The 131,309-nt window shown below is 38.7% G+C and overlaps 2 protein-coding genes across 6 annotated transcripts; both read left to right on the top strand.

Annotated features, from left to right (window-relative positions):
- The first annotated feature begins 28,629 nt into the window (after window positions 1-28,629).
- On the top strand, window positions 28,630-61,259 carry ahnak (AHNAK nucleoprotein). 2 transcript variants are annotated; one of them, XM_036126979.1, is made up of 7 exons: window positions 28,630-28,860; window positions 35,548-35,611; window positions 38,997-39,055; window positions 40,346-40,502; window positions 40,613-40,839; window positions 40,985-42,406; window positions 42,797-61,259. In XM_036126979.1, the coding sequence occupies exons 4-7, from the start codon at window positions 40,346-40,348 to the stop codon at window positions 60,311-60,313; spliced, it is 19,323 nt and encodes a 6,440-aa protein (XP_035982872.1). In that variant the 5' UTR covers window positions 28,630-28,860; window positions 35,548-35,611; window positions 38,997-39,055; the 3' UTR covers window positions 60,314-61,259. The 2 variants fall into 2 exon arrangements, with proteins under 2 accessions (XP_035982872.1, XP_035982871.1); XM_036126978.1 differs by having other exon boundaries at window positions 40,985-61,259.
- Window positions 61,260-70,461: 9,202 nt separating this feature from the next.
- On the top strand, window positions 70,462-106,395 carry klhl4 (kelch-like family member 4). Of its 4 annotated transcripts, none has more exons than XM_021318317.2 (11): window positions 70,462-70,542; window positions 86,683-86,850; window positions 88,671-88,807; window positions 90,572-90,768; window positions 95,543-95,755; window positions 97,446-97,632; window positions 97,729-97,953; window positions 99,997-100,159; window positions 101,382-101,594; window positions 102,059-102,230; window positions 105,245-106,395. In XM_021318317.2, exons 2-11 carry the CDS (start codon window positions 86,708-86,710, stop codon window positions 105,302-105,304), a joined length of 1,710 nt encoding a protein of 569 aa, XP_021173992.1. In that variant the 5' UTR covers window positions 70,462-70,542; window positions 86,683-86,707; the 3' UTR covers window positions 105,305-106,395. The 4 variants fall into 4 exon arrangements, with proteins under 4 accessions (XP_021173992.1, XP_035983061.1, XP_035983060.1 ...); XM_036127168.1 differs by having other exon boundaries at window positions 70,471-70,536; window positions 86,678-86,850; XM_036127167.1 differs by lacking the exon at window positions 70,462-70,542 and adding an exon at window positions 75,603-76,436 and having other exon boundaries at window positions 88,719-88,807.
- The last annotated feature ends 24,914 nt before the right edge of the window (window positions 106,396-131,309 follow it).

Raw genomic sequence — 131,309 nt, 5'->3', positions numbered from 1 at the left:
AACAGCCGGATTCTCCCAAATGAAGAAAAACCTTGCAGCTTTGTTCTGGAGTGAATCTTGGTACCAAAAATGAGTTTTACAACAGGTTTTTTGGTCTTGTTCATCTTTCCACAATCGGCATCAAACTAACCTGCATTTTACTGTACTGTTCAGGTCCCTGAAACTATTACAACCTTTGGTTCTCTGTCCAGTTTATTTTTATGGGGACAATTATATGTTGTCCTCTAAAATCAAGTGTTCTAGTTTTACCAGATGCATACATGTCTGGTGTTACATTTCTTAACTTGCTCTAAAAGCCAAAACATTGCAAAAACAGGAATGTCTTCTCTCTCCAGTGGCTGCAGGAAGTCATGTTTTATCACTTCTTACAGCCTTTTTTGACACATCTTGGCGGGAACCTGTCAGTCAACTGCACGATCCAAATGCTGCAGTAGGAGGGACCCATTAAGACGCCACAGGAGTTCTGCGCTTGAGTTCTTGTGCTGTATTAAATGTCCTCCCCAGAAAGATTCTTGAGTGAAAGAACAAATTTCTTTTTTCCTGCTGAGTATGTATTGGTCTTAAATTGGACTAAACCTTTCCCAATTTAGGTACGGTAACATGACCAAAGTTCTCTACATTTGCTAAATGTCAAAATGAGAATCTTTTAGAGAAATTTTTGTATTTATTTGTGAGCGGGACAACACGATGTTATTGCTGATTGTAAGGAAATCTGATCACTTAAGTCAATTTTTAAAAAGCAGTCTTTGTAAATTGGCATTTAATAACATAACTTTTAGGCTTATTAGTCCTTTACTGCTTTTACCTGCTGTTTCACAGTTTTTAGCTTTTGTGATTGTTCCTTTGCTGTTGTCTCTGTTTTGTCTTCTAAATTTACAGACATGTACAGCACTTTAGTAGCCATGGGCATGTAAAGTTCTTTGTAAATAAAGGTTTGATTGACTGAAGACAATGTAAATATGCACGATTATAGCCAGAGCTAATTTCCATCTCCAGTCCCTGGGCAGGAAAACTCTGCCACACAAAAAACAGTAAAAACAACAGAGGAAAACAGATCTAAAAATGTACAAAGCACCGTTCTATCTATCTATCTATCTATCTATCTATCTATCTATTCTATTTCCTATAGTTGTTAAAATGAAAAATTAAATGCTAAAATCTTCAATACATCCACAAGGTGATGCCATTGCACATCACAGACAAGTTATACAATCAGACTTTGAGCTATTTTTTTTATTTTATAAAAATACATGTCTATAAAATGGTCTGGCAACTTTTTAAAAGTCGACCTGTTTACAATGAAAAAAGCGATGATATATGCAATTGAAAATAAACTCAGAATGGTTTATATCAGGTTGCAGGAGCAGCTTTAACAGTTTTATAGCCTTATTCTTAAGTGTTTATACACTTAAGAGTTGTCTGATCACATATAGTAGCAGGTGCTGTATTCCATGTTTGTGAAACATGGAATACAAAAACTGAATGTACTTCTGAAAGGAACAAGACGGTCACCTCTCAGACTTGCCCTGGTTGACCTGTTTTGATTTTCTTTTTTCCTAAATTATTGCAGTGGAGGCACGACACAAAGCCTCCCGTGTCGGTGCGCAGACCGTGCTGGGTCCAGAAGAACGAACCACAATGAAAAGCAGCCCTAGGGGCACCACACTGGTCGCAGCCGGGAGCATGCCTAGAAGGTACAGATATAGAACAAAGGGTGGCATCCTGCTGCATCAAAACTCATAGGAGCAAGCTTAAAATACAGCTGAGGACCTGTAAAGACCTGCAAAGGTCAAGCTGTCATTGAGACAGAATACAGCGCGATGGCCAATAAAATTAAAATAAAACATTACCTGAGAGGGAGTCAACCCGCGCTTCTCCCGCTTCCCTCATAAGCCCAGGTGACCCAAATGACTGGATAAGACAATTTAGGCCTTTTCCCAGATGCTAAGGCTCCCCCTCAGTGGAAAGCTTCAGGTGCTCTATCAGCTCCAGCGACAATGGACTCTGCTGGGTAGAAACACCATGGCCAACCAAGCCATCTGCACTAATCTGGGCAGAACACCACAAATGGAACAGGTTTTATCAGAGATTGCCTCTCTGGTGGTCAACGCCAAGGCTGGAGGGGCACAAGTCATGCCCGTCCGCAAGCGGAACCGGAGTCAAACAGTTCGCACAGAACAAATGTTTGTCTAACGCTATAGCTCTGATGCACAGAACAATCAGCAGTCAACCAGAAGAGTCAGACCGGGCAGAAAATGCTACTGGAGACTGACACACCAACTGTGAGAAAACAGGACACAGCACTTAGCACAAGCAGAAAATGCCCCCGGTAAGTAAAACAGACCTACCAAACACGGTACATCTAAAAGAACGGTAAACAACAGATGAGTAACAAAACGGATAAACTTCCACAGGACTCAGCATGAGCAGAAAAATGCCACCAGCGAATCAAATAATCCAGCCCAAACAAAAGAACAAAACTTACCAGTCGATGTACAACAACGGTCCAAAGGGAGAATCAAGAGCAGCTTCCGCAGCCTCTTGAGAGTGAGACACACCCGCAGCTCCAGCTAGGCTACAAGCAACAAGCAGTAAGCAGCAATGTAAACATATGTACTCAGCAAACCTGTGTGCGAGACATGAAAAGGGACTGAGCTTCCGGTGTCATATGACTATATAGACTCATACAGGTCAACGGTACGTAATGGCTGACTTTGTTATTATTTCTCAACCTGCAGAAGTATGCATAAGTGTGATCATTCAGTGCTTGAAGCACCACCTCTGGTGGTCAGTAGTGATGACATAGAACAAGTGGATACAGATGCCAATTATCAATTGGTGTTTAATTGTTTTCATAGACTTTTTTTCTCATTTCACATAACCAACATAGACTATATTGTGCAGATACCTCACATGAAATAAGATAAAAAAAAACTATCAAGTTACAGGCTGGAATATAACAAAATAGGAAAAAATCCTAGAGGGCGTTGAATATTTTTGCAAGACACTATAGTGCTAAAAACATTTTTGAAAAGGCTCTCTGATACAATAACAATATTTTTTTGTGATACCTCCTCTGGTCTAAAAAAACTAAAATTGAAGAGTTTAACCATAATGACCACAGTTGCAATTAGGGTAAAAAGAGGGGAGCTTGCAACTCGAGAACCGCATCTCAGCTGTGAACTATGAGGGCAGCAGCATTGTGATGTGGGACTTTTTGCTTTTTTGTTTTTACAAAACAGCTTCATGAGGAAAGAGCATTGGATGGAAATCTCAAGACATCAACCAGGGAGGTACAGTCTGGGTAAAAACGTGTCGTCTAAATAGACAATGACCCTTAGCATACCGACAAACTAAGGGGCTTAAAGAAAACAAAGTCAATGTTTTGGGGTGACAAAAGATGCAAACATCAATCAATGGAAAACTGCAGGTTCAGACAATATCTCTGGTCGGGTCCTCAAGGAGTTTACAACTCAACTGAAGGATGTCTTTGCAGGTATTTTTTATACTCTGCTTAACCAATCAGTGATGCTGACTTGTGTCAAAAGTGCCATGATCTTTCCTGTCCTTAAGTCTTAAAGCAGGTGGCCCAAATGACTACCACCCTGTAATCTTCACACCAATAGGAATGAAATGTTTTCAGTGGTTGATAATGATTCATATCAAACACAAGTCTCCTGGCAAATCTGCACTCATAATAGAACAAAGTGCTCTACAGAAGATACCCTTTCCACCACAGTCCACCTGACTCTGTCACTTCTTGAGAAAAGAAATGCCAGTGACTTTATCACGTTCCTCAATTTAAGCTCATCTTTTGATACAATTAGTCTACGACAGCTGGTAGAAAAGTTGAGACGGACGTGGCAATTAAGTCCTGAACATGTTCACAGAGTGGTTGGGAACAGTTAAGCAAACATCTGGTTAGTCCAACATGTACAACAGTCACAGTGAGAACAGCTGCCAACACAATTCATATTGTTAAGTATACAGACAACATCACAGTTGTAGGTCAAGTGCAATGTTGAGTCTGCATGGAAAATGGAATTAGAGCAGTGGTGCGGGACCCGTTACTTTACTCTGTGTGGATAGGACAAAGGAAATACCAGAATCCTCACCTGTGATTATTAATGAATTGCTTTGAGGAGGGTCAACACCATCAAATTTCTCAGAGTCGATCTATGTGACCGTCTGCCTTTTACCACCAATACAACAGCAGTTCTCAAGAAAAAGTATTATATTCACCCTCTCCACAGACCCTAAAAGGCATGTAATCCTGTAACCCAATTCCACATTTCATCGCCTTTTGCAGGTGCAGTGTTGAAAACTTTCCGCTGTCTTGACATCCTGGTTTGAAAGCTGCAAAGACTTTGAAGAACAACAGCTCAACAGAATAGTAAAAACAGAAAGCAAATGTCTTGGCCCCTCTCCCTGAAGCAGTGGCACTGTGTACTCAAGCCATACCCACCCTTCACATGGCTTTTCCTTCTGGGAGGAGGTACAGGGGCATCAACTGCATGTTGAGCATTATGTTATACAGCTTCTTCACAAAAGCTATTAAGATCATGAACAGCGTAAACTCCATTTGATTTTAAGAAGTAAAAAACAGTCATATTCAGTGGAATAGGGGTTCCAATGAGGCCTGTTTATCAGATTAACAGTACACTTTGAAAATAACAACCTTTAATCAGATCAGAATCAGATATACTTTAATAATCCCAGAGGGAAATTACTGAATTTAAGCAGGTGTTAAACATACATTTCTTTAAACCCATGTCTCTGTAAGAAAAATGTTTTTCATTAGTCTAATGTAATATTCTAATCTTAATTTTTGCATGTTTCCATTAGCTGTAAGCAGAAAATCATCCTAATTAGCAGAAATAAAGCATGTTTGTGAATCTACATCATTTGTTTCACTAGAATTGAGTCACTGAAATAATGAACTTTTAAGCAATATTCTCATTTATTGTATAAAAACAATACATATGTAAATAAGTTTACATATTTAATATAAATGTAAATAGAGAACTCAATCCCAGAGAAGGTTTGTGGACAGAGTTAAAGGATTCTCACTCTGGTATACCACTTCTGTTAGGAGGAATGGGACAAAAATGGCAAACTATTAGAGGCCTGTAGAAAGATAGCTTTGACACAAGTCACCCTGTTAAAACAACAATTCTCCCAAATATGAAGGACATTTATATCCATGCTATCCAATGTCTATTACTGCTTATCCTTGCAGGATTGCTGAAGCCTGGTGTCAGTGGGTGATAGGGACAGTTGAAGGCTGCAACATAGATACTCACTGATTCCTAATGGCGGCTGCCGAAATGTTTGTAAACCTCTGAATTTGAAGAAAAATATATTATGGCATTTAGGAGAGAAGAGGTATAAATAAATGTGCCAATTGGATTGATAATCAATTCACATTACCTATTGTGTCCAGGTTTGACTCAGGAAATACAAAACATGATTGACTGACTATGACTGGGATCAGAGTGGGTCTTATCCCATCACACATTTGTAAATTCACATTCTAATTAGCCCCCCAGATACTAACAGATGTTTCTGCCAGCTAGCCATGAAAACTGTCACCAACTAGTTTATACTGGTGTACACTTCACCCAGCTGTGATTTGCAGGTAGGATTTGTCTCAAAGCTTTGGGTTGCCACCAGTGCAAAGCTCGAGAGCACTGGCCTGGTACCAAGAAGGACTTCATGGAGGGCATGTTTTGAAATGTATCACGGAAAGGCTGGTGTTTTTCAGGAAATAAGAGTACAGCATGCATAGGACTGTTGTAAATAATTTTCTCCAAAGAAGCCCCCTTTAAAATGTTTGGGACACTTGGGAAAAAGAGAACTGTCCGGAGAAGAAAGGTTCAACACTACTGTCTGCTTCTGACGGTGGAGCATCCTGAGATCACTCATGAGCAGGGCTTTCTCTCATCCATCAAAGTTTGTTCACTCACAATTTTGCTGAAAAACACTGCCATGAGTAGAAAATGTGATCAAGGAGCAACTTCATTTTACCTTTTTGGATGTATTTTCCCCATACAACAGAGCACCATGTCACAATATGAAATCTTAGATTCTTGACCACAACTCTTCTCAGACCTTAATCCTACCCAGAACCTGTGGTCACCTCTTCAACAGTGACAACTTCTAAGCACTGGTAAAGCAAGTTGTTTTCAGTCTTTGGTCCAGAAGCTGATATCCAACATGCCTGGGTGAACTGCAGAAGTCTTGAAAGCGCCAGTTTTGCAATGTAAATACAGACACTTTGCATAAACCTTCTGCATTTCTCAATAAAAAAGCGTTGAGGCTTTGAGAATGTTCATTATTAAACTTCAGAAGGACTACATCAGAAACAGGAGACAAAAACATCTAAGAACACTAAAGAAAAGGTTGGAAAAACAGCATTTTGTTTGCCACTACTGTAGAAAATGCAAGCTGTAATAGGTAGAAGAGACTTCATACTATTCTTCTCTTCAAAGCCTCTAGGGGGCATACAAAGGCTGATATTTCTATCGAGTTTGAACAACTTCAACAGAAAATATTTGTAATAAGCTTACGTATGTGGTGGTTCTTCTACTTTAAACAGGTTCTTTACTTGATTTTAGAAGACAAGAGCAATTTATAGACTTACTGTGTTCCTTCGGTCAAGAGTGAAGGTTTGTAATTATGTCAAAGTTTTTCCACTAAACACCAGTTTAGCCAGATGCACACAAGAATTCTTTGCACTAGACATTTATACATACCACGATGGTAAAAGAGTAAATAATAATAATAATAATAATAATAATAATAATAATAATAATAATAATAATAATAATAATAATAATAATAATAATACTTTAATAGACTAGAGTGAACTAGTTCTGAGCGAAGAAATACTTAAAGGCATTGCAGCTGTGGGTACATTTTAGAGTAGGTTTAAGAGTAGACATGCAAATTAAAAAGCTTGGTTTAAATTTTTTATTTGAAGGTCAAATATATTTTAAACAAACATTGACCACACCCTTATTAAAATGCTGAAATAGATTGTTTCAGAACCTACTTCTGCAAGCTGTAGCCCCATAACAGGAAGAGCTACTATCTCTAAGGGGATACGATGTTTTCGATAAACATAGCTTCAGAGTGCGAAAGCCAAAAGTAAAGCACATATTCACTTAGTAGAGCTTCCGGATGTACTCAAATGTCACAGTTATAACCGGTCACAAAAAGTTCTTGGTTTTATTAGACACACCCAACAAAACAAACGTTTGATCATGTGCCGGTTGTCGTTCCCACACCTGCTGTCTACTTCTGTGTGCTGCTTCTTTGTTTGTTGTATATAGCCGCAGGTAAAATGGAGCACCTGGGAGGGCACACACAATGAATTCAGTTTCAGAAGTCACGTCATCTTTGAAGCGTCTGTTGTACAATGTTATTTAAAACAGAGGACAGCTAGCTGTAATTTAGACAATGTGTTAAATTATAAGGTTTTCAAACCACTGGGTGGGTTCGGGGGCTTTCAGGCTGATTCACATTGTCCACACACACATGGTAAATGCCCGAGGGAGGACTCTCATCACAGAATGAGTCAGATATGTAATTTTTTCCGGCTTACTAAGCAGATTTCAGGACCGTTTTGGTGCAACCATTTGCCTCTGCAGAGTTGAATCAGGGAAGCCATTTTAGTTTGTTCTGTGGCCTCATGAAAATCAGAAAATGGAAATGTTCCCACAACAGTGAAGCGCCCAAGTCCTTGAACACATGACTCACCCATCCTGTGGATCAGCATGGAGCAGGGCTGTAACTTGAGCAAATACATTTACCTTGGAGCACAGTATTGCAGCAGTTTGCAGCCGTGCGGGTGGATAACCCTTCATCTGCTGAAGTAGCTTTGTTACAAAACATTTTCATTGCAAATTAAATTTGAGACCGATGAAACCTGAAACAATGTACTTTAAACCTTTATTCTTAGGCAAGATTCCAGTTTTATAGGGACATAAACATCCATACAAGATTACAGCAGTTGTTTGCATTTAGGGTCTTTATAGTTAGAAAAGCTGAACTAAAGCCCAACAAAAGAACAATAAAGCAATCTTTTGCCAACACCAACATTTTCTCTTCCAGTCCTGCCAGTCGTCCTTCCCTGATCTTGTTTCTCTCCCAGCCACACACCCACCACTTATTCCTTCCACTATGATCTGGATTTTTTTTTTCTTTTCTGTGTCCTTCCACGAAGAAGGGAGAGATGGGAGGGGAAGGAGGGGGGGCTCTTAAAAGTAGTTGGAGCAGTGAGGAGTGCTGAACACAGAGAGAGGCTGTATTGTTTCACCACACAAGGACCCTGTGTGGCTGTCGGCCCTCAGTAGGAGCTTTAGGCATGGTATGCATGTGCTGAGCATCTGCTGGTAAAAAAAAAAAAAATGCATCAGGGGAGGAAGCCTATAGGACAGGGAGGTGAAAAAGTGGGTAGTCAGATGTTGAAATCAAACAGTCCAGAGGAACCCCGATATACTGTACGTGATAAAACTACAAAAGTTATTTTAAATTTATTTACATTTACCATGTAAAAGTCCTCATATTCCCTTTAACATTCTATCCTACTAAAACCTTTATTATATTTTACTTGTGATGTAAGTGCATGCGTAATGCATATTATGAAGTTGAAGGAAAATCATAGATGATTTTAAAATTATGAAAACCGTATAACTAGCTTTTGCATTCAGGCCTCCTGCGTCACTAGTCTACACAACCCCCTTTCGCTCCGCAGCTGCAGCTCTTTTGTAGTAAGTTTCTTTGAACATGTTTGCCTGTTCTTTCTTGCAAAACTGCTCAATTACAGTGACATAGAATGGAGAGCACTGTGAAATAGAATTTGAGTGGCTGAGCTGTTCTAACGCATGAATATCTTTGATCGTTTCATCGAAGCTCTGGCCGCATGTTTTCCTGCTGGAGGGTGAAATCCTGCCAAAGTCTCAAGTGTTTTGCAGCCTCTTACAGGACGTCTTCCAGGATTGCCCTGTATGTATCTTGCTCTATCTTCCTGCCAAATCTGGCCATTTTTTCTGTTCCTGCTAAAGAGAAATATCCCCACAGCATGATACTGTCATCGCCATCTTTCACTGTTAGGAGAGTGTGTTCAGAGTGATAGACAATGTTAGTTTTTCCTGAACACGCTGCATTTTTGATTACATTTCTTCCACATGTTTGGTGTGTCCCCATGCATGGCATGTGGAAATGAACTAATTTGACTCATTATTGTTTTCTTTATGCATCAGCTTTGTTCTTTGCTCTTTTTTGGAGTGCAGAAGTAATCATTGTTGAGAAATTCACCAACCTGAACTGGGGGGTCTTTACAGGTCCTCTAGAATTGCCAAGGGCCTCCTGGCTGCTTATATGTTTGATGTTCTTCCTATTCAGCCTGTTAATTTAGGTGGACAGCCATGTTTAGGTATGTTTTCAGTTGTGCCGCACACTTTCCATTCCAGACATTAGACTGAACGCTCTGTGTGATTGCAGAAGCGTCGGATGTTGTTTTTAATGCATTACCCTGCTTTAAACTTCTCCACAACTGGTACCCCTTACCTGTCTTGTGTGTTCCTTGGTCTTCAGGATCCTGTTTGTTCATTATTGTTCCCTAAGAAATCCCTGAAACTTTCAGAGAAAAGCTTGGTTTATAAGATTAAATGACACAAAGCTGACTCTCCCTTTCCAGTAGGTGACTTCTAAAGGCAATTACTTGCAATGGATTTTGTTTAGGGGTGTCAAAGCAAAAGGTGGTGGAATTTGAAGGAACACCCTTCTTCAAAGGTTTTGGTTGCCAAAAATGTTTAAATCTACATTAATTTGGTCTATCACATGAAATCCTCAAGAATCTATGGAAGCTCGTGCGTCTATTGTACAAAGATGTGAAAATGTGCAAGAGCTATGCATGCTGTTAGATGGGTCTGTGTATCTTCTGCTTTTATGTACAGACCAATTATACCGTGCAATGCTGTGTACATAAAGAAACCCAGTTTATTTTCAAATCTCTACATAACAAAGCTAACCACCCACTGAACGCCAGTGTGAATTAAATATCTCAGTGATATTTTAACTTGAAAATTGATCTACAAAGTGATTAAACTCAATGTGCCTTCTTATGCGTCTAATTTAAAGGGGACATGTAATGCAAATTCCACTTTTTTTATCCCTTAAATAATTTTTTTTGTGTTTTTGGAGTTTCTAGGAGTACAGAAACGTTCAGTGTAGTCTGTCCAGGTGCTGCATGGATATCTTTATATTCTTTTAGGGTCATATTTTTCAAGCCATTCAGTTTTCTCCGGTTTCTGTTATGTTTTTTGAACAGTTGCGTCACAGATTTTGCTGTGGAGCTGCTAAACAAGGTCATGGATTTCAAGCTTGCAGTCTCGCAAGTCTGCCATTTTTCTAGGCAGAAAAGTGTTCTGTCTCTAGGCAGACAGCATGAAACCGTGCATGTACAGTCCCACCCAAAAGACCTTCAAGGAGATCCCTTTAAGCTTAAAGTACATCTAGGACAGAAAGATCTTAACAGAACAGATCTTTATAATCCAGACTTTACATATCTTGTTGCATTTCAGATAAAGCAAAGCACTTGAATGCTATATTTATATCTACAAATGCATAATTGGGTGCAGTACGTTAAAAGTGACCTTGGCTTTGCTTCTTCCTATCCGTGTATTTAAAGGGTGTGAGCGCTCATATTTCTTTGGCTCTGAAACACAGCAAAGTGATGTGGTACTGGAATGGAATGAAGGAGGTCAAAGGTGAGTGCACAGAGGGGAAATAGCTGAAGAAGGCCGGGAACAGGAGGATGGCGCTCTATCAACAAGCAAGACATAGCTTTATAATAACACCTAGAAGTAAAACACATCAGCTGAGGCAGGCATGGGCTATGAGAATCATTTCTTTAAAAGGTATTTACTTGTGAGTTTCCATTTCCATGCAGCTGGAAGTGACTGTAACTGTGAGAGTGGAGGGGAAAGTGCGTAACATGAGGGAAGAGAGGAGCGCAGAGGGAAAACAGACGGCCCCTGCACTTATGGGCTTGAAACCCCAGAGTTGAGTTTGGCTCATGTTACCAGAATCCGGAGGTGGGGCATGTTGATCAAACTAAGGCAAAACTGTAACAATGCACTGACATGACCAACTTGCAAGAACAGAAATGTTCATGGTTGTCTATAAAAACTCAACAAATTTCTCAGAAACTGATTCACCAACATGTACATAAAGCTGTGTGAGATTGGCAAACACTAAATGAAGAAGGCCTAAATGTCTCCACAGTTGTGGTTTGGGTGTGTGCTGATATTTCAATGTCTAATACAACACGAGGTAATCCTTTGTTTTCTCATAAAACATAAGTAGGAACAGGTAAACTGGGGTTAGTTCCCTTCCCTGTCAGATTTTAAATCCATCTCTTGCTGCACAATTCTGCAGAAGTAGAGGCAGTTTAGCCTCAGAGGAGATTTCTGAGCAAACAGGTACCCCGGTCTGACTTCATGTGTTGACTTGCTGCTGGTTTTAAATCCCACCCATCAAGAGAATGACAGCATTGGGACATTTTTAGGTATGACTGGAATGTGCAATTGAGGAAAACAGTTGCCTGAGTCAAAGTGTAGCAGATGGAAGGTCACACGAGCAAGAAGCGTATTTTCAGCCTATTTTGATCTATAGGTCAGCACAACTATTCATTGGAAGGATTTTGATCATAAATGTAAACACAGCTATCTTTACGTGTCTGCTTGTTACGTCAGTGGATTGCTTTCCTGAGGGGAAATATGTTAAACTAAAGTACAAATAGTGCACTGCAAAGTATGCATACCCCTTGATCTATTTAATATTTTCTCGTGTTACAACAAAATAGTCATGTATTTTGGGGGAATTGCTTGAGACAAACCAACTTAGACAAAAGTCTGAAAGGTTTTTTCTGTATTTTAATTCAGCTTCCAGGTAAATACATTGGACAACCACATTTTGCCAAAATTACATCTTCAATTCTTTTGGGGTTTGCCTCCAATCTTTTTTTTTTATAAAATCCCAATCTCAGTCAGATTAGGTGGAGAGAGTCTATGAACAGTAATTTTAAAATCTTTCCACATATTCTTAGTTGGATCTAGGTCTTGAATTTTCACCGGGCTTTACCATGGGACTAATGTGTTTAGGTTGATCAGTTCACTCGTATAGTGTGTGTCATGACGGGCATTTTGGCTTCCTCTTTGGCCAAATTACCTTCTTCCACACATTCGTTGTGCCCCACATTTGCTTGCTGCGAACTTGATTTTTATGGTCTTATTCGTCTTACTAGTTGTAGCTATAAAGAACAGATTTGTCAAGTCCACAATTAATAGTAGTCCTTTCAAAAAAGTATCCTATCTGATCTTAGATCCTCCATAACCATGGACCTCTTGGCTGATTTTCTAATTAATTCTCTCCTTGCCCACACTTTCGGGGTATATTCACACCAGCCCTGTTTAGTCCGCTTTAATAGCTTTAATTTGTTTGCTCAGAAAATTTGTTTCGTTTGGGGAGATGTGAATGTGCAATCGAACTCTGATGGGGACCAGAAAACAAACATGGGCTCTCCTGAATTGAGCCTGTCTGGCACACTTGCCAAAGACAATGTTGCAATGACACGGCTAAAATCTGGTGCCATTCCATTTTGTTTACAATTTTTTTTCCAAAAAGGAAGTTGTGCTGTGTTGCTGACCAACCTCGTTCCCTCTGTGTTTCATGGTGCAGAGTCACCACAGGCGAGGGGTTGAAGAGGTAGGTCAAAAGGTTTGGTTCGTTTGACAAAGAGCAGCGGGAAAGCAAACCGCACCAGCTGAAAATGTGCAATTTGGTCACTAATCGAACCGAGTCTAGCGGACTATCAGGTGTGACGACGACCTCAGTCTCTGTGGACGGCTATGTCTTATCCACAGATTGCTGATTCACAATTGTCTGATGACCTTTCCTATTTAAGATGACAGATTGAACAGTGGCCCATGAGCATTTCAAAGCTTGGGATATTGTTTTAAAACCTAACACTGCTTTAAACCTCTTAACAGCCCTGTCCCTTGTTGTCTTGTGTGCTCTTTGTCTTCATGATGCCCATTAATGTTCTCTAACAAATCTCTGAAGCTTTCACAGAAAAGCTGTGTTTGTTCTGAAATTACACCAAACACCAGTGGACTCTGTTGAATAATTAAGTGGCTTGAGTTAATTGCTGCAATAACTACAGTTAGTTGTACTGGCTCCCCCCCCCCACCCCAGACCATAGATGTTCTGAACAAATGCTGCGCAATACGCTCACAGGACACATAACAAATAGACTTGTGCCCACTTGCACATCATAATGTCTTCATTGCAAATATGTTCACTCTTGTTCATATCATCTCTGCACAAAGAAAACTGTGCAATCCTTCTCCTCATTTCACCCTAGCTACAGCTGTTCCATACTCTTACAAACTGCTTCATATTCCATTCTCTTTTTTAATAGTATAAATTCAAGTGTTCTTTGCTGTTATGCTAGAGTTATTGCTGCTGAACTACCTTTATTGCTGCAAAAAACTATGTATTGTTTTACTGTTTTACCTTTTTTATATATCCTTAAATACCAGCGTTACTGTACGGTAAGCTTGCACAAAGCGACGTCAATAAAAGCATTTTATCTAAGGATATGAGAAGAAAAGAGGCTGAATACAATCACACCACTTTTTTTTAGATCTTACATATACCCACTGCAGTATTATGCAGTGGTTTGTATTAATGTGTCATATATAGTCTTAAACAGTACATTGAAGTTTGTGACTGGAATGGGACAAAAAGGGAAAAAGTTCAAGGTATGGGATAAATTTCCAAGAGATGTACAAATAGAAAGCAGCAGTTCAGAAATATGGTTCCAAGGTGTATAGCTGTGTTGCTTGTATAAAGGAATCAGGTTACGGTGTTGATCCCTAATCATTGACATGAAATAAAAATAAAAAATACATACAAAAAAATAAGAAAGATGAGATGTTAAAGCACAATTTAAAGCACGAGGTGTTGTTACACTTATATATGACATCCAAAAACGATTGGCTGACAGCAACAGAATCATGAGTTAATTAATCTGACTGCAGCAATAACAAGATCTAACCTGTGAAAGATGTTCCAGCATCCATTGTTATGTGCTGACTCAAAGGTGAATGACCATGCGAAATTAAGGAAAAAAAAAACTAAAAATACGAGGACAGGACAGAAGATCATCCTTTCCTCCGTTACAAACTTCTTGCAACAAAGCAGAGCAGAGTTCCCTACATTATTACAAACTGCTTTGTGGCATGTGATATTTATCCACACACACGCAACCATTTGCTATGGAAACATTCATGCCCTCTTGCTTATTATGTTGCTATAGCAGCCATCCCAGAATAGTCGCTTTTTCTGTTCCTTCCTCGTGTGCCTGACTCACAAGTTGAAGTGGAAACCACAATGCAATCTGCCTCCTATTCCCGTTTTTTTCGCTCACATTCTTTCAAGTACCAAAGGAACAGCCTGCCTCTCTGAATCATAAGCATATGTCCGCGCACGCTCAGTATACGTGTGCATGAGTATGCAAGGGAGCGTGATCTGTGGGGAATTCCACAGATAAACAACGCTGAGTTACTATGGAGATGGCAAATATGAGGCGGTGTGACCAGCGTGTTGCGAGATAGTGTATCTTGAGTACTGCATACTGTCATTAGCAGCCTGGGGTTGCTTTGTAGTTGTAATCTCTCCATGGATACCCTCTGCTCTGGGTGGTTACTTTAGGTCCACTTTGTTTTGACAAGTTCCAGCTTGTGGTCTGCTTACTCACGGGGTTCCAGGGCTGGGCTCAGACAAAATCACAGACATGGTAATGAGTTGTGTGCAGTGTTATGAATGATGAGCGAGGGTAAAATCTTACAGGACAGCTTTTGGTAATAATGTGGTGATCATGAGACATTATCACATTCCATGGTTTTCCTAATTTGACATGAAGATAAAGAAAGTTCACTTATTAGTGCTAATCAGGTTTAGTTAAATTAAATTGGGAGCCCTGTGATAGACTGGCAGCCTGCCCAAAGTGAGTTCCCTTTTTTTCCCCCGTTCTGCTCCTGTTTCATGTCATACATCAAAGGGTCAATGATGCGTATCTAAATATTTAGACCTGGATATTTGTTATACCAGGCCAGATCGTGCTTAAAAGTCAATCAAACCCGCTTTGCCTACAGTTTAAAACAGACCTAAAATGTAAGGATTAAACAATATTTTTCCTCACTGTCTGACATTGAATTAAGCAAAATCTTTCTTATTTTAGATGACTTACAATTACCAAAAACCTTTTTAATTGCTCTATATCAGAACAAAGAAATGTCTTGTTTTCTTTCAAAGTCAGAGGTTTACATAAGTTACATAAATCTTTACACAGTTTGGGAAAGTCAAGATGATGTCATGGTTTGGTAAACTTCACAAGTTAAATGGAGCCACAACACGGGATGCCTTTTAAGACACATTTCAAACCAAAAACATCAGCCAAGATATCAGCAAACAAATCATGGAGCTCCACAAGTCTGCATCATCCAGTGCTAGATCTTAAAACTTTCAGATGCTGTAAGGTGTAAGGTTTATGTGCTTGAATCATGCAACTATTAATGACAAGGCATCATAGCAATCAGGCTGGAGACAGTTTCTGAATCCTAGTTGAACATGTTTTGGACAGAAACTGCAGAACAAAAGCAAAGACCTCATGAAGATGGTGATTGAAGCTTGTAAGAAAGTCTAGTAATCCACAGCAAAAACAGTCCTGTGCTGACAGGGGGTGAAATGCCACTCAGAGGCGAAGAAGCCATTGGTATGAAGACTTTAACTCTTATAGTGACATGTCCTGTAGTTTGATAAAATTTATGTTAAAGTATTTTTGCTGGGAACGTTGTTGCATTTGGAGGAAAAAAAAGGGGATACTCCATAGACAGCTCACAAATTATTTCTTACATTCCAGAAAACTCCTTGTTAGAAGCTTGAGGAAACGGTTTGAAACAGTTCGACCCAACTTTTGCTCAAGGTAATGAAAAAATATCTTCTTTTTCTGGCATTTAGCAAATATAGACATATTTGTAATCCCTTTTGACTTAAAACAGGAAACATTTAGTCTGGTTAAATGTCACACACTTTCCATAGTTTCCCATTGATATAAAATGCCTCTGTCAGTTTTACAATTTGTTTCATTGTCAATCATTAACAGAATAAAATTCATCCCCCCTACAAACCAATTGTTGTATTTCCTTGGACACGTCACAGTGAGTGTTAGTTTACAGAATGGTTTATCGCACTTTTTAGATAAACACATCACGTTTTTAGCGCAAAAATGTCTACCATTCGTGTTTTCCGATGTTTGTATTTATTATGTTCTGCAGTGAGGTTTACCTGTACTTTGACCTACTGCTGCAAAAGCCTCGAGCAATATGCAGTAAAACTGCCAAGGTTGCTGGATAAGTTGGCAACAAAACAAAAATGCATGGAAGTAGTTTGTGAACAAGGGGAGACTATAGGGTTTGGATTAATTTAATTTTTAAGTAGAAAACTATATTTCCTACATTGACCTGCAAACCTACTAAAACAAATGTTTGGAACTGCCAAAATGATCTCCATTCAGGCAGACCAATGATGTGTCTTGCCAAATATGTTAGTCCTACATTGTCTGCACATGAAACATGATCAAAAGGGTTTTATTTACAAAATAAATAGTAGGTGAATGAGGGAACTTGAAAAGCAAAGCGCCTGATTCAGGTCTAAAAAAGTCACACATTTAAGTTCTCCTCTCTGTTTATACACGTTGTAGAGTGCCTAACTCATTCGTCTGTGTGTCACATACAATGCAAGCAGAATTTGGTGTTTACAAGTGACAAACATGAACTGGACTGAAATAAGCAATATAAACAGATTTGTTCCAGTTTTAGTACTCAAGGTGATCGTTATCCTCATCGCCATTTGTTTCAGCCTCAGCATCTGTCTTAGTGATCAGCATCCATTGTGGCTTAATGATAATCAGAGGCATTTTCTCAAACATATAAAGTTGTACTGAACCCCTTGCTGTTGAAACACTCTCCGTCTGATCTTCATCATATCAGTCTCCGAGTTGTGATGCTCTGGGTAGGAGTCCAGCACTAAAAGGCTTTGGAATCCACCTCAGAATTGGTCAAAATTTCCTCTTCCTGTTCATAGTGTTTACAAAGGAAAACAAATCACCTTGAAGTGTGCATGTTTATGCCCCCACAGGTTGTTTACTATTATTCTTCCCATTCAGCCTCAGCCCCAATGGATGTGTGTGACGTCAGATAACATGGATATTTGCTGTGCAGAAATAAGTGCTTGTTTGTGCACTTTATAACTTTCTATGTTGTGAAATCCTGGTTTTGAAATTTATTTATTTTTTCACTCCAACTATTGTTTTATAATTGCACAGTTCCCTATCTTCCAGGTTCAACTTAAAAAATGTCACAGAAAACGGCAATTCTTTTTTATTTTATTTTTTATTTTTATGGTTATCTCTGGAAATGATTTAATGTGTTACAGTGAAAGATGATTCATTCTTGTCTTGCTTGGGATATTGTTCATCTCCTGTCTTTGAAGCTATTTATTCTGAGTGGGTTGAGGGCAAAGTCTATGCTTTTATAATGACATGTAACAGACTTCAAGAAAATCAGTACATCAATATGTCTGAGACTCCCCTCTTTCCGTGGAGCCAAAACTCAAACTGCTGTTTAACATTTCATTCCAGGATATTGCTCTGCATGGTGAGATGTTTGCCCTGTTGTAAGAGTCAGAATGCCCTGACCGATAACATGCTTATTTGCATCAATCCAACCATGTCTTCATTTTTCTTTCTTCTTTCTATATTCATACTTTAAATATCTAAGTTGAGATCAATGTGGAATCAAAGTCAAACTCCTTGTTTGTGTCAGAAGCTGATTCTGATTCTGTTGCTTTGCAAGGTCCAGGGTTCAAATCCCAGCTCAGGGTCTTTCTGCATGGTGTTTGCATGTTTTTTCGCTGAATGCATGGGTTCTCTCCAGCTACTCTTGCTGCTCCCACAGTCCAAAGACATTGGTCTCTTCAATTTGCCCTTAAGTGTGAGTATTTGTTAATTGTTATTTTGTCCTGTTTGTCTTTGTGTTGCCATGTAATGGGCTGGTGACCCGCTCAGGTTGAACAAAGGGCTTCTGCACATTGTAGAGTGAAGAAAATGTATGAATCAGCAGTCATTTAGTTTAGCAACTTCATGTTTAAAAATGTAACATAAGTCCACCACAGATTACAGCAGAAAAAAAGTTAATCCCTGCAAACTAATCACCATAGTACAAAACAGTTAAGCAGCGCCGTCCGGTCAAGTAAAAATACAAATTTTTCTATGTGCATAAGATGATGTAAAATGTTGTGCTAAGACTACAAAGTCATACTGAAAACAAAAAAAAAGTTTTAGTTTGAGCAGTTACATTTGGTTTCAATTCTATTTATTTATTTGGTGCCTATTTACAGCAAATGTCATTCTGGGACACGATGTAAAAACCAAAACAGATGGAGTTCAGCGCAAAGAAACAACAATCTGTTTAGCTAATTATATGCCGAGATTACCAGTTATAGGAAATACAGGGAAAAGCATGAAAATTTATAGCATTCTCCTAAATATATATTTCTGTTTTTTATTCACAGTTTAAAGTGTGGAGACCATTTCCTTTTGTGGTTTTCATTTCTTGCTTTCATGAGATGTGTCCTCAGGGAACACTATGGAGATACTAAAGAAACAACAGCCATAGGCACCGACAGTGAAAACAAAAGGAATAATGATGAAAACTGCATTTTGCATTATTTACATTGCAAAGAGCAACTAGATCATACACAGAAAACAAGTTATTACTTCAGCTGTTGCTTTAAAAAAGTCTTCGACAATGGCACTTTTTATTAATCAAACAAATGAGGGCTGCTGTAGAAAATGCCCTTTAACATTTCGTGACTGTATCTTCGGCAATGCCTTGATAAGCACCCAGAACAAAATAAATAATGTTATGCTGCGTAAAAAGATTAATATATGACAAAGTACTGAAGCAAACTGACTGCTTTTCTTTTGCTAACAACAGAGAATGTTTATGGCAATATTTAATGGAATTTTCTAACACTGCAAACTCAGCCCGTGTTAACGAATAGATCCAGTATGTTTTAAAGGTCTTTCTTTTTTGCTATTCATTTAGATAATATCAGCTTGTATGCGCTGCAGTCAGGGGAAAAAAATTGAAGGTAATGGAAGTGCCTTTCAGTCTCTGCATTGCTTTCATTTTTAGACCAGAGGCAGCAAAGATATTTGTCAGAGTCTGTCATTCAAAACATGTTTTTCAAAATAGAGATAAAATATGAGATGAGTTTTTTTTTTTACAAATGCAATCAGCTCATCCAGTAACAGGTCACAAACGTCCAAAGAGAGAAAGAAAAGCACATAAAAATGAAGAAGAAAAGAGGAGGATCAGATATTGAGTTACATTCCTAAATATGTTTTGGAACAAACTCTTCCTCTAGATCTCGTGTTCTTTCAAATTATCTCAGTGACTCACACAAGCAAGCCTCTTTGCTCAGTACACTGCTTTCATTGTCCGAATTTTGGAAAGAATTTTAGCTGAAGATTGTGACATTTTGTGATACAAAATATTGTTTTCTCAAACACAACCAACTGTCTCCAACTACTAATTCCCTTTGTAAATGCCTAAAAAGCAGCTCCAATACATTCATTCGGCTCAGTTCTCCATGTGATAATTAACTGGCATTACACAATCTAATAGGCAACTTGTGCCCATGAGTGTGCTGCACCTACAGGCATTGCCAAACAGTTGCTTAAGAAGGTTTGATAAAATCAAAATAGTCATCCTATCCAGGTGCTGTGCCAAGTCGCAGCTTTGCTCAGGCCACAGCGATGCAACTTCCTTTATCCTGCGGGAGACAATAATCACACTCTTGCTCATGCACTCCTGCTGTCATACTCCCAACTGTCCATGCCCATTTAATCCTCTGATTTCAGGCCTTGGTGCAGTTTGAGTTACTGTGTTTTCATTGTTATCACGGGCTGTGACTCATCTTGCGTCTGCTCACACTGGCTGACACACCTATGCTAGGAAACACACCCATTCCCACACATCCTTTTATTCAGCCGGAGCTATCAGCCGCAAAGCAGTGACCAGCATAGAGGATTTAGTTTATAAAAACTTGCAAAAAAAAAGCTGTTTATTTCCTTCATGGTTCATTTCATTTTATATATGCCTTGAACAAGTATTAATACACCTTAAACTTTTTAATGTTGCACTTATGAACTTATTATGTTTGTTGTACATTGTGTGTATAATGCAACGTGTTTTTACAATTAAAACACTATAAATTGTGTGTATTTGCATTCAGTCCTCCTGCGTCAATAATGTTTTGAACCACTTTTTGCTACAATTACAGCCATGTCTCTTTTGGGGTATGCCTCTATCATCTTTGTATACCTATAGATTCAAATTTTTTATCATTCTTCTTTGCAAAACAGCTCAACCACAGTCAAACTTGATGGAAATTGTCTAGTAATTGTAATTTTTAGTTCTTACCACAGATATTTCATTGGATTCAAGTCTGGACTTTGACTGAATATCAATGTACTTTGACCTAAACCATCCCATTTGTAATTAGATACACGTTTAAAGCTATAGTTGGTAATCGATATCAGAAACACTATTTGATATATTAGGTGAAATGGTCCTTCCATCCTGAGAGTAGTCAGTACATAATGTATTCAGAAAAAGGAAGGGAAAAAATGAGATCTCTGTGAGAGCTGCAGGCCTGTAAAAATTCTGACCAATCACTGCCAATCGGTCCGAATGGCAAGAATTTGTTGGATTATTGGTCCTGCTCTCACCCCCTCTGTCCCTCAAGTTCTGAATCACCTTATCCATTGGCTGTCCCACATGCCAATCATTCTGACACTCACGTAACACCAATGTGTGTTTACGTTCCTTGGTAGTTTCCGTTTGCTGGCTGCGCATGTGCATTTGTTACATAATGTATCTGGTTATCTTAGCAGTTAGGTTAGTGGTTTGCTTCGGCATTAGCTGTTCATTGTAGCTCAGCTGGTCTCACCTTAAACTTTGAAAATGTCTAAGAGTCGCAAGAAACAAACCGCATACAAGTTTATGAGAAGAAGAGGAAGGCCTCAGTAGAAAGAAATCAGACAAGAGGGGATTTGGGAGATTTTTCTACACGATCCCCCTGAGGAGCAGAAGAGCAGTTAAGACAGTCTGGGCATGCGCAGTTATTGAAAAAGGGAAAAATCGCAAACTGTACCTTTAAGTCAGTGTTCTGCTGGAAAGGTAACCTCCTCCCCAGTTTCACAACTTGCGCAGCCTTTAATGGTTTTTTGAGGATTGAACTGTATTTATCTCCATCCATCGTCCCATGAACTCTGTCTCTATTTAACAAAAGCATCCCCAAAGCATTATTCTGTCATAGTCATGCTTTATGGAGGGGATTGTATTTATGGTGCAATGTAATTTTTCTGCCAAATATTGCATCTCTCATACAGTTTTAAAAATGATAAAGATAAGCAAAAATACCATTCCAGCAAAACATATATTGTGATATGTATACAGATGTATCTTAGTAAAACATTAAAATCTTCTAACATGAATAAACTTCCATCTAAATAATTCCATTTTAGCACAGGATGTATGTTTAGGGTTGTTGTCCTGCTGGAAGGGGAACATTCGCCTCAGTCTCAGGTTTCTTGCAGCCTGAAACAGGTTTTCTTCCAGGATTGCCCTGTATTTAGTGCCATCCATCTTCCCACCGGCTCTGACCTGTTTTCCTGTCCCAGCAACAGAAAAGTATCCCCAAAACACGATACTACCACCAACATGTTTTACTGTGGCGTCACTTTTTCTGCCACACAGTGTTTTTTCATTAGGTGAAAGAATTAAACAAAACAGAATAAAATAGAAAAATACTTTACTGTTCCATGGTGGGGAAATCCAGGTGTGACAGCAGCAAAGTGAAACGAAATTGAAAGCATGCAGTTAGACAAAAAATGTAAACACAAAAAAATACAATAAGAAACTGCAGTAGGGCAAATTTGCTACATAATAAATGCTGTACAGTTGTTAGTTATTCAAAATAGCATAGAATTAAAAAAGTGCGCAAAAGTTACGTGTATATATATGCATAACAACACCAACAGACTATTTACAAGAGTGAAAAAAAAAAAACTGCAAAAAAACAGCAGGGATTTAAACTCATTGGATTTGTTTGGAGCAGTGATGTTCACAAGTTATGAAGTCTAACTGCTGCTGGGAAGAAGAATCTTTGATAAAACTCCTTTGTGGATTTAGGATGCAGCAGTTTGTTACTGAAGGAGCTCCTTAGCTTTGCAACAGCTTCACGCATCGGGTGGGAGACATTGCCCAACAGTGATGGTGTTTTTGACAGAGTCCTTCTCTCCTTCACCACCTATACTAGATCCAGGGGGCATCCTGGGACACTGCTGGCCTTAGCTAATCTAATCATTTCCTCTCAGCTGTAGATAAGCTGCTACTCGAGAAAACTACACCATATTGCATCAGCAATCAGTAGATGCAGCCTCTGCAACCCAAAGGCAGGTAGAGTTTGCTCTGACTCTTTCTCTGATTCTTTCTGTAAAGAAGTGCATTAGTGTTGGCACTCTAGTCCATTTATTTGTTCAGATGCACACCTACTGTAGGTTTTTATAAGAGTCTGCAGTTCCCCGTGAAGCTCCCATACTAGAGACTAGTCTATAAAACACACTGTCCAGTGTCCTCACAGTCTGTGGTCTCCTCTGACCAGAGCATCTTCTTCCACATGTTTGGCTCTGTCCCCTACATGGCTTGTGGTAAACTGCAAATTGGACTTCCTTTCAACAGTGAGTTTTTCTTCTTCCCACTTCTCCAAAAGGACCTGATTTGTGGAGCACCCGACTAATAGTTGTCATATCAACAGATTGTCCCACATGAGCTGTGGCTCTCTCCAACTCCTCTAGAATTACCATGCACCTTTTGGCTGCTCTTCTGAATATTGCTCTCGTTGCCAGGTCTGTCAAATTAGTTTAATGGCTGGAGGTTTGCCGCTGCGTCATATTCTTTCAGTTTTCATATTGTGAATTGAACAGTGTCCCAGTGAGATGTTCTTAGCTTCGAATATTATTTTATAACCTTGACCTGTTTTAAATTTTTTTCAAAGTGGAATTTTATTCAAGGGGCAAAACAGTAAAAATGAGTGAACCCGTATGCGTGCCACACATTTACGATTTTGATTATATGTCTTCCTTTTTGCAATAATGCAATACATGGTGGTGAACTCTATCACAAACAATCACTCTAAACTAATCTGAAATTTGTGGTTGCTACATGGTAAAATGTGGAAGAGCTAATAAGGTTTGAATGCTTCTGCAAGGCACTGTACATTATGTAAAACTTTGCCTTGAACTCTAATCTGTTGAGTTGTTTTCTACCAGCTGTCTCACCCCTTGTAACCTGCTTTAGATTTAGTCCAGATAAAGGAATGAATAACAAAGGATCCCATCAAATCTGTCCTCATATCAGTGTGCGAAGCTGTTGTCAAGGAAAGCTGCATTTACAGGCAGTAAAGAACATGTTTATTGTCTGGTTGTCATGGGGCCATAAACAGCCCCCTGTTGAAAAGTTGTTGAGCGGAAAACAGTTTTGACGAGAGTCCTGTTGTTTACATGCCGACACATCGCACAATCTGCCGTTCCACAGGCAAAAAGGTGAAACCCGTCTTCAAAGGTAACAAGGGCCCTTGTCTCAGTAAAGGGTTAAACTCGCACAGAGTCGAGCAGACAGGAGAGTTAGGAAGATAATCGCTGATTAAAATGTGTTCCGCACTAAAGTATTAGTGTCAGTCTATGATATCGCATGTTACATGTTGCATGAGCATGCTCGTTTATATCTGAGTCCAACAATAACCTGTCTTATTTTTGGAAACTTTTGTTGCTGCCTTTCAGCACTGCCTATTTTAAAACAGTTGTATTTCAAAGAGTGAATATATACCAAACTCCACAGAGTCCTGTATGGTCCCTGCTTGTATTACACATGCTTGGAATTGCTCTCTTTTATTGTAGTGAACAAACAGCCACACAGCTACATGTCTGCACACATACTCACTCCTGTTTTTTTTTTTGTGAAGCATCTCCACAGTGTTTAATTGGGACAAAACAAACCCCAAACGGTCTTGATTCATGGCGTTGTAAAGCCGTAGTATTAAAATGTGAATATACACGCGTCCAAGCGTCTGTACCACACCCTGTTCCCTCCCCACAAAGCAGCACGGCAACTTCCTCTGCTCCTTTTTCTTGCATGCCGTTTGCTCGCTGAGCTTGGGTGTGTATAGAGGAGCACGAGAAAAGGGTTATTTCAGAGCTGGCTAAAATTAAGAGAAGTAGATGAACAGTTGAGTGACTGCATCCATGAATAACATGACATTTTCTGTCCACAACTGGAAGTATACATAAATAGTACTTGAGAAAACTGGCTGGGAATGCATGCGAAAAGGTTCAAGAGGAGCACAACTAATTTTAAATAAAAACTGGAAAAGGAGTAACACAAATCAGGGGCATTTTTTTGTAATTTCAAAAATATCAAGAAATGAATTGCGTGTGAAAGAACAAAGGGCATCCTCCAAATTTAAGGGAATTGTATGTGAAAAACTTTTAAATTAATAAAAGGTTTTTATTGCAGGTACACAGTCTCTCACTAAAAAGTTTAGAAAATTTCATTACATCTGTTCAGAATAGTTCCAACATGGAACTAAAGCATTTTGTGATTCATACCTTACTTCATACTTTACAGTTTTACATGTAGAGGAACTTCTAAAGCAACACTCTTCAAAATGGGAAATATAACGGCACATTTCATTCACGTAAAACCAAGTAATGGTGGTTTTTGTACTGCTTATCTCAATATATGAGTATATTATCAAAAAGCTTTAATTTCTTTATGAACCCAAAGTTCAGCTTATTTACACAGCACCTATCAAAAATAATTATACAAATGTAGACATTTTGCCCTGAATTAGAAGTGAGAGAAGTGACCTAGTAGAAAGTGACCTTTCTACTAGGTCAAATTTTTTTCTTCATTCACCAACAACTAAAAATAAAAATGTCTCAGCAGAAGTGGTTTGATATCTGATGGGCATTTATTTGGGTCCTTGTGAGAATCCTGTACAAGTGGACTCTGGTGCGCATGCAGGAGTCTTCTATCCGAACAGCAAAGAAATCCCTAACACTTTTTTTCTGCCGCTTGCCGCAAGTTACTTTTGAACAGGCACATGGTTTGCAGAGTAAAGCTTGACAAAAGCCCAAAGTTAGTAATATAATAGTAATAATAGTAAGTAAAGTATAATAGCACAGAAACTGTACTGTGCTACTTGTCTGTACTACTCTACCAACTTTGCACATCTAGTGACTAAAAACATTTGCCCATTCTTCTTTCCAAAACAGCTCAAGCTCAATCAGATTAGATGGAGAGCATTTGTGAACAGCAGCTTCAGATCTTGCCACAGATTCTAGATCGGGTTAATGTGTAGACTTTGACTGGGCCATTCAAGCACATGAATATGTTTTGTTTTAAACCATTCCATTGTAGCCCTGGCTTTTTATTTAGGGTTGTTGTCCTGCTGCAAGGTGAACCTCCGCCCCAGTCTCAAGTCCCAGTCTCAGGTCTTTTGCAGGCTTTCATTCCCAGATTTCTCTGTATTTGGCTCCATCCATCTTCCCATCAACTCTGACCATCTTCCCTGTCCCTGCTGAAGAGAAGCATCCCCAGATCATGATGCTGCCACCACCATATTTGACAGCGGGGTGGGGTGTTCAGTGTGATGTGCAGTGTTAGTTCTCTGCCACACGTTTTGTATTTTGGTCAAAAAAGTTCAATTTTGGTCTCATCAGACCAAAGCACAGTCCTCCACATGTTTCCTGTGTCATTAACATGGCTTCTGGCAAACTGGACTTCTTATGCTTTTCATTTAACAATGGCTTTCCTCTTACCACTCTTGCCACTCTATTTGTGCAGTGTACAACGATTAGTTGTCCTGTGTGCAGATTCCCCCACCTGAGCTGTGGATCTCTGCAGCTCCTCCAGAGTCACCATGGGCCTCTTGAGTGGGTCTCTCTGGTCAGTGATCTCCTTGTTTGGCCTGTAAGTTTAGGTGGTCGGCCATGTCTCGGTAGGTTTACAGTTGTGCCATACTCTTTCCATTTCTGGATGTTGGATTGAACAGTGCTTGGTGAGATGTTCAAAGCTTGGGAGATCTTTTTGTAGCCTAAGCCTGCATTTAGACTTCTCCACAACTTTATCCCAGACCTGTTTGGTATGATGCTGTTTGCTTCCCAATATTCTCCCCTAAGGCCATCACAGAGCAGCTGTATTTGTACTAAGATTAGATTACACACATGTGGACTCTATTCAGTCATTAGCAATCATCAGGCAACCTCTTAAGGCAATTGGTTGCACTCAGAGAAAAGGGGGATGATTTTTATTTGAGAAATTTTGTTAAATCATGTATATTTTCTAATTTACAATTTTACACCACTTTGTATACATATTAAATGGCATATGCCAGCGATCAGAGTTATTACCTTCTTCCTTCAGTTGCAAATCACTGGTTACTTGAGGATGAAGAGCATTCCATGCATTCAAAGCCAAATTAAAAATGTCTTATAAGACCAGAAATTAGATAATAAAATCAATAAATCAATAAAATGCTAAGAACAACAACAACAACAGAAAATTGTGTTTTGTTAATTAATGCTGTGACCGCTGTTGCAAGAAAGCACACCCATGTGTACCATTAGCAGTTTTAATTAAAGACCACACCTCTATGGAATAGAGGAGCATATGGAAAAATAACGATGAAATAGCAAAATTTTATTTAGCTGTCTAATTTTATTGGCCTACAATAGGTATGCTGTTAAAAGGAACTACCCAAAGTGGGCTTCTGATCAGAAGTGAGGGGTAAGTTTTAAGTTAAGCCACATGACAGTCTGATGAGGTACATTGATGTTGGTATTAACGGTTTAGGAAAGGAAAGAACGTATGGGAGTCATCTTTTGAACTGGAAGAGGTCTGCTGTACCTGTCTTGTACACAGGTATAGAAAAGACTGTTGTGGCACACCAGTAATTCTAGATGATCATTTAACTATTTCTGTCCTGTAATGTGTAGCCAAACTGTAACACCAACTGGGAGCTCGTTGCCTTTCAATTTATTTATTCACTGATAATTTGCGTTACCCTATCTGCTTAGACCTGTATTGTTAGTGTTTTCAAATATAAATATATGTTAAATATATCTTACTGTGTTTTGTTGATTTTTATTTTTTGAATAAATTAGGGGATTTTTTTGTTTTTGTTTGAGCAACTGCCCCTAAAAATGTCTGAGCACGTGCCTACATTTTAAAGTCATAGCTGCTGGGAATATCGTAAAAAAGATTGGTTTGCTTTGTTTTAGTTACTGAACTCCCTTAAGCAGATATTTTAATGTATATCATCAAGTTTCTGGCCCAAACGTGCTCATATAACTCTAGGCGGATGTTTCTGCTGAGCTTGTCACTGCAGCAACTCGGGTAATGTCTTGTAATGCCCTCTTTTAGTTTTCCAACACGTGGAAGACTGCGCAGCTGTGACCAATTTCCAAGTGTTTAATTTAGCATTGGTAATATTTTTCTTTGGCCGCTCTTGCATTCAAGCTAGAAGCAAAATTGTGCTTTTATAGCACTTCTAACATATTTGAAATGACAGTAGGCTGGTAGAGGAGGAGCTCCCATCTCATCAAAAAGTTTAACAGCGTATTTCACTCGGAACTGTTGCAGAGCCATGCAGCCATGTCATATTACGCTCTTTTTGGCACATTAACTAGCGCTACGGTGGACATTTTCTGCCAGAGCACATCTGCTTAAAATAAATTAAAACGGGCCTGTGTTGTATGACTTTTACGATTCAAGCAGCTCAAACTGGAATATAAAAGGCAGAGTTTTTGCAACTCAGCCATTCTGGGTGGCATTGTTCCAGTAAAAACTAAACAAATACTTTTGCTTTTGGATATAGGAAAACTATCTATTTATGAGTCACTCACTTAATGATAACTTTGTATTAGTTTGTGTACAGTGATTTCAGTGCTGTAATAACAGGTTTATGTCATTGTCTGTAATATGATACCCATAAAGTAGTGTGTCACGCTGCGTCTCAGTGTGAGACACAAACTAAAGAGATTAGAATTATATTGAAGCAGTTTTGAATTGATGGTAATGGAAATTTACACTTATTTCTTTGAGAACTGCTGCTAAACTGTTTATTATGATTACAGTTAGCATACTGTGAATGTAGTTTACTTCCCTGAACTAGATCTCAGCCTCCGTGGTGCATGTTTCTGCTATGTGGAACAATGGGTGGTCCCAGTGCTGGGGACCACTCCCTCCATCAGGTCCCCTCCCTTGTATTCCCCTCCCTCTGCGAACCAAGGGCCCTACCCAGCTCCTAGTCCAACCACCCGCCTTACCCCAGAGTAGAAGCCACGCAGAGGGAAAAAAAAAAACAAGAGGCTTAAGTAAACTCACAGAAGGGAGGGAGTGAAAGAGGAGGGGGTGGAAAACGCCCTGGAAGTCTAGTTGGTCGAGAAGTAGGAAAACACAGACAGACTTCTGACAGACTGCAAACTTGTGACAGTGTGAAAAGTGCTCTTCTTAGGCCGGGGTGAAGGAGAGAAGACATGTTTTCAAGGATGCTCAAGCGCGAGTGAGGCTTCGTTGGCGCAGCGATTGCGCACAGGTAGAGATGATATTTTTTTTGTATTATAGGGTAAAGTTATTGTTTGCTTTTTAACTGTTGAAATTTGACGTACAGTTCTTTGCTTCACACTTATCTGCCCATCAGATTTAGTAGTTCAGCCAGTTTTAACGACTAAGTTGCAGAAGTGTCAGCGTTATCAGTCAGCATTCCTTTATTCTAGCAAGTGGCCCTTGGAATGAGTGTTTGCTGTGAGATTACAATGACAGCGTCCTGCTTTATTACATGAGCTTATCTGCTATGATGTGCTTCTGCATAAAAAGTGTTTTCCCCCACAAAACAAAGCCCGCTGAAGCTTTTGGTGTAGTTCTTTGCTGTGCACTTCTGCGTTTGTTGTGTAAAGTGACATTAGATGTGTGTGGATGTCCTTACAAATGTAAAACCTCCTTTAAAGCAGAGCAGAGCATGGCATGAGAAGTGGGTGTGTACCCACAGCCACACGAATGGCGAGGTTCTAACTACAGTGGCGCACTTTATTTTCAGCTGAACAGACGCGCAAGTGTTGAATAAACCTTTAAAAAAGTTATTTAAATGGGTTTAGAAAATAAAGTGGGCATTTTGTAAAAGGTATTTCTGTACTGGTTTGATAATTACGTGTCTCTATGCATACACCTTATTCTGTATCCTCTTTGGGAAAGAAAACCTGTTAAAATGAGATGCAAGCTGAAACGACATGGCAGCGAATAGGTAAAAAAAAAAATCATGTGTTGATGCCGTGGTTGAAGCGCTTTCTCCTATCTTAACTCTACTTTGTGTTAGGATGCAAAAAGTGAAGGTACTTCCCTGTTAGAGCCTGCAGCAACAAGTTTGGGTGTGGATCTATCTCCTTCCACTCCCTTCTCCGACTTCTTTTTTCTTCCCTCCCTTCTTGCTTTGCTGTCTCCTCAGAGAGGCACACCCTTTTACAGACAGAAAAAAAGGAACCTACACGCACAATAGACAGTTGTCGCAGTTGAGCTCTTTAAACATCCTGACTGGATATAAGGGCGCATGTTGATTGATGTTAACTTTTCTCAGCTAGGTTCTTGTTTTATGCAGATTTTCTGTTCAAAATCTTCTGCGTGAAATGTGGAGCGTCTGCTTAGTAGTTTTCTTTTGGCCGAATGTGTGCTTTATTTTGTACATTGGAAACGTTAAACCAAGGACAAGTTCTCCTTTTTTCCCCTTACCTTGGGCTACTTATCCTGGGCTCCATGCCAGGGTGTATGGGGTAAAAAGATGGGAGGAAGACAGGGAAAGAGAGTCAGAGAGCGTCTATGTGAGGGGGTGGGGGGGGGATGGGCGGTTCTGGGTTGAGGAGGGGAGTTATGGAATGTAGTGGTTTGGAAAGACAAGCTAATTGAAACCAGGTTTGAGGCATAGAAAGGGGGAGCAAAGACTTAGCACTTTGGGCGAATGAGGGAAAAGTTTGTTTTTTTTCGCCACAGAAATCCCAGAGTTTTCAAACAAATATATGTTTATGACCTTTTGTGTTCTTTAAACATGTATTGCCACTTAAAGTCTTTACTGTGTCTAAAATGAAGCATGGTTTGAGTGGTGAAAAACAAAAAAACAAAACAAGATGGTAAAAAAAACAGAAAAGACGTAACGCTGTGCCGAACCTCAGAAGTCAGATTTCACCGTTCACAGTGGCCTGTCCTCCAAAGCTCCCTCCTGCCACACCCAAAAACTGCTTTTCACAACACCCCGTGCACCGCTCTCTACCACGTACGTCGAACCAACGTTTAGTTTCCCGCAGCGGTAAATGTCTGCCGTCTTTCAAATTGCTGTTGTCAAGTTGATCGATTGCAGCAAGCACTGCTCAAAGAGCCAAATTGTCACACTGACCTAAAAGGTATTTGGAGGCGTTCTGTTGATTAATGGATGTTTAATTAAAACAAGTAAAAGATGTTTACTCTGGTTGTAAAATAACCGTAAAGGTGTGGGCTTTAAATTAACAACAAAAATTTGCATTTCAGGTTGGGCAATATTTTGTTCTCAACTTTCAGGTGTTGAAATGCATATCATTTAAAGGGGCCTAAAATTGGCCAAGGGCAAGTACTGTTTGTTTAAACATGCACTTCCATCCAATGCAGCAACATATAACCTTGTCATCTCTCCAAAAAAAAAAAAAAACTCTGTTGAATGCCACAAGAAGACATTTTCATTGACAGTTCACTGTCTGTTAAATGTGCCGCCTGCGTGGAAAAAATAAAAGGCCCAGCAAGAAGGCTGTGTCTCATGACTGTTGAGAACCTTGACTTGTGGTAAGATGCTTGTCAAGGCGCTACATCAGATACAGTTGCATACTCTTTTTGGCTGTTGCTGATTGACAGCAGGAACGAGAGGGGTGCCGTTTTTAATTCTCTCTAGTGTGAAACTTAAGGAAACTGGTCTTCAGCACACTTCCTCTGCCATTTCCTTGAGGGTTAGTTGAGTGGGTGGCTGCACTAAGGGACAGTTTGGCTTGACAGTAAAAAGAAGGTGGTAAATGTTCTGAAAAAGATGACAGGAGAGAAAACTGTTTCTCGGTTGGATTTCATTTAGAATACCCAAAGCTCCAGCAGATTTCACTTTAGAGGCTTGTTAAAGTTTAGTCCCCTTTCTGTTGGAAATACGCGCATAAGAGCAGAGTTCGGTTTTAGAAAGTTTTTCTAGGCAATACACACAGCGGCCACTCCCTTTTCACCCATACAGCGCTGGTTTGGATTGTTTCAGCATGTACTCAACACTCTGATGAGCCCTTATCGTTACTTTAGCTTGCCTATTGCTGAAAGATAGTTTTTTGAGAGTTTTGATGATCCAAGCCAGAAAAAGTCACACCCATGCACGTGCATTCGATTCAGATTGGTTTATTGCAGATGTTCATTTGGCTGAACTTTGTGAGCGCAAAATCCAAAAAGGGTGTGAATCTCTCTCTTTTTTTTATTTATTTTTTTGCTCTTCCAAGCTAATAACTTAGCCTGCTTCTCATCCAAACAGCTGCTCCACAGAACCATCCAGAGAAATAAATCTTACACAAGTGTTGCTTCACTGTACAATCGTACCTGGCTCCTCACCGGTAAACCTGTCATGTTTCTGCATGCAAGGAGTAACACGCAGCATCTGTTAGGAAATCTATTAGTGGGGAGGAGTGGGGCCCCAGAATTTCATGGAAAAGGGCCTGGAATGCAAAGTTGGGAAAGCATTCAGCTTGTTTAGGTTTTGTTTATCTGGAGCAAGATAGTCAAGGTTGGCACGGCGCACCCTCCAAAAGGCTGTCTTGGGTTCAACAAATCTTCACTCTGTGTTCTGTGCACAAATACGGATCATTGGGGCTGCTCGTGCTGTAAATTCTGTAGCTAAGGGACTTATGTAAATATACCCATTCGTCTGCCACCCAGCTTTATTTGCAACGGGCCCCTCTTCCGTCAGTAGGTTTGCATTGCTTTTTCTTTAAACATCAGCTGTGGTAAGATTAAACAGTTTGATGAACTGCCATGAACATACATGTTTTCTTTTCCCCCAGGATATCAGTACGATCCTGTTTTAAAATTAATTCTCCTGTCGCTCCTGTTTTAATTTACTAGATACGTCAGATAAAAACTGGCATTCTGGTTTTATATGTCTACACATGAAGGAAACAGGCCTATGCTTCTCATTATGTCTGACTTCATTCGTTGCTCAATGTTCTTGGCTCTGGCACGGTGTGCTGGCTCCAGCCCAGAATCACTTCTCATTTCAGAAAAGAACAACTAAAGTTACTTTCTCTAAAATACCGGGGCTGCTGTTCTTTCAGTTCCAATAGTTTTTTTCTTTCTTTCTGTTTGCTATAACACGAGAACTCGTTGACTTTCGAAGTGGGATTCATGAGCAAAACTGATTCTGTTACTTTTCTTTAGACGGATGGGAAAGACGTTTTGAAAACTCTTTACACATATGGAAAAAGTGGGAAACCTTGGTGAGAGGAAATTCCAAGTGAGGTCCTCCCTTCTTTGTTGTCTGGTGGTGGGACACAGAACAAAGTTTGAAACAGGAGCCGTGAGTTATCCTATAGCTCTTCATCCCATGTAGGTTATAGAGGTCAGAGTATTGCATGGTTCGTGAAGTATGACTGGCATGGTGCTGAAGACAGAGTTCGGTCTGCATTAGGTGGCGGTTGGTCTAGTTTGTGATCCTATAAAAGAAAGAGGAGGACTTTTCAATTTTTCCATTTGCTGTCGGACTCCTGCCAAAGTCCCAATGGTTTAATCAGCAGCCGACCAAGCTGGCGTCAGCAGACCAGCTTTGGTCTTATACAGGACTTGTGGTTTCCTTCAGGGTTCTGTGATCACTGAGAGCAGAAAGGAACCATTTGTTTTGATGCTCATTCCTTGTAAATGTGTCATACGTGCATGGCCTATCTGCTTCTTTGAGGAATGACCGGAGGCCGAGGCCTGCTGTGTCTCTCTTTGTGGCGGCTTTACGTGCTGCGTCAAACTCCAGCGCGGCGGGGAGAAACAGGGAGCCTATTCTGTTTTGACAACAAGAGTGATTTGCCCGCTGCTCTTCGTTCCCTCTTTGCCTCACTGCACAGAGGTCTTTTTCTATTTGCTCATAATCAAATCTTATCTATTCCGAGCATCACTGTGCTTGATATACTAAGCAGTGAGATGTAATCATTGTCACACTGCCTTCTCTTCTCTACGCACCAAATTGATTAGATTTGGCAATCAAAGGAGTGAAATAACTTCAACTCTCTTCATATGTTTCCATCACGTTGTGACCTACTTACAAGAAAATTGTGACGGCTTAACTGAAAGGTGCCCGCAGGAGTTAGGGAAAAGCTGGTATGAATGAAACTGAAAGCATTTGAAAGATTTTGGCACCACCAAACAGGTGGGCAGGTAGATCTAACAGACGTGCTAACGATTGTATCCGTAAAACCAGTCTATCTGATTTCCAGTTGATTTCTTGTGTTCATTTTGGAAAAAAAAAGTATGCTTTGCAGTGCCCCGTATGCTGCTGGATGCGGTAATCTCGTTTATCTGAGCATAACTTAGAGTTTTAGGGGGTGTGGTGGGCCGACTTGCAGAGTTGTGAGCGCCTGAGCAGGGTTTTGGGTGGGAAAGGAACATGAAGCTGGAATTAGTGTGAGAGAGAAAGAGGGACATTTCTGTGCAGTTAGTCACTGTAGGGAGAGGCTGGGCTCCCTTCCAGTTGGCCTGACAGCTCTATCAAGGAATGTGTGTGACTGGAGGCCTGGGTGGGGTTGCACAGTGAGCGCCTTACTCTTCAAGCAAGACATATAGGCAAAGTGACCTGTTCTTCATCCCTGTTGTGTAATATACTATTTATACGTGTAGTTGGGTTAGTTTATATTAAGGTATTCTGGCTACTGATGATCAGTAGTTATGTGTAAGGCGTTACCAAGGCTAAGAAGGTGTGGCAGCCTCTTTTAACATTAGAGATCCAGCTTGCTTCCATCTCATTTTATTTATTTGATTGCAACTCATGTCCGTTAAAAGACTTCAGTCAGATTGTTCCCGAATGACTCATGACAAGGCGGTCTGATTAACACCTATCTGTAACAGGAGACTGGACTGGAAAGTGTACACAGCTGCTTTGGTGCCAGTCACCCCACACTGAGAGACCTGAGTACCGGATGTGTTTATTTCAGCTATTCCAATATGAAGCACATTCAAAAGAGCAGCCAGCAGCATTACATTCTTTGGAGAGGATGTCCAAAATATTTCTAATCTTGGTATTAAGCAACACGTTTACTTTCTTTTATTACTGTATATTACACACATACCTATTACACACTGACTACTAATAAAAGCTTTTATCTTACAAACCCTGTTATTTAGGATACTTTTTATTAATATAAGTAATGAACACTTTAGCTTATATGAAAGACAGGGTATTGTGCTGGAGGAAGTTAATGACAGGGTTAGGGAGATTTTTGTCCTCATCAACATGTTCCCACTGGCAGATGCCTTTCTACACTCACATCAAGTCTGGTTCTGTTTGTTCTCTGACTGACAAAAAGGAGGCTTTGTTTCACAATACACCACTAGGTTGACACAATAATCCGCAAAAGACCTTTAAGAAGTTGGGCTAGTTGCAGCGGGTAGAAGTAAGACAGATTTGGCATGAGTACTGAGGCTCACAATCCAAACAATGAATGCAACTGCTACTGCAATTGTTTTTGTTTTAAGGACTTTGGGTGCTGTGGTTGGGTATCGCTGATTTTCTACTTCTGGGTCACAACCTGAACAATTAGAATAGAACCGAAAACCCCCATTTTATTTCAAACTTAACCGTAGCATTTTATTAGAGAGGGTGTAAATGTTTTTCCCACATTTCCTAAAGTGAAGGCCATACCATGCAGGTATTTGGGTTTATTTACTTAAAGGGAGTTTTGCATGATTTCTTAGCTCAGTAAATATTGTTACTTCTGGCTGGTTAAATAATAAGGTCTCTCTAAAGACTCAGATAGGTGATGAAATATCCTATCTGAGTAATATAATTCAGAATGAATTTGTGTCTTGTGAAACGTCTTACAATGCAAAACTGACCATTTTTGAACAGTGTTACTGAATTTTTTTTTTCTTTATGCATAAGAGAACATTCCTGTTGGACTCAAAAAAGGTCTTTTTTTCAGCCTTAACATTATTTAGAAGACATGTTTTCTAATCCCCAAAACTGTTTTTGTATTGCTCTCAACAGAAGTCAAAAAAAGAAGCACACAAGAAGCAGACTGAAGCCCTTGGATTTGCTTGAGCAGTCCAAGGTAAGAGTCCCCAAACATGTCACACATGCATACAACACACATGCAATTGGTTCAAGAAGGCTAACTTGCCTACTGCACGTCATACCACTCCGACAACATGTTATGGGTCTAGACACATAACAGCTTTTGGAATGTCTGTTACAAGGCCATCTTTGGATCTTAATGGTCATGCCTTCTCTGTTCAGCTGTGCACAACCTTGCAGCCTGACATTTGGCTCCTCTACAAGAGACCACCTGTTCCACTCAAAGCCTTCTTATGAAACAGCTCAGTCAAAAGCCCGCCAATCTTGTGCTGTTTACTTGGATTGGAAAGGAAAACTTAGAGCATAATCGAAATGTGCGCGACTCCTTGTGGGTCAGCAAGAAGCCATGGACACCCAGAAATGTTCTGCGGTTGTGCTTTATTATCAGAAGCTTTAGTCTGGCGTGCTTCTCCACGCCCCCTTTCCCAACACACATACCAGACCATAATAAAACATGATAGACAAGCATGTCTGACTCCCTCTGCCCTTGTTTTCACATCCTTCATGGTTTTCTTCAACGCTCTGAGTTAAAAAAAAACATAATTTTATAAGTAGGGAATGTAATTGTCATGTTGTCTGACCATTTTGGGTCACCCACTGCGTGGTTATCTTATGATCTAAAATTAATCATGTGATAGAATTAATCATGTGATAGAATTAATCATGTGATAATGCTGTATCAGGTTTATTTATTATTGCCATTTCCACACATAGTTTATGCAATATTTAATCCTATACTAAAGACGTGCCAAGGAATATACCTGAGACTGAGTTTGCTAATAACAGAAAGGAGAATAGAGAGGGACGAACATCCACTACACCCTGTGCATTGTGGTAATGCATCTAAGAAAAATACATTGTATTGAATAATTTTGGAAACCTGGATTTATTAAAAGATTAAGACAGTAAAAAACAAAAGTAGACTCATTGTTTTTTCTTGAGCCTTTTGCTACGAGTGAAACCAAAAATGTAAGAGTTCTTTAATAGTGAGGAGTTAGAAGTGCAAATAACGGCCAGCCTATATTAGTAAAGATTGGGTGTAGATGTGTGAGAAACACACACTTTGCCTTGGGTTTGTTAAATCCAAATTCATTCGCTAAAGTTGTCCATAATGCTGTGTTGGGACAAGGAGGTTGATTGATTCTTATCAAGTTGCAGTTTGAAGTCTTCATGGAATCACATTTCAAGCTTTAGTAAGGCCACACTGAAACACTAAGTGAGATAATGAGCTTGAAGTGGAAAGAAAAGTGGAAGTTTTAGCTACCTGCATTTGGTTGTCATTATCTTTGCTTATAAACACTAACCCACTCTTTACCTACATGTATTTCAGTGGCTGTGGGATTTGTTGCTGAGTCCAGAGTGTTGGGAAAAAGCTCTTTTAGGCAAGACAAATGTAATTGTATAGCAATCGACAGGACAATTCAATGTTCTTTACATGATGAAAAAATAAGAGAATAAGACATAAAAATGACATTGTTGTCGCATAATAAAGGACAATAAAGAAAAGTTGGACTACAGACTGAAATTAATTGTTTAAGTTAATAGTTAAGATTTAATAATCAAAACAAAGGAATTTTTTCAACCTTGATATAAAAAAACTCAGGTTTTCATTATTTTTGTAGTTTTCTGAGAGTTTGTTTCAGATTAGTTGAGCATAAAACTGAATGCTGCTTCTCCAGTTTTGGTTCTGGGTATTTGGAGTAGACTTGAAACACAAAATCTGAGTGGTCTGTAATGTTGGTACAATGACAACAAATCGTTGATGTAAATTGGATGACAAGCCATTCAACGATTTATAAACTCACAGAAGTATTTCAAAGTCTATTCTCTGATATACAAGGAGCCAATGTAAGGATATCATAACCGGGGTGATGTGCTCTACTTTCTTAGTTTTAGTGACTGTTAACCTCTCTATTTTACATATGAAGAGAAGTTAATAGTGTTTAGTATAAGTCAATTTATAGACTTGTGTTGTGTATCTACCCTCAAACTGTATGTATTGCACATTACATGCGATTATTGTTGTTTCTTCATATTCCCATGATCTTTTAAACCATCAAGCTGATTTTAATATTAGACAAATATGAAATTGCAGCGCACAATGCTGTTTTCGGATGATACTATCCAAACCTATCCAAACCAAACTGACCCATTGTGAAAAAGTAATTGCCCTCATAACTAATAACTGGTTGTGCCAACTTTGGTCAAAAGTCCAGATTTGGGCTAGGTCACTGCAAAACCTTTCATTTAGACGTAGATTTGCTGTTTTGCTTCTGATCATTTTCCTACTGCCTAGTTTGCTTGAAGCTAAAGGTCATCAACTGGTGGTCAGACAATCTCCCCCTGGAGTTTTTTACTAGAGAGTACTAGTCATGGTTCCATCAGTTACGACGAGTAATCAAAGTCCTGAAGCAACTTCAGATCTAATAGGATGCAGACCTTCCAAGAAGTTCCAGTATTGTCCTGTCAGTCTAGAAAATATTTTCTCAACAGTGTTAGTGATCAGAAAGTGTGTGTGTGTGTGTGTGTGTGTGTGTGTGTGTGTGCGTGCATGCATACATGTGCCTTTAAGACAACAAAAGCAATGGATTTGAATAACTCAAAGTACACCTACTTAACTGAACATTAAAGTAGTCAACAGCTAACAGTGTAATCTCAATTTACAGTTACCTGACAGATTAATAAGGGGAACAGTTTGGTTTATTTAGTTGAAAATGACAAAGTCTTCCCTCCTGTCATTTATCAGAATGAATTTGGATTTTAGGCATACTAATTTGATGTTAGGACACATACATTTGGAGAACAGTGTAAGTTGATGTTTACTCAGGGACTGGAAGGAAATGTCAATCTAGATACGCTTAGTGAAGAAACTGAGACAATCATATATACAGTAAATTTGAATTTAAACTTGATTTTCACTTGGACAACTATTTGTCAGTGGGATTATTTTTTAGACCAATAGTTCACTTTCACATAACAATGTATGTGTTCTCTGTTCAGATCTCTGCAGTTTATGTTTTCATAAAGCTGGACACCATCATTGTTCCTTCTACTGGCTTTTGAGCTAGGGTGTAGGCACAGGATTTGACTGCTTTCCTCGGGGCAGGGTGTGGTCTAACTGCACCCAAATTTACAAAACATTCGCTAACAGCATTCTAAAAGGAGGGAGTTGACAGTACAGCTTTTAGATGTAGTGGAAACTGTGTTGTCAATAGATTTTTAACACCACCTAGTGTTCATATGTGGGTCCTATAAGCCAGTTTATCTACAGTATTTTTTTTTTTTAATCTGATAAGCACAGTTTTTACTTTTTGTTAGATAAAATGTTTTGATTCTTTATTTGTTTGATTTGTTGTTTGTAGGAAAACAGCAAGAGCATTTTCTTCATATCAGCACTGGACTGGAGGAAAACAAAATAAAGGTAATAAAAAATTATCTCTCTCTCTCTCTCTCTCTCTCTCTCTCTCTCTCTCTCTCTCTCTCTATATATATATATATATATATATATATATATATATATATATAGTGAAATCACATGGAGGAATGGATTGGTTGTCACACTCTTTACCTTAATTGCAATTATCACAAAATGTTACACTTAGTTGATGTTATTTAAATGTTCGATGGACATCTAAAGCTTGAAGTTCAAGATAAACTTGTTCAAAAGATACGGACTGCCAGACAAAACTTCTGCTTTAGTGACAACCAGACAATAGGGATCATAGTCCCACGCCTGGGCTCGGTTGTACCAACTCTTGAGCTTTTTTCAATGAGAAAAAAGTACATTTTGGAAAACAAAAAAAATATCCCACCTTATCTATTTTAGTTGAACCGACAAAATATAGAAGATACAACTTTGAATATTTCATGACAAGCAGTTTTAAACACAGTACTCCTTGACAGAAACAGCCCAGCCCAAAGCCTTGTTACTTCCTTCAGTTATTTCCTGACAGTTATAAAGTGTGCAACCCTTGTGTTCCCCCCTGTCTTACCCTGGACGGGCTGAGTCTCTGTCTTTATTGGACGGCTGTTTATAAAAGAGCAACTTGTACACCAAACAGAGAATTTTCCTGAAGATGAGTGTTTGTATGTATAATTGCATGCAAGTTTGTAAACTTCAACAGTAGAAAGACTAAAATGGATGTCTTAGAGGATAATGATGTACTATACTTGCAGAGTTTCTTAAATCTCAAAACAAAATGATTTCAGATTTCTTGCTGTAGGTGATGGGCACATTTTCTCTCCAGGAACCTCTTATGGACTAATTGTAATACACTATCTTGACACTGTTCAATAATTGATGTGAAACCCTTAGCCTTATTCACAAGTATCTGCGCAACCAACTGGAGAATGTGGTTTATTTTTTCACAGTTACACTGTCCCTTTATACTTTTAAAAGTTAATTAAGGTTTCATCAAAACCCGTTTCATAAATGCCATAGAGAAGTAACACAGAAATCTGAAAAGTTACATTCTAATGTGAAAACCCTAAAAGTTACCTCACTTCAATATAAAGTGTCTCAAACCTCTGATATGATCATGTAGCTAACCTCTAACCCCTATTTTGGAAATCACCAACAGTGTGTTTTAAAAATGCCCTCCAGGAGGTGATATTTAACAAATGTGACAACCAACCCATGTGACAACAAATTCCATTCTGCCACATTTGTTATTTTTTTCTGTCTAACTAAATGTTTATATTACCTTTACAGATGGCTGAGGAAGAGGACACCAGGGAAGTACTGTTTCAAGACTGGGAGGGTCCAGACAAAACTGGCTTAACCATCGAACATACAAGTGGAGGGGAGCTCTTAGTCAAGGAGGTGAAAGGAGAGTCACCTGCAGCACGATCTGGAAAAGTATATGAAGGTAACACATTATCTTGGTTTCTTTAATCAAATATTAAGATTTTTTTTTTCACCAAGCCTTTTGTCAATGAGCTTGATTATTCATAACAAACATTCATACTGTCTTTGTAGGTGATCAGATTGTGGGTGCAACAATCTACTTTGAAAATATGAGCTCAGAAGAGACGGCAGAGTTACTGAAAACATTAAACAAACACAAAGTTGGACTGAAACTACAAAACAAAGGAGACAAATCCCCTTGCTACTCACCCTTGAGCACACCATGTCGTTCTCCAATGGGTACCCTCACATGGGAAGGGAAGACACAGTTTGGAGCATCAAGTCCAGAAATCATTCTCGTAAGTTTTGTTTTCTAATCATTTTATAATCAAAAGGTCAGGGATGTTTAGAACTACTACAACTACCATCAAATGATATTCTACACAATCTAGTATAGACTACTATGTGATATTTTGGCAAACACTATGTTATATGTCAATACAGAGCGGAGATGATGACGACTACAAGAGAATATATACAAAAAAGATTAAACCAAGGCTGAAATCTGAAGACCTTGCAGAAGGAGTGGATGTTCGTACAGAGCGGCATAGCAGCACTAGCAGTGACGGCAGTACGATTACAACCATCACTCGGCGCATCACGACATACACAGTGGAAATGCCAAGTGGCATAGGTGAGAAACTAGAACTTTCAAGCCCAGACATTAAGGGGCAATGGCATTCCTCTGGAGATGGCTCTCCTCGTGTCAGAATCTTGCAAAGCAGCCCTTCAGCTAAAGTGGAAGCAGAAGATGGTGTTTTTGAGTCATGTAATGTGACTTACACTGGGCCAAAAGGTAGCTCTACAGAAACAGACAGGGGTAGTTCTGTTAGCAAAGCTAATGTTAACACTGGATATCCTACACATGCAGGAGGGATTTCAATTACCGGTGGGGAAATTTGTCTTCCAAGTTCAAAGCTGCAAGGTGGGGACAAAGGTGAGGGAGAAATAGTAGCAACCAAAGTAGACATTAAAGGTCCTGATGTAAATACCAAACTAAAAGAAGGTGATTTTAAAGTACCTCATATAAAGATATCATCATTAAAGAAAACAACTGCTAGTCAGGACAACTCAGAAGTGGCCATAAAAACTCAGAAAGTGGATTCAGATATTGATCAATCTCAGGTATTTGTAACTAGTGGCTCTCATGACAAACAACAAACAACAACAGAGACAGACTCAAGAAATGATGGTTCCATACTTAAAAACAAAGTCGACATGTCAACCTCTAAGATAGGAGTTGATGTAAGACTGCCTGAAATGGGTTTGAACCTCAAAGGTCCTGCACTCAAAGGTAATATGGATGCACAAGGTGTACACACAGAAGTAAATGAAAAAACTGCTTTTGAAACCACAGATAAATTGAAGGGAGGAATTCAAATATCCCAAAATATAATCCCTTCAGTGAAGACTAAAGACCGAAATGTGGATGTATCAGATTTTGATGTGAGAGTGGAGGGTTTTCAATCTGCTGGTGATGTGCATGTTAAAGTACCAAAGACAAAAGGAGATGTAAAATATCCAGACATTGAAGAACCTGACATTAACAGTAAGGGGAAATTAAGTGGGTTCGGAATGTCTAAATTTCAAGTGCATTCATTCGACAGGACAGGCCCAAAATTACAACATCCAGATGTTGATGCTAACCTCACAATAGAAAGAGGTAATGTTGATGTTACAAAGCAAAAGATAGGTTTTGATGTAAAAGTTTCTGATAGTGAAGTTGAAAGAGCAGATGTTGACATTAAAGGACCAAATGCAAAACTGAAAGGACCCAAAATCAATATGTCAGGTATTTCTGGACCAGAAGTATCAATACCAGATGTGGATTTAAGTATAAAAGGCCCAAGGATTAAAGGTGACATGGACGTGTCAACTCCCAAGATAAAAGGAGACATCAAATCACCTGAAGTTAACATCAAAGGTTCAGAAGTTGATATTGAAGGGTCAAAGGGAGGGTTTGAAATGCCCAAAATCAAAATGCCATCAATTAATTTGAAAGGCCAAAATGTTGATGCCCCAGATTTGGACTTTAACCTGAAGGGCCCAAAAGTTGAAGGGGATGTGGATGTTAAACTGCCAAAGATTAAAGGAGATCTGAAAGGTCCAGAGGTGGACATTGAAGGTCCAAATGTTGACATTGAAGGTCACAAAGGTGGGCTGAAAATGCCTAAATTTAAGATGCCATCATTTGGTGTGAAAGGACCAAAAGTCGAAAGCCAAGATGTTGATATTGACCTACCAACGGCAGATATTGACGTGAAAGTACCTGATGTTGACATTGAAGGAGCAGACATTGACATAAAAGGACCAAATGCCAAACTTAAAGGACCCAAATTAAACATGCCAAGCATATCTGGACCAAAAATATCAATGCCAGATGTGGATTTAAACTTGAAAGGCCCAAAAGTGAAAGGTGACATGGACATTTCAACTCCCAAGTTAAAAGGAGACATCAAATCACCTGAAGTTAACATCAAAGGTTCAGAAGTTGATATTGAAGGGTCAAAGGGAGGGTTTGAAATGCCCAAAATCAAAATGCCATCAATTAATTTGAAAGGCCAAAATGTTGATGCCCCAGATTTAGACCTTAACGTGAAGGGCCCAAAAGTTGAAGGGGATGTGGATGTTACACTGCCAAATATTAAAGGAGATCTAAAAGGTCCAGAGGTGGACATTGAAGGTCCAAATGTTGACATTGAGGGGCACAAAGGTGGCTTCAAAATGCCTAAATTTAAGATGCCATCATTTGGGTTGAAAGGACAAAATGTCGAAGGCCCAGAAGTTGATGTTGACCTCCCCGAAGCAGATATCGATGTGAAAGCACCTGATGTTGACGTTGAAGGAACAGATTTTGACATTAAAGGACCAAATGCCAAACTTAAAGGACCCAAATTCAATTTGCCAAGCACATCTGGACCAAAAATATCCATGCCGGATGTGGATTTCAACTTGAAAGGCCCAAAAGTCAAAGGTGACATGGATGTTTCAACTCCAAAAATAAAAGGAGACATAAAATCACCTGAAGTTGACATCAAAGGTCCAGAAGTTGATATCAAAGGGTCAAAGGGAGGATTTGAAGTACCCAAATTAAAAATGCCATCATTGAATTTGAAAGGTGCAAATGTTGATGTCCCAGATTTAGACCTTAACCTGAAGGGCCCAAAAGTTGAAGGGGATGTGGATGTTAAACTGCCAAAGATTAAAGGGGATCTAAAAGGTCCAGAGCTGGACATTGAAGGTCCAAATGTTGACATTGAGGGACACAAGGGTGGTCTGAAAATGCCTAAATTTAAGATGCCATCATTTGGGTTTAAAGGACCTAAAGCAGATGGCCTAGAGGTTGATATTGATCTCCCCGAAGCAGATATTGATGTGAAAGCACCAGATGTTGATATTGAAGGAGCAGACATTGACATTAAGGGACCAAATGCAAAACTGAAAGGACCCAAATTAAACATGCCAAGCATATCTGGACCAAAAATATCAATGCCAGATGTGGATTTCAACTTGAAAGGCTCAAATGTCAAAGGTGACATGAATGTTTCAACTCCCAAAATAAAAGGAGAAATTAAATTGCCTGAAGCTGACATAAAAGGTCCAAAAGTTGATATTGAAGGGTCAAAAGGAGGGTTTGAAATGCCCACTATCAAGATGCCATCATTAAATTTGAAAGGACCAAATGTTGAAGTCCCAGATTTAGACATTAACCTGAAGGGCCCAAAAGTTGAAGGGGATGTGGATGTTACACTGCCAAAGATTAAAGGAGATCTAAAAGGTCCAGAGGTGGACATTGAAGGTCCAAATGTTGACATTGAGGGGCACAAAGGTGGCTTCAAAATGCCTAAATTTAAGATGCCATCATTTGGTGTGAAAGGACCCAAAGTCGAAGGCCCAGAAGTTGATGTTGACCTCTCCAAAGCAGATATCGATGTGAAAGCACCCGATGTTGACGTTGAAGGAGCAGAGATTGACGTTAAAGGACCAAATGCCAAACTTAAAGGACCCAAATTCAACATGCCAAGCATATCTGGACCAAAAATATCCATGCCAGATGTGGATTTCAACTTGAAAGGCACAAAAGTGAAAGGTGACATAGATGTTTCAACTCCAAAGATTAAAGGAGACATAAAAACACCTGAAGTTGACATCAAAGGTCCAGAAGTTGACATCGAAGGGTCAAAGGGAGGCTTTGAAATGCCTGATTTAAAAATGCCATCATGGAATTTGAAAGGTCCAAAGGTTGATGTACCAGGCTTAGACCTTAACCTGAAAGGCCCTAAAGTTGAAGGAGATGTGGATGTTAAACTGCCAAATATTAAAGGGGATCTAAAAGGTCCAGAGCTGGACATTGAAGGTCCAGATGTTGACATTGAAGGTCACAAAGGTGGGCTGAAAATGCCTACATTTAAGATGCCATCATTTGGCTTTAAAGGACCTAAATCAGATGGCCTAGAGGTTGATATTGATCTCCCCAAAGCAGATATTGATGTGAAAGCACCAGATGTAGACATTGAAGGAGCAGACATTGACATTAAAGGACCAAATGCAAAACTGAAAGGACCGAAATTCAACATGCCAAGCATATCTGGACCAAAGATATCAATGCCAGATGTGGATTTCAACTTGAAAGGACCAAAAGTCAAAGGTGACATGGATGTTTCAACCCCCAAGATAAAAGGAGACATCAAATCACCTGAAGTTGACATCAAAGGTCCAGAAGTTGATATTGAAGGGTCAAAGGGAGGATTTGAAATGCCGAAATTCAAAATGCCATCATTGAGTTTGAAAGGCCAAAATGTTGATGCCCCAGATGTGGACTTTAACCTGAAGGGCCCAAAAGTTGAAGGGGATGTGGATGTTAAACTGCCAAAGATTAAAGGAGAACTAAAGGGTCCAGAGGTGGACATTGAAGGTCCAGATGTTGACATTGAGGGTCACAAAGGTGGGATGAAAATGCCTAAATTTAAGATGCCATCATTTGGCTTGAAAGGACACAAAGTCGAAGGCCCAGATGTTGATATTGACCTGCCCAAAGCAGATATCGATGTGAAAGCACCAGATGTTGACATTGAAGGAACAGAAATTGACATTAAAGGACCAAATGCAAAACTGAAAGGACCCAAATTTAACATGCCAAGCATATCTGGACCAAAAATATCAATGCCAGATGTGGATTTCAACTTGAAAGGGCCAAAAGTCAAAGGTGACATGGACATTTCAACTCCAAAGAATAAAGGAGACATAAAATCACCTGAAGTAGACATCAAAGGTCCAGAAGTTGATATTGAAGGGTCAAAGGGAGGGTTTGAAATGCCCAAATTCAAAATGCCATCATTGAATTTGAAAGGCCCAAATGTTGATGCCCCAGAAGTGGACTTTAACCTGAAGGGCCCAAAAGTTGAAGGGGATGTGGATGTTAAACTGCCAAAGATTAAAGGAGATCTAAAAGGTCCAGAGCTGGACATTGAAGGTCCAAATGTTGACATTGAGGGTCACAAAGGTGGGATGAAAATGCCTAAATTTAAGATGCCATCATTTGGCTTGAAAGGACACAAAGTCGAAGGCCCAGATGTTGATATTGACCTGCCCAAAGCAGATATCGATGTCAATGTTCCTGATGTTGACCTTGAAGGACCTAATGCAAAATTGAAAGGACCCAAATTCAACATGCCAAGCATATCTGGACCAAAAATATCCATGCCAGATGTGGATTTCAACTTGAAAGGCCCAAAAGTCAAAGGTGACATGGATGTTTCAGCTCCTAAGATAAAAGGAGACATCAAATCACCCAAAGTTGACATCAAAGGTCCAAAGGTTGATATTGAAGGTTCAAAGGGAGGATTTGAAATGCCCAGTATCAAAATGCCGTCATTTAATATCAAAGGTCCAAATGTCGATGTCCCAGATTTAGACCTTAACCTGAAAGGCCCTAAAGTTGAAGGGGATGTGGATGTTACATTGCCAAAGATTAAAGGAGATCTCAAAGGCCCAGAGGTGGACATTGAAGTTCCAGATGTTGACATTGAGGGTCACAAAGGTGGGATGAAAATGCCTAAATTTAAGATGCCATCATTTGGCTTGAAAGGACACAAAGTCGAAGGCCCAGATGTTGATATTGACCTGCCCAAAGCAGATATCGATGTGAAAGCACCAGATGTTGACATTGAAGGAACAGAAATTGACATTAAAGGACCAAATGCAAAACTGAAAGGACCCAAATTTAACATGCCAAGCATATCTGGACCAAAAATATCAATGCCAGATGTGGATTTCAACTTGAAAGGTCCAAAAGTCAAAGGTGACATGGACATTTCAACTCCAAAGATTAAAGGAGACATAAAATCACCTGAAGTAGACATCAAAGGTCCAGAAGTTGATATTGAAGGGTCAAAGGGAGGGTTTGAAATGCCCAAATTCAAAATGCCATCATTGAATTTGAAAGGCCCAAATGTTAATGCCCCAGATTTGGACCTTAACCTGAAGGGCCCAAAAGTTGAAGGGGATGTGGATGTTAAACTGCCAAAGATTAAAGGAGATCTAAAAGGTCCAGAGCTGGACATTGAAGGTCCAAATGTTGACATTGAGGGTCACAAAGGTGGGATGAAAATGCCTAAATTTAAGATGCCATCATTTGGCTTGAAAGGACACAAAGTCGAAGGCCCAGATGTTGATATTGACCTGCCCAAAGCAGATATCGATGTCAATGTTCCTGATGTTGACCTTGAAGGACCTAATGCAAAATTGAAAGGACCCAAATTCAACATGCCAAGCATATCTGGACCAAAAATATCCACGCCAGATGTGGATTTCAACTTGAAAGGCCCAAAAGTCAAAGGTGACATGGATGTTTCAGCTCCTAAGATAAAAGGAGACATCAAATCACCCAAAGTTGACATCAAAGGTCCAAAGGTTGATATTGAAGGTTCAAAGGGAGGGTTTGAAATGCCCAGTATCAAAATGCCATCATTTAATATCAAAGGTCCAAATGTCGATGTCCCAGATTTAGACCTTAACCTGAAAGGCCCTAAAGTTGAAGGGGATGTGGATGTTACATTGCCAAAGATTAAAGGAGATCTCAAAGGCCCAGAGGTGGACATTGAAGGTCCAGATGTTGACATTGAGGGTCACAAAGGTGGGATGAAAATGCCTAAATTTAAGATGCCATCATTTGGCTTGAAAGGACACAAAGTCGAAGGCCCAGATGTTGATATTGACCTGCCCAAAGCAGATATCGATGTGAAAGCACCAGATGTTGACATTGAAGGAACAGAAATTGACATTAAAGGACCAAATGCAAAACTGAAAGGACCCAAATTTAACATGCCAAGCATATCTGGACCAAAAATATCAATGCCAGATGTGGATTTCAACTTGAAAGGGCCAAAAGTCAAAGGTGACATGGACATTTCAACTCCAAAGATTAAAGGAGACATAAAATCACCTGAAGTAGACATCAAAGGTCCAGAAGTTGATATTGAAGGGTCAAAGGGAGGGTTTGAAATGCCCAAATTCAAAATGCCATCATTGAATTTGAAAGGCCCAAATGTTAATGCCCCAGATTTGGACCTTAACCTGAAGGGCCCAAAAGTTGAAGGGGATGTGGATGTTAAACTGCCAAAGATTAAAGGAGATCTAAAAGGTCCAGAGCTGGACATTGAAGGTCCAAATGTTGACATTGAGGGTCACAAAGGTGGGATGAAAATGCCTAAATTTAAGATGCCATCATTTGGCTTGAAAGGACACAAAGTCGAAGGCCCAGATGTTGATATTGACCTGCCCAAAGCAGATATCGATGTCAATGTTCCCGATGTTGACCTTGAAGGACCTAATGCAAAATTGAAAGGACCCAAATTCAACATGCCAAGCATATCTGGACCAAAAATATCCATGCCAGATGTGGATTTCAACTTGAAAGGCCCAAAGGTCAAAGGTGACATGGATGTTTCAGCTCCTAAGATAAAAGGAGACATCAAATCACCCAAAGTTGACATCAAAGGTCCAAAGGTTGATATTGAAGGTTCAAAGGGAGGGTTTGAAATGCCCAGTATCAAAATGCCGTCATTTAATATCAAAGGTCCAAATGTTGATGTCCCAGATTTAGACCTTAACCTGAAGGGCCCTAAAGTTGAAGGGGATGTGGATGTTACATTGCCAAAGATTAAAGGAGATCTCAAAGGCCCAGAGGTGGACATTGAAGGTCCAAATGTTGACATTGAGGGTCACAAAGGTGGGATGAAAATGCCTAAATTTAAGATGCCATCATTTGGCTTGAAAGGACACAAAGTCGAAGGCCCAGATGTTGATATTGACCTGCCCAAAGCAGATATCGATGTCAATGTTCCTGATGTTGACCTTGAAGGACCTAATGCAAAATTGAAAGGACCCAAATTCAACATGCCAAGCATATCTGGACCAAAAATATCCATGCCAGATGTGGATTTCAACTTGAAAGGCCCAAAAGTCAAAGGTGACATGGATGTTTCAGCTCCTAAGATAAAAGGAGACATCAAATCACCCAAAGTTGACATCAAAGGTCCAAAGGTTGATATTGAAGGTTCAAAGGGAGGATTTGAAATGCCCAGTATCAAAATGCCGTCATTTAATATCAAAGGTCCAAATGTCGATGTCCCAGATTTAGACCTTAACCTGAAAGGCCCTAAAGTTGAAGGGGATGTGGATGTTACATTGCCAAAGATTAAAGGAGATCTCAAAGGCCCAGAGGTGGACATTGAAGTTCCAGATGTTGACATTGAGGGTCACAAAGGTGGGATGAAAATGCCTAAATTTAAGATGCCATCATTTGGCTTGAAAGGACACAAAGTCGAAGGCCCAGATGTTGATATTGACCTGCCCAAAGCAGATATCGATGTGAAAGCACCAGATGTTGACATTGAAGGAACAGAAATTGACATTAAAGGACCAAATGCAAAACTGAAAGGACCCAAATTTAACATGCCAAGCATATCTGGACCAAAAATATCAATGCCAGATGTGGATTTCAACTTGAAAGGTCCAAAAGTCAAAGGTGACATGGACATTTCAACTCCAAAGATTAAAGGAGACATAAAATCACCTGAAGTAGACATCAAAGGTCCAGAAGTTGATATTGAAGGGTCAAAGGGAGGGTTTGAAATGCCCAAATTCAAAATGCCATCATTGAATTTGAAAGGCCCAAATGTTAATGCCCCAGATTTGGACCTTAACCTGAAGGGCCCAAAAGTTGAAGGGGATGTGGATGTTAAACTGCCAAAGATTAAAGGAGATCTAAAAGGTCCAGAGCTGGACATTGAAGGTCCAAATGTTGACATTGAGGGTCACAAAGGTGGGATGAAAATGCCTAAATTTAAGATGCCATCATTTGGCTTGAAAGGACACAAAGTCGAAGGCCCAGATGTTGATATTGACCTGCCCAAAGCAGATATCGATGTCAATGTTCCTGATGTTGACCTTGAAGGACCTAATGCAAAATTGAAAGGACCCAAATTCAACATGCCAAGCATATCTGGACCAAAAATATCCATGCCAGATGTGGATTTCAACTTGAAAGGCCCAAAAGTCAAAGGTGACATGGATGTTTCAGCTCCTAAGATAAAAGGAGACATCAAATCACCCAAAGTTGACATCAAAGGTCCAAAGGTTGATATTGAAGGTTCAAAGGGAGGGTTTGAAATGCCCAGTATCAAAATGCCATCATTTAATATCAAAGGTCCAAATGTCGATGTCCCAGATTTAGACCTTAACCTGAAGGGCCCTAAAGTTGAAGGGGATGTGGATGTTACATTGCCAAAGATTAAAGGAGATCTCAAAGGCCCAGAGGTGGACATTGAAGGTCCAAATGTTGACATTGAGGGTCACAAAGGTGGGATGAAAATGCCTAAATTTAAGATGCCATCATTTGGCTTGAAAGGACACAAAGTCGAAGGCCCAGATGTTGATATTGACCTGCCCAAAGCAGATATCGATGTGAAAGCACCAGATGCTGACATTGAAGGAACAGAAATTGACATTAAAGGACCAAATGCAAAACTGAAAGGACCCAAATTTAACATGCCAAGCATATCTGGACCAAAAATATCAATGCCAGATGTGGATTTCAACTTGAAAGGGCCAAAAGTCAAAGGTGACATGGACATTTCAACTCCAAAGATTAAAGGAGACATAAAATCACCTGAAGTAGACATCAAAGGTCCAGAAGTTGATATTGAAGGGTCAAAGGGAGGGTTTGAAATGCCCAAATTCAAAATGCCATCATTGAATTTGAAAGGCCCAAATGTTAATGCCCCAGATTTGGACCTTAACCTGAAGGGCCCAAAAGTTGAAGGGGATGTGGATGTTAAACTGCCAAAGATTAAAGGAGATCTTAAAGGTCCAGAGCTGGACATTGAAGGTCCAGATGTTGACATTGAGGGTCACAAAGGTGGGATGAAAATGCCTAAATTTAAGATGCCATCATTTGGCTTGAAAGGACACAAAGTCGAAGGCCCAGATGTTGATATTGACCTGCCCAAAGCAGATATCGATGTCAATGTTCCCGATGTTGACCTTGAAGGACCTAATGCAAAATTGAAAGGACCCAAATTCAACATGCCAAGCATATCTGGACCAAAAATATCCATGCCAGATGTGGATTTCAACTTGAAAGGCCCAAAAGTCAAAGGTGACATGGATGTTTCAGCTCCTAAGATAAAAGGAGACATCAAATCACCTGATGTTGACATCAAAGGTCCAAAGGTTGATATTGAAGGTTCAAAGGGAGGGTTTGAAATGCCCAGTATCAAAATGCCGTCATTTAATATCAAAGGTCCAAATGTCGATGTCCCAGATTTAGACCTTAACCTGAAGGGCCCTAAAGTTGAAGGGGATGTGGATGTTACATTGCCAAAGATTAAAGGAGATTTCAAAGGCCCAGAGGTGGACATTGAAGGTCCAGATGTTGACATTGAGGGTCACAAAGGTGGGCTGAAAATGCCTAAATTTAAGATGCCATCATTTGGCTTTAAAGGAGCCAAAGTCGAAGGCCCCGATGTTGATATTGACCTCCCCAAGGCAGATATTGATGTGAAAGCACCTGATGTTGACATTGAAGGAGCAGACATTGACATTAAGGGACCAAATGCGAAATTGAAAGGACCCAAATTCAACATGCCAAGCATATCTGGACCAAAAATATCAATGCCAGATGTGGATTTCAACTTGAAAGGCCCAAAAGTCAAAGGTGACATGGACATTTCAACTCCAAAGATTAAGGGAGACATCAGAACACCTGAAGTTGACATCAAAGGACCAGAAGTTGATATTGAAGGGTCAAAGGGAGGGTTTGAAATGCCCAAATTCAAAATGCCATCGTTGAATTTGAAAGGCCCAAATGTTAATGCCCCAGATTTGGACTTTAACCTGAAGGGCCCAAAAGTTGAAGGGGATGCTGATATTAAACTGCCAAAGATTAAAGGAGATCTAAAGGGTCCAGAGGTGGACATTGAAGGTCCAAATGTTGACATTGAGGGTCACAAAGGTGGGATGAAAATGCCTAAATTTAAGATGCCATCATTTGGCTTGAAAGGACACAAAGTCGAAGGCCCAGAGGTTGATATTGACCTGCCCAAAGCAGATATCGATGTCAATGTTCCTGATGTTGACATTGAAGGACCTAATGCAAAATTGAAAGGACCCAAATTCAACATGCCAAGCATATCTGGACCAAAAATATCCATGCCAGATGTGGATTTCAACTTGAAAGGGCCAAAAGTCAAGGGTGACATGGATGTTTCAACTCCCAAGATAAAAGGAGACATCAAATCACCTGATGTTGACATCAAAGGTCCAAAGGTTGATGTTGAAGGGTCAAAGGGAGGGTTTGAAATGCCCAGTATCAAAATGCCATCATTTAATTTGAAAGGTCCAAAGGTTGATGTCCCAGATTTGGACCTTAACGTGAAAGGGCCTAAAGTTGAAGGGGATGTGGATGTTACACTGCCAAAGATTAAAGGAGATCTAAAAGGTCCAGAACTGGACATTGAAGGACCAAATATTGACATTGAGGGTCACAAAGGTGGATTCAAAATGCCTAAATTTAAGATGCCATCATTTGGCTTGAAAGGACACAAAGTAGAAGTTCCTGAAGTTGATGTTGAACTCCCCAAGGCAGATATTGATGTGAAAGCACCTGATGTTGACATTGAAGGAGCAGACATTGACATTAAGGGACCAAATGCAAAATTCAAAGGACCCAAATTCAACATGCCAAGTATGTCTGGACCAAAAATATCAATGCCAGATGTGGATTTCAACATGAAAGGTCCAAAAGTTAAAGGTGACATGGATGTTTCAATTCCCAAGATAAAAGGAGACATCAAATCACCTGAAGTTGACATCAAAGGTCCAAAGGTTGATATTGAAGGGTCAAAGGGAGGCTTTGAAATGCCCACCGTCAAAATGCCATCATTGAATCTGAAAGGTCCAAAGGTTGATGTCCCAGATTTGGACCTTAACCTGAAAGGCCCTAAAGTTCAAGGGGATGTGGATGTTACACTGCCAAAGATTAAAGGAGATCTAAAAGGTCCAGAGGTGGATATTGAAGGTCCAAATGTAGACATTGAGGGGCACAAAGGTGGCTTCAAAATGCCTAAATTCAAGATGCCATCATTTGGCTTTAGGGGCCCTAAAGTAGAAGTCCCAGAAGTTGATGTTGAACTCCCCAAGGCAGAAGTTGATGTGACAGCACCTGATGTTGACATTGAAGGAGCAGACATTGACATTAAGGGACAGAAAACCAAACTGAAAGGACCGAAATTCAACATGCCAAGTATATCTGGGCCAAAAATATCCATGCCAGATGTGGATTTCAACTTGAAAGGCCCAAAAGTTAAAGGTGACATGGATGTTTCAACCCCCAAGATAAAAGGAGACATGAAATCACCTGAAGTTGACATCAAAGGTCCAGAAGTTGATATTGAAGGGTCAAAAGGAGGGTTTGAAATGCCCAAATTCAAAATGCCATCATTGAATTTGAAAGGCCCAAATGTTGATGTCCCAGATTTAGACCTTAATCTGAAAGGCCCTAAAGTTGAAGGAGATGTGGATATTAAACTGCCAAAGATTAAAGGAGATCTGAAAGGTCCTGAGGTGGACATTGAAGGTCCAAATATTGACATTGAAGGTCATAAAGGTGGGATGAAAATGCCTAAATTCAAGATGCCATCATTTGGGTTTAAAGGACCCAAAGTTGAAGGGCCAGATGTTGATATTAACCTTCCAAAGGCAGATATTGATGTGAAAGCACCTGATGTTGACATTGAAGGAGCAGACATTGACATCAAGGGACCAAATGCCAAACTTAAAGGACCCAAATTCAACATGCCAAGCATATCTGGACCCAAAATATCCATGCCAGATGTGGATTTTAACTTGAAAGGCCCAAAAGTCAAAGGTGACATGGATGTTTCAACTCCAAAGATTAAAGGAGACATCAAATCACCTGACGTTGACATCAAAGGTCCAAAAATTGATATTGAAGGGCCAAAGGGTGGATTTGAAATGCCCAGTATGAAAATGCCATCATTCAATTTGAAAGGTCCAAAGGTTGATGTCCCAGACTTAGACCTTAACCTGAAAGGCCCTAAAGTTGAAGGAGATGTGGATGTTAAACTGCCAAAGCTTAAAGGAGATCTAAAAGGTCCAGAGCTGGACATTGAAGGTCCAAATGTTGACAATGAGGGACACAAGGGTGGTCTGAAAATGCCTAAATTTAAGATGCCATCATTTGGCTTGAAAGGTTCCAATTTAGAAGGCCCAGATGTTGATATTGACCTTCCCAAGGCAGATATTGATGTTAAAGCACCTGATTTCGACATTGAAGGAGCTGATATTGACCTTAAAGGACCAAATGCTAAATTGAAAGGACCCAAATTCAACATGCCCACCATATCTGGACCAAAAATATCCATGCCCGATGTGGATTTCAACTTGAAAGGTCCAAAAGTCAAAGGGGACATGGATATTTCATCTCCGAAAATAAAAGGAGACATCAAATCACCTGAAGTTGACATCAAAGGTCCAGAAGTTGATATTGAAGGGTCAAAGGGAGGATTTGAAATGCCTAAATTCAAAATGCCATCATTGAATTTGAAAGGTCCAAAGGTTGATGTCCCAGAATTAGACCTTAACCTGAAAGGCCCTAAAGTTGAAGGAGATTTGGATGTTAAACTGCCAAAGATTAAAGGGGATCTAAAAGGTCCAGAGCTGGACATTGAAGGTCCAAATATTGACATTGAAGGTCATAAAGGTGGGATGAAAATGCCTAAATTCAAGATGCCATCATTTGGGTTTAAAGGACCCAAAGTTGAAGGGCCAGATGTTGATATTAACCTTCCAAAGGCAGATATTGATGTGAAAGCACCTGATGTTGACATTGAAGGAGCAGACATTGACATCAAGGGACCAAATGCCAAACTTAAAGGACCCAAATTCAACATGCCAAGCATATCTGGACCCAAAATATCCATGCCAGATGTGGATTTTAACTTGAAAGGCCCAAAAGTCAAAGGTGACATGGATGTTTCAACTCCAAAGATTAAAGGAGACATCAAATCACCTGACGTTGACATCAAAGGTCCAAAAATTGATATTGAAGGGCCAAAGGGTGGATTTGAAATGCCCAGTATGAAAATGCCATCATTCAATTTGAAAGGTCCAAAGGTTGATGTCCCAGACTTAGACCTTAACCTGAAAGGCCCTAAAGTTGAAGGAGATTTGGATGTTAAACTGCCAAAGATTAAAGGGGATCTAAAAGGTCCAGAGCTGGACATTGAAGGTCCAAATGTTGACATTGAGGGACACAAGGGTGGTCTGAAAATGCCTAAATTTAAGATGCCATCATTTGGCTTGAAAGGTTCCAATTTAGAAGGCCCAGATGTTGATATTGACCTTCCCAAGGCAGATATTGATGTCAAAGCACCTGATGTTGACATTGAAGGAGCAGATATTGACCTTAAAGGACCAAATGCTAAATTCAAAGGACCCAAATTCAACATGCCAAGCATATCTGGACCCAAAATATCCATGCCAGATGTGGATTTCAACTTGAAAGGTCCAAAAGTCAAAGGGGACATGGATATTTCAACTCCAAAAATAAAAGGAGACATCAAATCACCTGAAGTTGACATCAAAGGTCCAGAAGTTGATATTGAAGGGTCAAAGGGAGGCTTTGAAATGCCCAAATTTAAAATGCCATCATTGAATTTGAAAGGTCCAAAGGTTGATCTCCCAGACTTAGACCTTAACGTGAAAGGCCCTAAAGTTGAAGGAGATTTGGATGTTAAACTGCCAAAGATTAAAGGAGATCTAAAAGGTCCAGAGCTGGACATTGAAGGTCCAAATGTTGACATTGAGGGTCACAAAGGTGGGATGAAAATGCCTAAATTTAAGATGCCATCATTTGGGTTGAAAGGCCCCAATATAGAAGGCCCAGATGTTGATATTGACCTCCCAAAGGCAGACATTGATGTGAAAGCTCCTGATGTTGACATTGAAGGGGCAGACTTTGACATCAAGGGACCAAATGCCAAACTCAAAGGACCCAAATTCAATATGCCAAGCATATCTGGACCAAAAATATCCATGCCAGAGATGGATTTCAACTTGAAAGGCCCAAAAGTCAAAGGTGACATGGATGTTTCAACTCCAAAGATTAAAGGAGATATCAAAACGCCTGAAGTTGACATCAAAGGTCCAAAAGTTGATATTGAAGGGTCTAAGGGAGGATTTGATATGCCCAAATTCAAAATGCCATCATTGAATTTGAAAGGTCCAAAGGTTGATGTTCCAGATTTAGACCTTAATCTGAAAGGCCCTAAAGTTGAAGGAGATGTGGATATTAAACTGCCAAAGATTAAAGGGGATCTAAAAGGTCCAGAGCTGGACATTGAAGGTCCAGATGTTGACATTGAGGGTCACAAAGGTGGGATGAAAATGCCTAAATTTAAGATGCCATCATTTGGCTTGAAAGGTTCCAATTTAGAAGGCCCAGATGTTGATATTGACCTTCCCAAGGCAGACATTGATATGAAAGCTCCTGATGTTGACATTGAAGGAGCAGGCATTGACATCAAGGGACCAAATGCCAAACTCAAAGGACCCAAATTTAACATGCCAAGCATATCTGGACCAAAAATATCAATGCCAGATGTGGATTTCAACTTGAAAGGCCCAAAAGTCAAAGGTGACATGGACATTTCAACTCCAAAGATTAAAGGAGACATCAAAACACCTGAAGTTGACATCAAAGGTCCAGAAGTTGATATTGAAGGGTCAAAGGGAGGATTTGAAATGCCCAGTATCAAAATGCCATCATTTAACATAAAAGGTCCAAAGGTTGATGTCCCAGATATAGACCTTAATCTGAAAGGCCCTACAGTCAAAGGAGATTTGGATGTTAAACTGCCAAAAATTAAAGGGGATCTAAAAGGTCCAGAGCTGGACATTGAAAGTCCAAATGTTGATATTGAGGGACACAAGGGTGGTGTGAAAATGCCTAAATTTAAGATGCCATCATTTGGCTTGAAAGGTTCCAATATAGAAGGGCCAGATGTTAATATTGACCTCCCAAAGGCAGATATTGATGTGAAAGCACCTGATGTTGACATTGAAGGAGCAGACATTGACATTAAAGGACCAAATGCAAAACTGAAAGGACCCAAATTCAACATGCCAAGCATATCTGGACCAAAAATATCTATGCCAGATATGGATTTCAACTTAAAAGGCCCAAAAGTCAAAGGTGACATGGATGTTTCAACTCCAAAGATAAAAGGAGACATCAAATCAGCTGATGTTGACATCAAAGGTCCAGAAGTGTCTATTGAGGGGCCAAAGGGTGGATTTGACATGCCCACTATCAAATCACGAGATGTAAACATAAGGGGACCAGAAATTGATCTGGAATGCCCTACAAGTGGGACAAAAGGAACAAAATTTAAAATGCCATCACTTTCAGGTTCTAACATCTCATTACCTGATGTAAATTTAACGTTGAAAGGTCCAAAATCTGATATCTCATCTCCTTCAGTTGAAACTGAAGGTCCAAACCTGGATATTGATTTTAAACATAGCAGGGAAAAATTGAAGTACCCAACAATACCTGGGTCCAAAGTAGCTCTGCCAGATGTCAAAACCGATGGCCTTGAACTCAGTTCAAAAAGGTCTAAGTTTAAAATGCCTAAGGTTGGATTCAAGAGTCCAAAGATAAAGACCTCAGAAACTGACAGTAAACTGGAACATGGAGATGTCATCATAAAAGGAAAGACTCTTAGCTCTGAGGGCCTTGACCTTGATATTGGTTTGAGTGGTGCAAAATCTAAAAGTCCCAAATTTAAGATACCAAAATTTGGTCTTAAAGGTCCAAAGGTTGATATGCCTGAAATTGATCTTACAAAATCTGGTACTGAAATAAAAACATCAAATATCAGTACAGATGGACTAGAACTTGACATTGAGCTTGATGGTGGAAAGCATAAAGATGCAAAACTAAATATGCCTACTGTTTCAGGATCAAACATATCTATGCCTGATGTGGACTTAAATCTGAAAGGTCAGAAACCTAAAGGGGAAATGGATATCTCCATTCCAAAAGTTAGCACTGAGAGCTCTACTGTCAAGATAAAAGGACCTAAATTTGATGCTTCCACAATTTCTGGACCAAAAATGTCCATGCCAAGTGTAGACCTAAAAGATCAAAAGGTTGAGGTTGAGGGACCTAAGGTTGGATTGGAAATGCCCAAAATAAAAATACCATCATTTGGTATCAAACTTCCACAGTTGGAAAGTTCAAATGATACTGTAACCATTCCAAGTGCCAACATTGATATAGCAACCCCCAAAGTTGACAATGAAGTTGGTGGAGTTGATGTTGAAGCTGGGGCAAATCTTGAAAGTCCCAAAATTAAACTTCCATCAATATCAGGACCCACCTTGCCAGACTTTGACATTAATTTGACAGGGCCAAAAACCAAAGGAAAAGTTAATGTGTCAGTTCCAAAGATCGAGGGTGATATAACAGTTCCTGACATGGGTAGTAACATACCTGCTGTTGACACTGAGAGCCCAAGGGGAGGATTTAAAATGCCCCAAATCACAATGCCATCATTTGGGGTAAAAGGTCTAAATGTTGAAGGTCCAGAAAGTCATGTCAACCTCCCTAAATCTGATGTTGATATTAAAGCACCAAAAATTGATATGAAAGGAGCAGACACTGAATTTGAGAGCCCAAGTGGTAAAATCAAAGGGCCCACATTAAATATGCCAAGTGTATCAGGCCCTAGCATTTCTATGCCCCATGTAGACTTGAATCTGAAAGGCCCCAAACTTGAAAGTGACATGGATGTTTCAAAGATTAAAGGAAAAATAACAAAACCTGAAATTGATATCAAAGGTCCAGAGGTTGATCTGGAAGGGCCCAAGGTTGGTCTTAAAACACCCAAAATCAAAATGCCATCAGGACCAGAAGTTGATCTAAACCTTCCTAAAACTGACATTAGCATTAAAACACCTGAAGCAAACATAAAAGGAGCAGAATTTGATGCCACTGAAGCAAGTCTTGATGCCCCTGATATAGATATAAATGTAAAGGGAAAAAAAGGAAAGTTTAAACTTCCAAAAGTGAAAGGAAAAGTTAGGAAACCAGAAGCTGATGTTAAAACACCAGAAGTAGACCTGGGTGTTGACACAACTAATATTCATGTCGAAGGGACAAAGGTTAAGAAGCATTTTTTTGGTAAATTTCATTTTCCTGATGTAGAGTTAGATATTAAATCCCCAAAACATAAGGGTGATGGATCTTTAGCTGAGGGATTAAAATCACCTGATACACATTTATCATCCGACAGTGCAAAGGTTTGTTTGGAAGGCTCTGATGTTAAAGCAAAAGGTATAAAAGGTGGTCCAGAGCTTAGTGCAACTGTTTCGGGTCAATCACCTGGTGGCCTTCAATATCCAGAGGGTACAATACAGTTTCCCAAAATCAAAGTACCACGGTTTGGTATTCTTCTGCCAAAAGCGGAAAGCCAAGACAATGTAGAAAAAGGGAAATCAGAACTTGCAGCTAGTGGTGGCATAAACACAGAGTCTCAATCTGTCAGTCTTCAAGTCAGTTCACAAAATATTGACATTCCCAGTCCAGAACTGAGGCAAGGTGAGGCTAAAGTAAAGGGGAAGATGCCAAAATTATTTGGCAAATCAAAAGCAAAAGGTAGTAGTACAGGTGATCTTTGTGAATCAGAGTTAGAATTAAACCTTAGTGGACAAGAGGGTAGGATTACTAAAGTACATTCAGGTGAAATGAAGGGTGGCAAATTAGACATGGAAGGTGATTCCGGAGTCAGTTTATCACCTAAAGGAAAATCAGCCTCACTGGATCTATTTAAAAGATCAAAGCATCAGTCTTCCTCTGCAAGTGATGAGGGTTCGCTTGCAGTTAGTTCTCCTTCAGCTCTTTCAGAAGCTGAGTGTGGTGACATTTCAATAGATGTAGGAGGAAGTAAGGTCAAAGGTAAGAAAGGCAAATTAAAGTTTGGCACGTTTGGAGGTTTTGGTTCTAAGTCCAAGGGCTCATATGAAGTGACACTTGGAAAGGACAATGAAGAAGAGATAGAGGGGAGTACAGATGTTTCTGCACCTCTTAAAAAATCCAGATTGTCATCATCCTCAAGCAGTGACAGTGGATCAAGAGGGGGTCTCAGGCTTCCAAGACTAGAGCTGTCAGGTTCACCAAAGAAGTAATAGTAAGAACAATGAAACCCTGTTATATGCACTCAAATACAATCTCCTAAAAATAAGTTTTGAACTTTGGTTATTTTTAATCTAATAGAAAGTCTAATGCATACTTATCTTTACCTATGAATGATTATTTTAAAAAAATGTAATAGGAGTGCATCAGATTGTTAAAAAATTCTTCAAACTGTAAATAAGATAAATGTATACTTTTATTAATGAATATTGTTTTGTACATAGTCCAGATTTATTAATCTATTGCATCACACAAATAAAAGGTCATTAAAAGTTTTGTTCATTCTTTTAAAGAAGTGTTTTTTTTATGGTTGTTGTATATTCATAACCAGAGGTCTATTGCAAAGAACAGACATCACAGTTGTTTTGAAGGAAAACACTCTATATACATTCAAACACACTTTTTTATCAGTTACCATTTTAAATACATATACAATTATGGTTTTTCTATGCTTCAGTAGTAGCCAGCACAGAATTGTGTTTTTGCAATATAATTTTGACAACCTTCTCAAGATTCACATTTTTGTATATAGCATAATTGCAACGACAATCTTTTTGGAAATTCTTTGAAGTGTTGTGTCTACTTCTGATTGCTGTCTCTTCATTTAAGAAAATTTGTATTTGCTAAAAGTTGTGACACAATAAAAATTAGTTTTCTTTGTTTATTTTAAACTGGTTTCTTAATCCTGTCATTTTTACATCCTTACAGTTAGTAATCCTCTATATTTAATTTCATTTTGACACTTTCTTTTTGTATAGACACCTGTTTTGGTCATGTCACAATCACTTTTTAATGTCATCTGTTTTTAAACAACTTTTGTGCAAGTAGAAAGTTGTATACCATTGATCATATTTGATGAAATGAAATGCATAATTTTTGGAACCATGCTTTTGTGTGCATTCTGCTAAGTAAATGCAATAAACAGATTTGTAGAGTTTATTCTTGCATTTGAACTTGATTTACAGTCTGCGATAGTCAGCTAAGTTATTCGTATTTTTTAGTTCTAACATATATATATATATATAGGTGTGTGTGTGTGTGTGTGTGTGTGTGTGTGTGTGGTGTGTGTGTGTGTGTGTGTGTGTGTGTGTGTGTGTAAAACACAGTACTATTTCTCATAGTATTATTTAGAGTGTGCTTAATTTTTCACAAACCTTTTCATGTTGACCCAGTCTTTGTTTAATAAATAAAAACATGCTGTAATCTGCTGTCTAACATTTTTACATTTAATGTTGCATTTTAGTTCAATTAAATTGTATTCATTTTAGGAATATACAATTTACAGCAAATGCCATCTCAAGGCACATTATAAAACAATGAGGTCTAATTGATATATAATGATATAGAATCCAATTCGGTCCAAATTAATGTTTAATCAATCTGATTAATTCCCATAGAATACGATCATATAGTCAGATTCAGATCCAGATTTACACAAACCAATTGGATTTTAATTATAAATCAGCACAGTCAAAGTCAGTTCATCCATCCATCCATCCATCCATCCATCCATCCATCCATCCATCCATCCATCCATCCATCCATCCATCCATCCATCCATCCACTTCTGCTTATCCGGGGTTGGGTCGCAGGGGTAGCAGCTTCAGTAGGGAGACCGAGACATCCCTCTCCCCAGCCACTTGAGCCAGCTCCTCCGGGGGAACCCCATGGCGTTTCCAGGCCAGCCAAGAGACACAGTCCCTCCAGCGTGTCCTGGGTCTTCCCCTGGGCCTCCTCCCGGTGGAACGTGCCCAGAACACCTCACCAGGGAGGCGTCCAGGAGACATCCCAACCAGATGCCCGAGCCACCTCAACTGGCTCCTCTCGACGCGGAGGAGCAGCGGCTCTACTCTGAGTCCTCCCCGGATGACTGAGCTCCTCACCCTATCTCTAAGGGAGAGCCCAGACACACTACAGAGAAAACTCATTTTGGCCGCTTGTTGTCAGTTTATCTTATATTGCTAATTGGTATTAAGTCATTTATCAGAGGAACCCCAGATCATTGCATCAAGTCCATAACTTCCCTCCTCCTGAGCCAACATGTGGATACAGTTGTAAGAAAGGACTCCAGTAGAAGCAGGCTTTGTATACACAGCCATCTGCTATGATGGGCTGGCAATCAAGAAGAAAGAAAGCAAACAGAAAATAAGACATAAGTGCAAGTCCAAGATTTTTATCAGCACACAAAGCTGATGAAGAGATTCCATACTTTTTGTCACTTATTAAAAAAACCTCACACATTATATACATTCATTACACATTGAATGTATATAATGTACATCAAACCTTTATTTTTTTAATATTGATGATTAGTGCTTACAGATAATGAATACACCAAATTCAGTGCCTTAGAAAATTATAATAGTGTAAAAAAGTTCAATATTAAAACTATTCCTAAGTTTTAGTGACACTAATCAACTAATTAACTCAAAACGCCTGCAAAGGTTTCCTGAGCCTCTGAATGGCATCTCTGTCTGGATTAGTAGAATACACAATGAAGAAGACTGCAGACTTGACAGATGTTCAGAAGGCAGCCACTGACCTCTTCTACAAGGACACTGAGGCACCAAAGATGATTGCCCACAAGTTTGGTTGTCCATGTATATTCAATAAAAAGTTGAGTGAAAGGAAAAAAGGATAGTAGGAAAAGGTTAAACAGCAATAGGGATAACCCCATCCTTGAGAGGATTATCAAGGGGAATCTATTCAAAAAGTTGCACAAGGAGTGGACTGAGGCTAGATTCAGTGCATCAAGAGCCATTATGCACAGACAAATGCTATCCTGAACCAGATACAACATGAGTAGTGTCTTACCTGGACTAAAGTGAATATGAATTGGACTGTTGTTAGTGGTCCAAAGCCCTTTCACATGAAAGTAAAGTATGCATGATCCCAGAGTCTGAATGATGAGTAGAGAGGCGCATTATCCACATTGTTTGAAGTCCAGTGTAATGTTTCCACAGTCAGTGATGGTCTGGGGTGCCGTGTCATCTGCTGGTGTTGGTCCACTGTATTTCCTGAAGTCCTCAGCCTAGTTTTGATGAGTTCATGTATAAAGTCATCTGTTAAACCAGGTCACAAGATCTGTCAGTCTGGCTCCGTTCTCACTTGCTTGGTGTCTTAGTCTAATTTACAGATGCCTGAAGGTGCCGTGTTCATTTGATTTAATGTCAGACAGGTAGAAAGAAGGGCAAATAAATAAATTACAATGAACTTCTACATTGAAGCCACTTTTCTGACAAAAATCCCACAGTTGTTCGTACAAAAAGAAATAAAAAGTGAATGAGCTTGTTGTAAACTCAAGTGGAGAGGAAGAGGATTTATCTTTACCTACAAAAAAAATTGTAGGTAATGTAGCCATCTACCAGGAGATTATAGAGGACTTCCTGCTTCCTTCTTCTGACAAGCTTTAAGGAGTTGCTGATTTCATTTTCCAGCAGGCAGAACACAGAGATCTAGAGGGAACAGGATCACAAGGAACTAATAAATAAAGAGGTGGATTACTGAAGATAACTAACTGTAGAACCTAATCCAAAAACACAGAAAACACCAAAAAATAGTGACACAGGATACAATAAACTAAATAATAACAAACTAGAACACTAGGAAATCTGCCTCTCGCCTCTTGACAGCTGGAGATAGGCACCAGCATCCCTTGCAACCCCACAGGTGATAATCGTGGTAGAAAATAGATGGATGGATAGAACACTAGGAAAACTAATTGAAGGCAAATTAGCAAAGTCCAGCACAAAATGCCAAGGATCGTGACCATTCCCCCTCTCAGGGGTGGATACCAGACGGCTATAATGAGTCCTTCACAAAAACAATCTGACCAGGGTGGGAGGAGGGAGCCATGGAAGGTGGGCCAGAGTCCAAACAAAACCAAACAAAGTTCACATGGGCAATTCAGAGGTTGTCCTTTACAGACTAACTAAAGAGTCTGAACCAGGAACTCCGAGGCTGGAACTAGGAACTCGGAGGTGGAAACCAGGAACTCTAAGACGGAAACCAGAAACTAAGAGACAAAAACCTGGACCTCAGAAACCAAGAATTACTAGATTGAAACCAGGAACTTGGAGATGGAATCCCTGCATGCTGGAACCAAGAACCCGGAGGGAAAAACCCAGGATGCTGAAACCAGGAGCTTGGCAGCGTAGACCCCTAGAAGGAACTCTGAAGGATGGCGGCCTGACCACTGGGACCCATGGTGGAGCTCTAGAGGTTGGCAGGTGGAGACTCTGCAGGCAGGAACTCTGCAGGTGGAGACCCTGCAGGTAGAGGCCCTACAGGCGGAGACCCTGCAGTCCATAATGAATGAATATAACATACATGTTTCACTTTTTGAATGGAATTACTGAAACAAAACAAACCTTTTCATGATATTCTAATTATATGACCAGCACCTGTATATCCTGCCTTTCAAGCCTGCCACAGCCAACTATAGGTGGATATGATGAAACATTGCCCTTGGCACCACAGAGTATTAATTTGTAATAAAGTATTAGTTGTGTTGATGCTTGCCTTCACTTCATGGCTGTCTCTCCCCTAGAGCCACTGCAGAATGACATCAAAAAGAGCAGTTGTGGTCGCTGTGAAGATTAGGTGCTAAAAGAGCCACTTTGTCCCAGTTTTGGGCAGAAATGGCTGCGGTCTGCCTCACATCACTGGGCTTGGCATGCTGGTTAAAGGGCATGTGGAAATTTGTGTTAACAAAGTGTCTCCTGGAAATGTCATCCTCTACAGAAGACAGGTGGTTTCTGTTGTCAGGGCCAATTCACCCTAATTCCAAAAATTAAAATGAGATGGAACTAAAGTTTGATGTACAATGACCAAAAATGAAACCATCAAACGCATGCAGCAATTAACATTTAAAAATTATGGTGCACACAAAACCAGCAACATAGACAGCAAATCAACCATACCCAATGGAGAAGCAATGGTTGAAACAGCCTGCGATAGACTGGTGACCTGTCCAGGGTGTACCCCACCTCTCTCCCACTGACCAGCACCCTTGCGACCCCAGCAGGGATAAGCGTGTTGGAATATGGATGGATGGATGGTTGAAACAGCAGTCAAATTTAAACAATATTTCTCCTTGAAAACTGCCCAGTTTATGCTTTTTATTTTAAAGACAAACTTTTACCTGAAACCTGGTAAGTTGTGAAGGCATATTGATTATCAACCAGAATTAAGGAAGCCAAGATGCAAAATTACTCACTGTTTGATGACAAATGAAACTGCTTGTCTTATTTTAATGTGTTTCAAAAAAGTCTTATCCTTTCTGTTTATACCTGTACCATTAGCCTCACAATCGTCCAGTATGCTTGATGCTGTTTGTTTACAGATGATGCAGCCTGAAACAGGATGCTTACCATCCATAGATGCTCGCCATCCATAGACTCAAGTTCTATGGATGGCAAAGTGACATTTACTTAGACAATCTCTTTTGCTTCATATTGGTTTCTGATGTACCTGACTCACTGATTCATGCTTGCATGCTCTGTGACATTTTCCACAAGCACACAGAAAACAGAACTGATCCCTGAGTTGATCAGTAGCAAAACCAAAAATGTATTTTGTGAATATGTCTTCATTCTTTTTCAAGTTAGCTGCTCTGTTATGACACATAAGTAAAACTATTATTGAAATGCCATCATCAGTTATTGACTAAGTCTAGAGACATATTCTGAAGCTTCAAGTAATTTCTGTTAAAAAAATACACAAAATTTGCATACAGTTGAGGTGTAACTCAACCCGATGTGAAGGCTCAACCCCATCCAAAGACACATTTTTAAAAATCCCACCAAAGTGGGCAGTTGCAATGGCTAAGTGTGTGGATGAGCGGTGGGAGTTTTAAAAGTAGGATCGGCAATTTTTCCAGAAGTTTCCCCAAGTCCCTTTTGGAATAACTGCAGATGTGCAATACCTTCCTACCTTGCTCTTCCGTTCTTCAGGGGTTCGTGTAAAAAAAGTCCCCCAAATCCATTCTGGTCTTATTTCTTTCTACTGAGGCCTTCCTCTTCTTCTCATAAACATGAATCGATTCACTTCTTGCGACTCTCATCCATGTTCAAAGTCTACGGTGAGAGCAGAAGAGCTATAATGCATGGCTAACCACTAATCTAGCCACTAAGCTAACGGGATACAAAAACACGCAAGTGCGCATGCACAGCCAGCAAGCAGAAATTATGAAGGAATGGGCACGGACACTGGTGTTACGTGAGTGCATCAGAATGGTTGGCATATGGGACAACCAATAGATCAGGTGATTCCTATGGAACCTGAGCGACAGAGGGGAATGAAAGCATATACATCATATATGTAGACGCCTCGTTGGGCGGGGTCTGTCTATGCTGTGGATGAGTCAGAGCGTTCGCCATGTTGAATGTGGCAAATCTGCTGTTAGACTCAGACACTTAAACAGTATCAGAGGGACTTTAACCTCAGAATATACTTTATATTCATAATATTTTTATTTTTGTAATATTATGAGTTTATTTTCGTATCCCTTTGGTTTCATTCTCCTGACTTTATTCTCGTAAAGACTAAAAATAATTAAAACAAGCTAACCTGGCCCTATTATGCCAGGACTAAAATAGTTCTGCAAACTGTGACTATTCTGGAAATGTTTCCCCTTAATTCTCATAATATGACGTTTTTCTCATAATATTACTGCTTTTGTCTGTTTTTTACTTTATTGTCCTATGACTTTTTTTTCTCATATTAGTAATTTTATCTCTTTAATACTCCCCCAAAAAGTATTTTCCTAATCTGTGCCTATACCAGATCTTAATAGGTTCAGACAGTTTTATGAAATAATGAAGACCACAATGTTTAGATTTAATTAATTGATTTTTATATTCATAACACACACACACACACACACACACACACACACACACACACACATATATATATATATATATATATATATATATATATATATATATATATATATATATATATCAAATCTGTACATATAGTTACATATAAACACAAACCTATTTATTTATAATACATATATATGCACATCTATATCTAAAAACATCGGTCAATAGCTCTCTGTTCTGCCAATCTCTATCAATTAATCTATATATATTTCTTTACAAGTGTGTGTATATATGAGCTCCATCTATATATTTCTATCTAAATACTTAAAACATATATACAGGGAACATAGACGTTCACTTCTTTCTGCAACATACAATATGGCGGTGACGTCAACGTACAAACTTGTGCCCAATGAGGTGTCTACATATATATGTCTGTGAATGAAAGGAGTAACAAAACTATAACGGAGGGCATGGATTGGTTAGAGTTTTTACAAGCCTGAGCCCCCTTATAATTTTTTTAATCTCCTTTTTGTGAACACATAATGTACTACTTTTGTGATGGAAGGCCGTTTTTACCCAGTATTACAAAAGGTATTTCTGAACAGGATTACCAACTATAGCTTTAAGTGGTACTTGTTGCTGCGACAGTCAGGGAAAGTTACATGTTGAAACATCTGGTGGTTTTGCCACGTAACTGTTTTTTGAGGTGGAGGATATTTCACCCCACTAACGTAGGGCAATGTTTATAAAACCATGTACTGTTTGACCCAGTTGGAAAATTGAACTGCAATAGCCACCATTCAACCCTGAGAGGGCAGCACTTAGACAGTTTTAACAAATATTGCAGAACTAATGAAAAATATCTTTAAAGCTGAACTAGGTAACTCCATGTATAAATATATATATTTTTACATATTTGTTAAAACTGTCACCATATCATGACAGTAAAATATTAGACAGATAACCTGTGAAGAAAATCAAGCTCCTCTGTCTCATCCCAGTGGTCCTATTGCTATTTGCACAACTACACCGCTCCAGGTCAGAAACAACCGATCAGAGTCAGAAGGAATGTCTGGCTTCAGTTGTGTGTTAGCAATGTCAATCACTCTCGTGAAGGTGCTGCTCACAAGCACTTCACTCTCAAACTGCAGGTCTACTGATGGTTCCTAGAGTCTCTAAAAGTAGAATGGGAGGGAGGTCCTTTAGCTATCAGGCTCCTCTACTGTGGAACCAATTCCCACTTTTGGTCTGTGAGGCAGACACCCTGTCTGCCTTTAAGACTAGACTTAAAACTTTCTATTTTGACTTAGGTTACCCTGAGCTATCTCTGTAGTTATGTTGCTATAGGCTTAGCCTGCTGGAGGATATCAGGGTCTATTTTTCTCACTCTGTCGAGTTCTCCTGCTGTTTTCCAATTTAGACTTAGACAACTTTATTTGTCATTTTGTATGCACAAAGTGCGTACAGAACGAAATTTCGTTGCATACAGCTTGTAAATTGCAATAAGAATCAAATTACAGTATAAGGTGCAGCAGTGATTTAAAAGTAAACAATTGAAATGTAGACAATGCAGGAGAAGTCACAGTGTACAGGTGAGTATTTTTAAAACCATTTGTATGTGCAGAATTGATTATGCAAGGGCATTTGTGCAAGAATACAGCTTGTGGATTACAGTAGATTTAAAATACAGTATAGGGTGCAGCAGTGATTTAAAAGTAAAACAATTGAATTTGCATTGTTTCTTTTTTCAACTTTTAACTTCTTGTTTTCTCTGTCTTTTTTTCTCTTCATAGCACAACCAGACCAGGGTCTGGTGTTCTGTTAACTGTGACACTATCCAGGGGGCCATTATCCATCTGCCATTACCATATAGCATAGAAAGGATTCCTGAATCAATGTGTGCTTCTGTGCTTTTTTGTATCTCTGCTCTGTCTTCTCTAACCCGCAGTTGGTCGACACAGATGACCGTTCACACTGAGCCTGGTTCTGGTTCTGCTGGAAGTTTTTCCTTCCTGTTAAAGGGCAGTTTTCCTCTCCACTGTTGCTTCATGCATTGTCAGTATGAGGGATTGCTGTAAAGCCATCAACAATGCAGACGACTGTACCCTGTGGCTCAACGCGCTTTCAGGAGAAGAGTTGATACAATCTGCTGGGTTTCCTTAGATAGGGAACTTTTTGCCCAATCTGTCTGTATGATTTGATTGAATTTAATGTTGTAAAGTGCCTTGAGATGACATGTTGTGAATTGGTGCTATATAAATGAAATTGAATTGAATTGTACTAATATCATAATTTGGAGAGGGGACATGCACAATTTTGATGTTCCAATCTACAATATTAATTGGACAATTAATTAACCTGCAAGCAATTTGCTGTGCTTGGGTTTTTGTAAGAACAAAATATTTTAGGTGTACAACTACATGTGAATATTAATCAAAGCAAAGACCAAAATTCAATAAATACTCTTTAAATATTGTATGAAATCTTTTTTTAACTATATGTGACAACAAGTCTAGTCCTTTGTCATATGTTAACTTTGAGACAAAAGGAACAGCTGACATGGTGAAAAACAGCACTCAAACCAATAGCATTGTTTTCGCTCAGCAAATTCTGCGTTGCTGGCTTGCTATTTCAGAGCACACACAAGTACTGCTCTAATCCGCCTATTTGTGTCAGTATAAAGCAAAGAACAAACTGTGGTGGCTTAACAAGGACATCATTTTTTTGTGTTTGTATAGAGTACAAAAACAAGGAGGCTTGCACTGTTGATTCCCTGGAAAAACAGCTTCTTGATCAAATAATTAGTTTTAACTTTTAAAATGATATTAGCTTTAACAAGGCTAAAACATTTTGAATTTCAAGTATTGACACCGTTAAGGTGACAACAAGGATTAAGGAACCCCCCCCCCCCCCCGCCATTTTACCACAACAGAAATCTAAAATGTCCAACAAATTTGGGCAGACACACACGCACAGGCACGCACTTTCATAATTGCATAAGAATTCAGACTTTTCTTTTAAAATAGGTGCATACACTGGTTTCATTCTTGGTGGTTCTAACAAGCAGCAATTCAAAGTCATGCTTACAATGGTGCTGGCAGCATTCTTTGTGAAAGCAGTGTTTTTGCCTGGAACACAGGATGTGTTTCCAGAGTTCCTGGTTCTTTGAATGCAATTGTTTTTCCAGTGCAGAGGAAGGAAACTAACAGGAGTTTCCTTTAAAAGAGGAAGGTGCCCCTTTCCTTTCTGTTGGAGACAAACATGTTTGTAGTAAAGGAGGGACGTGGGACCAGAAAGAGTTGGAAAAGACACAGAATCTGTTCGCCATTCATTCGAGCAAGCAGGTCTCATGAAAACTGACGAGCATACTAAACAAGGCGGTTTCACAGGTAAGACGCAAGGTTGTTAAATGTGATTTAATGTACTTTAATTATTTTAAAATATTAGTTATAGCTAACACTAATTATCATAGTTTCAGATAGTTTCAGAAAAGAGGCTACCCAGGTGGCTTTTTAGTTTTCTTAACTTATTTCTTTTTAAACACACCATGGATTCGTGCTGAGGTACGGTCGTTATTATGCCCAGATGTGTTGCCGCTATTGATCCAGGAGCTACTGTTGCCTTTTTGTTAACGCATAATTTAAGGCAACTCATAAATATTGCTTCCTCTTTAGTGCACGGATGAGTGCCTTCCTTTTTTCCATTAACAGCACTCGATTAAGATGCTTTATAAGATAATTAAATGTATGCCTAATGGGCTGGAATATTTGAATCATGGATGATCTGTGCACATAGTAGTACTTTTTGAGTGTGTGTGAATACCGTGTATGAACACTTTGCTGTTGGTGTGTTGTTTTTTGTTTGTGTTGTTTTTTGGTCTTTTGATGTTACCTGCAGTGCCGTGGCTTCTTGCTAGACCTTGCCTAACAAAGCGTGGAACATCACGTGCTTTTGACAGGTCTGGCTTTCATCATCTCACAAAGGATTTTGTCGGTAATCATGCTAAGGATCATGCAGTTGAGGCTTAGGTTGGAGGGGGACTCCGTTCATGTTTTATGTATTTGACATATTCGCAGAAATATCCAGAGAATAACCCAGTTATGAATTTGCAAAATGCACATACTCACAATGCCTCTTGAGAGTCTGACAAAATGCATTTCAAAACATCTTTCAATAACGGCATGGGTTTTTTAATTCTGCTGCCTTTTTAATGGATTTTATTGCAGTAATATGTATGGCTTATGATGCACGCAGAGCTCATCTACCTGTCCTGAATGCTCCAGGAATATCTCTCAGGGCATAAAGGTATGTTCACAGGGGAGGCAGACGTTGGATGATAATGTGGTTTACCGAGCCACCCTGACATCTTGCACCACATCTGTTATGTGTAGAACAGGCAGATGGTGTCCTTGACTTGTGAAAATAACTGAAGAGGTTACGCAGTGTAATAGCCTTTTACTATACATAAAGTCATATGTTCCTACAATCGACTTTTAAAGATGGAATATGCAGGCTTGACTTCTAGGGAGTGTTCAATGGTGCTTTCTTTAAGAATTTATTTCCAAGTGCTGAGATGTCTTTGTGTTGCATTAATTATTACAGAGATTTTGGTTTCACTGAGAATTGGAAATTTCAGAATGATTCTCCTTTTTCACCCCCATTTAAAAACATGGTAACTTCTGTCCATGTTCTAAGTGCAGTTCAGCTTATATTTTAACAATTATTTTAAATAGATGGATTTAAATTTCATTGAATTTAAATAAATAAGAAAAAGAATTGCAGATCTCTGGACACAAACAAATTCAGAAAGGTTACATTTGAGGTATAAATGTTCAATAGCAAAAACATATAATTAAAGTTGGTTATTGATTCAGTAGTTATTTAAACTCTTACTGACATTTGGTTGTTCCAGAGCTTTCCAAAAGTACTTAAACCCCTTGATTTCTTTTTACTTTTTGTCATATTACAACTACAGTCTTGTATCCTTATTTTAAAATTGTACAATATATTTTACTAGGATTGTATGTGATCAGTTTTCCAACTTTCCACATAGAGACAGAACATTCTGCATATTTTTACAAAATAGTTAAAGGACAGACAGGCTGGATGCATTGTCTGTAAGCAGCAATTTTGATTCCTGCCTCAGATTGTCAATTGGATTTAGCTTCGGACTTGACTGACCTCTTCAGTTCTTTAGAGGATTATTAATTACCCAGGCATTTTATTTAGATGTGTCAAACCATGGAAACATCTAAAAGATGTTGAAGATTGATGCTGGACAACACTGCTATAAACCATTCTGTCATAGCTAAGGTAGTATGTTTAGGGTCATTTTCCTGTTGGAAGGTGAACATCCTCCTAGGTCTCAAGCCTTTTGCAACCTTTAACACAATTTCTTACATTTTGGCCTTGTATGTAGCTCAATTTATTTTCTCATAAACTCTGATCATTTTCCCTTTACCTACTGGAAAGAAACACAATGGTGTATTCATAGTGATGTGGATGGTTACTTTTCCTCCAAAGTTGCATTAGGCCAGAAGGTTCAATATTGGTCATTTGTGACCAGAGCAACTTCTTCTATGTTTGATGTACTCACTGTATGGCCTGTGTAAAACTGCAAACAGGACTTTTTATGGATTTTTCCAACAATATAGTTATTAATGTTCTCTAACAAACCCTTGAGGCCTTCACAGAACAGTTATATTTATACAGAGATTAAATCACACACAGAGACACAATATTAACTGATGTCTGAAGGCAAATGGTGGCACTGGATGTTATAAGGTGTCAGACTAAAGATTTTTGTTTGTAAATCCTTAAATTCTTTCCCTTTCACTTACATTATTTGCTATTTTGCTTTGATCCATTGTATACACCCCCCCAAAAAAAAAAAGATGTTGCAAGATGTATTCAACCCTTACATACAAACTAGCTGTAATTAGTTATATAACATCCCAAAAGGAAAATAACTTCTCCAACTTCTTTAGACAGTCACTCTTCAATCTCCAGATGTAGCAAACATAGAATTGAATAAATTGACGTGACTTGGACCAAATGAGTTGTCTGTAAGTATGTGATATGAAATCCACCGTTTTTACAGAACTATATATGCCTTTATATAATTATTTTCATTAATCGCCATGCTTTTGATTAAGAGATATGTCCCTAAATTAAGTGAACTGTACATTGTTTTCTTCTTACCTTTTACTTTTAACCTTTTAGTGTATGTTTTCTACAATGATGCAGCGTTGAGTTAAAACTGCGGATAAATGTCGATAAAAAATAGAGACAGTTTTCTGATGCTCTGACTGTGAAAGAGGCAGCTTTTCTGACCTTGAAGGTTCATCAGTATGTAGTTTTTCACTTGTAATCGCTGGGGCTTTCAAGAAAGGGACTGAAAGAGAATATTTTTTCTGCATGGCTACCTCACATTGAGACATTCCCCCCACGGGATTTTGTTTGATGTGCGACGAGCAGACTGCACAGATGTGTGCTGGTGTGAAATTAATTTCTCTTTGCCTTTGACGGTGTGAGTTTATGTCTGTGAGTTTTTGAAAGAGAGTGATGTCTCACTGCTTTTTTGTTTATGAATGAACATGCATGCATCCGGAGATGTTCCAGTCCCAGCTTCTTGTGTCCAGATTCGATAAGATGTCCAAATTCAAGGTATCCAGCCTGTGCTGTTATTTTCTGATCCAGCACACTACGCCACAGGGCTGCTGAATATGTAAACAGATTGCTGAGACTATGGAGAGGATGGGGGCACAATAGACTTCAAACCCTAACAGCAGCTTAAAAAAGGCTCCTGCTTCAACTGTCTAGATTTTAATGCCGGTACAAATATTGGTAAAACGGTCTGAAAAAGCTGCTATAACCACTGACAAAACTGCTTTATATAAAGCTTCTCTGCTGTGAATGGTGTGGTTCAATTGCAAAATAAGTATGTGAGTAAGTTGAATTGTGGGCAATGGCACAACGAAGCTCAATAAAATAACAGATTCTTTTTTTTTTTTTTTTGTCAGATTGGACCAAGAATATATGAGAGTCACTTTTATAAATGACTGTGTAACAGCAGCCTATCTGTTTAATTTATAGATTGTAAATGTGTATACCATGTGTCAACATTTCCAAATGATGCATGCTTCATGCCAGATAAGGGTGAAAAATGAAAGATAAAAATAACATAAAAAAGCTACTGTTGTCTTCAGGTTAGCTTTCCTGTTGTCAGCTGAATGTCATAGTTGATTCTGTGGAGAGAGAAAAATATTGTTTTTCTCTTTGACATATCTTCTACTGTTCTGGATGTTTCTATAAAACACATAGAAAACATTTGTGGTGTGTTTTTTTTTTTTTACCACTGTGACATCTCTGAAGCACAGCACGGTGCTCTGTGCAGCAGAAGTGCCCAATGACAGCAGTCTGCCATAACAACTCTATATGTGTGAACTTGAAATAAATGGCAATTGGCAAGTCTACAAAATGCATTGTGATACATTAGAATTTTTTTATTTACATAGGCTACATGTTTTGAGCTTATTTGTACATTTTATTTACTCTGAGTGAGCAAACAAAGGTTGAGCTGACACCCTAAACACGCGTAATACAATCATCAAAACATAACTGCCAGCAATAGAAGATCGTGCTGTAATGCCATTTGCCCTCTCTTGTCAGACCCCCAGTGGGATCGCAGATGACTGAACCTTGGTCCTATCTCTTCCTGTTAAAAATTTGTTGTTCCTTCTTACTGTAGCCACATGTTTGCGCCAGATGAACAGTTCCTACCAAGTTAAACAATCAATGCATTTATCTAGAATTCATTAAATACCCCCCCCCCCCCACACCATCAATTAGCATTTTAAAAAAAATATGACTACAGCATTGGATTCAAATCTGTCTATTTAATGAGGTTGTTCTGATTGTATGTATTCTGAATAGAAATGGAACCTGTTATTGGTGCTATATAAACAAACTGAACTGTCTGGGTTCGCCAATAGATTGGTGGCCTAAACCGTATATCTGATTCAAGAATAAAATAGTAAGCGGTTCCAATACCACTACTGGATCAGGTCAGTCCCTTCTCTGCACACATCTAATGCGTTGATATTTACGGCGCATGTGAGTTGTTCTCAGGGTTCTTTCTCGGTCACTTTTTTAAACAGGCAGCAGTTTACTTTGTTATGGTGTGACCTCATCATCCGGACTCCATGATACTCCACCTCTTCCGAGCAGCAGGAGCTATGCAGTCACGTTATCACTCAAATGTACAGAAACGCACAGCTACCCACACAGAGCAGAAGTAAAGGGGTCTAGGATGGGTTTGAGAGTTCTTCTCATTGAGATTCCAGAATATATGGGGTTGTTTCTGGCAGAGCGTGTGTGTTACTGTGCGCACAGACAAGCAGAGAGAGAGAGAGAGAGAGAGAGAAGGAGAGGGAGAGGGAGAAAGCGAAACAGAGGAGGCAAAGGGGAGGGAGGGTAGATCATGCATGTGCATTATCTCAGCTCCAGCAGCACAGCAGCAGCAAACAGCAGCACAGGAGGGAAGGAGAGAAAGAGAAAGACAGGAGGGAGAGTTTGAGGGAGGGTTGTAGTCTCAGGCAAAGGAACAAAAGCTGCAGAGAACAGCTTCCCATCTGCGCTAAAAAAGAACAACGCCGGTGTTTTACAAGGAGGAGAAGGTGGTCATGATAGTAGTGAGACTGTAACGGAACAGAAGAGGCACACTAATCAGTGCAGACTGAAAGCAAGGCTCTCTTTTCTTTGCTCTCCATGTTTTTGGGGACCCAGCACACCACTGCCTGCATCTCCAAACCCAGAAGAGGATGTCTGTGTCAGGGAAGAAGGAGTTTGATGTGAAACAGATCCTCAGGCTCCGTTGGCGCTGGTTCAGCCATTCATCCCAGGGTTCTGCTGGTGGTGGTGGCGGCGGAGGTGGCAGTGTGGGAGGCTACATCCAGCAGGATGGCCTGGACCACAGAGGAACCCCCGTCCAGGGACGGCTGAAGAGCCACTCGCGGGAAAGGGGTATCGGCGGATTACGAAAGACCAGCAGCCCCGTGCACAGCGTCATGTCGCAAACGCCGGGGCCAACACCTGTCTATGTCAGGACAGGTCATCAGTCGTGGCATCATCAGCCAAACACCATCCAGGGCCTCCAGGTCAACGAGGAGTCGTCAAAGAGCATTTCCTCTCCCAGTGCTACGAGGAAAGAGGAAACAAACTCTGGCCAGGAAGATATGATAAGCAGCACAGAGGAACCTGCAGAGGTGGAAGCCAGAGACAGGTATGACTACTGATGGGTGTTAGTAAGTTCGGAGGCAGGTACTCTTATGCTTTACTTGTCCCTTTTTAATGTGTCTGAGAATAGGAAAAGAGCTGATTATGGGATGTTGTATCCTTTTCCTGTCCAGATAAAAGAATCAGATTAGCTTCTTTATATAAAAATGTAATCTTTAGAAAGAATCCTGAATCCTAAGGCAACATTCTATAATTAAATCAGTACTGATTTGTCGATTTTGCGGATGCGGAGAAAACACCTTTAAACAGTAAATTATGCTTAAATAGATACATTCAGTTTGTTTTCTTAGTATAACATAGTATAAATCCTACTCCTGCTTCCTTAAATTGTTCATTGCTAAACGGCATTACAATTCTTGAAATAAGCTAAATCAAAATTACCTGCATAGCTATTTTTCCCCATTTCCTTTTGCTGGTCTGGTACCATCATGGCTCACCTGAGATAGCTCATCCTCATTGTCCACAGCATAGGCAGGATAAACCAATAAAACACCTTTTTAATTATTCATTGAACTAAAAGCCGAGGCCTTTTCTGCTTCCTTCTCCTTTATTTTGTGGCCTAGATCACACTCTGAGCTCTCCTCCACTTTATACCTCTGAGCACTTCATTTTTTCCACGGCACGCTAATGCATTTTTTCCATTGAGTTAAAAGTGGATCGCAGGAAAGATTCATTGCATCATGTAACATGTCTGGGACCTATTAAAAGAGGCGATAGTGAAATCACATGAATTATCCAGACAGTCAGCCACAACTGTGTCCTGTTTTTGTGCTGAGAGCTAACACAGCTTCACACAGGGTAAAAATCTTTTCACAAATCCTTATGCTAAAGCAATTTAGCTGGGATGAATCTTCCCCCCGTTTGCCTATAAATTCTACATTTCTTCTACACTTTTCCTTGTGATCCAACATCTTCTTCAAGGAAGTAAACAGGTTAGAAATGTACGTGTGAGTGTCAGCCCGTTTGTGTGCACGCTGTCTAGCAGAACACTTAGAGCACCTCACAAGATAGATAAAAAGACCAACTCTCCTTTTATCTTGCCTGTGACATTCTGAGGTGATTGGTCCTTAAGCTCTGCTGATTCCCGTGCGCCTTTGTTCCGTGCACCTGCCAATGAAACGAGCAGTGATGGTAAACCTGTCCCTTTGTTTTAGATAGAGCTCAGTGTGTGCTTCCAAATGCGTAGTCTCTAGCTCTACAGTGAAAAATGTGTCAGTGTGGATTGAGTGAATGCCACAGGCAGTGGATGGTTGTGCTCCCTGAACTGAGCATGAATTATTCTCAGTTAAGATACGGCTTTGGAATCAACTCCACATTCTTCTCTTCATGTCGGCGTAATTGGCAGATGTTCATGTTTTGGAGTCCCTGTGTGTGAAAAGTGCATGCATTAAAGATGTGCCTGACAGTGAAAACGTGCAGCTCTCCGACTCCCAGGATCCTTAAGTTCATGTTGGCCGGCATATTTTGACAATGATGCTGAATTATTGAAACATTTCAGTTCCATTGGATCATAAAATCCATACTTGGGCTCTGTGTTTTCTACAACACCGATATTTATTAAACTGTATTTGGCTTTTAACTACCAAGTTATTTTATTTCTCAGTTGATTATTTGTCCTATCAGATAGTTTGCAATTTACAGTGATCTCAAAAGTGAACCACAATCCTGTTAAAATGTCAGGTCGTTGTAACATATAGGACCATTTTGTTCAATTTTTCTCAAAAATGAATTTGTTAGAAGGGGAAAAGGGGACAGAAAAAGCTGAAATAATGTGGTCGCTCAAGTGTACATGCACCTATTTATCCCACTTCAACTAAATCTGACATAAAATGGAAAGCAACCTGAAAAGGTCCGTGGGCAAGAAATGTTTTCTGAACTAGATAAATTCACCTTTTTGCAAGACAGAGTTGGAAAATGATGAAGCCAATGTGTGGAAGACCGATAGACTTCACCTTAAGAAAATTGAGTACTGAAATGATATGGAAATAATATAATATCAGCACTTTTTTTCTGTACAGCACTTTGGTCCTTCTGGTGTGTAAAGCACTTTATGAATAATGTTTGTTTTTAAAAATCCTTTTAATTTGTTTGCTTTGTTGAATTGCACAGGTTATTTGTCACAGTAAGCGTGGGAAAGTGTTTTCATATTTTCTAATTTTACTATATATAAAGACCTGGCATTTCAACAGGGGTGTGTAAACAATTGAATGCCACTACATGCTTTTGGACCAATCCAAACTTCAAATACAGGAAAAGTTGCTAAACTTTTGCCTTGTGCTACATTTGTAATCCTGATCACGCCTCATGGAAACACAACCGCTCAGTAATGCTGTCTTTGGGACAAGCTCTCCCTGTTTAGATGTACGACGCGAGCCCAAATTAGACCAGTGACTGTGTGACACATCATGGCTCACGCATTCATCTGTAGCTAAGCAGATGTGGATGCCACTGAGATATGTACATTTATTTACCCCACCAGCTGGGTGGCCCTATTACGTCTCACATCATAAATCCCTGACACGTAATTTGTCACAGTCTCTCAGGCTGGAACTAGAGAACGCTTCTGTTGCTTGTCAGGAAAAAACAAAAGTTCGGATGTAGTTTGAAAATGTGCCAGTCATCATCTTGGTGTGCCTGTGCCTTTCCATAATTAGCTCCATTCATGCAGCTACTATAAATAGGACATCCCATCAATTAGTATGTTTTTTTTTTATCAGACTGGTTTCCTGCTCATCTTTTTAATATTTCAAATTACTGTCAAGCGGAATGAACTGATAAAATAAATGAAGATCCCCCATTAGTTATGGATTCCCCTTTAATATAATTGCTTTAGCACAGATGCAGGTTTAAATGCAGAATCTAGTCTGATGATGCACATATTCATTAACTAACAAAAAGAAATACTGAGCAAAAAACATCTATGTTTACCTTGTACGTTATGTTAAGTTATATAAGACAGTGTCTAACTCAAGTTTTTCCTTGAACCTTTTGCCATTTTGTCATATTATACCACATATTATGGGTATTTCATTAGAATTTAATATGACAGACCCACACAAAGTAGTTCATAATTGTGAATGAATAAAATCACTCACAAGTGGGTTAAAGTTAAAAATGTGTTGCATACATTTGTAGTCAAACCTCCTGAGTCAATGCTGCGTAAAATAACTGTTTGTCGCAATATTAGAGTAGTAAGTCTTTTGGAGAATGTCTGACTAACAGTTTCTGATCTAAGGACATAATCTTTTACCCATTGTTCTTTTAAAAAAGATCAAGCTAAGTCTCATTGGATGATGAGTGTCTGTGAACATCAGTTTTCAAATTTAAATATTTTATTGTATCTGGGCCACAAGATAAGCGATCACACTACAATTCCCATCATGCACTGCCACGAATAGACACTGCTCAAAAAGGTGGTGCACAGCTGCTTCTGCCATTGCATTGCCCAGCAATAACAAACCGAGTCCATTTCTAAGTCGGGATGTTGATTCTCTATTGGCATTAAGTCTGGACATTGACTGGCTCATTCTATCACATTGATTTGTTTTAATCTTTCATTCTATTGGAGCTATGGCTTTATGATCATGGCTCTCCTACTGAAAGCGGAACCTCCACCTCAAACTCACACCTTTTACAGCATCTAACAGCTTTTCCTCCTGCATCACCCTCTATTTAGCTCTATCCATCTTTCTATCAAACCTGATCAGCTTCTCTGTCACTGCAGAAGAAAAGCATCTCCAAAACACATCTCGACAGCATTACGCTGCCACCACATGCTTCACCAGTGGGAAGGGTGTGTTCAGGCTGAAGGGCAGTTTTAGTTTGAATCCACAAATAGTCTTTAGAATGAAGGTCCCCTACATGGCTTTTGAGAAACTATAACCGGGACACATGGTTACTTTCTTTAAAAAAAAAAAAAAAAAAAAAAAAACAGGCCATCTTCTTTTCAAAAAGGCCAGATCGTTAAATTTTATTGTTGTCCTGACAAAACCCTTTTCCCAGGTAAACTGTGGACTTTTACAGCTCCTCCAGAATGTACACATGCCTTTTGGCTGCTTCTCTGATGAAGGCTTAAGGCCTGTCAGCTTGGGTAACTGTGTCTTGCAGGTTTTTCAGTTGTACCATAAAGTTTCATTTTCAGATGTTTGATAGAACAGTCCTCCAGATTTTCAAAGCATAGGATATTGTTTTAACTTAACTTTAACTTAACACTGCTTCAGACTTCTCCTCACCTTAATCTCTGGTCTGCCCGCTGCGTTTCTCGTTCTTCATGATGCTGTTTGTTCACTGATGTTTTCTAACAAACCTCTGAAGACTTCACAGAACAGCTGGATTTAAATGGAGATTAAATTTCAGAAAAGTGGACTTTGTTTACTCATTAGATATAATTTTTGGACTATTAGATCAAAGGGACCTTAATAGGTATGCATACCAAACTGTAGAAAATATATCTATTGGCAAAAAAAAAAAAAAAAAAAAACATTGCTATTGTAATTCTATTTGGGATTTGCGCAATCTAAATTGTATCACGTAACCGTCCTAAATAATTATAATTCCTTTCATTTCCATTAGATATCACGTTAGTTTATATTCTCCTCTGATTCCAAATGAGTGTATCAGTCCATTTCAGCAACATTTTGAAATACTACACTACACATGAGTTGAAATAGGGTGTAAATAATCCCTATGCTTTTAGTCCACCTTGTCCTTTGTGTCCCTACACATCTATATACTCTATATTTGTTGCATCCTCATGACTCTCATCCAAATAACCTCTTTGCAACGTTTGACAGAAAATATATGACCAAAGTTAACCTGAGTGGAATAGAAACCCTGACCTCTTGCACATAAACACTAACAGAGACTTGACTCAGCGTGCTGTTAGTTTGAATGATATCTCAATTCCCACTCTACCGCCTTGGTAAAAGAAATACTACCACCTCTCCCCTTGTGAACAACAGTAATTCAGGTGTTTGTCGAATGAACAAAACACTGCAAGACTCAAATAGTTTACGTGTGACACATCCAGTAGACATCTTAAGATGCTAGAAATTGTAAATTTCCCTTTATCTGTTCTAATCTAAAACGGCACCTCCACAGGTTAATATCTTCCCTCCAAATCAGTATACAGGAAAGCTACAGATGAGGAAAAACTCTTTGTCTTTTTGAAACAAAGCTCTAAACTGGGATGAAATCAAATGCTGCCACATTAATGCTGGACACATCTATCAGATAGCTGCTGAAATATGGATGAGTCAATTTCTTCCCAAAATGAAAGTAATTCAGAGAAAGTAATCTATGACACAGCTTTCTATTAATTTATTAGTAGGGGCCATGACTTTATTTAAGCATTGTCCTGAGGCGCCTTAGAAATACAGTCACTCCGGGGTATGAGGATGTAAAACACAAAGCATGAAAGAGTAGAATAAGAATGTGGCTATATCTTTAACAGAAAACATTCACTCGGTTTATCATGGTGATGAATATAAAATCCCCATGTTAGAAATCAGAGAATAGGTAAAATCATACTTATGATTCTAATAATTATGTGACCCTAAACTGCAACCAAATGGAAATGTTAAATAAACAGAAAAGATGTATATAGTTTTTCAGAAAATGTATACATAACTTCATATATTAACAAAAGCGAAGACATAGTCAAAACGTAGCAATGGTGTAATTTGAAGAAAAAGAAGGGCCCAGAAACTAGTAAACACATGTTCTTGTTTAAGATTCACATACTTTCTGTCAACAATAGACTTTTATATGTAAATTTGGTAAAAAATTATGATCGTGGAATTAGGACTTAAATGAGACTTATAAATAATAGTCATTTGATCTCATTTTGAATACTAAATACAATCAAACTAAGTCATGACATTAACAGTTTCGTTTGAACTCCAAAAACGCTTTACAGGAAACTGATGTAACTCTGCACAATACTTACTGCTAAATCTCATTGACAAAGGAATATGTTTCAGCCTTCTAGTTCTCTTCCTAGATCTTTTGAATGTTTTTTTTTTTTTTTTTTGTCTTGTGCTGTTTAATGTTAAACTTCCCTCTACTGTAATTATTAATCTAGAATCTAGATTTATCTAGCCTTAATATGAGCTTTGGAATAATGAAAAAAACTGGCTAAAATATTCTCATATACAATATGATGTGTATGAATAACTGGGGCTATAACGCTGCATATTAATATGTTTATGCACTAACTTTGACGGCCTAATGGTGATGACAGACTCATTTTCTATGCAGTTTAACCTGCCAGTGGCAAGGCGCTTTCTGCTAAGATCTGCACATTTTTTTCGGTACAGAACGCCTCCAAACCCCCAGCGCACACATCCAGGAGTCTTTCTGTCTTTCTGGAGACACCCATTGACATAATGCATTCCTTAGCTGCATGCCCCTAGCTAACAAAGAGCTGGATAGATTAGATAGATAGATAGATAGATAGATAGATAGATAGATAGATAGATAGATAGATAGATAGATAGATAGATAGATAGATAGATAGATAGATAGATAGATAGATAGATAGATAGATAGATAGATAGATAGATAGATAGATAGAGATCAGGAAAAAACAATTACCATGTTAACATCTTTCTATGTGACAATTCACACTTACTGATTTCTATCACATTGTTTCCTATCATACCCTGAATACAGTAGGAAATTTAAGTAGGAACAGTAAAAGCAAACCACCTTGTAACCTTAATGTCACAACACATGGCATTGGTTACAGACATGCTGCCAAACTTCTGTTTGTTTCCGTGAGTACCATTTCGGGCAAAATCAATAAGTGGAGAGTACACAATTTCCCCATAAAATGGCTGACGACCTACTCCTCTCAACATTTCTAAAGAAGAATCGAAAATTACAGAGATGAGTCTGAGAGCTGATCAGTACAGAGAGAAAGAGAGAGAGATTCAGAAAGACCTGGAACCAGGATGTCCAGCTTTTCCATAAACACCATTGCCTCATTTCCTGCTCACTGCTCCACCGGAGCTCACTGCTCCACACGGCTCCACTGAAAAATAAAAAGCAACATTTGGACAAACTAATAAAATGCTGTGAGACTATAGCATTACCAGACAAGACCAAGGTTTAACTCTTTGGATGCCTTTGCATACACCATGTTTGAAAGAGTAATGGATAACACACCTAAAATACTGTGACGTTTTAAGATGGAACATTGTGGTTTGGGCCTGTCTTTCCGCTGTGGATCTTCACATGATTGAAGGAAGGATAAATGATATATATGGAGACATTTCTTAATAAGAATCACAAAGGGTAATTTCCTGTCTGTGTGATTCGATAAAATTGACTTTTTAAGGTGCCATAAGATGACATATGTGGTGAATTGGGGCTATATAAATGAACTGAATTGAATTGAAGACAATGATCTCAAACACGAAAAGACCAAATATTCTCTGTTGGCTTCAGATCCAGTTGAAAGCTTCTAAAAACAGAAGATAAAAGAGGCCTCAAGAGCCTTCCAGATTTAGAAACAGTTTGTGTGGAAGAATGGGTCACAGTAACACCTCAGCAATGCATGCAACTAGTTTCTCCAGACGGGAGAAGTCTGAGGTTTTGATCACCCAAACAGCCTTTTCTACAATCTACTTGTTCCATTTGCCAATACGCATAATAACCCATAACCTCGTTTCTAAATTTTTTGTTTAGCTGTCTCAGTTATACTTAGTGATATCTGGTGAAAATGTCATGTTAACAGACAAATTAGAAATATATTTAGTGAGAAAAGCATTGATGGGTTTTGGCATATGTATAAATATGCAGAGAGTATATATAAAAATATATTGAAATCATCTGAGTCTTGCTCCCCAGATCAAGTTACTATAGTCAGTGGGTTTGTCTCTCAACACTAAGCCCAATGGCAGAACAGTGATTGTCAAAGTACAGAGGCTGAAAGATCTCATGAAAGACACAGACTTGGCACACGATGCAAGAAGTTCTTTAGGAATTTTTGGATTCTCAACCCAGCTGAAGCTACTTAGCAGGCTTCAGGGAAAAATAGCTGTTATAATCCATTTTGAAAGATACACTTCCCACTTGGCCCTGCTAGGCATGACTTTCCCTCTTGTAGAAGGATGGAGCTGATACTGGTTGGAACAAGACTGGGATTTAAAGCAAAAGCTCCAACATTTGCAAAAATCTTGGCTGACAAAGGACATATTATGCCCTTAGACTCAAAATCTTACTCCGCTACCATGTTATTATTCCTGTAAGTTGGATTTGTTTTTATTTTGTGGACAAATTAGCTTGTGGCAATTTTATTGAGAAGAGTTTAACATGGATTCTTATTGTGAGAGGGTGAAAAAATGCGGCAAAGCATCTCCCTCACTTGCATAGCCTTAGGTAAGTGTAATTTCAGCATCCTTGTGGCAAATCGTAACATTCTCCTGAGAAATCTCAACAATGGGGTGAAGACCAAATGACATGTTTTCAAGTGACATGTGCTGTTTGTATGAAATCAGCTCAGAGATAATGCGCAATCCAAAAAAAAAAAGTTTATATTATTTAGACCCGTTTATATATATTCTTTTTTGCTCATACATAGCAAGTTAACTCTTTTATGGCTATTCAGATTTCCTGGGAATTGCTTAGTAATATGTTTATGTGCTTGAGCAGCACTGTCCCCACAGCAGCTACTTTGTTGCAAGGTGTTTTGGGGTTTTAGTGCCTTAATAAAATTGGGCTATACCTCTGACGAGCAGCCCACTACTAGGAGCACAATATACACCTCGGCGCAAATTTATGGCTCCCCTGAACGTGGTACCAAAGCAATTAGTGTCGGAGAGATTGGTAGGCATGAAAAGCCCCTACAGCATGCCTCGGAGCCAATAGAAAAGCAATGGATCTCAGTTTTATGGCCCAATTGCTTATTCAGTCTTGTTTGGTGTTCCTTTGCGAGACTCTAGAGTCAGTGGGGAATACAGAGACTAGGCAATAAATTACTTTTGAATTTAGCATAAAGTCACCCAATAAAGATTAGACTATGGGATACTGCAATGACTGCAGAGCAACATCAACCATTCCCACAGGGATGGTATTGTTGCTTTTGGTAAACAAAGAAGAAGAAAAAAAGTCCAATGTTTGGTGCAAAACTTTGAGACAGCATGTTAAACGGGACATCAATAGGAGCCCCCACCCACTCCATCTTTATTGCTATATAAATCTCTGTGTGTGCCAATACATTATGCTGCCAAGCATTACACTTTGGATTTGCAGTTTGTTTGTATTGACAAATCTGTAATTTAACCAGTTAAAGCAGCTTTCATATCAGTGCATGAGAGGCGATAAATATGAGCGCAACGTGTTACTTGAAATAGAAAAAAGCATTTATATACATATATATATTTTTTTTTGCTTTGGCACTATCAGTCTTCCCACAGCAAAATGTCCATGAGATGATGGTAAATTCTCCTGGAGACACAGCTAGGTTATTTATATAGCTTAGCAAACAACCTGAAATGTCAATGAACACACTTTCTCTGTGAAGGACACCAGAGTGACGAGGCTGCATTATTTGCTGGGAGTGTAAGGGATTACTCGAATGCCTGTAAAACAGCGTGTAATCTAGCAGCCTGTAGGGACTGGGACACTCAGCCTCCCCACAATGCTGCAATAGACCGACTGGTTCGCTTGTTAAGTCCCGTTTCTCTATTGAAGACACACACACACACACACACACACACAAACATGTTGCGGATGCACACGGGAACCGCAAATAGGGGTTTACATTCTGTCTGGATGCTGGTGCAGAGATAGGGGAGCTTTCTTGTCTCATTGGACGACGCACTTAGCTATCGCCTCATGTACAGAGTTTGTACATAACAGTTTTAGTTTCAGCTTAGCGCGTCAAGAAAGATAGATTTGCCCTACAGGGAAAAGGATTCCGGGTTATCATGCGCCAAAAGAAGCTTCTATGTTGCTTATCTAAACGTGTACAGCTACTGGCTTCTTGCTTCTACTCAGACAGGATAAATTATTTGTCTAATTAACATCTCCAAATTAAAATGTGCAAATTATATTGTGTTTATTCTCAATATTGATTACAGTAGTTTGCTATTATTTGCAAAGTGCTTTCTAAAATGTAACAGCTCATATCATCTTCTTAGGTTTTCGCCTCATGTGATGTTACAGCATTAAAACCACGAGTTCTGGTGCAATAATTCTCTTCCTCCTTTGTGTCTTGTTTTCCACAGGTTGGTTCTGAGCAATTTGTCTAGAATGAACACCAACTCCTCCGACGAATTTTTCCAGGCCACAAATCATGCAGAGCAGACGTTCCGTAAAATGGAGACCTACCTCCAGCACAAGCAGCTGTGTGACGTGCTGCTGATAGCAGGGGATCACAAGATACCGGCTCACAGGTTGGTGTTTGTGCTTCCTCATGCTTTCGTTTCATTAATTAGCCCTGCATCTGCCGTAGATTAGAGGTGAAGCCTCGCCTCTCTGTGAGGTTCATTAAACCAGCGGTGGAGGCGTCAAAGCTTTGGTCTGGATCTTGGTTTGAAACGCATTTGCATCGTTCCAAGGAGTAGCTGGATGATGTTTGAAATGTAAAGCATTAATAAAAAAAACATACATATGCACTGATCAAAGATTTTCGTTTTTTGTAAACTAATTTGAACCAAATCCAATTTTTCTATAAGAAGAGAAATGACCGACACTGAAAGTTGCCTCTTCCCTCAGTAAAAACTGGCATGCCGATGAGCGTTGTGGTTAGTGTGACCTGCTATGGTGCATTCAATGACAGGAAAAATATAACATTTTTAAATATCTGACTGGACGCATAGAGCTCAAGATTAATCAGTTCCGATCCATAACATCCCTAAAGAACTAACATGCAAACTTCTTGTTCACTGGCTTGTTGCTACGTTTCTACTCTGCTGTGATCTAAATACACGCTCTGCCAATTCGTATTACGTCTGATGCAAAGGAAAACTGCGCTCCATTGCACAGAGGTGTCAATATTCTTCCACTATAGTAATTGAAGTGAATGCATCACATGAATGGTAAAGACCTCTTCTGGAGCAGATTAGCCTAAATGTCTATTCATATTTTGTTTGCTCATCAAAAGAGATGAAAACAGTCTCCTCTACTAGCCATATTCAGCACCAGTTTGTCCTTTTCTTCCCCTTTTAGGAATCATAAATGTCAATATAAAATGTAGGAATCAGAACATTGTTGCCAGAAGCTATATGTTTTATTGTAATGCCATCTGATCATTCCAACTATTTGTTATGAAAATGAGCACGCATAAAATCTGACAAGTGAAATGAACACAGTGGTTTACAAAAGTGCTCTTTAGACTTGAACATTTTCCAACTTTGTCATGTTACCGCCACAAACTAATTTCACAGGGATTTAATGTGATAGATCAATACAATGTTGGGCATGATTTAAAAAAAAAAGGAATTGAAGGGATACATGTTTTTCACAACTGTTAAACGTGTGACATGGATTTGTGTTCGGAACTGTTGAGCATTTGCACAAGCACCTTGTGCAAATTTGTGTGCATTGATTTAAACCATTCAAATTAGCTCTGCCTGTATGTATAGGGTTGTTGTACTACTGGAAAGCATGCATCCACATGTTTCCTGGGTCCCTGTTGCAGGCAACTACAAATGTTTCTTGCCCAATATACACAATAACCAGATCCCCACGCCCCTGTGACGATAAGCGGTTCTAAAAATGGATGGATGAATCGATAATTATTCTTCCACTTCACACTTATGTGTTAATATGTATTTATGTTTTACATAAAATCTCAATTCAGTGCACCAAAGTGTGAGGTGTAAGGTGACAAAATGTGGATGATGTCAACTGAATGCTCTTGCAAGGCACTACATCCTTCTGCAGAAAAAAAAAGATGGCTTTTAGGATGGTCTAATATAATCATTCACTGGCTCACATAGTCGAGGGTTTTTTTAGTGACCTTGAAAGGCGTAAAACCCTTCAAGCAGCATCAGCGCAGCAGGAAACATTGGACACCAGCTTCATGATGTACAGTAATTACTTTGGCAACAGAGCATGAAAAAATAAACTGTAAAAATGTGCGTGCTTTGAAGGTACAAAGCTACATTTAAAGAAACACGGTCTTCAAAACATGCCCCATACACATCTCCCAGTAGACATATAAACCTATGTAAAAGAGCATGCTTAATGGATTTTTTCCCCCTCATGGCAGACTTGTCTTAAGTGCGGTTTCGGACTACTTTGCTGCTATGTTTACCAGCGATGTGAGAGAGGCGAAGCAAGAGGAGATCAAGATGGAGGGAGTGGATCCTGAGGCTCTCAGATCTCTGGTTCATTTTGCTTACACTGGTGAGTGCCTATAAAGGAATTCACTGGCTTTTCTGAGCTGTTATGAGACCTCTGTTGTCCTGCTGATTAAAATGGATCAATAATGCAATTTATCACTGGGCTTACGCAGCAGGATGCACTTCAACATAAAATCGTTTTATTTTGCCAGACAAATGGCCTTTAGTAAATTACCTGCAATATTTAGAAAATCAGCTTTTCAGCATCAAAAGAAGGAAGTGAGCATCACATTGCCGAGGAAGAACTTACATGCCTAAACACCCCAAAGTGAATGTTTTTGTTTTTCAGTTTTAAGTATTTAAAGCCTATGCAAAAATAACATTGTCAGAAAATTCAGATTTTTTAAATTGCGCTTTTGACTGGTGTTTTTTTTTTAAATAAAAAATAAAAAGGAAACATTGGCGTATTGTATCAAATTTATTCTGCCAAAATTGACACATTAAGCTTCTGAGGTCATGTCACGTAATGTCACCAGAACACGTATCACAACAGCCTTTTTGCTGGTAATGTGTAGAATATAATCAGTCATGTATTTACTCAATGCATACGGTTTTGACGAAAGCTCTAATTTGTTAAAGTGGTAGAGGAATCAACAATGTAGTTTCAAAAAAATACACATTTTAAACCAGATACTTACATACTGAGTAAATATAAACAGAAGACACTTCACCTTTTTTCCTCACAGTCCTGCATTAATCCACACTAAAAGAAAATCTTGACTTAATTTACTGTTTCTTCCATTTGCTAACTGCCAGAATGATCATAGAGATACTTGTTTTTTAAAATTCATAGGTTTACCTACATTTCCTTTGTATTTGGTAGCACTTCCTTGTAAGACTTGGGCCAAACACTTTAGGTGTGGTTCCACACGCTTTTTACAACTGTTTACTGTAATTTGTCCCATTCCTCCTGATACAACTGATGCAAATGAGTCGGGTTTATTCGCCATCTCGCTCCCAGTGTTAGATTTCGATCAGTTCTTTCTGATGGACATTGTGTCCATCTTCCAGCATCTTTAGCCAGCATCTTCACAGGGTGTTAGGCTCTTGTTCTGAAGGTGAAACACAAATTTCATACTAAAACATATTCATCTCTGGGACACAGAACCCATTTCCTGTCTAAAGAATAACATTTTGGGATATTTCTATGATTTCTGTACTTGAAAATAGTTCTCTTCACAGTTCTCTTCCTGATCTCTTGATTTTAATTCAATTCAGTTCAAATATATATATATATATATATATATATATATATATATATATATATATATATATATATATATATATATATATATATATATATATATATTAATCCCAAAGGGACATTTAATATTTCTATAATTTTCCCATGACCTTCTAAAACAAAGCAGTGTAATTGTTGCCATACATCCACAGATGTGCCTCCATCTAGCTCAAATGTTGTTAAAATCTAAGAAAGTCATGACAGCATTGTCTCTGCTTTCCCAAATTTTTTAAAAACGAATTAGTGATCCGAGTGTACACAAACTTCTGAATAAAGAAAACATAACATTCCTTTCATAATTCTGGCTTTTAGCTAATAGAAATACATGTGGTAATCTTAATTTATCTTTGTAAGGCAAAAATATTTTTTTTTCTACATTGTATGTAAATATCTGTTATAACTGCATAATTGGCGCTATAAGGTTGCCTATTTATTTAGTTTTAACTGCTTCCACCAGAATTCATATCTAATGTGGATATTTGTGTCATGTCATATGTATTGCCTTTCTTTACCATGACATTACAGGTGTCCTTGAGCTGAAAGAGGAGACCATCGAGAGTTTATTGGCGGCAGCATGCCTCCTCCAGCTTTCACAAGTCATCCAGGTCTGCTGCAGCTTCCTCATGAAGCAACTTCACCCTTCCAACTGCCTTGGAATACGATCCTTTGCGGATGCTCAGGGCTGTGTGGACCTGCTGAATGTGGCTCATAACTACACCATGGTAGGACGGTAAACAGAGCCAGATTGCATTTATGTGGTGAACTAAATAATTTATTTTGCAATAACGGTTTTCACTGCAGGGATGCACATGGGCATATACCACAATAAAAACCACAAACCAATGGTTGATGTTGCAATAAACCAAATCTTACATTTATTTCCAACATTGGCACTAAAGTCTGCTGCATCACAGGCAACTAAATCAACTTCTGTTTTATGTAAAAATGATACTATAAGTCATTTTCCAATGCATTTTGTGTTCTTTGCATAATATATTTTTTCATAAATAAATCTATTCTGCGTAGAGTTGAGGATGCAAATGAATTTGGTTATAGATGAGCTAATTTAAATGTTCAGTCATTTTTGAATATCAGCACCTCGGTCATTTACATCTCATAATTTAAGTGGATTGTATTTGGATGTGAGAATATGATAGAAATTGAATAAATTCACACTTTAAGTTTGTGTAATTGAGTTGTATGCTGTCAGAGCTGCACTGCCGTATGAGCCATTTTCATCTAGCTCTGCAAGGAATATTTGCACTGGATTAAGATTCAGCCACATATCAGGTTTTTTTTCCAACCATGCAGAAGTGACACGGTGATGCAGGCGTTATCTCCTAAAGGACATCTGCTCGCTCGGTTTACATTGCCTCCATCTGAGACCAGGAGGTTAATCTAATCATCAAACTGCACAAGAGGTCCAGCTTCCTGTTCAATCACTTCGGTAATGAGCAGGGAGAGCTGTGGACTTCCTGGCTACACCATCCGCTGCATTCTGAGTGGACCGAGTTGTGTTTTGATAAGCTTGGTTTCCCTGTTTGAGCGAAGACAGCCAAGCCCCAAACATCCTTCCTGTATGAAACTATTTCATATTTTATGGTAGAAAATGTGCGTGTTGGGAGATGTAATTATTAATCTGTGTTTTAGAGCACAAGAAAAGCAGTTTATTTTTCTTATCGCCTTAGATTGTAATCATCTATTCATTGCCTTGCAAAAGTATTAATGCCTCTTTCACATTTTGCAATTTTAAAACCTCAAACTTTGAACTATTTCAATTGAGCTTTTTGAACAACATAAAGTAAAGCATAATTGGGAAGTGTAAGATAAATGGCACATGTTTAATTATTTTTTTGCATGTATCATGCAAATATATTCGAATCCCCTTTACCCTGATACTGCTAAATAAAATGAAAACGTGACCAATTACACAGGGCTTACCTGTTTGAATTTTGAGCTCAGTATCAATACAGCTGATTTATAAAGGACTCAGATTTCTATCTTTCTATCGGAGACCATTAGTGAACAAGAACATCTCAAAGACTGAGGAAATTAACAGCAGGTCAGGTGAAACGCTGAGGAGAGGTTTTATTCCAGTGTTACGTTACAAAGCAATATCTCAAGAACTGAACATCTCACTGACAACTGTCCAATTTATTACTTGGAAGAAAAAGAGCACAACATGCTTTCTCAACCAGGTTGACAGGCCAGGCAGAGAGAGTTTTAAAGCACGATTCCACAACAGGAACTTTTTTTTTTTCAGGAAACAGATGGGTTTTCTGGGGCTTTTAATGACCTCTACATTTTAGCTGTGTTTACCAGGGTAAAACTGTTTGAAATAGTCTTTATCAACATATGTTAGCTGGAGTAAATTCTTCATTCAGAGTAATATGTGATACACTAATAACAAGTTTGTGATGTATTTTGGTGCTAAGCCACTGAGCGATTTATAGACTAACAGAAGTATTTTAAAGTCTATTCTGTGAGATACAGGGAGCCAGTGTAAGTACTTCTGAACTGGGGTGATGTGCTCTACTTTTTATGTGCACTACGTTTTCTAGAAAGCAGAAGCGTTCAGTATCAGCTGCAGTTGTCTAGTTGACTTTTTTGGCAGACCTGGGAAAAAACTGTTGTAGTAATTAATTTGACTAAAGATAAATGCATTGATTAGTTTTTCAATGCCTGCTGAGACATTAGTCCTTTAATCCTCGAAATGTTCTTATGGTGATAGAAGGCCGACTTTGTTATTGTCTTTATAAACAACCACGTGCTGCTGTTGCTGCTGCTCTGTGTGTGTGGTTATTTTTTCTCAGAACGTCACATGCAGCCTTTATTTATTAAATATATCTGTGAATGTTACAGATTCTTCCGACTTTAAAGCCATTACAGTACAGTGATAGAGTGCACATGCAGTGAAGTGATTGCAAGATTATGGGACAGGGGGTTCTAATCCCAAAACGCAGCTGTCTCTCCGCTTCTCTTGCTCCAGGAGCGACAGAGCATGAATGTTGGTAAAATCCCTTTAGAATGTGTTAAAGTTACAGTTTTCCATGGAGTTTTTAGTCACTCTAAATAGGCAAAGGGCATTTGCTGTGCCAGAATTATCTGTTATAGTTTTAATGGGTGACAGTGGCACAGGAGTTAGGGAATTCATCTTGCAATTGGCAGGTTGCTGGTTCAAACCCCTGCTCTGACTGTTGTTGTGTCCTTGGGCATTATATTTCACCTGAATTGCCTGCTGGTGGTGGTCAGAGGGTGCGGTGGAGCCGATGTATGGCAGCTTCGCCTCTGTCAGTCTGCCCCAGGGCAGCTGTGGCTACTAACATGGCTCACCACCATCAGGTGGTGAATGACTGACTGTAGTGTAAAGTGCTTTAGGGTTGTCGAAGTTGATAAAGCGCTATGCAAGTACAAGCCATTTAGATGCAGGAAAAATATTGCTTTTAATTTAACAATCTCACACTCAGCCATGAGCAAAGCGTCAGCTAACACTGCTGCGGGTGAGCTTACTGCTTAGCATCACCGGCCCAATTAGGGGCTGACAGTGAAAATGGAAAAAAAACAAAACAAACCACAGCTTCAAATAGAGAAGCAGCCTAGAAGCCCCTGGTAACTCTGGAGGGGCTGGAGAGATCCACTGCTCAAGTGGGATAATCTGTGGATTGGACAAATATTAATTTTCCACAAATCTCTCTTATTGGAGGAGTGGACAGATTGTTACATTCTTGACGAAAAGTCAGTTTACAGTGTGCCAGGAGCTATGTAGGGGACTCTGGTTAGATGAGACCAACATTTACAATATGTTGGTCTAGATGCAGAACTCCTTTTGTGGTGGAGAATTGATAGCCTTAACATACCAAACTCCCCCTGAAACACAGCTGTGGCAGCATCATCCTGGGATTAGGCTTTTTTTCCAGTAGGACAGGGAAGCTGGTCAGAGTTGACGGGAAGAAAATGCTAAATATAGAGCAGTCCTGGAAGAAAACCTCTGGGAGGCTGGAAAAGCCTTGAGACTGGAGCAGAGGTTCACCTTCCAGCAAGGCAATGGTTCCAAATATACAGAGCTATGATGTAGCATCATGGGATAAAATTATATAAACTTAATTCAAATTGATAATCTGTGGAAATAATTTGAAACTGATGTCCACAGACATGAATTATCCAATCAGACACAGCTTGAGCAATATTGTGAAAAGAGAATGAGTAAAAATCTCAGGTCTCTAGCTGGGCAAAGTGAGTAGAGACACACACCAAAAGAATTGCAGCTGTGATTGCAGTGGAAGGTGATTCTTCAAAGTATTTACCCAGGAGAGCTTTTTGTATCATTTGCCTCCCACATCACAATTATGCACACCATCACAAAATATATTTAAAACAAAATCAAGGTATTAATGATTTTACAAGACACTGTTATTCTCCTCTATCTCCTGAATAATCAAATGGGCTCCTTCATGAAAAACACTGACCTAACACCATTACATCATTTCCTTGGAAGAGAACAAAACAAGCAGTTGAGTACACAACCTTTTAAATGATCAAGAAACAAACTTGATTTTGTTTCCAGTTTTATATTTACCTGTGTTAAACCTGCAAGCAGGAAAGTCTGATCTAAAGCGGCATCAAAGACTTGCCTGAACTTTCTCCCTCGGCTTTACCACCACAGATCGATAGATGCTCCTCATTTCATTAAGCCTCTCTGTGCTAAGCCTTTAAAACCTGCTCTCATGAAGATTGGATCAAGAAACTGTAATTTGTTGCAAGTTGATGATCAATATCTCAGTTGTTCTTTTTAATTTAAGGGCATCCACACTAAAGTGGGCACCAAGTTGCTGCGGCAACTTGGTAATTAATGTTCAGCAGCTTTGTTTGAAGAAAAAAACAAGGCATGATTGCAGCCAAAAGACTGCTCAGTATGTCTTTTAAGTGCTTGAATGTTGGACGCAGTATGGATCCACAGAGGCAGGAGAGCCCTTTCTACAGTATATCATCTCTAATGGAAATGCCCAGAGACAAAGACCTTGAAGATGTAGCCATGCAGTTCTGTCATATTGGCTGGGCCTGTTGCCAATAGATGGAAGATTAATCTGCAGAAAGGCAAATAGAAGGAAAATTCTGCAACGCTTGGAGCTGGACCCACCATTTGGAAAACAGCAGTCATTTGTGTGTTTCTGATAAAAAGCTTTTAGGGATAATGTTCAGTCACCATAATGTGATTTGAACCTGTTAGATTTATTTTTTTACTAAAATTACACTGATACAAGCATAATCATTTTTCATATTAAAAACAGTTTTAATTCTTCCAGATAAAAAGTAAATTAATTCATTTAATTTTATTCACATCTCTGTCCTTGCTATGCTTGATAGCCATAGCCTTTTGAAATGCCAACACACACTCAGAAACAAACTCACACAAGCACACACACTGCTGCAGCGAGCGTACTCCTCGGCTAATAACTGATGATTATCAGTCTCCTCTGTGTCTCCTCTCTGTTCCAGGAGCACTTCCTGGAGGTCATTCAGAACCAGGAGTTCCTGCTGCTCCCCACGGCTGAGATTGTTAAGCTACTCTCCAGCGATGACATCAACGTTCCAGACGAAGAAACAATTTTTCAGGCTTTGATGATGTGGGTGAGATTTGATGTCCAGCATCGACAGCAGGACCTCGGGGTGCTGCTCGCTTACATCCGTCTGCCTCTTCTTCCTCCACAGGTGAGAGAACTTAGAAATCCTATTATTGAAGGGACAGTAAATGTTCACGTTCCTCTAAAAGACTTTGTAAGTTAAAACTGAAAACTCGTCTTTTTTTTTCCACCCAGTGTAACTTGCTTTACTTTTGCCAAACTCTCCAAGTGAAGAGGAGGTCATCATGGTATCTTCAGTACAACTGCAATTATGCCATCATTTTCTGAGCACTGAAATTTTAAATAAAACATGTAGTCATTTTCAGGACATTATCGCCCAGAGTATTCATCCTTTTTTGTTGTGCTGTTCTCTATTTAGTTGGAGTAAAACAAGCTGGTTAATTAGTCAGGCTGTCTGCCAATTAGACATGACAGATAAAATAAACTAATAGGAGAGGTGTCTTTGGTTTCTTTTGGTTTCCTATCCTGTAAAGAAAGGTGTAAAAAAAGTATTTTTTACACCTGGAAACATTTTTACATAGCTACATTTTACTTTAAGGATAAAATGGATTAAGCTACCAGTTGGCTGGCACACTGTCCCATTATGTTTCAGACAGCCAGGAAACTTTTGCCACTTTGGCATGTAACTTAAAGTATTTAATCTGCTGCACATTGCCACATTGCATATTTATATATATATATATATATATATATATATATATATATATATATATATATATATATATATATATATATATATATATATGTGTATATATATGTGTATATATATATATATATATATATATATATATATATATATATATGTGTATATATATATATATATATATATATATATATATATATATATGTAGATATAGATATATAGATATATAGATATATATATATATAGATAGATAGATAGATAGATATAGATATATATATAGATATAGATATACAGAGAGAGAGAGAGAGATTTGTTTATTTGTTTATTTATTTATTCACAACCCTAGATCTATACAAAGTATGTAAAACCCAAAAAGGGTGCATAGTTTTACAACCATGACTGCAGAAGCAAGATTTAGATATTGAACTTTAATAAGTGTGGAGAACCACCACTGCTATAAAAGTGAAGGAGTGCAGCTAATGTCTAAGTTGAAAGTAAACAGGAACAAAAAAAGTGCATTTGACAGGCACAATAATGCTGGAAATAGGACAGAGTCAAAAACTGTCACGACTTTGGCAGTCGCTGGAGGTGGCTGTTTGACTCTTGGCATTTGGTTTTGGCATGTTGTGGCCTATAGAATAAGGGTAAAATATAATGAGACACACTCCATCTTCCCAAGACTATAGAAGCACAAGGAACAGGGCACCTCAGGGTTACCTCAGCTAGTCTCAACTAAAAGTCTTTTCCAAAAGGAAAGTTAAAGCTTAGTATGAAAAGTAGATAAGGTGGCTACCTCCTAGGCCCAGAACTATGAGAAAGATCTACAAGAAAGCATCAAGAAAATCAACACAGCTGCCTTTGAATCGTCTTGTTACCAAAAAGTGCTATATAAATAAACTTGCCTTGCCGTGCTGTGCCTTCTAATTCTTTAAACACCATTAGACAGATATGTCAGTTCCTACAATTTTTTTTTAGGATTCTTCACAAACTAATGTGGCATTTGTGATTTAATTTCAATAAAATTTCACACAACATTTCCTGCAGAGAATTCTCCATAAAGCTATCAGACATTGTATCTCATTACAGTAAAATGATGTTGTTCCTTGCGATCCAGCTCCTTGCAGATCTGGAAAACAACAAGATGTTCTCTGATGATCTGGAATGTCAGAAGCTGCTGATGGAAGCCATGAAATACCATCTGCTGCCTGAGAGACGGCCCATGTTTCAGAGCCCAAGAACAAAACCTAGAAAGTCCACTGTGGGTGCACTTTATGCGGTGGGAGGGATGGACGCTACCAAAGGTATGCAAGTACCCGTACGCATCGACTGTCGGCACTGGCTGACAGATGGGTTATTAAGCCTGCATTTCGTGCCATCTGGGTTTTTTTCCCCCCTAGGCTCCACCACCATTGAAAAGTACGACTTGCGAACAAACACCTGGGTCCAGGTTGGAGTCATGAACGGACGGCGGCTACAGTTTGGGGTTGCGGTGATTGACAACAAGCTGTACGTAGTCGGAGGGAGGGATGGACTCAAGACATCCAACATGGTGGAATGCTATAATCCTATCAGTAAAGTGTGGTCCACTATGCCCCCGATGTCCACACATCGACATGGGCTTGGTAGGTGTTGACAAATTTCAATCTTGATTAAATTCAAAGAGAATAGTATGTATAGAGATTACCTTATGGATACAAAAGGAAACTATACATGTGGGAAAGTTTTTATTATTTGCAGGCTCAGAGTTGTTTATTATCTAATTAATTATTTCATCTTATCTCAGCCCTGTGATTGTGTGATTTTACCACTTTGGTTGAGGTTTTGCATCATTAATAGCTGCTGGATGAAGTTCAGAGGGGTCACAAATAGCATGCTGTAAAAAAAATGAATTAAATAAAAATCCCACCATTCCCTCCGGACCTTTGATATTTTCTCGCACCCCTATCAAAGCTTGCCAAGCTGTACTGACCGTGCTCTGCCTTATCATTCCATGCCCAACACATCTCATATCAGAAGCGTTTTGATTTGCAGTTGAAACAGGTCCTGCTCACAGAACAGGGAGATCTTGTCAAAGCATTCAGCTCACTCGCCCAGTGTGGTAGGAGGTATCAGCTAGCCCAAGAGAGCACACTGTACAGATTACCAGTGCCGTCTTTGATCTTTTCTCAAGCAAAATGTTTCTTGCTGCTTTGCTTATTTTGTGCATATTTTCAGCCTGAATATATTTGAACTTGGTGGCTGTGAGCACCCCTGCCTGGCCGCTCCCCACTGTGTGCATTGTGGGGAAAGACAAGAAAGAGTTGTTCTTTTTCATTACAAAGCCACCAGTTGTTAAGAAACAGGCCCTTTATTGTAAGAATACTATGTCACAGAGCTACTCTGAATGTTTTTGGACCCTAATGTGGCTCGAAAATAATTGAACGCTCACCAAAGGAAATAAGGGTTTTACAATAAAAAAATCTATTGTGTTAAAAAATATATCCCCTACATTGTTGCTGGAGGAAACCACTTTCCTCTAAGACTGGGCTGAGAAATAACAATGCTGTTTTATAGTCTTCCTGTTTTTTGAAAAGATTTGGTCTGCTGCATGCCAAAGCCTGCTTCAAAATGAGAACCATACCTCTGGAGTTCTAGTCGGGAACTCCTGGAAACATGTTTATTATTAATTATATTGTCTTTTATTATTCAGAATGGATTTTGTTTCCATGGATTATTCTAGATGATTAAATTTATTTTAAGTCCAAGCATGTTTTTTTTTTTATTATATTGACAACAGCATAAATCATACAGCTTCCGTTGCAAAAAATGCAAACAAATGAATTTATTCTGCCCTTATCCAATGTGCATTTGCAGTAGGTAAACAATTTCAGTATTATATACGCACATGGATATATAAGTCTCATAATCTACCAAAGAGCCCCTCAAAGGTACATTCTTTATCTCTCCATTGCGAAAAAAATTATAGATTCCGATATCTTCTCAGGATTACGAGTTAAAGTAAAAAGAAACTAAACAAGCAAACCCCAAAGAAGATGAAGACTTTTACTGAAAATTACCATGGTAAAAGCAACAAGGAAAGGGCTGCTATTAATCAATTAATCAGAAAAAGCTAAAGAAAATAAATCATGGAATCTATCATTGCGAAGGCAATATTAGAGTTTACCGTATTTTATGGTATACATTGTCATTTGACATCACTTTCTAAGAGGGAAAGGAATAAAGAGAATAAAGAAAAAAAACAAGGAGAGACAAACGTTTTGAAGCCACCAGCAAAATGTCAACTTTCATCACAGGAACTGCCAGCAGCACTTATTAAAATACTCCTTATTTAAGCACAACACTTGCTCTCACTCTAAAACCTTAATATTATATCCAGCTATTAATAAAATTAAAAAACACTTTACACCTAGGCCTGTGAGAACTGTTAATAATTTTGTGTCTAACTGGATTTTGTGAGCGCCGCTCCGATGACAAATTTTTTATTTTTGGCAAAATCACAAACTCCAGCAAGGCCAGTTGAAGTAGGGAGGAGAGCAAATAGTCTCTGGAGATAAAAGGTCCAAAATAAGAGATGTCGCTCGCTTTGATTTTTAGATTTAAAATCATAGATGCTTACGATAAAATCAATATTTTACAAAAATATGAATTTCTCTGGTTATGCTCAGGCATCGCGGTACTCGAGGGTCCCATGTATGCAGTAGGAGGCCACGACGGCTGGAGCTATCTCAACACAGTGGAGCGCTGGGATCCACAGGCCAGGCAGTGGAACTATGTGGCCAGCATGTCGACTCCACGGAGCACCATGGGAGTCACAGCTCTCAATGGAAAGTATGTTGCACCATCCTATTTCAGCCTATTTTCCAGCATAAGAACAACTTTAAAAAAAATTGCTATATTTTTAGTCTTTAGATTTTTACTTCCAACGTTTGCGTTTCAATAGAATGGTACAGGTCGCATTGAAGTCACATTAAAAGGTGAAAAACATTTTTGATGGTTTATCATGGTCTTGCAACATGTGTACCTTGTTAATATACATTAATATTCTTTTTGCAACGTTTATTGATTATAGTGTGTTAATTTGGGTGTGCTAAAAAAATAGGATGACATTAAATTTTGAATGCCAAATGTCCCAGCATGCTTTGTTTCAGGAAAAAAAAGAGGATGACACAATAACAAAGGGCTTGAAAGGCTTGCATTATGCTTGCAGAGATGCTTAACAGCATCATTCTTACAAACCATACAAATTTGATTTCGGGCCAAGTGAGATATAGCCAGAGATTATAGAAAGTGCTAGTTCTAATAGAAGGGATGTGCATACACTAATCTAAACTCCATAGGAGCAATTAGAAGAGTGTTTCTCTATATAAGAAGCAATCTGAAAACAATCTAATTTTTAAACAGAGACCAGCTCTGAGCATCGTTTCAGTATGAACATCTGCTGAAGAAACAAAGCTGCTCCTCGGCTCAGCTTCATTTACTATTCAGCGTCAAAAGAACTTTAACGGTTAGGTCAAAAATAGACAACAAGAAAACAGCTTCACTAGCAACTACGGTCTTGTGATGATAGGCCTATGAATAACAAGCATGTAAAATAGTGATGTAATCCTTCTCAAGAACACTGTTAAGGAAACAGCTTTGGTCTAAAAAAAAAAAAAAAAACCTATCTATTACCTGCGGAAAGCCTGAGTTCCTTTAAATCAAGATTAAAAACACATTTGTTTAGGATTGCCTTCGACTGTTCTAGTTAAACATCATTAGTTCAACTTTGTAGTACAACTGTTTTTAGTGTTTGCTTTTAGTATCTATTTTTCCATGTTCTATTCCCTACTTGCTTTTATTCTGTTTTTCCCCCTATATTTTAATCATGTAAAGCACTTTGCATTGTCCCTGTACTGAAATGTGCTTTACAAATAAATTTGCCTTGCCTAGCCTTACAATTTCTATCAAGCTGTCCTCAGTGTTTTACTAATCCAAGATTTTTTTCCAACACATTTTGCACAGCCATATGTTAGCGTTCTCATCTTTTTTTCTTTCCCCTTTTATTCCTCAGGCTGTTTGCAGTTGGTGGGCGAGATGGCAGCTCGTGTTTGAGGTCCATGGAGTGTTTCGATCCACACACCAACAAGTGGAGCATGTGTGCGCCAATGTCCAAGAGGAGAGGAGGCGTGGGCGTAGCCACGTACAACAACTTCCTGTATGCCGTGGGTGGACATGATGCCCCCGCTTCCAATCACTGTTCCAGGCTCTCCGACTGTGTTGAGAGGTGAGCGAATGCTTCAGGAACGCAGTGCTCTTGTTTAACCACTATTCCCAACTCATAAACAGAGATAAAGGCGGCTCTTGATCTCCACCCTGTTCCTGCATTTAATTATTATTATTTTTGGACATGGCTGTAAATGTATGACGTACTATCAACCATGTGGAGCTCTGGTTGCGCATGTGTGTCAATTTTATGGTGTCTGGCACCCTCTGGTGGCCAGGTTTGGTTAAAACATTTGTTTGACTATCAGGGCATCTTTTTCAAAAAGAAATTCTACAAATGACCCCTTTTATAATATTTTTTTGTCTGTACTGTAAATCTTGCAGTATTGTGTCTCTTCAGGCATCTATCAATCTTCCTGTCCATTTAGCAGAAATCGGTTAGAGGTTTTGTTCTCCAGAGATTTAAGATGACAGGTCAGCAGAGTTAGATCACTTCAGTGGTTTGACCGCATTTTCCAATTACAGATATGATCCAAAGACGGACACATGGACCACAGTGTCCTCTCTCAGCGTTCCCCGAGACGCAGTGGGGGTTTGCCTGCTGGGCGACAGGCTCTATGCAGTTGGTGGGTATGACGGCCAGTCATATCTCAAAACTGTCGAGTCCTATGATGCACAAAACAACGAGTGGACCGAGGTAATCACAGTTTTTAAAAATCATAAATCCTTGTAGTTACAGTGGTGCATTTTGACATATTTAAGATATATATATATATATATATATATATATATATATATATATATATAGAGAGAGAGAGAGAGAGAGAGAGAGAGAGAGAGAGAGAGAGAGAGAGAGAGAGAGAGAAATTAATTAATCCCTAAATTATTAGTTATTTAGTTATGTCAAGTTATATGTCTAGATTTATTGCACTTACAGTCTGACTTTATTTAAGATTTGTATTACAGAAATGCTTTATTGCTGTGTTTAATGAACCTTTATAAATAGTTGCTTGAATTAAAGCCCCATTGTGTAAGATTTTCACACTGGCGCACCATCTAGTGGTGCCATGAATGAATCACAAACCACCTCGCCATTAAAGTGTAACTCACCTCCATGTAAAAGCATATTTCCGCCCCCAGACAAATTTGACAGACTCCATCAAAGTGGGCGGGGATACGCGGCAATGGGGGGTGGGGGTGGGGGAGGGGTGGGTTCAGCACAGTGGGAACGCAGCCGCAATCTTGATTTGCCGTATTGAATCATGGAGAGCAAGCAGAGGTAGTTACGCCACGGTTTTTTGGGGTGGAGGATTGTTACCAGCCTCATCCCCAAAGGTTGAGGGAGGCTTTGTGGAGCCCAGTGGGCCAGAGCCTGATCAGTTTGAGCCACTGGGTCAAGGTCCTGACTAAGTGAATGCCAAAACCAGCGCTGCCAAGGCAGTGGAGGACAGGATCGGTCCAGTTATATATTATCATATTTATATCCCGCTTTGTAATCCAGGCCAGATCACCGGCAGCTTTGTGCATCATGATTGATTTGTACTGTGGACACGAGGGATTGTTGATCTCCTCTTTACTCTGACTGCAGCAGGCAGGTTTCAATACCAGGGAAGACAGAGAGGGAAGTTCACAGCAACCGCGGTAAAGTTAGTTCTAGGTTGGACAGTGGACATTCATGCTCTGCGGCTTCAGCGGCATCTGTCTCCTGTTCGAACTAATACAGGGAGGCTGATCTGGGGCTGACACTCTGTCTGCTGGCTGTTGAAGTTGCAGTGCATGAATATCCAATATTAAAACCCAAAACCTGCTTCACCACGGTCTCACACCAGCCCCTTGCTGGCTGCTCAAGACAATAACGTCAGAACAATTGGATGCTTTCAGGCGAATTTGCCAGTAACGCATAACAAGTTGGTAAATTTATAGGGTTGAAAAGTGCAACAGTGCTCGCTATGTAGGCACAAGATGGAGCTCTGTGTTTTTTTTTCTTTTTTTAAAAAAAATGGGGCTGCTTCTATACCCCACAACGGCAGAGCTACCAACATCACTATATCAGAATTACGTCAGGTTGACCAATTGCAATGTTCATTCGAAATTCAATGCATGACCACCATTTAACCCTAGGAGGTTATTGGCAAAAAAAGTTGATTTGGGGCTGAGTTACCCTTTAAGCACGTAATAACTGCTACAGAAGGCGCAGAGTATCATAAATGTGACATTGTCAACAAGTCCTCCATGTATTAACTGCTGCTAATAGCTAATAGGTGTGGTTATTGTGTGAAATGTTTTTTGCCGCTGTTGCCAAGTCCTCTTGTTTTTTTTTCTAAAGTCGCTTGTCCGTTTCTGAACATACAGTTGTTCATTTGGGCTCTTAAAAAGTGACTATAAACACAAGTAGAGACCCGGTCTTAATGCTGCACTACAGACAGAGAAGGGCTGATATCCCTCCGTATTGAATTCTTGCTCCCTCATGAATTGTCTTCACCTGGTAATAATAGCTATGCTGATATAGCCTCTCATTTTCTCACGGTTATTACTCCTTTCTCTTTTCTTGGTTACTTTTTCTTCCCTCTCTCTGGGCAAGGAGCAAGGGTGGCCCTCCGTTTCAACAGAAAACGGCAAATAGAATGAACTTTGCTTGTTTTCTACTCCTTCTCCACCAACAGCACGTCTTCATATAGGAGACAGATAGAAAATATACCAAGTTTTCCCCCATTTGGCTACTGAAATCAGAAATTGCTATGTAACATGGTACCTCCTGGTGGTTGCACCGGCACCTATGTATTTGAAAACAACTAATTATAAGTTATGAGAACGCTTTCATTTTTGATGTGATGTTAGACTTTGCCAGAATGTGTATTTATAAAAGCAATACTTGATTTTTGCTAATTAAAAGCCAAATTAGTTACACACTGTCCCTTTCATTGTAGACTTTTTGATTCTCCATTTCACTATATCATAGTATTATTATTTAAGAATCTATACTCCAAAAAATCTTTATGTCTACCTCTTGTCTCTTGTAACCATTATTGCATAACTGCAGTTTCTCTTACGTTCAAAATAACATCTCTGTTATCTAAAAAATATACTTGTTTTTACCCCATGTTTACCGAATGTTATCTTATTATTTTTTTAATTATTATTTTTTGTTTGTTTTATTACCTCCTGATTTTTTCCCTTATACATTGTTATTTATATTGACCTTGCTGTGTATATATAAGTGCTTTACAGTGAATTCACAAAGGGGCAGTTTTATGTTTACTACTGTAATGCCATTAAATGTTTTCCTGTTCATCATTAAACAAGTAATTGTCAATATATAATTCAATATCAATATCCATTTTTTTGCCAAAAGCATTTAAAAAACTGTTCATAATTTAAAAATATGGAATTTTCTGACTTATATCATATAACAGGCTTTAAAAAAGGTTAAAAGAAAATATCCTAAAGCAAATTCTATGTTACATACTGAGACATTTAAATGACTCAGCTGTAATATTGTGGCTTTAATCAAAATCCTCCAGCAAAAAATAAACAAATCTTATGCAGTTAGTGGAACATATTAACATTTTATGCTTGCTTTTCTCTCTTTTTGAATATATTTTTTCTCAGTCTTGGCAGCCAAACCTTCGTCTGTGCATGAAATGAAACAGTTTTTTTTTTTAAAGAGACTCTGATGAAAAGCTGCATGTTAACCTCTCTGTCTTCCTTTAGGAGGTCCCTCTTAACATCGGAAGGGCAGGCGCCTGCGTGGTGGTGGTGAAGCTGCCGTGAGGATCTTGTCTCACAACAACACGGAGGGCGTAAATGAAAGCGCGGCAAAGTGGAGCGGACGAACAAAGCAGCAGATTGAGGACACATCCTTTGAGGGACGAATTATCAAATTTTCTTCTATAACTTGGCCGTCCAGATCTTTCATTGGGAAACGCAGGCAAAGCCTTGCCCACAAACCATTGTTTCTGTCATTAGCTGTTGTGTCTGCCCAGTGGGCTGGACTGGAAGGACTGCAATGCGCTGCACATTCCCCGCATTCTCAACCGATTAAGAACTTGGCCAAAAACACAGCGAATCAGCGCCAAGAATTTGCTGTGCTGCGTTCTAAAAGCTAACTTGAATGTCCTCAAATATAAATGTAACATTTCCACTCTGAATAAATTCTGTTAGTTTACAATTACACTCAAGTATTTCTTATCAGTGCCATCTCAGACGGTATATTTTTGGGGTTTATATGTCCCTTTATAGCTAAAACAACAGCAATTCTTACAGAGATGTAAATTTAAATCAATGTTTTTGTTTTGTTTTTTTTTTTTTACAAGAGTGGTCTGAATGATTGTTACTCCTTGGCAATGAAGACCACTGTGATTAAAAATGAAAGTAAAGAGTTTGAAGTACAGGAATTAAACATATTTTTTTGTGCACTTGTAGCAACAGAACACCAAAGTCATTCACTTCTTTTAGACATCTTCTTGCGCATTAAATAAAGGTTTGCAAATTTGTGAATCAAAGAAAATATATCATATTGATATTTCATGTTGCTGTACAGATTTCTGTTGATGTTCAAAAACTCCACTTGTGTTTGTAGATTGATGCCTAAACTGATGCTGTCTTTATTGATTATTCATTAAGTTGAGCTTTAATACTTGCAGAACATTTTTTTTCGTTTCACATTTGTCGTTGGATGTCTTGCTAAAAGAAATTATCAGCCTGTTCACACACAAAAAACAAAAAAAAAACAAAAACAAAAAAACAACGATCTGTAACTATAATTATGATATGTTTGATGGCCAAATGCTACTTTTTAGGTTTTTGGCATAATTTTGTACAGCATGCAAGCCAATAAAATGACTTCAGTTTTCTTCGCATGATTTACACGTGTGGCCTCAGTATAGGCAGATTTCTATTTTTTCTTGTTCTGCTTCTCATAAACAAATACAGTCCATAACTAAACAGACTTCCACTTTGACATCTGCATTAATCTCAGTTTTGTTCAAATGAGCACGTTTGGGGATATTGTTCTGTTTTAGTCCTCCACAAGCGGACAAGCTGCCTTTTTTTTTTTACTGTTTACCCTCTACAAAGCCATTCCTCTCTGACTTTCCTTGGCTTGTTTGGTGAGATTTCGATTGCTTTTGCTGACAAAATATTGGATTATCTGTCCACACCTGAAGGTTTTAGTCATAAATCTGCCTGGTGTCTTGAAAGCATACAACACCTGACGCACGTCAGAGCAAAAGCACTTTTGCATCCACCATTTCTCAGATGTAAAGAAAAATATCCTCCAATATGCCTCTGCTTCTGTTGTCTACAGATTCCCAGTCAGAAAAATTTCAGTCAATTTCCCACGAAAGCAATTTTCGTATACTTCAGATTCAGTTATTGGCCAAAACGTATTCATACTCGGAAACAAACTGCAATCACGAAGTTTATTTCTGGTAGGAAATGAGTCAGTAGTCTTACAAATGATTATACAAACTTGGGGGATTGTGTAAACAGAAAATGTTATGGAATGTTATTTTTTTATTTATAATTTAATAAAAAGAGACAGGTTCAACATTATTTACAATCTTCTCAACAATAAATGGAAAAATCTTTTTCTCAATCTCTTTCAGCTTCAAGTTGGAATTCTAGCTGTGCCAATCCAAAACATTCATCTTACTTCCAGTCAGAAGTAAGATGAAGTAAGATGTTGGCAAAATTAGAAGATTAATTTAAACCTAAATCTGTCAGGTGTGTGAATAATATTGTGCTTAACTGTACATTCATCATTGTTACAATGATCCAGCATACATAGATATACTCCATTAATTTGAGTGTTTAGACAAAAAAACAACAACAGCTTCTTTTTTTTTTAAGTGAGAATCTGTCAAGCAGAATAGTGACACTTCCCTTACCAGTCTGTAGAGAATTATAGAAATCCTCAATGTGGGGAAAACTATTTAGACAGACTCTCTCATTTCTGGTGGTTTTAGAAGTTTAATACCAATTAAACAAACAATACTTATTTCCTTGGGATAAAATGCACATATAAGACATATACACCTCCAGAAAACACTGTTAACTCTGTTGCTTCCGAGCAACATCTCTGCTCTGATCTGTTTGGCTGAAAACAAGACAATAAGTGTCTCTTGTGAAAGAGTACACATTTAATAAGCAACATTTTGCATCGTAAATCAAGGGTGTAACGACTGTCACTTGGTGTCGTTTTATATTACCAAAATATGCTAAAACGGGAGCTCTCTCTTGTGATGAGCAGTCCACTCTTAGGGTTTGTTAAATTTCTTGTAACTCAGTATAAACTGACATATGTCAGCTACAGGTTAGGGAGCTGTTCCTGCCAACAGCTTCACAGAACCTCTTGCCGTACGATCCCTTTAAACTCAAAACATTCAGAGCAACGTCATGCACCTTTGGAGCATTACCTTCAACCAAAAGGCATTGTCAGTATTGCAAGACTCAGGCTCTGACTGCACAACTCTGGGTATATAAAAAAAAATCGTTTTTCCCTCTACTTTTGAAACAGATCTCTGTCTATGCTGTCTGGGGGATTCCAAAATAAAAATGCTGTACTACCCCTACTGCACAAGCAGTGGGGTTAACATTGATATTAAGTTCACCCAAAGTAGATCAGGAAGAGTCTAAAGGCAGGTTTGGGTAGAGATTCCTCCTAAACATTTGTAGCTGAAAGTTTGTGTTTTTTGTGGGGCCTTAATCTGCTGCAGAGCATCCAACAAAACATTTTTAATGAAGGAAATGAAACATAAAGATGAAAAAAAAAAGAACCGAAACTAAGTGAAAGTAATATGTTGCAATACCAATGTGCTGGGATATCTAGAGATTAGTAAGATTTTGTAAACATTTAGATGTGAGAGACTGGAGAAGCAAACCATAATATTTGCTGCTTTTACTTTAGATGAAGCAGGACAGCACTGATACTGAAATCTGTTTGATCAAATCTGGGTAGGTATTTAGTGTGACTCACTTTTCTACATACACAAAGAACACATTTTATTTTAGATTCTCAGAATGTTCATCTTAAATTACACCATAGTTGGGCACAACATATCATGAAATGATCAATAAGCTCTGTTTAAATAGAAAATAGACTGGGAACACTGTCTAAAGTGGGACAAGATCTGTCTTTTTTTGTTGAAACTTGGAAACCTTTTAACATCTTGTCCTCACCAGCTACTATTTCTCAACAAAAGAAAGTTGAGTCTTTCTTTTAACATTATTTTGTCTATTCTCTTTCATGTTCAAAGTTGAATGAATTCAGATAAGGTCTTTTGTTTCTCACTGATTCAACTAATTATGCGCACTGAAACAGAAACTTCACAAAAGGATAAAATGAAACATTCATAATTTAAAAAAGGGAAATTTGAAGAAAATATTAAGTTAGGGCAGGCAGGAAAATAATCATCAAAAGATGATTTTTTTTAAACAATGGAAAAAAGTTACTATATGCTACTATAAATGTTACTATACTTTCATAAAACCTCCTGACACTGATATAATCAGTTTGATGCTTCACCATTATGCTCTGGACAAACTTAAAGCTCCTGCATTGTGATGTAACCATTTCATAGTTTATCAAGAGAGGGTGCTGTTGCACTGCCGGGGAAGCACTCACCTCTGCTTAAGGCAGATCAAAATCTCCAATACCATTACGGCTCATAAAAAATGTCAAACAGCATTAAGAATGCCAAGGACAAATACTTGAGCTAATAACCCTGCATAATTATCGAGACATGATGATGAAATGTTGGGAAATTGGACGTTAAGGCATTCCATTCTGCTACTTTCAAAATGAGCGTGTTGCTGAGTTTTAAGGGAAGCGTGAAGCCTGAACAAGATGGATTCAGCTCAGCGCTATGATTTGTCAGGTTTTTAAAGGGATTTTGGCATCACAACATTTGAACAATGTCTCATTATTGTATGACAAAGCTTGACAGATTGTTGTATTTTTTTTCTGGCTCTGCTGCTAGCCTCTTTGGGAATTTATTTTTCAACTACAGGAGAAGCATTGCCTTGTATTTTATCATTTTTGTGACAATGAACAGAGTTGGGAAGTGATGGGAGAAAGATGCAACAACAGAGCCTTGGTTGTAAATATTTCACTGTACTGGTCATTGTATTTGAAGTCAAAATATATGGTTAAAGTCCAAAACATTATTGTATGGGTTAGATATATATTTTTGATATAGCAGCAATATTTATGCACAGTAGTAAAAATATCCATAAAAATCCACATTTCAGGCACATAATCTGCATTTTACTCCACATATTGTGCCGGATAAGTGATGACGCTACATTTGTTATTTTTTTTTTTTATTTTTTATTTTTTTTTTTTATGTTACGCTGTCAAAACACAGCCTCAGAATTCAAAACAGAGCAGCCAGCACACTGCTCAATTAAGATGCCTGAAAAGTTTTTGGCAGGATTTGTATGGTTTATATGTCAAAACAGAACACTCTAAGAAAGAGTGAGAGTTTCAAACACAAAACAAGCATGCAAGAGCTTTTCACTACAGGAACTAAAGACAAGCGTCACAACAAACTGTCAACTGAGAGTAAGATTCTCTTGTCATGTCTGCTTAACTAAGCCTTTTAACATGGCACGTTTGACGCCTTGCAAAGGGGAAGCGACGACAGGCAAAAACGACGTATCTTCTTTCCCTGGTTATGGCAAATTGATTTCACTGCTGCAATTGTCGTCAAGCGGCTGACTTCAGCAACGTATTTAGTGTATCAAGCTTTTATTCAGGTCGTTTCCCAGGTGAGCATTGGAAGGGGGGGGAGGGGGGGGAGGATCACCTGCACTAGAAAGCAGGTTTGAACGAACAAACTTTGGCCTTCTGGTGACACTGAGAGCGATGAAGTATTTAGCTGAGCTTTTATGTGTCCAGCGCTGAGACGAAGAATGACAGTTGCTTTTCCTGTTTGATCAAAGGCAGTAGACAAGTGCTGAAGAACGTTTCTCCCTCCATCCCTCCCCCTGAAACCCTGTCTCTATCTAATCATAGTTGAATACATTGTCATCTCATTATCTTTGAAGAGGCGAAAGATCCCTCCCGTATGAGTGGGCACCGTGTCTCTTGCCCTCAGTTGGGCCCAAAAACTGGTGAAGCGCATTCTCGTCTCATTATCTTGAGTGAGAGATATCAGACACGTCCCATCTGCCCAACGCCCTCCACACACATGCTGCCGTGCCGCAGCCATACAAGCTGGAACGGTTCAGCTGTGGCCCTGTAATGTAGTGATGATACCAATATTTTAGGCGGTTTTGGACGTTGATGTTAACAACACTAATGTTTGGTTAAGTATCTTGGTCACAACGAACAGACCACAGACTTACTTTCGATTGGATTAGTTCAAGCTGGGCAAGGAGCCATAAAATTACCCCTTGACTATTCGTCTCACTTGTTGAAATGTGAAATAATATCGCAGCATAACTGGAGAAGCACCAATCAGAGATTTATGGCCGATTTCAGATCTCCTGTTTTATGATGCTTCAACAGGCAGATACCAATTTCTCTCCAAGAGCTATAGTAAACAGGGCACAAAACATTTATATCTTAGCCTTCCTGCTATAAGTAGTCGTTAATTTCTTAGAAGCAGATGCAATGCCATGCCGTGTGGTAGAATGATGTTCCTATAGAAGACAGTTTTTGATTGTTTTTAAAACAAAGACAAAAGGAATTGGGGTCAACATTCAAACCCGCATGTCATAATAGTGACTAGGCAAGGCAAGGCAAATTTATTTATATAGCACAATTCAGTACAAAGACAATCCAAAGTGCTGTACATGATTAAAATATAGCAAAATAAAAGCAAGTAAGAATAAAATGTAGATAGAAAATAGAATAAAAGCAAGTAGGGATATAATGTAGAAACAAAGAAGAACATTAAAAACATTAAAACAGTTTAACTAGAACAGTCAAAGGCAATTTTAAACAGATGTGTTTTTAATCTTGATTTAAAAGAGCTCAGGCTTTCCGCAGTTTTACAGTTTTCTGGAAGTTTGTTCCAGATAAGCGGAGCATAGGAACTAAATGCTGCTTCTCCTTGTTTAGTTCTGGTTCTAGGTATGCAGAGTAGGCTGGACTAGCATTACTAACAACAATAGTTTTTAAATTGTCAAAAAGACGGTCACAATTTCTAGAATTAGCCATGTTTCATGACAGAGAGAACTTCAAACTTCTAAAGGATAAATGATCCAGCCTTCCTTATGTTGCTTTCAGCCAGTTTGACAAAATGTCTCAAAGATGGGTACAAACTGACATCCTGTTGCAGAGGGCTCCTTTAAAAGAAATTGTTTGGTACAAACAACTAGAACTGTGAAAAGTGCAAAATGGCATAGAAATGAAATGACCTAAATAAAAAAAAAAATAAAAAAGAAATGAAATGATCAACACCAACAGAAATGCACCTCTTTTCTGTAGCAACCTGTGCTCTTATTACTCAGGCAAAAGTAGCTTGATTTGAAACTAAACTAATTTAAATAGGTTTTACATCCTTCCTTTAAACATCTCACTGACACTAAATAGATAACCTTGGGTCTTCTTCACAAAGAAACAAGAGTGCTGTGCTTAGAGATTAAAACGATTCTGGCCAGATAGCTTGAAGTATCTCTAAATGTATAATGTGGTTTATTTCTTAAAATGTTTTAACAAGTAAACATATACAGCCATATTCAATAAATTACAATATTATCTTAACATCCATTTGTTTCAGTAACCCAGTTAACACATTACAAGAATGAATTACTCACAGACTGATGTTTAAAGCCCTTATTTCTGTTAATAGCAATGATTTTCTGTTCACATATAATCAAAATCTAACATTTACGATTAGAATATCACATAAAACCAATGAAAAAAGCATTATTAATACAGAAACGTGGATTTAATGAAAAGTATGTTAAATATTTGCCTAAAGGTTGTTATTTTCAAAAGGTAATTTGAATCAAATGAGCATCATTGGAAACCTAATTTTTTGAATATGACTGTATATACCCTAGGAAATAAAAAGAAAAACGGTTCTTTGGATTTTTTTTTAAACTTAAAGTTTGCAACAACAACAAAAAAATACATATAAGCTCAACACATGCAATTATATTACTGATTGTAAACAAACAGGAGATTCTGAGGTAGCCTCTTCAATTTAAAACTAGTTGTCTGACTATTCTGTAATGAATGTGTGGCGCTCGGTGCCAAAAGCCAGCGATAACGTGTGACACAAAAGCCAAATTGGTTCCAGATTCTCTCGGCTAGCTCTTACAGATGTCATGGGCTGGTTGCCAAAACATCTTATTGTGGACACACTACAGTGAAACCACAACACTGATCTACATGATGGATGTCAGATCAAAATGAATCCAGCCATGGTTTTACCAGCTTTGAATTCATGCATGGGAAGCCTGTCAGGGGCGAGAGATGATGTGGACGCCCGCTCTCACTGTTTGTCAAGATTTTACATCCCTACCCCCCTCACTCCTCGTTTGAAGCTAGTCATCTGCTGTCGAGCAGCTTGCTGCCAATTCACCAGAGAATCTAGATTCAACATTTGTAGACTTTTCACAGGAATGGATGCAATTAGACTGCTTTGTGGTTATAAAGCATCCGTTTCCATACACCTTGCAATCTATCATTCTTAACAGGACACAAGTTTCCTAGGGGACAAGCTTAAATTTGGCATCTACTCTTGTACATCTCACATATTTTTTTTTACATAGGTGCCATTTCGAGAGGCTGTGAGGAAGTATAAAAAAGAAACCTAAAAGTTGAGCGTCAAGTGCTGTTTCAACATCAAATGGAATAATGAGAAAACATCAAGAGATCACATGCATTTGAGCAGCTCAGTTCTTTAAAAGACATTTTTCTCTTTTTTGTATTTTGAAAAAGAGATGACAACACACCTATTCAACTCACTTACTAAGTCTTTTCAGCAATCCTAAATTCACAGAATCATGTTCAAGTAAGAAAAATAAAAGCCTGAGTATGCGGAAAAATACTCATGATATACATTTTAACCGCTTCATTTTCAGATAAATTCACATAATGGTCGGAGAAGAAGTCCAGCCTTTCTTGCATGCCGCTATTGTATCTCTTGCTGCTCTTACCCCTATATGGTCTGTCTCTCTGGCACATTACTGCTGCCCGTTCAACGGCCGCTTACAAATTGCCTCCAGACCTAAATCACTTCCTTTGTCAGACCCGACTGCCTTTCTTTCCAAGACCCATAGCTTACTGCTATTGTTAGTGAAGATGAACAGCCTACGACAATTAAAGGTGTGGACCATTACTTCTGCTGTAAGGAAGGTTAGACCCAATGCTTTACAGCCGGAGGGAGAGCACCGGCATATCTCCATCTGTCATCTGCAGCCATAATGGAAGGCCTTGGATGGGATGAAGAGCCAACAAATGTCCACCGCCTTGCACACTTAGGGTCTGCTTTATGCGGCCATCCTGGACGGGGAAACACATAAAAGGTGAGAATATTACAGGCGGTAATGTGGAAATTTCATAGAATTCAGCCAACTACGACAGAGTAATAACGAAATGTACCATGTGAAACACAATAAAAAGAAAGGTTTTCTATGACTCCACTTCACAAACTGTATGTTTTTTAAAAAAAAAGCAAAGACGACATTTTACATTCAGTAACCTGAAAAAACAATTCTAATTTTTCCAAAAAGGTATACATGACTACTTTAGTTGGCTTGGAAACAGGCTTTACCACATAAATTTGATACCCTCATATAATTAACCTTTGAACATAATGTAACAGATCTCTTCAAACAAGCTAAAATAAAGTCACCCATACAGTTACTTTCAACATTGGGCTGTAAAATTTTGAAATTTACAAGCTAACCTGAGAGCTGCAACAAGAACAAATCAATACGATACGTTTTCATAGAGACAGTGTTGACCAGTTTGACAACCAAACACACAAAAAAAAAACCCACCATATTTAAATCAGTAAACAGATATATACATAGACTTTAACAGTCACATTAGACATATACTTTGGTTCTGAATTTTTTTTCTTTCAAGACTAGGGCAAATATCTCTGGTGTCTGTGCTCAGAGCAGCATGATTCACATTCAGAACAGACCAGCGTTACTGTAGGGTTAGAAATCAGGGACTTGAGAAAGGTGTAGTTAATTACTGTAGTAGTTGGTTAGGTGTAGTTAGTTAATTTTATTTCAGTTTGACATTGCCACTATTTTCATGTAAGATGTCGGTTAGTTCAACACTGACACATAACAGTCATAGCAAAATTGCAACAATTGAGTTTTCAATAGCCTTGTCGTTGTATGGACACAGGCAGCATATTTTCTATTGCTGGAGGACATTTAAAAAAATCCTTTTCAGCATTAAAGCAACATTTCTGGCAAAACAAGCACGTCATGTCTGCTGCAGCATAGAAAAGAAGAAAAAAAAACTGTTTTGCACAAGTTCCTAATTTTTAAAGCACTGGTTCATGGAAAATTTAAACCTCTACTTTTCTAACTTTCTGCATTGCTGGCTGTGCTGCAGTGCTAAGCGTAGGGAAATGTTTCCTTCATCCGTTCTTAATATGCTGGCTCCCAGAAAGAAATGTGCTATTTAAGCTGTAGGAAATCTGGTTTTGGTGTTTCTGGTCTGGTTTGTCACTGGCAGGAAATGTGAAGGGACTTTAAGTGTTTTTTGATGCATGTTCTCTTATGTTGCCAAGAGCTGGGAGCAGTCCTAATTTTTATTATCTTAACCAATGCATGTTTGTGTATTAGATAATTATATAACACCAAAAAGGGTACATGCTAATTTGGTGATTTCAGGACGGCAGTGAATATTCTCATCACTGTCCATCATGAATTCATGCTATGTCAGCATTCTTCCTCAGGATTGTGTGTGGTTGCCACAGAGGATGGGGTTTGCTGTGAGTCAGACAGTTTCAAGCTGAGGAGAAAAAAAATTCATTCCCAGAACTGGAATCCCAGATTGCCTTAATTAATGTTACATGGTGTATCTAATTAGCTGGCTTGGTAATTTAGCAACCAGTGGGCATAAAAGAGTCACCTGGGTGTTGTTTATACTGCAGTTGTTACATGCTGAACCTTGCATCTCTCTAGGAACAATTTTCCAAAAGCTGACCTTATTCAAGGAACATTTGACAGAGCAATACAAAGAAACATAGGTCAAAAAATGCTAGTGTATCTAATGAAAAGTAGTTATACACAATAAACATACAATTAAACTCAAATGACACTGCTTGTAAATTGGTAACTTCTTCTCCGCTGAATTGAGCACGTCAAGACTGTCAGCATTGTAAAGGTGTTACTTATATGTAAATCAGATGTATCGTGAAAAGCAGTTAAATTACCACATTTTCTTCTGCTAATTCACTCTGCATCAAAAATAATTTCCTGTGAAAACTTTGGGGCACAAATAGATCATTAAATAAAGTAAGAAAAGAAAATATTGAAGTTATTTGGACTCTGTAATGATTAATATTTGGTTTTCTCTATTAACATCAACAGAACTTAATTTCTAACCACCCTCACAAATCTAATAAATTACAACAAAATGAAATCATGTTCAATAATTTATCATCCATATGAAGTAAAAGTCTGAAGGTATATTTTTAGATTCTCAAGGTATAATCACGCTCTGTGGAAGAAAGCAGGTGTGTTGACCCCCATTTATCAGCTTTTCAGCTTTGGCTTAGTCTCAGAAATATTCTTTGTTGTCATGTAAATATCAGTTAGGTTAGTTTCTCTTACATTCTCTAAACTCTGTAATTATCACATCTCTTTCATGGAACACATTGAAATCGCAGTGAATCTCCTTTAGTGTTTTCACTTTTCATATGAAACAAAGTTCCAGTGTTAGTAAATGGGATAAACAGTGTGAAATACAAACCCGACTAGTTTAATTGTGCATGTGCATTGAAGTCTAGTATGTGGAGTTCAGTGTTCAACTGCATCAGGACAGAACATTTATTTAAAGATCAGCTGACCCTCCAGGAGTGATATTTCAGTCGTCTCTGTGCACCAGGAGGTGTGATCAGAAAGCAGGTACGTCCGACAGCTTTTTCATGTTTCCTCCATCTCAATGCAAATGAAGCTTCACATGTGCAGGTGATAGTGTAACATGAGATTGAGATTGTTAAAATGATTGGGTCATGGCTGCGATATTTGAGAACCTGCGTTCTAAACGCTGTGGCAGTGGAGTGTAAGATGTGGAGCTCATTCTGCTTTATTTTTCAACATGTCCAAAAAATTTCCTGGCTGCCTTTCTTACCTGGTGATCAAATGATGTATACTAGAGTTTTAAATGCTGAGGAAGGTGTTTGTAGAGCTTTTTTTTTTTTTTTTACCTGAAGGAGGGTATCTTCCTATGCCATTAAAAAGGCAAGGCATATACAGAAAAGTGCAAAGGGAGTTTTAGTGGCGCTTATGTGATAAATAAAAACAACAATATCCTCCTCCTCAGAGTATATATGACACCATTTCTAATGTTCTTTGTGACAAGCCATTTGTTCTTTTTCTGAGTAAAGAATTTAATTGGTATCATGAAATATTTTTTTTGAGACACTGAAAAAAATCTCTCTCTATCTCTAAAATAAATCTATGTCTCTGTGTGGTCACAGCTATTTTTTTTTTTTATTAATGACTGGCTGTCATGTCCTCATAAACACCGTTCATGGTATCTAATGAAGACATGTAGTCATATTGCTAGAAGTTGTATACTCAAACTACTCCCTAATGAAAATATAGCCTTTTGCCCACTGGAAAACATTTCCTTATTATAATGGCTGTACGGGAACTGACTTTATCCCACGCAATGACATTATTTGCCAAATCAGGTTATGATGAGCCTATTCCTAATTTCCTTTTTCAGGGATGCCTTAAAAAGAAATGGTGTGTGCAAAGAAGCAAGCAAACAAATACATAAATACATATTCTTATTTCCAACCCCAGTGATCTAGGACTGTATCCAACAGTTAACGCCTAACCTCCAACAGCCCTTCTGTAAAACTAATAACTTAAATTTTAGGGCTATCAGTTTTTATTTTTACTCATAAGATCATCACTATAAAGCATGTTTTCAAAGTTTGTCCTTTGATATTTATAGATATTTAGTTTCTCACCTTCTCTCTTTCACTTTCTCCCACACGCAGCTTATTTTCTCAGCAAAAAATAAATAAAAAGTAACAAAAGTTCTAATGTATTATGGTCTACAACTATTACAATTTAAATAACTGCAAGCTTTAAGCCATAATAGAAAATTAATTTTGCTACTTGAAGGGAAAACATAACATTGTTTTCTTAAAATGTTTTCCCTTAATTTTTGTTTACAGTTATGGTCAAGATTGTAGCTCATAATAGATATGTTAATCGTTACATATGTTGCAAATCAAGAAATGTAAAAGAGAAATGAGAAATATAGAGATTTTTCTGATGAAGTGAAAAAACCCAGGAGAAATATTGTTTTAGTGCTACTGCTTGGAAACCTAAAAAAATTGCATCCCTAATTAGGGATGTAACCCCAAAATCTCTTTTCTTTGCAGACAAACTTCTGCAATATTTGTCTAAAAACCCTCTTAGTGCAGCCCTTGGTTGAACGGCTGCTATTGCAATTTAATCTTCCAATTGGTTCAAACGGTACATTCTTTTGTCATCATAGTCCCACATTCAGGTATAAAAGCATGTCAGGATTACTAGTTTTTCTATTTTCTACACTGTTAGTTTATTGAGAGCATCAATAAATAAATATCCATATTGCTCACCCCTGTTTGAAAAATGGTCATAATTCTCACCACAAATGAAATCACCCCTTCTTACAAAGCCATCTGATAAATTCAGGTCAGTTTCATGAATGTAGAGCCATCTAGCATCTCAGGGCACTATTCATACAGAGCAGCACCGTACTCTTCATTATATTAATTTTAATATTCACCTAATGAGTAATCCTACCTTCCCGCTCAGGACTTGTTGGCTCATGGCTGGTACTTGGTGCTGTATCTTGTTTCTAACTCTGAGGGGGCTGCAAGTCTAAAATTCCCAGTTATGCGTTGTTGCATCATACTATTATTTGAACCATCTGACATTACATTATGCGGCACAACATTACAAAAGTAAATGACTTGGTAATTAACTTGCACAGGGGGTTTACAGGAAAGGTTCAACATCTTTCCATACCGATTTCGTTGCCCTCATTTGACGAGTCAAACCGCTAGCTCTTTTATTGAAAAAGCCAACAATTTTTGCACATTTAGTGGTGGCTGTTTTCAGAGCTTTCCTCTTTAGTTCTAGCTTTCTCTGCGGCGCCACCCTTTCTCTTTCTACTCTCCATCTCTTAAACACCATTGATCAAGTGCACTGAAGTGTTACGTCAGGGTGCGCAAAAAAAAGAAGAGCTACCAGTGGAGGTGGAGGCAGCCCAGGGATAGCGGTAGCAGCGTAGCGTACATGATCTACTCTACAATGTCATGACTGGAGAGCGGCTCAAAAAAAAGAAAAAAGAGAACAGCAGCCCTTGTGACCCAAATATCGGAACGGCCCGTCGGGAATTTTCCCGGTCCTCCCAATTAGCCACTCTGGGCCTGGGTGAGGTACACTTTAAAAGTCCAATTGCCTGTAACTCACCACAGTGGGAAATGGTCGCTTTGACAAGAACTATTATTCAAAACTTTAAATTGCGGGCAGCATTCAGGTTAAACATTGCAATTTCTGTTTTTAGTTTTACCAGCATTGTTACTCTGAGTCCTACGGATTTCTCCACTCAACTGTGTTCCCATAATACTTTACATTGGCATGCCATACAATGATTGTTCAATCCTTTCCTTTCTACACATAATCAGCCTGTGTTTTACCCAAAGGGTTTTGTAGCAGTCAAAAAAATGTATTGTCACAGCTAATTATTGTTAAAAGGTCATTTTCTACCTACTAAACTTTACGTTCAAAAAGAACACCTGCATTCCCCTCAGTGGTCTGGCTGTTTACTCCCTCTTTGACCCACAGTACTTGTGCGAGCCACCACAGTCAGGTCGTTAAATAATCCTGGGGAAGAAAAATGTGTTTCATACACGGAGATACTTTTTTTTGCGTGATAGGAAATCCATTCTGTCTTCCTGTGTTTATTTTCACAGGGCTAACCAGGTTTTCTTCTTAGATGATCTTTGTTACAAAAGTGCTCCCTGAATCTTTTTGTTGTGAATGTGGCCACACATATATTTGACAATATTTGCATTAAAATACTCTGTTTTTGTCAAGAAAATAGTTTGCGTTCTGTGATTGCCATCAGAGATTCCCAGACGATCCTTGTTTTGCCTTTCTCTTTTGATTAGGGTGGCAGAAAGGGCTCTGCTTGTTTCAGGAAAGTGCATTTTAAAAATCCTTATCCACTTTCAAAACCAATGGAAATGTCCATTGTAATTTATTTATGTTTTGGTCTTTCAAGGTATAATGTTTGTTTTTCTCTAAAGTAAGGTATGATTCATTAATCACCAAAAACATTGTTGAAACCACAGCAGTGAATTTAAGTTTATTAGAAGCTGCTTTAGCATCTTAGCCATCTCAGTGCCCATCTTTCACTTGATTTTTGCTTTTTCATTGCTTCCTTCCTGTTCTCTCTCCTCCTCCTACTCCCTCTCTCTATCCTGTTTCTGTGGATGCTGCAATCCAGAAGTCAAACATAAAATTCATGGAGATCATACCCAAGATATACGCTGAACCATATCAATTTACACAGGGTTCTGACTAAATATTTGCCTGTTCTTGGAAATGCAGTCTGCGAAGGTTACTTTGACCTCAAACCTTAACCTGAACCAATAGTTGTCTGCAAGCCGCCTGGTCCGGCAGCCAGGCAGAGCCAGAGAGTTGACATTACCAATCCATCAGTGTAATTTTTCAGCAGACCTTTAGGTTTGCTTCTTATTTTAGCTGTTGGGCCGTGTAATGGTGCAATCAAAGATGCTTTATCACAAACTCTGTCCAAACTGTCTCCCTCCATTGGATTGCCATTAGATTTATTCTCTGTATTATTTTTTAATTTCTAAATGTATCTTCAGTTGGTTCTTCAGGTTCTGAGGTCTGGTTACTCTGATTTATCCTACTTCTTTTATTGTATTGAGTCTGTTTCTTTCATTACTTTGGTTATTGTTTCACTTCTGAACCAGCCACCAGGGATCTTCTTGAGATTGCCTCTGCATTACTCATTATCTCTCCCCTAATTGTATATTCTGCCCTGATTAATTTGTTCTCTGCAAGATCATCACATTCAATTTTTTTGTACATATTTTGACACAAATTTGTCTCCTCTGGTATGTTCCAATATCCCAAGCCCTTTTGTTTGTAAAATGTATAAACATCCCAATTTTCCTAACTTGACAGTTTATTTAGCTCTTCTGTATTTAAATTCTTAAGTACTAAAACATGACCTTGTTACTAAAGCCCCTTTGAGATAATTTCAAGTTAATGATTTTACATTTGGGCAATTTGGACTCTACCTAAGACAGTAACTCAAGGCATCTATGAATGTTTTACAGATTCTAACCACTTGAATTTGTCATACATTTGCTGAAACAAGAAATCGAGCCACAATTATTATCACCCTTGGAAGGATGTACAAAAACCCTGCACCTTACAGTAGCATCAGTTTACACAAATACCGTAGAAAAATGTGTTCTTCATTTTGAGTACATTAATTTAATGGAGCAAGAAAGTCACACGTTATAAAACAATGGTTTTGCTCTGTGTAACTGAAGGTTGTATTAAATATTCTTTATGGTTTTGAGTTGACCAATGTTTCTTAGCAATCAACGACTTTCTGTTTCACTGGAGTATAAGTGTGATGTGACACAGAGGTCAGATTTTTTTTTTGCCACTGTGGCATAATAAGAGGGTATGAAAGAGGATCCAGAGATCTGGATCAGTAACTGTTTCCATCAATGTTTGTTCATTCACATTTTGAATGTGTTGCCCAGTAGCAGCAGACACCTGAAAACCTCTCTCCATGTTTCTATCTATTCTGTGTGGTTCATACAAGTTTGCAACCTCCACTTCCTGTTTATTAGAGCCATGTGTAACGTCAATTCCTGACAAAACTATATTTTGCGTAGCCTGGTTAATTCTACTCCAAACCAGTAGATGGAACCGCACCTAATTTGCATTTTTTCTTTCTTTTTGCAATAGTTTAAACGTTTTCTCAAATCTTACATGCCAATGGGATGCAAACATAAATATTTAAAGGGATTTCTTAAAGAGGGGTTTAGTCACAGACCCCTATCTCTGTATGCCCCAACGCTGTGATATGTCGTAGGAGATCAGGTGAGCTTGCACAGATTAACAGCAGGTGTGCCGCTGAATTGTAACATTGATTAATGTTGAATTCCCCCCCCCCCCCCACACACACACACACATTAAAAAATTGCAGAATGACTAACTGTGCTCAAATTCGTTGCATTTTTCTAAAAGTGTCTGCTTTAGATCATGCTACTGCAGCAAAATGTTATTTTATATTTTAATAAGCTTTAATTAGGTGTCAGTAATTGTGGTTGACACAGTATATGCCCTGTAATCATTGATAATATAAACATTTACAGTAAGACCCTGCCTAAATCATAACAATTACAACTTAAAAATATTATTATTATTATTATTATTATTATTAATACTATTACTACTACTACTACTACTACTACTACTACTACTACTACTACTACTACTAATAATAATAATAATAATAATAATAATAAACATCACCCTGCCTCTCGCCCATTGAACACTGGAGATAGGCACCAGCAACCCTCGTGACCCCATGAGGGATAAGCGAGTCAGAAAATGGATGAATGGATAATAAATATCTAACTAATTCTTCTGCAAAGTCCTGCCATACAGGAGTGACTTCAGTTACAAAAAAATACATCACACAGAAAAGGATTATTTTCACTTTAAATCCTTCCGATGTATCTTGTATATTACGTTTTCAATCAAAATCCCAAGCAGAAAGAAAAGCCAGGTCAAACTTTTTAATTAAATTCACTGTGTAGAAACATTTATAGCACTGTCCATACACAGAGAAAATGGGAGTTTTGTGCATCAGGGGAAAAAAAAATAACTTAAGCTCTAAAAGAATAATAATAATGTTCACAAAAGATGAACCATTGTTGCTAGACTGAACAGTCCTGCCACAGAGTTACAGCTCCAGGCAACAGTCCATACCTACCAAACCAATGGCATCTGAACAGAAACATACCAGGGTTGATTTAATCAATTTTTAGAGAAATGCTTGCTTAACCCCAGGCGATCAGTATCACACTGGTAAAACCCACATTGCAACCATATTGCCAGAAGGATTGCCCACGGTGGACAAAAACTGAACCTTTTCTATCCTCCTATATCCTGGCGCTGGAGTCTGATAGCGTACATATGCAGATAACAACTTCAAAAGATTAATTCTCATCTTCCCAGACACTTTTTTTTTTACAAGAAAATCTTCTTGTGCTCAAAGTAGCTTACGTCTTTTTTTTTTCTCCATATAGCCTTCAGCTTGGTGAGAAACTTTCCTTTAGAATGCAACCCGAGGCTGATTTCTGATACGCCTGTTTGATATGCAGAGGTGCTAAATTATTTAGGATGAATCTGTATTTTGTTGTGGAATGAAAGTTGAAAGGAATATTAAAACACACTTAGCTGCCATTTTAAAGGCTACTTTAGGTGAAGTTAATGCATGATATTGACCTTGAAAATTGTGCATTTTAAAACTTCATGATTACATAACTTAATGTTTCCCCTTATTACCCCTTAGCACATCATATTTTAGTGGGAGTGCATGTGAAAATGTGAGGGGTTCGTTCGAGTTGGCACTAAACGACCAAGCAGTGTCCAGAACTGAACAAAATGAGACAGGGCACATTCTTAATGTACGGTATAGTGGAATAATGGTTATAGCTGTTGTAATCAATTCAGTTTTATCCTTTCTCTGCTATATTATAAGGTTTGCACTGTGTTTTTCGCAGACAAACCAGGCATCCCAGCATGCCACGGGCATTCCAACATAGCTGCCAGCAGGATGCAATGCTGCAAATGGAGCTGCCTCTTTAAGTCTCCTGTGTGGCATGTTAAGCAATGGTAATCTGCCGCAGTGCAGACAGTAAATTCCACTGCATAACTAGTGTCGCCATGACGTCGTACCTGGATGGAATATGATAAAAGCAGATGGATGGATACCTGCAGATACCCTCCTGCTTTTGCATGATATATTCTTTGCACCAGAATACACAAAATGGAACAAAAAAGTGACCGCCACTTGCAGCATCCCCACTTGTCTGCAAGCTGTTCTTGAAGGAAACAAGGGAGACTTTGCTTTGTTTATTTCATCTGTTCGCAGCTCGGCGCTGGTCAGCATGCAGTTCATCTACTCCAAGCAACAACTGAGCTCAAGACTATGACATATAAGAAGGCCCGGGCTGTATTCCCAGTTTCCACAAGCTTAATAGTGTGCCATGTGGAGTGATGTAATGGTGAAACATTGCAAAACTTGAGTACTTACCAGCTTTGGTGAGGGTGGTGGTATTTCAGGGACAGAGAGGGAGAGAGACAGAAGAACACTCAGAGGACCTGATTACTGCGTATCATCTACAATACAACTTGTACCACAAAAACTCTCCAGTGAGATCCTCATACTGTCGGAGGATGACAACAGGAACATAAAAAGCTGGTTTGTGCCGCGGCTGTCTTAATGCAGCCTCCTCACAGTGATAAAGAAAGCCATGTTCACTGCTTGACATAGAAGGCGACTCCGCAGATGTTTGACAAACTGAAAGCCATTTCGAGCTGTTGCAAGTATTTTGGAATACCCTGTAGCAAGGACCTTTAATCCACAGCAAGGAAATTATATTATTCACAACAGTATGAAAGAGACACACCAAAGCTGCCCCGTTCTAAGTGTGGGATTTGCTTTTATGTTTTGATCAATTTTCTCTCTTTTTTTCATAAAAGATATTAGACTTTTTTATTCTTTCCCACTTCTTTCAGCTACAGAAGATTAAAGGGTGGAGCTCTATAGCAACTCTTGATAAGACTTCAGCAGCGCAGACATTGCATGTTACATAAGGACAATAGGCTATGCAAATGTGACATGACAGCAAACTGTCAAACAAATTTCAATGCTAATTCAGCTGAATACAAAAGTAAATACAGGTTTTTTTGTGTATTGTTTTGTGCGTTTCTAGCATGCAGTTTAAACAGATATAAAGAATTGTAAATTAGCCCAGACGTTCACAATTAATAATTGTAATGTATTTGGCTGTGATTTTATCTAAACAGAAAGTAAGGCATAATTTTGAGGTGAAAATAAAAGGATCCATCCATCCATCCATCCATCCATCCATCCATCCATCTCCATGGAGCGTCACAAGAGAGCATTGAGGAAAATGTTGGTTACACCTTGGATGGGCAAAAGGATGCATGGTTTTCACATTGTTTTACAATAAACAAAAATCAGTAATCAATAATGTTGACACACTTCTGTCACGGATGGACACAGAGACTGAGCAGTTGGCAAGCTTACGTTGCATTTATTTTGTGGTTCTATTGGTCAGACAGGCAGCGGTCAGATATGTTCAGTCAGTGGTAGTTAGGGCAATCGTTGTAATCAGTGTCAGACAAGCAGGAGGTCGAAGCCAGGGAATCCAAGGTGGTAGGTGAGGAAGCAGGTCCAGGCAGGCAGAGGAACTGGACAAGGGAGAAAACAGGCAGGCTAGTAATATGTCAAACTTGGCTCAGTCAGAGTCGACTCGAAAGGAACAAATGGCCTGAAAGTGTTACCACTGGAGTTAGACAACAATCTGACGGCGTGCAGGTTGAGGATCCGCCCTTATATGGCAGCAGCTGCTGATCATGGTGATGACGCTCAGGTGTGATGGTCACAGCACAGCAGCAGGTCTGACAAATGTATAGTTACAATTTTGGTAATTGTTTTTGTAAGAAAGTGATCAATGTAACAACTAACAACCAATAATATAGTAAGTGTGTGAGTCAACGACTCAAAATGAAGAAGGTTTACATTAAAATCTTCAAAGTGTATTCATGTGTTTTAATGCACCAATCAATTTTCAGACCTATAGGTACAATTGGGAACTACTGATAAGTTTTCAAAATGGCTGTTCACGGACACTACATCCTATCTGTAACTGAGCAGGCACAACTTTGTAAACACCAGACATACCCCAAAAGACTTTGATTACAGCTAAAGGTGGTTCCTTAATATACTGGCTCAAAGTTGGGACGAGAAATACGAATGCAAGTGATATTTTTTAAAATTTTTAGCTGTGAAGAAATTTCTAAACTATAATTTTCATTTTGCAAAATGTTCCAAACCATAATTTCCTTCCTCTTACAAATTATATCCTATGTTATTTTGTTCTATGACATAAAATAGCAACAAAATAAATGAAATTTAATGGAAACGGGTAAAAATGTTCAATGTGTGTGAATACTTTTCGAACATATGTAGCTCCAGATTATGGTAATATGTTTCATTCATATTCTACAAACCTATTTTACTTCAAAACGTTTGTATACCTGTTAAAAGTTACTATTTAAATTACTTGAAATTAAAGATCTGATTAAATATTTTCATCCATCAATACACTCTGTGGTCTTATCTTATGCCGAGCAAGCATGTGCAAGGAGGACATTTCCAATACATGTTGTAAACTATAAGCTAACATCCAAATTACATTATATCATTAAGGGAACATAATTGCAGTTTGTATTTTCAATTATGGCTTAGAGAAAATCATTAGATCCTAGTTGCAATGATTTGATGCTGTTAAAAGGTCTCCTAAGGATACTTTCCTTCATGGCAAGTCTTTATTATTGCAAGGCACAGAAATCAATTACAGTTTTATAGAGAATCATGATCCCTTATGAGAAATTCAGCAAGGAGCACTTTGCATTTTTACTGGTCTTCATAATTGAAAGACAAAGAAATAGTTTGAGGGGGAAAAAAGTGCAAACAGTATCAAAAACAGGACTATACAGCAGAAGAGCTCAGAATGAAGTACTTCTTCTGTTGCATTTTGGAAGCAGTGTGACAAACTTGATATCAAACCTTCAAAGTTGATTTTCTATTTCTATTCAGATCCCCAACCAATTTGTTGCAGTCCATAGAAACACGCTCTTTACTATGCATGGCATTCTAATACCTTTGGCCCTTTTTGGACAAAAGGCAGAGCAGAGAGCCAGGGGCATTTCATTTCATGCTCTGCCTCCTCAACCCCAGATGTTCACCTCCTAAACATCTCCACTGATACAGGTAGATGCTTAATGGTCTGCAAATTGCCCCGAGCTCAGGTAATGAAATGCAACCTCTGTATAATTTTAATTGAGAACTCTGGCTGGAAATCAAATGATAATGTGCTGCATGCATGGGGAAGTTTTCGAATAAAAGTGGAATTTGTGCCTGGTGTGTAAGTGCAGTTTGAGCTGAGGCAAATTACTTTTTTTTTCCATGGGAATCTTTTTTTTTCTTTTTAAATTTTGAATGCATGGTACAATAACTAGGTTGGTCATGACTTAACATGCGGCAAATGAGGCAGAGTATGTACACACCTCTGAATGCACAAAGGTTGTCCACATTTACGATTTAATCTGATGAGCTGCCCATTGGAAGCTTTAAAGCTACTCAGCAGTTAGATGCCTTAAATAACCATTTGTTCATCCCGCTCCTAACTAATAAAGCAAATATGCATACATCCCAAATTCCAGCGCTTGCTTTGAGTGTGCCCTTGTTTAATCTTAAATTTTAACTTGAGTAAAATAGTAAAATGGCTAAATATTTAACTTACCTAAAAACATTTGTATGTCCCTATTTAAAGCTACTGGTTTTACAATAATCAAGAAATTGAATAAACAGATCATTAACTATCACATAGTTCCTACTTCTGAAGCAAAGACTTTTTAAACTGCTACATTTGTCATTTTCTGGCTGTGCAGAAGTTCTGATGGTACTTTGAGAGTAAATAGGAATTTGTTTTTGTCTTATTTTTTATCCATGTCCTGTTTAAAAATTTGCTACTGTGAGACTTGCTAGGATGATTGTGAAAATAATGCCATGCTCTTTGTTTTTTGTTTTTTAGGTTTTTTATTAAAAAGTTTATGTTACACTGTTTTGTCTTTCAGCCATATATAAGGTATACACTGCTTCTTAATGTTTCCAACAAACCTTCCAATCTATGGGTTGTAGAAAGATGCTTCCATACACTGCTTAAAAATACAGACGTGGCAGCATCTTGTTGCTGAGGTGTTTTGTACAGAAGAGACTGGTCCACTTCAGAAAATACATGGCATCCTGACGTGTGACTATTATTAGCAATATCTACAGCCATCAGCTAGGACGATAAACCTCCTACTCAAATGGGTCTTCCAAATGGACACTATCCCAAGCATATGGCTGAATTAAGTGGCTTAAGGACAACAAAGTCAGTGTTATGAAGTGGGCATCACAGAGCTCTGATCTCAGATCCTTGCGAAGTTTTTTTGAGCTCATAAAGTGTTTAATTTGAGACATATAGAATAAACGTGAAACATGTCCCAACATATTTGAGTGTTTTTAATTCACTTTTTGTCCCTCCCATGACTGTGTTATTTCTGTCTCCTATGACATCAGTTCTAATTATATACCTAAATGAGCATTGTGTGCTAATATAATTGTCAAAAGTGATTCCTTAGCAAGGGAATCGTCACAAAAACGTGTTTTTACTAAGGTTTACACATCAAAGTTAAGGAAAAGATGGGCTGGGTGGTGGTATAGCTGGATCTTACAGTTCAGTCTCATTTGGGCATTTTTGATATGTAACATGGACAGGGATTGAAAATTTGTTAAACAAATCGCCCCTGTAGTTTGGTCTGGCTTTTATCATCTATACCTTTTAACTAAGCTCAAGCCTTGTTTAAACTACTGTGACCTGGAGAAGGCTGTTCATGCTTTTATCAGTTCCAGAATCGACCATTGTAACAGCCTCTATATTTTGGTGTCCCCCAGTCGTCTCTTACTTATCTTCAACTTGTTCAGAACGCAGCAGCTCGCCTTTTAACTCACACTCCCAGATGGGAGCACCTGTTATATTTTCACTACATTGGCTTCCCGATCATTGGAGAATAGATTTTAAACTTTCATTATTTTTATTATTTTTATTTTATTTGCTTCAGGTCCTTAAGGTCAGACAGTCAACATTTACTTACGGTCCCACAGACAAAGTACACATGTTGGGCCAACCAAGCTTTTTATGTGGCTATACCACCAGATCTTTCATCTATAACTAACTTTTTTAAATCAAAGCTCAAGACTTTTTTTTTATTCAGGCAGGCTTTTATTACATGAAACTGTGGTGGCACTTCTGGTTTTATCTACCTTGTCTTTTTATATTTTGTTTAATCTACCTTGTTTTTAACCTGTTTTTATCTTTTGTTTTATCTCCCTGTGTATTTGTGTTGTTATATACTGATCTTGTTAGGCATTTGGTCATTGTTATTGTGGATGTGGAAAGGGTCATACAGTTAAATGATTGATTGACTGAATTATTGAACTGACTGACGTAGACTGAGACTGGGCATTGGGTCTCAGTATGCACACTTAAGATTTCCATATAGTACCCAGAGAAAAAAAAAAAGAAAGCAGGAATGAGGGAAGACGGATGAAATGGATCATTTTACAATGGATTACAAGGATAAAGGATGAGAACAATGGGAGCGGATGATGTTCTGGATTGATTTGTTGCTAGGTCAAGTTGGACTGAATTTGATTGAATTTGACAGCATGTAACTGGATCTGCCCTGGATTCATTCTGCGAATCACTGCGGCGCACTTCCTTTATGAATTACTATTGTATTACTAAACTGAAAGGAATTGACGTGAGATTAGTTGTAAAAGCGGTCGATATGAGCAACATGAGAAGGATGGGAGAGAACAAAAGAGAGGTGGGAGGATGAATGGGTGAACGGATGAGGTAGACGAACGGTGGGTACATATGCATTGCAAAATCTGTACTGAAAGGGTGAATCAGGTGTAAGCAGGGCTAAAATGTGACTGGAGATGGTGTAGAGGCGTGATTCTGATCCAATACCAAGGAAGCAAATTAACTTCATGTTATTCCTATATTTATTATCATTTAATCATTGTGACAACCAATCAAAAGGAAATCCTAATTTTCAGTGAAATCGTATACCGGTGCTCTTAGTGCACAGAAAAAATATAGACAAGCAGTTTAATGCTGGTTTATGTTGGCACTTTAAATTCCACAATCTGCAAAAGACAATTGCAGATTTTTCAGAGTGAGATCTTGCTGTTTTATTTTTTTATTTTTGTACCAAAATCATCAGCCTGCTGCATAAACGGGAAGTGCACCTGACAACAAGAATGAAATAGATTTTCCCCCCGAAAACGTTTTCCTGCTGATGACGAAGGGGTTGATTAAGGCAGCATAAATTAATTAGAACTTCAAATTTGCATTGTATGAAACTTAAAAATAGCTCCAGAGTTAAGCGATAATGGTATTTCTCCCTTGTTACATACACGTATGAAGTACATCAAGCTCTGAAGCATAATTGCCAAGTTTTATTCAGCAAACGTGAGAAGTTTCATCCTCCAAACAGACTGCGTGGATAAAAGTGGGTCACAGTCAACAGGTTTCAACCGTGCAGCGATGCTCTGGGTGCACCGCACTGCAGGAAGAGCTTGAAAGACTCAGGGACAACCAGATGTTGTCAAGCTTTCAAACGAACCCCCCACCTATGTGACAAATACAGTTGCCGAAACTGTAAGTCAAGTGACAGCGAAATAATGAAAAAAAAATGAACGTGTTTAAAAAAAAAACAGTATTTTGTATGTTTAAGGTGCACCGTAAAGAAAGAGTTGTTTACCAGAAAGATGAATTACATGTATTTTGTTGTATCATTTGACACATGACGCAAAAGTGCTAGCCAGAATCCCAGAGAAGCAACCTCTTGTTGTCTCTTTCTTCCATTTTTTTTCTCCGTTTTGACGAAAATGTCAAATTCATGCTCGGTCTGTCGACAATCCTGAGGTGCTTCATACATTTTATGCAAGCCCACACATACACACGCATTCACACACAGGTTGGTACATACATAGTCTTAGAGCTTGGGATGGACCATATTTGAAAGCTCGCTGACAGGCAGCAGGTGATGACGCCGAGGCCAGCTGCCGCTGCCCCACCTCCGCTCAGCTGTCCGAGCTCAGAGCAGCCTTTGAACAGACTGTTACCCCAACACAACACCAAGGGAAAGCAATCAGCTCCAGAGGTACACCACTCTCGCAGCAGATGGTGCGGGAGATGAATCGAGCCATTATATTAGTGCTGGATAATTCCTCAGATGAAGCTAATTAAAAAGAAAAATAAGTGCTATCCTTCCTCGTCTTGCCTCCTTTGCAGTATTGACTGGAAACTCTGCGGACACCATTTATCTTCACAAAAAAACCCGAAGGAAATCAAAAGTTTCTTTCTAACCTGTGAAAACACCGCCCAAGTAATTGGAGTTACAGCGGGATGTGATTTTACCACGTGAAATTATAATTACATATAAAGGAACGCTGTCGTGTCAAACGTGGCAAAGAAGGAAATGGGAACACATTTGTAAAAATGTTACTCTCGTTCAAACTAAATTTATGAAACACACTAAACTGCTGCCTTAACATGTATAATTTTTTTGATGGTTTGGACATTGTTGAGGTTTGTTTATGACTAGGGGAGAAATTAACTTAGTCAAT

Source organism: Fundulus heteroclitus, chromosome 23, assembly GCF_011125445.2.
Source record: "Fundulus heteroclitus isolate FHET01 chromosome 23, MU-UCD_Fhet_4.1, whole genome shotgun sequence".
NCBI classification, from domain to species: Eukaryota; Metazoa; Chordata; class Actinopteri; order Cyprinodontiformes; family Fundulidae; genus Fundulus; species Fundulus heteroclitus.
The sequence above is the reverse complement of the archived record's forward strand: the minus strand, read 5'-3'. Positions and strand labels throughout refer to the sequence as shown.

What these genes read in the sequence shown, in the direction of transcription:
- ahnak (XM_036126978.1), top strand. Translation starts at nt 40,346, where the DNA reads ATGGCTGAGGAAGAGGACACCAGGGAAGTACTGTTTCAAGACTGGGAG. An exon ending in ATCTGGAAAAGTATATGAAG is followed by an intron (nt 40,503 to 40,612) that starts GTAACACATTAT and finishes CTGTCTTTGTAG; the next exon opens with GTGATCAGATTGTGGGTGCA. An exon ending in CAAGTCCAGAAATCATTCTC is followed by an intron (nt 40,840 to 40,984) that starts GTAAGTTTTGTT and finishes ATGTCAATACAG; the next exon opens with AGCGGAGATGATGACGACTA.
- klhl4 (XM_012866146.3), top strand. Translation starts at nt 75,976, where the DNA reads ATGTCTGTGTCAGGGAAGAAGGAGTTTGATGTGAAACAGATCCTCAGG. An exon ending in GAGGTGGAAGCCAGAGACAG is followed by an intron (nt 76,437 to 86,682) that starts GTATGACTACTG and finishes TGTTTTCCACAG; the next exon opens with GTTGGTTCTGAGCAATTTGT. An exon ending in CTCTCCGACTGTGTTGAGAG is followed by an intron (nt 101,595 to 102,058) that starts GTGAGCGAATGC and finishes TTCCAATTACAG; the next exon opens with ATATGATCCAAAGACGGACA.